Genomic DNA, 144,179 nt, shown 5'->3' with positions numbered 1-144,179 from the left:
TTAGTAGGAATAGTCAAAAATATGTTAATGTAGATCAGACCGCATCGTGCTTTCGTGCTGTGCGGTTCTTTCTCTCTTTGCGGAAGGAAGTTTTTAATACTACCCGAAGCTATTTTAATTTCAACGGTGCTTCTTAGCGCTATTTGTACCCACTGATCCCGTTACGATCTTTGCAAGGACCCGTGCCTTCGTTTTACGTTGGACCCGTTTGCGGAAGTAAAATTTCGACAAGCGGTGGTAATCCTGCAGGGACACCGTTCTGGGAAAAAATCTCTTAGAAGGTCACGTCTCCACGCTCAGCCATGAGCATTAATAAAAACAAGAGGAAGGGTGAGTCTCTGAATTCTCCACTTCCTTCAAAGAAACAAGGTTTCAAGACCGTCCTGCCTAAGCGCGGAAAAAATAGAAGGAAGCTGGTGAATTCAGATATTCCTTCTAACTCTAATATCGGAAATAATTCTTCTCCAATCGAACTGAGCAATCAGTTCGATTTGATTAATGATGAAATTGAGCAAATCGAATATACCTCTAGCCCAGGTGATTCGATTCATGCGAAAAAGCAAAGGATTCCGCCAATTGTGGTATCTGTTGCCGAGTTTTCTGGCTTCCGGAATGAGATTTTGAGTAACCTTCAGGGAATCAAGGTTTCATTTCAGATTGCTAGGAAGGGTGACTGCCGCGTTTTGCCGGGATCCTTTGACGATCGCAAAGAAGACCTTCAGTATTTAACTGAGAAGCGCCATAAATTCTTCACATACGACGACAACACTGAGCGATTGTTCAAAGTCGTCTTGAAAGGTCTCCCCAGTGATGATAAATCACTGGATGAGATTAAAATTGAAATTTCTCAATTACTTTGATTTTCACCAGTCCAAGTAATTAAGATAAAAAAGAAATCCCACTCTGGTACTTCCCAGATGGGCATTTCTCAAGAGTTTTATTTAGTTCATTTTAACAAAAGTGAACTAAATAATATGAAAAGTTTGGAAAAGGCCTGTATTATGTCCCATGTCCGTGTTACATGGGAACATTTCCTGAGGCCTGGGGAAATTCAAAACTCCACTCAGTGCCGTAAGTGCCAAAAGTGGGGTCATGGAACCAAACATTATCACATGGATGCTAAATGCATGATTTGTGGTGGAACCTCTCACGCCAAGGACGCGTGTCCTGTGAGAGAAGATTCCAATAAATTTAAATGTGCAAATTGTGGGGTCAATCATAAATCCAATTTCTGGGAATGCCCTTCACGCAAAAAATGTTTTGAATTCCCGTGCAAAATTGATGACGGGAAATTCCAATCGGATCCCAGATTCGACGGGTAGAAATTTTTCAAACGCTCAAATTTCGAAACCGGTTACCGGTCGAGCAATTCATACCCACCACAATTCACAAACAAATTTTGCCGCTCGTCAACGGGTAGCAAGCACTTCAGTAAATTCCAATTTTTCCAATGTACCCACGTATGCAAACATCGCTGCTGGTAGACAAAATTTCTCTTCTCAAAATGAGGTTTATATCCATGTCCCAACGGTCAATAATGGTCATGTTGCCGATTCAGGTAGCATGACTGCTTCCGATTTTGATGTTTTAACTGAACAATTGCATCACATGATTGATGCAATGTTCAAAGCAAATACCATACCAGAAGCTGTTCAGTTTGGTATAAAGTACACACAAAAAATTGTTATCGGACTCCGTTTTAATGGATCTAAATAATTGTGTGAAAGTTCTAAATTGGAATGCCCGCTCTCTAAAGGGTAAGGAAGATGAATTATTCAACTTCCTAACAGTTCATTCCTAACATGTTCTCCATGTCAGGATCGGCTCACAACAGCGTCTGTTCTCCATGTTAGGGGCGGCTGATCATCGTCCGAGTGCCAGCGAGGGACTCTAAGTGAAACTGTGCACCATGGTCCACCGGAAATAAGGAGGAATGGTCCTCCGAAAATTTAGGGGGTTTGGTGTCAGGCCCTGCAAGCCAGCCTTTAAAAATCATAAGCAACGAACAATCAACAAGAGAGTACGGACCGGAACCATCGGCGAAGACCACTGCGACGAAAAGGGACTAGCGATTGGAAACTCGGTTCGTGGAACTGCAAATCTCTCAACTTCATCAGGGAGCACACGCATACTCGCCGATGTGCTCAAGGACCGTGGATTCGGCATCGTAGCGCTGCAGGAGGTTTGTTGGAAGGGATCAATGGTGCGAACGTTTAGAGGTAATCATACCATCTACCAGAGCTGCGGCAACACACACGAGCTGGGACAGCTTTCATAGTGATGGGCGATATGCAAAGGCGCGTGATCGGGTGGTGGCCGATCAATGAAAGAATGTGCAGGTTGAGGATCAAAGGCCGGTTCTTCAACTTCAGCATAATCAACGTCCATAGCTCACACTCCGGAAGCACTGATGATGATAAGGACGCATGCTACGCGCAGCTGGAACGTGAGTACGACAGCTGCCCAAGCCACGACGTCAAAATCATCATAGGAGATTTGAACGCTCAGGTTGGCCAAGAGGAGGAGTTTAGACCGACTATTGGAAAGTTCAGCGCTCACCGGCTGACGAACGAAAACGGCCTACGACTAATTGATTTCGCCGCCTCCAAGAATATGGCCATTCGCAGCACCTACTTCCAACACAGCCTCCCGTATCGGTACACCTGGAGATCGCCACTGCAGACAGAATCACAAATCGACCACGTTCTGATTGATGGACGGCACTTCTCCGACATTATCGATGTCAGGACATATCGTGGCGCTAACATCGACTCTGACCACTATCTGGTGATGGTTAAACTGCGCCCAAAACTATCCGTCATCAACAATGTTCGGTACCGACGACCGCCGCGGTACGACCTAGAGCGACTGAAGCAACCTGATGTCGCCACTGCATACGCGCAGCATCTCGAGGCAGCGTTGCCGGAAGAGGGTGAGCTCGATGGGGCCCCTCTTGAGGACTGCTGGAATACAGTCAAAGCAGCCATTAACGACGCAGCGGAGAACAACGTCGGGTATATGGGTCGAAGTCGACGGAACGATTGGTTCGACGAAGAGTGCAGACAGATTCTGGAGGAGAAGGACGCAGCGCGGGCGGTCGCGCTGCAGCAAGGTACTCGGCAGAACGTGGAACGTTATAGACGGAAGCGGATACAGCAGACCCGCCTTTTTCAGGAGAAACGACCCCTGGAAGAAGCGGAGTGCGAGGAGATGGAACAGTTGTGCCGTTCTCAAGATACACGCAAGTTCTATCAGAAGCTCAACGCATCCCGCAAAGACTTCGTGCCGCGGGCCGAAATGTGCCGGGATAAGGATGGGAGCATCTTAACGGACGAACGTGTGGTGATCGAAAGGTGGAAGCAGCACTACGAGGAACATCTAAATGGCGCTGAGAGTACAGGCAATGAAAGTCAAGGCAGCGGAGGAGATGACTACGTCAGTTCAGCGGACGATGGAAGCCAACCAGCCCCCACCTTGAGGGAAGTTAAGGATGCCATTCAACAGCTAAAGACCAATAAAGCAGCTGGTAAGGATGGTATCGTAGCTGAGCTCATCAAGATGGGCCCGGAAAAGCTGGCCACTTGCCTGCACAAACTGATAGCCAGAATCTGGGAAAACGAACAGCTACCGGAGGAGTGGAAGAAAGGGGTTATATGCCCCATCTACAAGAAAGGCGACAAACTGGAGTGTGAGAACTTTCGAGCGATCACCATCCTTAATGCCGCCTACAAAGTGATATCCCAGATCATCTTCCGTCGTCTGTCACCATTAGTGAGCGAGTTCGTGGGAAGTTATCAAGCCGGCTTCGTTGACGGCCGCTCGACAACGGACCAGATCTTTACTGTACGGCAAATCCTTCAAAAATGCCGTGAATACCAGATCCCAACGCACCATCTGTTCGTTGATTTCAAGGCGGCATACGACAGTATAGACCGCGTAGAGCTATGGAAAATTATGGACGAGAACAGCTTCCCTGGAAAGCTTACCAGACTGATCAAAGCAACGGTGGATGGTGTGCAAAACTGTGTGAAGATCTCGGGCGAACACTCCAGTTCGTTCGAATCGCGCCGGGGACTAAAGACAAGGTGATGGACTTTCGTGCCTGTTGTTCAACATTGCGCTAGAAGGTGTCATGCGGAGAGCCGGGTGTAACAGCCGGGGTACGATTTTCAACAGATCCAGTCAATTTATTTGCTTCGCGGATGACATGGACATTGTCGGCCGAACATTTGCAAAGGTGGCAGAACTGTACACCCGCCCGAAACGTGAAGCAACAAAAGTTGGACTGGTGGTGAATGCGTCAAAGACAAAGTACATGCTTATGGGTGGAACCGAGCGTGACAGGGTCCGCCTGGGAAGCAGTGTTACGATAGACGGGGATACCTTCGAGGTGGTCGAGGAATTCGTCTACCTCGGATCCTTGCTAACGGCTGACAACAACGTTAGTCGTGAAATACGAATGCGCATCATCTGTGGAAGTCGGGCCTACTACGGGCTCCAGAAGAAACTGCGGTCAAAAAAGATTCGCCACCGCACCAAATGTGTCATGTACAAGACGTTAATAAGACCGGTAGTCCTCTACGGACACGAAACATGGACAATGCTCGAGGAGGACTTGCAAGCACTCGGAGTATTCGAGAGACGGGTGCTTAGGACCATCTTTGGCGGTGTACAAGAAGACGGTGTGTGGCGGCGAAGAATGAACCATGAGCTCGCCCAGCTCTACGGCGAACCCAGTATCCAGAAGGTAGCTAAAGCCGGAAGGGTACGATGGGCAGGGCATGTTGCAAGAATGCCGGACAACAACCCTGCAAAGATGGTGTTCGCTTCCGATCCGGCAGGTACGAGACGACGTGGAGCGCAGCGAGCGAGATGGGCAGACCAGATGCAAAACGACTTGGCGAGCGTGGGGCGTATTCGAGGATGGAGAGATGCGGCCTCGAACCGTGTATTGTGGCGTCAAATTGTTGATTCAGTGTTATCTGTATAGATGTAGACTAAATAAATGAAAAAATGAAAACAGTTCATAATGTGCATATTGCCATTATAACAGAAACTTATTTAAAGCCCGGACTCTCCATTAAAAGAGATCCAAATTATTTTATCTACAGAAATGATCGTCTTGACAGCGCCTGTGGTGGGGTCGCCATTGTCATTAATAGACGTATCAAACATAAATTATTTTCTTCGCTTGAAACCAAAGTTTTTGAAACCTTGGGAGTTTCTGTTGAAACAAATTTTGGTCAATTTTCCTTCATTGCAGCCTATTTGCCTTTTCAATGCAATGAGCTGCAAAAGAATTTGTTGAAAGCTGATCTTCAAATTCTGACTCGCAACAAATCAAAATTCTTCGTAATTGGTGACTTCAATGCCAAACACCGTTCATGGAATAATGCTCAAAGCAATTCCAATGGCAAAATTTTATTTGAAGATTGTTCTGCGGGATATTATACTATTCAATATCCCAATGGCCCAACTTGTTTTTCTTCCAGTCGAAATCCTTCTACAATTGATTTAGTTTTAACGGATTCAAGTCAGCTGTGTGGCCAATTGGTAACTCATGCTGACTTTGACTCTGATCACCTTCCTGTGACATTTGAAATCTCACAAGAAGCCATTTATAATCCAATCAGCTCTACTTTTAATTATCATAGAGCTGATTGGGATATCGATAGGAATTTTGATGTTGATATTCCTCTCGATACCAAAAGTGATATTGACAATGCGCTCGTATCTTTGACAAATTTAATTATCGAAGCCAGAGGCATTGCAATTCCGAAATGTGAAGTTAAACTCAACTCCATTATTATTGACGACGATCTTCAGCTACTGATCCGTCTTAAAAATGTGAGAAGAAGGCAATACCAAAGAACTCGAGATCCCGCATTGAAAGTTATTTGGCGAGATTTGCAAAATGAAATTAAAAAACGTTTCGCTATTCTGAGAAATACCAACTTTGAGAATAATGTCCCGAAGTTGGATCCCAGTTCGAAACCCTTTTGGAAATTAACAAAAATTCTTAAAAAACCTCAAAAGCCAATTCCAGCGCTTAAAGAAGGAAATAAAATTTCATTAACAAATGGCGAAAAGGCTCAAAAACTTGCTCAGCAGTTCGAGAGTGCCCATAATTTTAGTCTAGGTCTCACTAGTCCAATTGAGGATCAGGTTACACGGAGCTCCGAAGACATTCTCAATCAAGAGAATGTTTTTGACCCTTCGTTGGGAACTAATTTGGATGAAGTGAGATCTATTACTAGAAAATTTAAAAATATGAAAGCCCCGGGCGATGATGGTATTTTCTACAGTGTTGAGAAACTCACTCATATGAGTAAAAATTCCTCACTCATTGCTCATTTTTTCCGTGAGTACTCACGCGTGAGTTACTCACGACCTGTGAGTACTCACAAGTGAGCAAACGTGGTTTTGCTCACTCACGAGTGAGGAATTTTTGCTCATATGAGTAATCCAATAAGATTAGTTTTTGTTTCTTCCACAATGTTGATGTCAAGTTTTGGCCAATTCTGGTAGTTGTCAAGCAGTACGTAAAAATTTGTGGCATGAATTTATGAAAAAAGCTAAAGAATTTGTCAAATTATACGAATAAGAAATTGCTAATATATTGCGAATTACTATCAACGTGTTAATTAATAGCATAATAATAAATTTCGAAATGTAGTGCAGGATTGTTACGACTGCGCGGCTTTAGCTTCGGGTGAAAATTAAATAAATAAAATTATGGATCTAAAATAATTGAGAATAAATGTGTTGAAGTTAATGTTGAGATATAATTTACGTATGAAATCAATGTTTATATATGTTTGCCTTTTTCGTACAGCGATATATTCACTTCAAAGACGATTTTCAATAGAAGGCCGCGAGACTCATTGTGGTTAATACCAATTGACGAATATAGATGATGGTTGTGTGCGCGTGTTTTTGTGCATATGCGTGTGCTTGTTTGTGCGTGTGTACGTAGGCTTGAGTTTGCGTGTGTTTGTGTGTGAGTGTGTTTGAGTGTGCGCGCGTGTGTGTTTGTGTGTGCGCGTGTGTGTTTATGTGTGCGCGTGTTTAGGTATGTTTGTGTGTGCGTGCATGTGTGTTTGTGTTTGCGCACGTGTGTATTTGTGTGTTTGTTTGTGCGCGTATGTGTTTATGCACGTGCGCTTGAATGTTTATTATATTGCTTAAACTCTATGCAAGTTTGTCTTTCAATTCATAATCTAGACAAATTACATTATTTATTGTTGTAGGGGAAAAGATGGCTTAGGCATCAAATTTTAACTAAAAAATTAATAACAATAATATAAAGAACATGCAAAACAGTCACCATATCTTCAAAGCGAAGGGTTGTCATACTAATGGCGATTTGTTCAGATTCATTCCACTTCATTTTGGTACAAGTGTGCATAGAGCGGCAAATTAGAATGGTATCAAGAATACTAAATTACCAATATAGTCCATTATGGCGCTATGGTGTCACAAAAGGTAAGCAAAGTAGTAAAGAGACATTCCGAGAGGTGTCTCAACGTATGATGTAATATGCAACAGACCATGTCGAAATAAGGTAGTTGTAGGTAGGTAGGTAGATAGGTAGGCTCTTATATCAATAACATTTGCAAATTGAACAATTTTGGGTTAATATGTGTCGTTTTAAGCACTGCTGAAAAAATCTCAAAAATTCTTTGTTACTAATTTGGGTGCAAGGAACGAATTCGAGGAGTGGTAATCCTAATATGCTAGAAATCGTGTTTTGATTTCTGAGTTTGGAAATAAAGTTTTGAAAAATGTAATTCAAATAGTTGACAACTGTTAAATTTGTGTAATTTTTCGATTAAGGGCTCCCCCAAATACACGCGATGCGACAGTCGCGACGCGATTCTACCGCTTGGCGACAGCGATTCTGTCGCCGTTGGTATGGAAGCGAAAATAGAACATTGCCTGCAGCGACCAAACGATAGAATCGTGGCGACTAGTTGTCGCCGTTGCGGCGATGAAATCGCTTAGGTCTGGGGGAGCCTTAATGCACCCCTTGACTTTCGCTTTTGGGCCTTTTGAGACGCAAGATGCTGTCCGTTGCGTAATGTGGAAAGATTCACGAAGTGAACTATATTGTTAATCTACTATACATATCTGATGGTATTAAAAATCGTTTTTTATATAAAGCACTTCAAGTGAAAATAGTCACAATTCTAGTGATAAAAAATGACATCTCACGTGTATTTGACACTAATTCAGTTCTAGGTCGTGCGGATTTAAGTTCATGCTGCGTAAATGACGCGGATCTGGTTTTGGCCGGCGTGGAAAATATTTCAAGATCCCCGTAATACTTGATAATAAAATAATAATAAAATACTTGATATAAAACATTTTAGAGTAAAAACAATTGGCTATACAATCACATTTTAAAACTCGGCGTCTGAAAAAATGAGTAAAACTTGAACCACAGACAAAAAAACATAATACATTGAACATTCATTCATCAAATCCATCGTTGTTCAAACACTAACGACAACTGTTGACTTCAGCTAGCTGGGCTAATCACGAACTAGGTAGCGGTAGTGAGCAAACGTCAAAATAGAGTAAATTCGATGCACACGCCACTAGTGATCGATTGGCCAACTAATGATTATTTGAATTGACCAGTAAATCAGTGAACGATGGAAATTTGTCGAGTGTTATGTCTGTTTGTCTGTGCTTGAACTAAATGATCGAACCACGTCTGGTGGAACAGAAATTAATTGGAAAATTTAAATAATATTGAAGGCTTTGACTATAACGCATGTCCCTTCTAGCTATTTTTATGTTCGTAGTCTACGCACCCCAAAACACAAACACACACCAAAATACAAACACGCGCCTAAATACAAACAAGCAACTAAACACAAACACGCACCTAAAACATAAACACACAACTCAACACAAACACACAGCCAAAACATAAACACAAACACGCACCAAAATACAAACACGCAACTAAACACAAACGCGCACCCAAAACATAAACACGCAACTAAACACAAGCACGCACCTAAACACAAACACGCACCCAAAACTCAAACACGCACCCAAAACATAAACACACAACTAAACACAAACACGCAACTAAAGACAAGCACGCACCTAAATACAAACACGCACCAAAATACAAACACGCACCTAAACACAAACACGCACCTAAGCACAAACACGCACCCAAAACATAAACACACAACTTAACACAAACACACAGCTAAACACAAACACGCACCTAAATACAAACACGCAACTAAACACAAACACGCACCTAAATACAAACCCGCATCTAAACACAAGCACGCACCCAAAACATGAACACGCATATAGGGTAAGACGGTATAATATGCCCCCCCCTAAGGCAACTCCTTGATAACTTTTTACTTTTCAACGCAATTTATGCAAACTTTGTTTTATTTGGTAGTCCAGGAAGTCGCAAATGCATTGCCCGTGAGTAGTCATATAAAAATATTACAGATAACACGTAATAAAGCTTTTTTGAAAAGTCGCGAAAAAATGGATTTCAACAAGTGCCTGGGCAATACGCCCCACCTTAGCCAAAGGCGTTTCATAGCCCTTCATTAGTATTTTATCAATCCCATAATAAAAAGTTTACAAATCCTTATGCGCTTGACATTAAAAAACCAACATAGGTCCATTTTAGCAGGTGTGAATTGCATTTCAATATTTTCCATACAATTTGGAAGCAACTGCTGCAGGCTCGCTGCGCTTGTGTTTAGTTGGTAAGGGCATATCGTCCTGCCTACACTGGGGCGTTTTGGCCAGTGAAACATGTTTTCGAAAATCGTTACATTTTTGAAGATGGAAGCAATTTTATATCATATTAACCACTGAGAAAAGTTATTTTGTTGCCCAACTGAGTGTTCCAGTGCAAATTTTGTGGACAGTATGCCAGAGTCGCTCCAGAATGTTGAGCTAACAAACATTAAAAGTTACATCAAAACTGTAACTTTTTGTATTTTGCTATTATTTCCATTGTGTAATACAAAAATACTTCCACATTCACATAGTATGATGGGTTTACAAATACTTATAGGTACCAACTGATTTTGACCTTTAATTAGTTATAGTTTTCTAGAAATCAAAGGGGGGCGTTTTGGCCAGGTGGGGCGCATTATACCGTCTTACCCTAAACACAAACACGCATCTAAATACAAACACGCGCCTAAATAGAAACACGCACCCAAAACACAAACACGCACCAAAATACAAACACGCAACTAAACACAAACACGCACCCAAAACATAAACACGCAACTAAACTCAAGCACACACCTAAACACAAACCTGTACACGTATATTTCATGATCTTCAATTGACTTAGGAAATTCGCATTTTCAATTATTGCTAACCTTACAGTATATTTTTTAATACACCTATTTCCTCACTTACTCACCAAAAAAATCGAATGAGTAGTTTTACTCACTCAGGCGTGAGTTTACTCACGCGTGAGTGCTCACCATACCTGTGAGTACTCACGCGTGAGTAGAACTGGTTCAACTCATATGAGTGAGTGAGTGAGGATGGAACGAACCATGCTCACTCATTTCCCAACACTGTTTCTACATACTTATCAAAAAACTTCCTGAGAGCTCTTTATCCTTTTTGGTTCATTTATTTAACAAATGTTTTCAATTGGCATACTTCCCAGATAAATGGAAAAACGCCAAAGTTGTTCCAATTTTAAAGCCGGACAAAAATCCAGCTGAGGCTTCTAGTTATCGCCCAATCAGTTTGCTTTCTTCAATAAGCAAACTGTTTGAAAAGATTATTTTAAATAGAATGATGGCTCATATTAATGACAATTCTATTTTTGCTGATGAGCAATTTGGTTTTCGCCATGGGCATTCAACCACCCATCAGTTAATAAGAGTACTTAACGAATTTAATTCGGCTCAACAAATCTGAAGGATATTCGATTGGAGTTGCTCTTCTTGATATAGAGAAAGCATTTGACAGTGTTTGTCATGAAGGTTTGATTGTAAAATTGATGAGTTTTAATTTTCCTCTGTACATCATTAAACTGATTCAAAATTATTTATCAGATCGCTCACTTCAGGTAAACTATCAGAATTCCAAATCTGATAGATTACCTGTAAGGCTGGTGTCCCCCAAGGCAGCATACTGGGGCCCATATTGTATAACATTTTTACTTCTGACTTACCTGATTTACCACCAGGGTGTCTAAAATCTTTGTTTGCAGATGACACGGGCCTCTCAGCCAAAGGGCGAAGCCTTCGTGTCATTTGTAGTAGATTGCAAAAAAGTTTGGATATTTTCTCCACTTACTTGCAAAAATGGAAAATTTCCCCGAATGCTTCCAAAACTCAGCTTATAATTTTCCCACATAAACCTTCTAGCAGACATATTGTCACTATGAATGGGGTTCCAATTAATTGGTCTAGCGTAGCCAAATATTTAGGACTTCTGCTGGACCAAAAATTAACTTTTAAAAATCACATTGAAGGCCTTCAAGCCAAATGTAACAAATATATTAAGTGTCTATATCCACTTGTAAACAGAAAATCAAAACTTTGTCTTAAGAACAAACTTTTGATTTACAAACAAATTTTCAGACCAGCCATGTTGTATGCTGTGCCAATATGGACTAGTTGCTGCAATACCAGAAAGAAGGCACTTCAGAGGATTCAAAATAAAATTTTGAAAATGATTCTGAAGTTGCCTCCGTGGTATAGTACCAATGAACTTCATAGAATTTCTAATATTGAGACATTGCAACCAATGTCAAACAAAATAATTTCCAATTTTAGACAAAAAATCGTTGCAATCTTCTATTGCAACGATTAGCTCCTTGTACCCTTAGTATAAATTAGGTTAGGTTTAGTTTAAGTTAAAAACATTGTAATTCCTACCTGGTTCAATTAAACAAGAGTAAAAATCCTAACTGTCAGAGGCAATTGAAATGTATTAATAATAACTAAAAAGTAACATAGCAAATAAGGATGATAGTGTTAAGAAAACACGGAACACCTAGTCTAAGAAATGAAATTAGTTAAAAAAAAAATAAAAGAGTAAACCGGATGAAATGCCAAGTCTTTATTAAAATCGATATTTTTTTAAAGCAATCCGTTAAATTAAAACTACAATTTTTGTTTTTAATAGTTTAGGGATCCAACTACATAGTCAGTAGTCATTTTCAAAACAAAAAAAATCGGACTGTACTATTTACGTTACGAAAAAGTCAAATCCGGGTGAGATGCCACACCTCTGGGGGAGATGCCACACGTGGGGAATGTTGGAGTGATGGGATTATTTTTTTTTTTGGCGATGAACGATATTTTTCAGAAAAGCATAATCATTTATATTTGTAACAAATTCATAGCGTGATCAATTTCTTATTTCTACTATGTAAAAATACGCAGTCGAGGATATTAGTCATTAATGGGCTTCTATTTTATTGATTTTTGACATATTGCATATATTTTTCTATATCCACGACGTTTTATCAACTTGTCTAACATTCTAAGATGGCCTTATATTCTTTGAAGTAATGTTCTTCCATGCCTGGTTTTCTTTCGTAGTATCTCTTCTACCACCTTCTGTGTAGCTCCGATACGATTTGGGCGATAGCCGATAAAACAGCGTTCCAGCCAACTTCATCTTTACACATCCTCCGAACTAGGTTGTCCGGGGTAGTGTCCAGACCACATGTGGCAAGCATGTGGTCACGCATTGCGCGAAAACGTGGGCACACGAACAACACGTGTTTCGCCGTTTTCTCTAAACCTGCGCACACCAAACACTCGGGCGAAGCCGAGCAAGCCAGCTGCGTTACCTGCACTGTGATTTTGCAGCACGCTTAAACGCCGGGCACTTCGAACCCCCCATGGGGTGCTTGCTGTTCACAGCTTTGCTGGAACAAATCAAACAATTGGGAGGGTTCGTGCAGCATTGTGCCTTATGTCCCTCCAATCCGCAGCGTCGGCAGAGATTGCTTCTGTCAGGGCCTTTGCAGTCCCATTGCTTGTGCCCCGGTTCCAGGCACTTGAAGCAAACTTTGGGTTGCTCGTATATGCCCACAGGGCACACCGACCATCCCACCTTGACGCTCCCTAACTTGACTACCTTGGAGGCGTCCGCTGCAGATAGCCGAACCAATGCTACCTGCGTCCCTGCCGGACCTTTCCGTAGCCGAACGGCTGCGGTGGGCGTCTCCACTTCACACTGTTGCCGCAGTGCCGTGACGAGCTCTTCGACTTCGGTGATCTCGTCCAGGTCTTTAACCCTTAGATTCACCTCCGTCGTGAGTGCCCTCACCTTGACCGTCTCGCCTAGGACTTCCTCCGCCAACTTCTTGTAGGCGGCGCCCTTTTGCGAGACGCCCCGCTTCAGCTCGAGGATCATCTCGCCCATCCGGGTACGTCTTATTCGACGTACGTCGGTGCCGAGTTCATCGAGCTTGACGTCACTCCTCATCGCCTTCAAGACGTCCGAGTACTTAGCCTCATCCGTTTTGATGACTAGGGCATCGCCCTTGGAGCGATTGGCGCCTACCCTAGACTTCTTGCTACCCTCATTCGCATGAGCCTTTTTTTCGGCCCTTGACGTCTTCGGTTTCCTCTTGTTCTTGACCAGGGTCCAGGAGGTGTCATCCCCCTCTATTTCCCTGGTCTGGTGCGGCTGAGAGCTCTCAGCCTGCCGTAACCCCTTGCCACCGTCTTTCCTGGATGGACGCACCTTTTCAGGTCCTTCCTCCCCCGGTTTTGGAGGTACCTGGCTGAGGTTCAGCTTACCAGCCCCACTACCCTTGTTCGGGGTAGTAACCCTCCGCGTTTTGGACCGGCCCCCAGTGAGCTCATTCCCTGGAGACTGTCTCCCACGTTTTTGTGTCTGTTCCGTTGGAGCAGTCACCCCCGTCGTGCCCGCGAATACTTGAGCCTCAGTCTGGGTAGACTTTGGCACCACCGTCTTCGCTGGCACGCCCTCGGTCGATTCGACCTTGCCCGAGTCCGCGAATTCTTGGGCCTTAGTCTGGGTAGACCTCGACTCCACGGATTTCACGGGTTTACACTTGGCCGTCCCGACCGCCCTCTCCAGCTTGGCGTCCAACATCGACTTTCGAAGTTTCAGCAAGCTCCTCTTGAGGTCCTTACTGATATTATGCTTCGATGACGCAAAGTCGATGATGGCGTCCAGGTGTTCCGTCGCCACCTCGAAGGCCGAAAGCCCATCGCGTTTGCGGTTCATCGCCCCCACAACCTCGACCGGCGTAGCCGAGGAGAAGGTTAAGTGACCCACGCATGCGCTGCGCACCGAGCTGCCGACTATTGCCTCTGGCCTCCTAGGCGGAGATCTGAACAACCCACCTCTTGCGAAGGGGTTGTCGCCTACACTACTACCACTAATTGAAGAATTGACTTGGTTTTCCATTTTGGTCCCACGAGTTGCGCGGGAAAAGAGGTCCACCACGCCAGAGCCCAGCATGACGCGGTAAGGGACAACTACTGTGGAGGGTGCCCAGGTACCCCACAGGCTCCGTTAAAGGCCTAGCTCATTATTTCACCCCCCTGGCCATGCATCCCCTCGGAACGGGTCGCTTAACGCCTTGGGATTAGGGGTTAGGGACGATGGTCCCCTTGGTCGCACCCACTCACTCTAGCTGATGTCAGAAGGACAGTGCCCAGGCTGCACTACCAGCTAAGTACAAAACCCTTAGCTGGCGGTCGATTATCATCGGAAGACCCGTGGAAGCGTGAGGTTGGAACTTGCGAGGACCAGAGCTGTGTGGGTCGCTCCTTCCCAGACATCAACTCACCATTTCGCAGCCCATGTCCGTGTGTGTGTCTTTGCGTATGTATGTGTGTGCGCAAAAAGTCTCGCCAACTTTTTAGGGACTTATCCTTTTCTCGCAACAGGTTGCATTCGACGCAGAATCCTGTCCCATTGTTTCCCAATAAAAATTGGACAGATCTCACAATAGCCTTGAAAGTTATGGCCAAAATAGTGGGCAAAACCGTTAAAAAGTCGCCAACTTCTTAGGCACTAATCCTCAACCTATTTGCTCGCAACAAGTTACATTCGACGGGGAATCCTATATCATTGTTTCCTATTGAAAATTGGCCAGATCGGATTATGGGATTAGGAGTTACCGGTAAAATATATGTTATTTTTTTCAAAATGCACGAGAAAGGCACCATCAACGCTAGGTGGATTAATTAGGGTAATTTTTCATAACATTTGTTTAAACTACAGCGGCCAATAGGACAATCTTTTCATAGAGATGTTACAGGGGCCGTTCTTCTTCTTCTTCTTATTGGCATTAAATCCCCACACTGGGACAGAGCCGCCTCGCAGCGTAGTGTTTATTAAGTACTTTCACAGTTATTAACTGTGAGGTTTCTAAACCAAGTTACCATTTTTGCATTCGTATATCATGAGGCTAAAACGATTATACTTTTATGCCCAGGGAAGTCGAGACAATTTCCAATCCGAAAATTGTCTAGACCGGCACCGGGAATCGAACCCGGCCACCCTCAGCATAGTCTATTGTTTATTGTTTTTCTATTGTCTATTGTCTATTGTTTTTCAGATCTTTCAACTCATAAAAAGCCTACAATTCATAAAAAAATTGTTCCAATATTTTTCTACTTTTCCGGATTATTTTACCTTTTTCTAGAGGATTGCTCCGTTTTCCATCTCACTGAACATATATTCTCATCGCGAAGCAAAGACATTTCGTCGCTTCATTTTGCTAATATGCGTGTTCACTGCTGAAAAAAAAAATCACAAAAATAAGAAAAAAAAACCTTTTCATTGTTTTGTTTTCCGTGGGATGAATATCAGAGTTATGAGATGAAGTCCATACCTATACTGCCTTGAATCGCATATCTATCCCATCTTTGCTGGATTTCCTATTCATATGGGACCAGGGGGGGAGTAAGCCTGTCATCCACGAACAAATCTCGCTTAACTTTTCAAAAGGACCTAAGTAACATTTTTTTCATGAATTAATTTGAGTACCTCAATCGAAAGCTTACATGTTTTTCTGTTGATTGCGCTATTCAAATTAATTCATGAAAAAAATGTTACTTAGGTCCTTTTGAAAAGTTAAGCGAGAAATCAAGCCTACCTAAGATTAGAAATACTAGAATAAGAGATCGGCGAAGACGCCATCTTGTTTCCAATCGAACCGTCAAAAGCGGTTCCATTTCGACTTGTTTACTTTTTGCATCCATAAGAAGCAAGCAAAAAGTTCAAGTGCTGCCAGTGTTATTTTAACGATTTTATGTATTTTCATACGTTGCCATTTCGACAGTTTTTCACTCCGCCGGTCTCTGGTTATAGGGTTGCTACCTAAGATGTATTATCCGGGCCTCGCCGCTTGGGAAAGGCGGGCCACCATGGGCCACCCCGCTTGGCAAGTGTTACATTTTTCGAACTGGAATCTTGTAGGATATTGGTTAACCTACACTCAACTAAACTATCTTAGGAACATTATAAACCTCATCTTATGAAGCATGGAAAAAGAATCGAATTTCATTTTCATCGTACCTCTTTATGACAATTATTTGGTCTGTTATGAAATTCATTCTTGTGTCTTATGAAGTTCAAGTAAGTTTTCTATAGAAAAATAAACATTAGAGTTGTCTTATGATTTTCATCACAACTCTTGATGTGAAAAACTCATAAGAGAAATCTTATGAAATGAGAAGTCAACATGGCAGAATATGCAGAAGATGATCGTTCAAATTGGTTTTCCTCGCAAATTTGTTTTAAATGATTTACCAGCGGAGTGCAGCAGACTTATACTGATCATCAACCGGGAAAATATTGTCTCCAGATAGATCAGTTACAGGAAGCGATTTTCAATTGGATGGCCATCAATGTGAGTAAATGTTCTCTTTTGAAAAAAAATTCTTCCCTATGTTTTACTTCTAATTCATATTTACAGAATCTTAACGATAATATTATTCACCAGCAGAGGAAACCACCGATTATGAGACGACTCTAAAGTCTCCCTTATCGATAATATTATTCAACATTTCCCGCACTATCAGCAGAGGAAACCACTGACGAGTCTCCCAACTGGTAGGATGCAAGATGCAACCATCTCGACGTAATATCTATCGGATGAAATCCGTAATGTATTGGTTACGGCAGCATTGGATAACATTTTTTGTGACGTGAAGAGCAATTATATATTTTGAGAATAATAAAATATTATGTTGTGTTTAATTGTGTATATTGTATTTTCTACGTTTTTTTGTTCTTTAATTATTTATGTGATCTCACAGAGAGCACATATAGTAAAATCGTGTTGAAAATATTATGACCCTCATATGCAAGGCTGATTGATGTTCATAAGATTTTCTAACGATTTCTTTATGGGTTCTGGATAAACTTATTTTTTTCATAAGACAAGCTGATGAAAATCATTCTCGGTCAAACAACACACAGTTCATAAGAAAATCGTAAAAAGTTTGTAAGTAATTCTTATAGCAAAAAAACATAAGATATTCGTATGATTATCGCTAGTTTTCTTGGTTGAGTGTACACTACTGCTGACTAACGAAAAAATTGTGGGATTGTTTATTTACATTTGCTTCATACTACATACAGAGGAGGCGCGATGCACTGCATATTACCCCCCTGTATGGGACATTATATGCGATTCACGGCAGTATATACGGAGTCAAAGACGAATTGAATATTGGAGTAATCTTGGAATCGGTCAATCAGTTCGCGAGTTGAATCGTGACAAAGAGAATCTTAATTGATATAGATTATTATTCTTTCTAAAATTTGGGACATTCGGATGCGATAATAAATGTTTTTTCATAGGGATATATGTTCTTTAATTCCCTTTTTTATCTGCATTGTTTGAGAAGTTTACCACTGAAATGGCTTAATCTTTGGCCTAACCCATATACATTCATTCAGAAACGTGCAATTTTCTATTATTGCTCGTTACACATGATTTCTCATTAAAATGTCGATGAAATCTGCGGCATACGACGGAAAGGTACAATTATTTGTTGACGACATTGTTCCACCCATTCAAACCGAACATTGGCAAGCAGCTGCTATGGTGACGGTTCTGAAACGCCATATGTCTCGCAGCGGTTCCGGGAGCAGCGTTGAGTGGTGATCCTGTTCAATAGTTTCGCCTTCCGCACGTTTTGTGAGAACGCGCACTTTGTAGGGAATCTCTTTGCAGCGGGATCCGCGCCAACATTTGCGACTGTTGACGTTACGGTTCTGACAAATAGCGTTAACGATGTACCGAGGAAAATGTGCATATCCTAAATCTAGCAATTCGTACTGGAAGCAAAATGAAACATAAATATTTGATGAACTATGTTTTCAACTGGATGAATTCAAAAATATTAAATTAAGAGGTTATAATGCTGCAGCTGAAGAATATATGTATAGTCAGTGAAGTGAATAGTAATGTAATGTGGTTATTTAGGGCCTTCAACCTTGATAGCGTCGAACCGGCTAAATAGCAAAGCCAAGTAGCTGAATGGACTTTGGAGTGAAAATCATGCCACTCGTGTCATTCTCTGCCCTGCGCATTGACACCCCCCGCTCCATACGATGTTAAATAGCAGACACGAAAGACCATCACCTTGTCATAATCCTTTAACCGTTTTAAAGATTTTCGAGAACTCCCTTGATACTTGAACTACGTGCATCACCCGACCCATCTTCGCCTTGACTAACCATGTCCGTTTATCCGGAAATCCGTATTCGTGTATAAATTGCCAAAGCTAGTCTCAATACGGATTTGAAGTTGATGAATAGAATATGCGTGGGCACGTTGTATTCACGGCATTTCTCAATTTATTTGTTTCGCGGATGATATGAACATTATCGGTCAAACGTTTAAAATGGGCAGATCTGTACACTTCTGAAACATGAGGAAACAAAAGTTGGACTGATGGTAGGGGATGTGGGGGCAAAACGGACAGGGGTCTCATTTGAGCTAAATCGTTACAAACTTGGCACTCTATCAAGTGGGCCTTATCGCTTGTTTCAAATTATGAGTACGACATGTTTTACTACATTCAAATAATGAAAACTATTCTGTTTATTAATGATTAAATATAAACTATGGCTAAAATGCCATGGTGATGTAATTTTTGTTGTGCAGTATTTACGCTTTTAAAACAGAAATCGGCAAAACTAATACACATTGTCCTCGGGGATCTCAATTTTAGTCTATTCAAAGATTGTGTATGAATTATCTCAAAATTTGATTTTTAAGGATTTTTTAAGAAATTGGATCTTAGTGGGGTGAAACGGAAACGTTCTGGTGTGGGTAATATGGACCATATGTAGTACATACATTTTTTCTTCGAAATTTGATTTTGAAAAGTTTGTATTCTTTACCTCCAAAAAAAGCATTCATAAGAAAACTCCAATTTCCGAGTTAATACAAAAATATGCAAAATAATAGAAAAAATGTGATCTGCTCCCCTAAAGTTCTTTTTTGACCTTTCTTACGTGATTTTTTAAAATACATTTTACGATGCACGAGAAAGGCATCATCACCGCTAGGTGGATGATTCTGGGTTTTTAAAAGTCACATCACATGTCGCTGGGAACTGTTAGTCATTAATCACAAAATATTTGACGTAATTTGCCGCAAGTTGTAATTTTGACTTCTAAGGCCATTCTCTTCATCTTTGTTTGACTCTTTAGGTGTTCTAGTTTACGACGCGGAAAGTGACACACTGGTAAATCTTTAAATAATTCTTACAAACACGTCCTTAGAAATCACTTCACAAACCTTGGTCTGGCAAGCACACGATGTTGGGTACTGCGAGAGTAAATCCGACGATAGCTCTACAGGCTTTTCACTTCGTTTTTTCAATTGATTGTCATCGGTTACTTCAGCATCCGGATCATTTTCGTCGTTTGTTCCTTCATTGGTCTTCTCCAGCTCATCTAGGATATGATTCTGGTTGAATCCACCAGCCCACTCATATCTGTGGTGACGGTCTGCCGGCGGGAAGCAATTGATCGACTCCGGTTCTGTCAATCCTGCCAAATTTTTCTGATCAAAATCTGACGACAGGAAAATATTCTCGAACAGAGGTGATGAACCATACTTCATGCTTCCTTGTACGTGGTTCGTCACCACGATAGTGGCACATATCAGTATGAACTGTAAAACGCGAATATTTATGATTCGTAACTGATGATTTTGAAAGACGTCTTACCGTTAGCTTCATTAGAGATGAACTAAGAAAATTGATAGGAGCTGGAGGGATTATATACCGGATTCATTCTCGTGGTTGAATGGTATCCATTGGTTACTAATGGAGTCGTGTGTGGATGTCAGCTGTCCAGATAACTAACGTGTCCATTCTTTCTGTTGCTTTTAACGGTGATTGTTCCTAACATGTAACCTAATTTCTTGCGTATTGAGGGAAATGTTTTCCCAAAAAATCTTTTTTCTTAATTAGAATCTATCAATGTCACTGCAGCTCATTCACACGACGAAAAAAAAAATTTAATTTTACCCATTAGTAATTTTTCTTCAATGCAATGCTTTGCCCGTTAGTTGAGGAATTATCAGTTACCTATATGATCAAAATTAGTGTTGTTTGCTGGTACTTTAAATAAATTTTGCTCGATGCTTTATTCAGAAATCTTGATCATCCATCTGTGGAAGCCTTCGGAACTTCATAAATCTAGAATTTCTTATCTTACGCAAAACAAAGTCATTATTGATAGCAGATCTATTTCAAAAACAATTGGATTAATATCCTGCAACAAATAAACTATAGGAAAAAGGCATGCAGTCCCGAGCACCAGAAAAACCTGATGGTGTATGAAAACTGCACAAAACAATTTACTAAATAAATGCTCTTAGTTTGCTTCATACGTGATTAGAAAAACGAAACAAGCAAAGTTATTATGCTGTTCTTCGCATACTTACATCCAAAAGGCCAAGCTCTTCAAGAAGGCAAATTTTGAAATTGAAAAGAATCATGAGTCTATCCGCTTTCAAACGATCAATGTGAAATTTTGAGGCAAGGTCCAGTTTTTATTCTAGTCTCGATTCCACTTCGAGTGGTGTCCAAATTCCGTATGATGCTGGAATTATTCCAGATTTCGTTGGTATTTCTACGATATGGTGATTCAAATATGACGTCCATTACTTTTTGAGATTTCTAGACGCCCCCCTCTCCTATGTAGGGTGACCACATGGTATCCTAAAGGAGGACATGCCCTCCTTTTTTCGATAAAAATCGAATGTCCTCCTTTTGCACTATAATGTCCTCCTTTTTATATATATTCAAGAAACAATTCGGGACCGATTTGCGATTTGGGCGTAACTTTTTTTTCCAATTTCGTTTATTTGGTAGGCTCATGCGTGTATAACACTTTACGGAGCCATGGGTCTTTGTGTTATGTACAATCAATATCATTTTATTATGAAGTTAGTAACAGAGAAGTAGAAGCCAACGTACTCGTTTTGGGAGTAACTTATTTTGTAAACTAATATAGGATTTCGGAAGGAAATTCCTGTTGAAGAAAACATTGTTGAAATACCAATCGATTCACTCAAGTAGAAGAACACTTCATAAACAATAACAACTATCGCGTCAACTGTGGTAGGATGTGTTCACATGACATTTGTAGAGCTTCAATTTCAAATTATCCAAATGGCTGCACGGGCAGTGCAGCCAGTTTATCTGAAAAACAACTTGTTTAATAAATAATATTTTATGTTTCACAACCATAACATGTAAGATATTAGTCAGTACGGACAATGAAATTCAATATAGTTCTCAAAACCTATTCCGTGTGTTTAAATCACAACGAAGGGAAACTTCAACAATTGAGACCGCTTGAAGAGTCCTTCGTCGGCGAATACCAAGCAGGTTTTCGTGAGGGGAAATCAACGACGGATCAAATGTTTACCCTGAGACAAATCCTTGATAAATTCCGGGAGTAACGGCGAAACTGATACGGCTGATTCGTATAACGTTGGACGGATCGAAATCAAGTGTAAGGGTTGCGGATGAAATATCGACGTCATTTGTTACCTTTAATGCAGCGGTTCTCAACCTTTTTCTTGAGAGGTACCCCTTCAAACTCATGCTTCCATCAAGGTACCCCCCTATTTTATTTTCGCTGTAAATGAAAATGAGCGTATGTCATAAGATATATTAAAAACAAACCACAAAACTAACAGGGTATATGACTCTCTAAAAAGTTGTCTGAAATTTTCGTTATTCCGTGAAACTTTCTGATTCAATTTGATTTTATGATTTGATCAAGCTTCCAATACTTTTGGAGGCTTTCGAGCCTCTTGGAAGGAAGCTTTCAAGCATCCTGAAACTAGGATTACGACTTACGGGCCTCTTGACAGGGAGTTTCCGAGTCTCCGATAGCCCTTTGAGGCTTCCGAGCATTTTGGAAGGAGGCTTTCGAGCCCCTTGAACGGAGGCTTCCGAGCTTCTTGAACGGGACTTCCGAGCCTCTTGAAAGGAGGCTTCCGAGCCTCTTGAAAGGAGGCATCCGAGCCTCTTAAAAGGAAGCATCCGATCATCCTAAGAGGAGGCTTCTAAGCACCTTGAGGGGACGCTTCTTGAAAGGAAGCTTTCGACCCTCTTAAAAGAAGGCTTCGGAACCTCATGAAGAGAGGCTACAGAGCGTCTTGAAAAAAGGCTTCTAAGTCTCTTAAAAAAAGGATTTCAAGCCCCTTGAAAGATGTATTCTGAAAAATTCTTAAAAGGAGGTATCCGAGAAGTTTGAAAGGAGGCTCGAAAGTTTATTTTTTAGATTTAGATACAATATTTTATTTAAAATAACTTACATGTTATACATGTTGGGATCTCCAGTAACCTTGCAAGCAATCCGGAGATGGCGAGTTCGATTCTCGGCCCGGTCTAGGATATATTTGGGTTGAAAACTTTCTCGACACCCTGGGCATAGTGTATCCGTTGTTCTTGCCACACAAGATACATACTCATGCAAAAGCGGGCAAAGAAAAGCTTTCAATTATTAACTGAAGAAATGTTGATAGTTCAAAAGCCAGCCAAGTTCCAGTTGGAATGTAGAGCCATTGAAGAAGAAGAAGACATGTTTTACAAAAAGTCTTCTCTCATCACTTCTCTGCTTCTGTTTTGTTCATCAGTCGTTTTCTATGGTGTGTGCTATGGTCGTTTATTTTTTTATTTTTTTATTTTTCAATTACACCGTTCGTTATATGCCGATCTGAAACTGCTGGAATCTCTCTGTAGTTTCACTGTGTTTCTTTCTCCTCTAATTTTAATATAAAAAGTTTCTGCTGTGACTCTAGTGTACCTATGTGCTAGGTACTAGGTACCTCGTCTAGATTTTGAGTTTGTCAAATCTAAAGCAGTGTCCTTCGTAAATAGTTTGAGCAGGAATAGATTTTTCAGCATGCAGTCTTTGAAAGTAAGCTGAATGATTTCTATTTAATCATCGCCGACGTTTTGGTGTTGGATTAACACCTTCTTCAACGCTTGATTACAAAATTCGTTATCGCTTGATTTGTTGTAAAAACAATCATATGGTTCTACTGAAAGAATTTCCGAAGGATTTCATGGAGGAAGTTTCTAAGATATTTCAGAAGAAATTTTCAAAGGAATTTTTAACAGAATTTCCGAGAATTTTGATAGGAGGCTTTCGAGCTTCTTGAAACGAGACTTCCGAGCTGGAGGTTTTCGAGCTTATTGGCAGGAGCCTTCTGAGCTTCTTGAAAGGCGGTTGTTGCTTCGGAAGGAGTCTTTTGAAAGGAGGCTTCCAAGCTTCTTGCAATGAAGCTACTGAGATTTTCGGAAAAAAATGTTTTCATGTCTCTCAACTGGAGGCTTACGAACCTTTAAATTCTTGATTTTAGTTCAGTAGCATATTATTCAATATTTTGTCTCGATCAGGTAGATTACATTAAAGATTTTTCAAATTTATACATTCGACGTTTTGTTCTTATGATCTTTTGTCCCACAGCCCTTCATACAACCCTAAATTCCCATCCTTTCCTACTGTATTATTGTATTCCCTAACCTCGACCAAACCGCGAGTCTTTCGGTTTCCGAAAACTAACATTATTGTATAAAAATCATGAAAAATTGTATTAAAACATTATTTCGTCTCCGTAACGCTTCACTGCAAACGACTCTTCCAAATAAACGATAGTTAAAAAAAGCCCTTCATACACCGCTCTGCTTGAGGTTCACATGATTCAAAAGTCTTTGATCATCGGATCGCCATGAATATTATGTACACTACAAAGTTTTGGAATGAGAAATTAAAAAAAAATCGATAAGTTTTTATTGGAATTGTAATACATCCGCCATTACGCATTTTCGTTCAAGGTACCCCCTGGGGCCAGCGAAGGTACCCCCAGGGGTACATGTACCCCAGGTTGAGAACCGCCGCTTTAATGGATTAAAGATGCACTCTCGAATCTACTGTTCAATATAGCTCTCAAGGGAGCGATTAGGAGAGCTGGTGTGCACATAAGCGGTACCATTATCACAAAATCGCATATGACCCTGGTATTTGCGGACGATATCGATATTATCGGGATTGATCGCCGTGCCGTGGAAGAGGCTTTTAAGAGGGAGACAACGAGGATTGGCCTCACGATCAATAACAGCAAAACGAAGTACATGGTCGCTGGTAATCAACGTAGATTCATTAGTGGTGGTGATAGCGAAATTGTGTTGGATGGTTAAAAATTTGAAGTGATGATGTTACTCGCGAGGTGAAAAGGCGTATTGCAGCTGAAAATAGGGCTTATTACGGACTTCGTCCCGTAGTCTACAAACGAAGACAAAAATCACGCTGTATACTACTCTGATTCCTCTGGTAGCTTTCGGAGTGTTTGAGCGTAAGGTGCTGCGGACAATACTCGGTGGTAAACAGAAGAACGGTATCTGGCGGCGTCGAATAAATCGACACGGTTGTTTCATAAGGGCCAATGTCGCAAACCTAAACAATGCCTTTACCTGCAAATTCCTCAACAACTAGGACCGTTCCCAGCTAACAACCACTTGGAACTGATGGCGCTCCACGCCTTTTATCAAACGGAAGTGGAAAATACTGCCAGAAGTCTCTAATCTTCCTGAAATCAGCAGAAGAAGTCAATGTTTACGTTTGCGACTTTCGCCCTTTTGAAACAACAATGTCGAAATCACGAGTTGTACCAGGTGTATAAAGGGTTAGATATTGTTAAGCTTATACAACACGGCAGAATACGGTGGGCTGGACACGTTGTTCGTATGTCGAAAGAACGTCAAGCGAAGATAATATTTAGTAGAGAACCCGGAAGAGACCGCAGGCTACGTGGAAGGCCGCGTACGCGATGGTTTTTTGCCGTTGAAGAGGACCTGAGGGCGCTCAATTTCAGGGCGACTGGAGCGATTGGCCCAAGATCGAGTCCAGTGGAGAAGGATACTCCATTCGGCGTAGGTTCATCGAAGAGCTGTAGCCCATCAAGTATTAAGTATTTTACTTGCTAGAAAGAAGTTAAGAAAGTTAAGAAAGATTCTGGATCATTGTATTTGAGAGACGCGGGACGCAAACTCTGGCAGAATCAAAGTTGAATAAAATTCATAACCAGTATCAGAGATAAAACATCGAAATTGCTATAAGTGCCTATACACTTGCACCGCCAAATGATTGAATTTCAGACTACACTTACTTTCATTATAATGGTTCTTACAATCCGAACAACTTTGTAGAAGGCAGTAACTTTCTAATTCCACATATTGCAGTGTTATGAAAATTTGAAATTTCGATCTGGATTTTTAAGTCAGTCGTGGTGGCATTCGGCTAAAAACTAAAATGTCCCCTCTTACGGCTTATCTGGGAGCATTCGGAGACATCCAAGAGACGCTCATTTTATTTATTTATCATTAGACTAAGGCCGGAGTGGCCTGTGCTGCACATAAAAGACTTCTCCATTCAGCTCGGTTCATGGCTGCACTTCGCCAACCACGCAGTCTGCGGAGGGTCCGCAAGTCGTCCTCCACCTGATCGATCCACCTTGCCCGCTGTGCACCTAGCCTTCTTGTTCCCGTCGGATCGTTGTCGAGAACCATTTTCACAGGATTACTGTCCGACATTCTGGCTACGTGCCCGGCCCACCGCAGTCTTCCGATTTTCGCGGTGTGAACGATGGATGGTTCTCCCAACAGCTGATGCAACTCGTGGTTCATTCGCCTCCTCCACGTACCGTCCGCCATCTGCAACCCACCATAGATGGTACGCAACACTTTCCTTTCGAAAACTCCCAGTGCGCGTTGGTCCTCCACGAGCATCGTCCAGGTCTCGTGTCCGTAGAGAACTACCGGTCTTATAAGCGTTTTGTAGATAGTCAGTTTGGTACGGCGGCGAACTCTATTCGATCGAAGCGTCTTGCGGAGTCCAAAGTACGTACGATTTCCAGCCACTATGCGTCTCCGAATTTCTCTGCTGGTATCGTTATCGGCGGTCACCAGTGAGCCCAAGTACACGAATTCTTAAACCACCTCGATTTCGTCACCACCGATAGAAACTCGTGGTGGGTGGCTCACATTGACCTCTCTTGAGCCTCTTCCTATCATGTACTTCGTCTTCGACGTGTTGATGACTAGTCCAATCCGTTTAGCTTCGCTTTTCAGTCTGATGTAGGTTTCCTCCATCCTCTCAAAGTTACGTGCCATGATATCAATGTCGTCGGCAAAACCAAATAACTGGACGGACTTCGTGAAAATCGTACCACTCGTGTCAATCCATGCCCATCGTATTACTCCCTCCAAAGCGATGTTGAATAGCAGACACGAAAGACCATCACCTTGCCATAACCCTCTACGGGTTTCGAAGGGACTCGAGAATGCCCCTGAAACTCGAGCTACGCACATCACCCGATCCATCGTCGCCTTGATCAACCGTATCAGTTTATCCGGAAATCCGTTTTCGTGCATTAGCTGCCATAGCTGGTCCCGATCGATTGTATCATATACGGCTTTGAAGTCGATAAATAGATGATGTGTGGGCACGTTGTATTCGCGGCATTTCTGCAATACCTGACGTATGGCGAACACCTGGTCTGTGGTAGAGCGTTCACCCATAAATCCCGCCTGGTACTGCCCCACGAACTCTCTTGCAATTGGTGTTAGTCGACGGCATAAAATTTGGGAGAGTACCTTGTAGGCGGCGTTCAGCAATGTGATTGCGCGGTAGTTGCTACAATCCAGCTTATCGCCCTTTTTGTAGATGGGACACACGACACCTTCCATCCACTCCTGCGGCAGAACCTCATCCTCCCAAACCTTGGTAATCACCCAATGCAGCGCTCTAGCCAGTGCTTCACCACCGTGTTTAAACAGCTCTCCTGGTCAACTCCAGGGGCTTTGTTGTTTTTCAGCCGGCCGATCTCCTCCTGGATTTCCTGGAGATTCGGAGCCGGAAGTCGCATGTCCTGCGCGCGTGCTCCTAGGTTCATTACCATACCGCCACCGTTGTCTGCCATATCGCCATTCAGGTGCTCTTCGTAGTGCTGCCGCCACCTTTGGATCACCTCACGCTCGTTCGTAAGAAGGTTCCCGTTTATGTCCTTACACATATCGGGCTGTGGCACGAGGCCCTTACGTGAACGGTTCAACTTCTCATAGAACTTTCGTGTGTTATTAGCGCGGTACAGTTCCTCCGTCACTTCACGGTCCCGATCTTCCTGCTGGCGCTTTTGCTCCGGAAAATCGAGTTTTGTATGTTCCGCGCCCGTTTGTATCGTGCCTCGTTCGCCCTCGTGCGGTGTTGCAGCAATCCCTCCCATGCTGCATTCTTCTCCTCAACTAACTACTCACATTCGCCGTCATACTAGTCGTTTCTCTGATCCGGAGCCATCGTGCCGCGGTTGCGGTGCTTCCAATGGCGGATCGAATATCTCTCTAGCCATCTTCAAGAGATGCTGCGCCTAGCTGCTCTTCCGTTGGGAGTGCCACTTCCAACTGCTGCGCGTAGTCTTGGGCTAGTCTACCGTCTTGTAGCCGCCCAATGTTAAGCCGCGGCGGACGACTCCGACGCGTGTTGATCACCGTCTAGAGTTTTGAGCGCAGACATACTGCGACGAGGTAGTGGTCGGATTTAATATTCGCACTGCGGTAAGTGCGTACGTTCGTAATGTCGGAGAAGAATTTACCGTCGATTAGAACGTGATCGATTTGGTTTTCCGTTACTTGATTAGGTGATTTCCATGTGGCCTTGTGGATATTCTTACGGGGGAAGAAAGTGCTTCGGACTACCATTCCGCGGGAGGCTGGTATCGTTCGATACGGTATGCAGACTATCCGGTCCGATGACCGGTCTATACATTTCCTCCCTTCCTACCTGAGCGTTCATGTCACCGATGACGATTTTGACGTCCCGCAGTGGGCATCCATCGTATGTCTGCTCCAGCTGCGCATAGAACGCTTCTTTCTCGTCGTCGGATCTCCCTTCGTGTGGGCAGTGCACGTTGATGATGCTATAGTTGAAGTAACGGCCTTTTATCCTCAGCTTACACATCCTTGCGTTGATTGGCTGCCACCCAATCACGCGTTGGCGCATCTTTCCCAGCACTATGAAGCCGGTTCCCAGCTCGTTGGTGGTGCCACAGCTTTGGTAGAAGGTAGCCGCTCGATGCCCGCTTTTCCACACTTTCTGTCTCGTCCAGCAAATTTCCTGCAGCGCTACGACATCGAAGTTGCGGGGATGTAATTCATCGTAGATTATCCTATCGCAACCTGCGAAGCCTAGCGACTTCCATGTTCTAAGCTTCCAATCGTGATCCTTTATTCGTCGCCTAGGTCGTTGCCGATTGTATCGAGTCGTATTATCTTCTATGTCGTTCGTAATTGTTGGTTTTAAAGGCGGCTTATTGGGCCTGCGCAAACCTCCTGTCTCGTCGGAGGGCCGTCGTGTCAGGGCTGTTTAGCGTCCCACCTAACACCAGGACTTGGGCTTGTGCGCTTTGAGCGGCACACGGTCGCTTTGGCGGAGCCTACTTGCGGATACATGCAGCTTTTTATAGAGGTTTAACAGGGCCCACTGTCAAACCCCACCACATCCTAGGCAGGCGCCACAACTCGCAGATGACCTGGGGAGGGATCGTCAAGCCCTTGGACATAGTCCCTGCTGCCCCCAAGAGACGCTCATAAGCACTTCAAAAAATCACTAGAACCATATTTAGTACACTTTTTTTCTAGGAAACGTTTAAGAAGAGTGCCTATCTTAGGTACCCCAACGGAATCTTGAATAATCCCTGAACCATACGGAATCTGGACACCACTGGAATCGAGACTAGAATAAAAACTGGACCTTGTCTCAAAATTTCACATTGATCGGTTGAAAGCGAACAGACTTATGATTTTTTTTCAATTTCAAAATTTGTCTTCTTGAAGAGAATTGGCCTTTTGGGTGTTCAAAAACACGGATGAGCAGTTGAAATACCCTAAACCCAAATCCCATCCCCGTCTATCCTGAATTTTCGCAATCTAATCTTGATTCGCCATGAGTATCTTAGTCTATGTCCCTTTTCCCTTACTAACTGTTGATAAGATTGATAGGTTGAATGTAAATATCATAAATAGTCTCGGCTCTTTTAAGTATTATGCACGCAATAGATAAAAAAAATGTCAACGGCGCTGATTGGGATCAAACTACAAATAATGCCTAAAAATTTGAGGAATTTCTAGTATAAAAAATAATAATAAAATATATTAAATTAATGATTTCGTGTGTGTTACTTCTACGTGAAGTTAAACGATTTACAATCCCGTACGGGAGCTTGGCAGAAGGAAGGTCGTGTGATATGTGCCATCACAAATATTGCCCTCCGCTCGCTTTCAAATCGACTTCTATAAAAACATTCTTCATGCCTGCCGTATCCTAACGGAACTATCAATTCTATACTTTCGCCTCTAATGCTATCATGAACATGTACGTCCAAGTTTGGAAGATGATATTAGCATTTCCATATCATAATAAAGTATATGTTATTTCAATTATTTCAAGCGATTTTGTATATACGTAAACATATTACGTGAGGTTCTCGTTTACAATTTTATTATGTTTTGTTAAATATCTTGGCTGCCCATATACACAGCACATGTCACATGAAAAAGAATCCAATCTATTTAGAGAGTAGGAAGTTTAGGGTTCGAGTCCCTCCAAAACACGTGGATTCTTTATCGCAAAACTCATATCAATTTATCCATTTCGAAACATGGCAGAGATAGATATTTAATATATATGCTCCAAAATTTAAAAAAAATTCTCTTGCGGCCGAGTTGCCGAATAATCTGCAATTAATAATTATATTTATGTCAAACCAAGGGTCAAGAGGGTCTCCAGGAGCCTTTCGAGCGAAAGGGTAGGATTACCAATCCGGGGATGGCAAGTTCGATTCTCGGTCCGGTCTAGGATGTTTTCGGGTGGGAAACTTTCTCGACACCCTGAGCAAAGCGTATCCATTGTGTTCGCCACACAAAATGCATAGAAAAGCTTTCAATTAATAACTAAGGAAATACTAATAGAATACTAAGCTGAAAAGCAGGCCTAGTTCCAGTTGGAATGTAGAACCATTGAATAAGAAGAAGAAGAAGAAGATGCCAAGCTTAATACAGATTTCGTGAAGTTTACATACTGAGTTTAACGGAAATATATCGCTGGAGGTGCTAAAGTGAAATAAAGTAAAATGTATTTATATTCGTATTCGCCATTCCTTCTACGATAGGCTTATTTTACGTGGTTGCGATCCTTGTACGGTTTATCGCCTACTAACATTTTACATATAACAGCTGGTTACAATCAAAGTTCAAATAATATAATGATAAAAGCGAAACGTGAAAAGCCTACCAATATTGAAACGGCATGGCGACTGGACTTGGCTAGTATTAGCACCATCCGTTGATACATGAAATACCGTGTGGCGATGAATCCTTAGAAGTATCGTATCACCTATGTGCCTGCGTTCTTTGCTGTATCACGTTTTCTGTATTCCATTCCCGCTCGCGTTATGGTCAGTCACTCCCGAACCATCGTGTTAGTTCATAGCATGAAACGGAAACAGCGCAGATACAGGTTGATCCACTTGAATACGGTTTATTGCATAACTTGGATGAGTGATTTTGTTATCTATTTCCAAACAGAACTACGTTCAACTCGCTTCAGCTGCAGGAACTGGAACGAGCTTTCCAGAGGACACATTATCCAGATGTATTCTTTCGGGAAGAGCTAGCCGTTAGAATCGATTTAACCGAAGCACGAGTTCAAGTGTGGTTTCAAAATCGTCGCGCAAAATGGAGGAAAAACGAAAAAGGGGTTGCAGAAGGCGAAGGTGAACAAATGGTAAGCGAGGAGAACAATGGAAGTACTCCAGGAATATCAACACGATCAACATCGGAGGAGTCTTCAACTGCACTCAGTTATGATAATCCCTCACACAACATTAACCTCGCTGCAATGGGATTGAATCTCCAAGATAATAACTCGCAAGTCCACGGCTTCGATAACGACGGAAAGCTTCCCTTGGGTCAACTGTCGCCTGGTAGAATATCACCGAACCTTTTCCTGAACCTTAATTTCGATCAGATTAATCCAGTCGATGGACGAGGTGGAAATTTGACCTTCGAATGGAACTGCTTTCCCACCACCAGCACACAAAGTAGACAAAACTCCGCCTTTTCTTGTAACATCACAGACATGAATGGCTCTATCTGCAACCAATCACATGGATCTACAATTTCTCCCTCCGGTAGTGGTCTTCCATCATCTTCAATAAATACCGGTCTTCAGTACATGAATATTAGCAGCTTAGCGAACTCTTCGCCACCTTCGTCGAGCTCCGTTTACGACGATGAAATGAAGTTCCTAAACGTTGATCACTTCAATATGGATAGTTTTAAAAACGAGTCTCTCTTCAGCATTGACCACTCTTTGCTGGCAACCAGCGATCATCATCAATCCCATAATCATAGTCAGCCGTCCCAAACAGACCACACTCTGGGCATAAACTGCCAACAAGAGGGGAAGAATCATCTTGGCTTAGAACTTCACAATTTCAACTTGAACGATCCCACTGCTCACGATGCGGACAATGTGGACAAGTCACCTACCGAACTGCTGGACTTGGAGAAGCGCATCAATATTAATATCAACGTGGAAAGTTTAGACCAATTGGACGATGATAAGTTTTGATGTCATGAGTGTTAATGTTTAATTTGATTTCTAGTTGTTTTAATTTAGTTGAACCATTTCGATTAGGAAGCTGTGATTTGGCAATACTTCTAATTGGTCGATTGAAGAGTGCCTTCAAAAACTAGTTCTTCGAAGCACGTGAAACCTAGTCATTGTAGTGAGAAAATAGTTACCAACGTGCAAACCTTAGTGCCAGAATCCGTTGAAAATTGTTTACCAAAGAAAACCGAAAAATCAATAGTTTTTCCCGTTAACCAGTGTTCAATCTAGCATGAGTGGACGACATCGTCATAGCAAGTAGAAGTTAATGTTTTGCTTTTGCTGAGAATAAAGTTCGAGGAAATGCAGAACAATAAGCCGCTTTCGGGGTTTTACTTTTTCGCCCGTGGGTGTTATTGCCGTGGTGTCAGTTATGGTATTGGAACGTATTGGTCATCGTGGGGTGTCAATTTCAGTCTGAAAATGTCCAGTCAACGGACGTAGGTACTTACATACGTGTTGATTACAACATTTCACAAATAGATAAGAATTAAGTTTGTTTGAGATAAACCAGTAATGCTCAGCATTTTGGGGTGTGTTTTCTTTAATTTGCTCCTCACTCAATAAAATGGGCTTTTATCATACAAGTTAGCACTTGGACGAAAGCTTATAAATATATCTATCAGCTGATAGTATTAAAACAGATATTAGTGTTAAGAGCACTCCGTACGAATTGATCAAAGAAACGGAACTTTTTAGTTGGAAACCATCACATATTCTCTGCGTCCTCTATTAAATAAGATTCCTAGATTTTTTTACGTAAACTTCGTCTAAGGACTCGGATACAGAGTGTAAAATGAAAATTCGAGACCGTCACGAAATTAGGCGAGATTTCAAACGGTAATAGCTCCTTTATCTTTCGATGGATTTTCGAGTTTTTATTATCAATCGAATCGGAGTCTCTCCAGCAATTTTTCAAGCACATTGTAACTACTGATTATTAACACTTATTAACGTAAAACATTGAAAACTCCAATTCTTTACCAACCCAGTAAGGCTTCAGAGTCTCGAATGAATTTTTTTCGCGTCCGTTTTCAACCGCAACCTATTTCGTTCCTCCTTGCTAAAAATTCGTTAAAGGCTACACTGATGAACAAAACTGCCGTGAATCGCTGATTTCATTTCATTTATTTAGTTAACATCTAAACAGATAACATTGAATCAACAATTTGACGCCACAATGCACGGTTCGAGGCCGCATCTCTCCATCCTCGGATACGCCCCACGCTCGCCAAGTCGTTTTGCACCTGGTCTGCCCATCTCGCTCGCTGCGCTCCACGCCGTCTCGTACCTGCCGGATCGGAAGCGAACACCATCTTTGCAGGGTTGCTGTCCGGCATTCTTGCAACATGTCCTGCCCATCGTACCCTTCCGGCTTTAGCTACCTTCTGGATACTGAGTTCGCCGTAGAGTTGGGCGAGCTCTAAACACCTTAATAAAGACTAAAAAAAAAAATTGAGCGAGCTCATGGTTCATTCTTCGCCGCCACACACCGTCTTCTTGCACACCGCCAAAGATGGTCCTAAGCACCCGTCTCTCGAAAACTCCGAGTGCTTGCAAGTCCTCCTCGAGCATTGTCCATGTTTCATGTCCGTAGAGGACAACCGGTCTTATCCAGCTTTCCACGCTCGGAAATGGCGGCTTGACGGTGTGAAAAAATCAATCGGTCACTGTACCTTTTGACACTAGCTGGAGGAAAACTCACTGGCGAAAAGGCCTTTTTCCCTTCCCCTCACCAAGGAACGACAATGAGCTTTCCTCCAGCTAGTGTCAAAAAGTACAGTGAACGATTGATTTTTACACACCGACAAGCCGCCATTACCGAGCGTGGAAAGCTGGATAAGCGTCTTGTACATGACACATTTGGTGCGGTGGTGAATCTTTTTCGACCGCAGTTTCTTCTGGAGCCCGTAGTAGGCCCGACTTCCACAGATGATGCGCCTTCGTATTTCATGACTAACGTTGTTGTCAGCCGTTAGCAAGGATCCGAGGTAGACGAATTCCTCGACCACCTCGAAGGTATCCCCGTCTATCGTAACACTGCTTCCCAGGCGGGCCCTGTCGCGCTCGGTTCCGCCCACAAGCATGTACTTTGTCTTTGACGCATTCACCACCAGTCCAACTTTTGTTGCTTCACGTTTCAGGCGGGTGTACAGTTCTGCCACCTTTGCAAATGTTCGGCCGACAATGTCCATGTCATCCGCGAAGCATTGACTGGATCTGTTGAAAATCGTACCCCGGCTGTTACACCCGGCTCTCCGCATGACACCTTCTAGCACAATGTTGAACAACAGGCACGAAAGTCCATCACCTTGTCTTAGTCCCCGGCGCGATTCGAACGAACTGGAGTGTTCGCCCGAAATCTTTACACAGTTTTGCACACCATCCACCGTTGCTTTATCCAGTCTGGTAAGCTTCCCAGGGAAGCTGTTCTCGTCCATAATTTTCCATAGCTCTACGCGGTCTATACTGTCGTATGCCGCCTTGAAATCAACGAACAGATGGTGCGTTGGGATCTGGTATTCACGGCATTTTTGAAGGATTTGCCGTACAGTAAAGATCTGGTCCGTTGTCGAGCGGCCGTCAACGAAGCCGGCTTGATAACTTCCCACGAACTCGTTCACTAATGGTGACAGACGACGGAAGATGATCTGGGATATCACTTTGTAGGCGACATTAAGGATGGTGATCGCTCGAAAGTTCTCACACTCCAGTTTGTCGCCTATCTTGTAGATGGGGCAAATAACCCCTTCCTTCCACTCCTCCGGTAACTGTTCGGTTTCCCAGATTCTGACTATCAGTTTGTGCAGGCAAGTGACCAGCTTTTCCGGGCCCATCTTGATGAGCTCAGCTCCGATACCGTCCTTACCAGCTGCTTTATTGGTCTTTAGCTGTTGAATGGCATCCTTAACTTCCCTCAAGGTGTGGGCTGGTTGGCTTCCATCGTCCGCTAAACTGACGTAGTCATCTCCTCCGCTGCCTTGACTTTCACTGCCTGTACTATCCGGGCCATTAAGATGTTCCTCGTAGTGCTGCTTCCACCTTTCGATCACCACACGTTCGTCCGTCAAGATGCTCCCATCCTTATCCCGGCACATTTCGGCTCGTGGCACGAAGCCTTTGCGGGATGCGTTGAGCTTCTGATAGAACTTGCGTGTATCTTGGGAACGGCACAGCTGTTCCATCTCCTCGCACTCCGCTTCTTCCAGGCGGCATTTCTTCTCCTGAAAAAGGCTGGTCTGCTGTCTCCGCTTCCGTCTATAACGTTCCACGTTCTGCCGGGTACCTTGCTGCAGCGCGACCGCCCGCGCTGCGTCCTTCTCCTCCAGAATCTGTCTGCACTCTTCGTCGAACCAATCGTTTCGTCGACTTCGACCCATATACCCGACGTTGTTCTCCGCTGCGTCGTTAATGGCTGCTTTGACTGTATTCCAGCAGTCCTCAAGAGGGGCCCCATCGAGCTCACCCTCTTCCGGCAACGCTGCCTCGAGATGCTGCGCGTATGCAGTGGCGACATCAGGTTGCTTCAGTCGCTCTAGGTCGTACCGCGGCGGTCGTCGGTACCGAACATTGTTGATGACGGATAGTTTTGGGCGCAGTTTAACCATCACCAGATAGTGGTCATAGTCGATGTTAGCGCCACGATATGTCCTGACGTCGATAATGTCGGAGAAGTGCCGTCCATCAATCAGAACGTGGTCGATTTGTGATTCTGTCTGCAGTGGTGATCTCCAGGTGTACCGATACGGGAGGCTGTGTTGGAAGTAGGTGCTGCGAATGACCATATTCTTGGAGGCGGCGAAATCAATTAGTCGTAGGCGTTTTAGTTCGTCAGCCGGTGAGCGCTGAACTTTCCAATAGTCGGTCTAAACTCCTCCTCTTGGCCAACCTGAGCGTTCAAATCTCCTATGATGATTTTGACGTCGTGGCTTGGGCAGCTGCCGTACTCACGTTCCAGCTGCGCGTAGAATGCGTCCTTATCATCATCAGTGCTTCCGGAGTGTGGGCTACGGACGTTGATTATGCTGAAGTTGAAGAACCGGCCTTTGATCCTCAACCTGCACATTCTTTCATTGATCGGCCACCACCCGATCACGCGCCTTTGCATATCGTGTGTGTTGCCGCAGCTCTGGTAGATGGTATGATTACCTCTAAACGTTCGCACCATTGGTCCCTTCCAACAAACCTCCTGCAGCGCTACGATGCCGAATCCACGGTCCTTGAGCACATCGGCGAGTATGCGTGTGCTCCCGATGAAGTTGAGAGATTTGCAGTTCCACGAACCGAGTTTCCAATCGCTAGTCCCTTTTCGTCGCGGTGGTCTTCGCCGATGGTTCCGGTCCGTACTCTCTTGTTAATTGTTCGTTGGGTATGTTTTTAAAGGCTGGTTTGCAGGGCCTGACACCAAACCCCCTAAATTTCCGGAGGACCATTCCTCCTTATTCCCGGTGGACCATGGTGCACAGTTTCACTTAGAGTCTCTCGCTGGCACTAAGACGTTGGGCAGCCGCCCCTAATATAGAGAACAGACGCTGTTGTGAGCCGATCCTGACATGGAGAACAGACGCTCAGTAAGACCATAGTTCCCACCGGGGTTGGTTTCCCGATCTTCCCTAAGGTTGCTCGTATCCCGGCCAGCACCACGGGGAGGTAGGGATAGGAGTTGCTGGGTAAGAGGCGAGATGGGGTCTATTTTATTCCTTCAGGTACGCGAAGTACCAATGGTACGCTTTACCCAGCATTTGCCGTGCCCGCTGATTTGTCCCATATGAATAGGAAACCCAGCAAAGATGGGACAGATACGCGATTCACGGCAGAAAACTATTCGTAAAATTTATGTTTTAAAGAATTTTTAAGATTTATATTGCCTGTTTTATTAAAATTGATTCTAAACTGTAAACAAGGTTATCTTACTATTTGGGCAGCATCTCTTAAAATAACCCTTCAGAGCATTTAATTAGCATTAGCATTGAGCAATTCGCACAAATTCGTAGGTGGTACAAGCCAAGACTATTGTATGAGAGTAGCAACACTTTCATCCGTTACCACAGATATTGATTTGGGACTAATCACTATCTCTTAGATGGAAGCAATGAATTCGCCAATAGTCCAGATCGGTCCTGGCCACGTCCTTGCGAATGCTGAGGAAGGGGAAGGATGGTTAGTTGGACACCTACTTAACCTTCCTACAGTGCTAAAAAACCTCACACTTACGGTGTTCGGGTCATATTGACCCGGATTTGACTTAGCAATATCATTTCATTTAGGCATTGCTCAACCAAATTCACACGTTTATATACCAAAATAATCATCAGCTCATAATTTTTCCGAAACTGACCTCAGAATGTTGATCGGCCACGCCTACATCCTGTATTCGTCGAAGGAAGGATCGTCAGTTGGCCATGGACGAAAATTGCACACGAATATCGCGAATGAACGATTTTATTGCTTGTTTTTCTCAGATATGTACCCAATACTATCTCGTTGATAACAAATCATGAAAACAGACAATATTTCTACAGATGTACTAGGTTCTCCAAACCATTCTGGATTTTAGAGCCATGGTCTACCAGGTCAATTACGCTGGGTACGAAACCAATAGCATGCCCATACAGGCCCTTGAAGACCATGCGCATAATTTATGATTGGGATATGACCCACCCAGATGTTCTAAGATCTCCAAATCATTCTGGAGTTCAGACGAATTGATCTATCAAGATTACCGGGCTCGATATCAAGCTAATAATAACCCAGATAGGCCCTAAGAGGCCATACGCATGATTTAAGATCAAGATATGTTCAAACGGTATGTTCTTAGTTCTTCAAATCGTTATGGAGTCCAGACGAATTGGTCTACCGAGACAACAGGACTCGATACAAAGTCAATAGCAACCCATGATGCCTATACATGCCTTTAGAGCCCATGTGCATGATTTACTATCTAGATGTATCCAACCCGGATGTTCTACAAATCATTCTGAAGTTCAGACCAATTGGTTCTCCAAGTCAACTGGGCTCAATACAAAGCCAATAGCATCCCATGGTCTCCATACAGGCCCTCAGAGGTCATGCTGTAACGCTGTTACAAAATTAAACAAGGTTGCAATTGAATTCTGATTTTGATTCTATAAACTATCTTTTCGTCTATAAAGATTGATTAAATCGAAAGCCAGAATGCAGCCATAATTGGCATTTTTATTAATTGTCGCGCCTCCTAGTTGTCGATAGTTCAACCACACTATTTCCTTATCCCGAGACAATTGTATGACCACTTACGGGCTTAATTTGCTTGTTTGTCTGATGAGTTCGTTTCTTTTAACGGCAATTGTTTGTACATCTTTTATATTAAATGTAACAAAGAAATAAGAAAATCCAATCAACGGTCTTTCCAAGTCGGACAGTGATTAGAAGCGGACGTGGTCCCAGAACATTGTGGAATCTTTATAAAAGTGACTGTTAGCTGTTCGAAGAAGTAAAGTGAGTCAGATTTTGTTAGAATAATCCAACATTATATTATTGTAATGTAATCTCATTATTGTTCTAGTATTTGGAAAGTACATAAAAGTATAGTGGAAATTAGGCAGGCCCAAGTGAGAGGAAACGCAGATTTCCTATGTGAGTCCTTAGAACCGCCATAATGGTGCGAAAGATTTTAATGTGTAGTACGTGTCATTTTTTTGTAGATCTTTTAAAGATATTAGCTGCCATCAAACCAGCTAAACTTTGAATCTGCTGCTCGAGGCTCAGGTAAATGCGTTTTGTTATGTGTTTTAATTGGAATGAGGGTGTGCCGTCTAAATGATTACCGGGTGCTAATCGACATGTGTGTGCTTTCTTTTCTCCGTGAAGGAACCTAAATCGTTCACGCGAAGCTGTTTCTGCCGGGTTCTAGACCCGGAAGTAGGTTGTAGGGGGATTCGACCGCTTCGAGTCCTCTAGGTGGATCCGGAAGCTTGGCGGTTTATAGGCTATAAGCCTCATCGTCCGGCCAGTGAGAAACCATCGCACCAACGGGCCTGGGAGAATCCACGTCTCCCGAGAATCACCCTCCGATCGCCAATTGTCGGAAGATTTCTCCATCTCGTTGGCCTCGAGACAGCTGGCAGTTCGACGCAAACCGATCTGCACGAGATAGTGTCGGCGCACACTACGAGCGGACGTTTACCACCCACCGCATCGCCGGGTGAAGATCAGCACTGACTGGTTTTTTCAAATTATTTTAGGGGATTATTTTTGGAACCTTCGAAGTATTTGCTTGCCGTTGGGTTAACTTTGTGGTCGGATAAGGACGGTTTCGATTTTTGTCATTCCGCGGGTATTTGATGGACTCGCCCTGAGTCTCGCTGGGCAAACAATTCTTGCTGCTTCACATGCAGACGATCTAATCGTCTACTTGGCGCAAAAGTGAAGTTGGTTGAAGGAAAACCAGAATCGATTCCAACCAAATTCTGAACCGTTTCAATGCGCATGATTTAAGGTCTGGATATGTCCAAATCGGGTGTTCTAAGTTCTCCAAATCATTCTGGAGCTCAGACCCATTGATCTACCAAGTAAACGGGGCTCAATTTAAAGATATTAGCAGCCCATGGTGTCCATACAGACCCTTAAAGGCCATGTGCATTATTTACGATCTAGATATGTTCAAACCATATGTTCTATGTTTTTTAAATCATTCTAGAGTTTGAACCAGTTCACTGGGCTCAATACAAAGTCAATAGCAACCCATGGGGTCCATACATCCCATGTGCATTATTCACGATTTAGATATGTCCAAACCGGATGTTCTAAAATCGCAAACCATGGGTTGCTATTTATTTTGTAGCGCGCCCAGTTGACTTGGTAGATCAATTGAATTCCTGTCTGAATTCCACAGTGATTTGGAGAACTTAGATCATCCGGCTGGGACATATTGAAATCGTAAATCTTGACCTGATTTTGTACCGATCTCAGATGACTTGGTAGATCAATTTGTATGAACTTCAGAATGATTTGAGGAACCTAAGATGTCCTGTTTGGACATATCTAAATCGTTAGTCATGCGCATGACCTCCAAGGCACTGTATCGATACCATGATTTGCTATTGGCTTTATATCGTGCCCAGTTGTCTTGGTAGACCAATTTGCCTGCAACCCAGAATGACTTGGAATATTCGGTTTTGTTATTACTTTGTTATATGTTTTGTTATACTTAAGTTATCCGGCCTCTACTAGTTTGTATGGACACCGTGGGTTGCTATTGATTTTGTATCGAGGACAAGTGTCCTTGGTAGACTAATTTGTCTGAACTCCAGAATGATTTGGAGAACTTAGAACTTCTGGTTTCGACAATATCTAGATCGTACATCATTCAAAAGGTCTCTAAGGGCATGTATGAACCCTATGGGTTACTATCGGTTTTGTATCGAGCTCAGTTGTCTTGGAGGACCAATTCGTCTGAACTCCAGAATGATTTGGAGAACTTAGAATATCCGATTTGGACATGTTAAGATCGTGATACATGCGCATGGCCTCTAAGGGCCTGTATGGGTTGTTATTAGCTTGATATCAAGAATGATTTGAAGAACTTAGAACATCCGGTTTCGACATATCTAAATCATAAATCATGCAAAAGGTCTCTAAGGGCATGTATGAACCCCATGGTTTACTATTGGCTTTGTATTGAGCCTAGTTGTCTTGGTGGACCAATTCGTCTGAACTCCAGAATGATTTGGAGAACTTAGAATATGCGGTTCGAATATGTCTAGACCGTAAATCATGCGCATAACCCTAAGGGCTTGTATGGGCACCATGGGTTGCTGGCTTTGTATCGAGAACAAGTGTCCTTGGTAGACCAATTTGTTTGAACTCCTGAATGATTTGGAGAATTAAGAATATCCGGTTTGAACATATCTAGATCGTAAATCATGGTAAAGGTCTCTAAGGGAATGTATGAACCCCATGGGTTACTATTGGCTTTGTATGGAGCCCAGTTGTCTTGGTGGACCAGTTCATCTGAGCTCCAGAATGATTTGGAGAACTCAGGACATCCGGTTTGGACATAGTTAGATCGTGATACTTGCGCATGGCCTCTAAGGGCCTGTATGGGTTGTTATTAGCTTCCCTAGCAGCACACAAATTTCACAGACTCACACACAGACAAACTCATATGTAACCGGATTCAGTCACAATCAAGTTTGCTGCAACCATTTTTGTCTGAATTGTGCTGCTCGGGTTCATATCGAGCCCAGTAAGCTTAATAGATCAATTCGTATGAACTCCAGAATGTTTTGGAGAACTTAAAACATCCGGTTTGGACATATGTAGATCGTGAATCATGCGCATGGCATCTAAGGACCTGTATGGGCTGTTATGAGCTTGATATCGAGCTCTGTAATCTTGATAGATCAATTCGTCTGAACTTCAGGATGATTTGTAGATCTTAGAACATCTGGGTGAGACATATCTCGTTCATAAATTATGCGCATGGCCTTCAAGGGCCTGTATGGGCATGCTATTGTTTGCTATTGGTTTCGTACCAAGCGTAATTGACCTAGTAGACCATGGCTCTAAAATCCAGAATGGTTTGGAGAACCTAGAACGTCTGTTGAAATATTGTCTGTTTTCATGATTTGTTATCACCGAAATAGTATTGGGTACATATCTGAGAAAAAACAGCAATAAAATCGTTCATTCGCGATATTCGTGTGCAATTTTCGTCCATGTAAAAGTGGCCAACTGACGATCCTTCCTCCGACGAATACAGGATGTAGGTGTGGCCGATCAACATTCTGAGATCAGTTTCGGAAAAATTATGAGCTGATGATTATTTTGGTATATAAACGTGTGAATTTGGTTGAGAAATGCCTGAGATATTGCTAAGTCAAATCCGGGTCAATATGACCCGAACACCGTAAGTGTGAGTTTTTTTAGCCCTTCAGGAACGTCGTACAAAGTAGGTCAACGTTCCGAAACATAGTTTTCCACGAAATAGGAAAAGTCAAGAAGTTTCAGACCTTCACATTGTTGCGTTAAAAGTTATAACAATTTGAAAGTGCGATTCGGGTCATATTGACCCGAACACGTTAGGAAGGTTAATAAAGATGCAGAGAACTCTACGACCTCTCATAGGTGCCACGGAAGGTTTTGGAATTGGTAGTGTGGAAGGTTATAACAGTAGGTATTGTTTTGATAGAACGTGAAACACATAAAGAACTAGGATAGAAATACAAACTAGGAAAGGAACGAGCATGGAATTGAACCCACGACCTCCTGCTTATAAGGCAGAAGCGGTAGCCACTAGACCACCGAGCTCGTCTTTAACCCTTCAGAGCATTTAATCGCCATTCAATAGGCAATTAACTTTGTTATGCATTAACCGCTCTGAGTCGAACAACAGCCGGAGAAAGCCATCTTCACCACTGGGGAATAAATTTATTAATAATTTTAAATTATCGTATCCAATCATTTTCATATTTTGAGTTACTCCAATTTTGTTCGAAACCACTGACACAGGTAACAAAAGAATTGGTGCGTAATAAAAGTATAAATGAAATAATTGGTTGGATCGGACATGATTTGGATGTGCAGAACAGTCTCAAGACTTGCGTTATTTTGTTCTGCTGTGTGCGGTCGAAAAGTTGAGTAATTGGTGCCGGATCGAACATTATTCCCATTTAATTCCACCACTTGGTAACTTTAACAGATAAGTATTTCGTTCTCGACTGTAAGGTCGTCTTCAGTGTCTCATACATATTAGTACTTAAATAGTACGAACTCATATTATGACAAGTGAAGCCAATCCACTAAAAGCTCGAAACAATGGATGTGCTTGGGTCACCAGTTTTTACACATTGGGGATGATATTAGTCCCAAATATCATTGGTTCTCTTTGTAATGGCTCCCCTATGCTTAAACGATGGTATAAGTTGTTTTAATAATCCTCTCTATTTTTTAGCTTATTTGGTTATGGTTATAATTTGACTGCGAGGGGGGCGGGGCGAAAAAGTCAAAATTTGAATCACTTTAAGCTCATGCTCATAAAATGAATTATCCTATAATCTGTTTTACGTAGTTTACGTCGGGCGCTCGTATCTTGTACATAACCCTACTGTTTTTTTTTTCTTTCAATCATCATATACAAATTAAGGGGGAATCGATTATTACCATGTTATAGTCTAAATAACTTGTTTATTGGCTTATTGATGTGGCTATTTCAAACAGCAGCTTAGTTTTTACCACATTTTTATAACAAATATTAACACGCCAGTTCATTGCCAATTCAAAATTTAGATAACTTTTCATTTTATAGTCGCATTATTGCTATTGACAAGCCCGAGGTCAAGCCAAATGCCACTAACAGAAAACGCGAACACAAAATCTGGACGATCAGAACCAAGGCCAGTTTTCACAAAACTGAAGTTTTTCTAAAAGTTTCGCGCTACAAGGATGAGTTTTTTGAAAACAAAATTGTCCCACAGTTCAGAATAGCTAACCAGTAAACGAAAATCATACTCCAAATGCATTTTCTTTTCTCTATATCAACCTCTCGGTGGTAAGATGCGCGGCTACAAAGCAAGACCATGCTGAGGGTGGCTGGGTTCGATTCCCGGTGCCGGTCTAGACAATTTTCGGATTGGAAATTGCCTCGACTTCCCTGGGCATAAAAGTATCATCGTGTTAGCCTCATGATATACAAATGCAAAAATGGTACCTTGGCTTAGAAACCTCGCAGTTAATAACTGTGGAAGTGCTTAATGATGAACACTAAGCTGCGGGGCGGCAATGTCCCAGTACTGGGATGTTATGCCAATGAAGAAGAAGAAGATATCAACCTCTCGGGTTGAGATGTAGCTACCAACTATATGCCGACGGTCTGCAGATCTACATATATGGTGCCTGGCCTTCCGCTGCGCTTGCGTATAAAGGCGGGAGAGAATTGTCCTGTGGATACACTCGCGCATTTGAGGAGCCAATCACATTATCCAGAAAATATGGGAAAATGAAGAAGTGCCTGGCCGGCTGGTTGGATGGCCTTATATGCCATATCTATAAAAGTCGACACAGACTAGAGTGTTTTTTTTTCTTAAGCAAGGGTAAACGGAAATCTGCATCCAGACACCTGAGGCGGTTAACTCAGGTAGTGTGGGGATGGGTATGTCATGTAACTCTTACCCGACCCACTACAACCAAAACCCTTTCGCCAGTCCGTACCCCGGCCCGTAATTAAGCAATACATCAGGGGGGGACTATTGAGAAAGCTCACGCCTATGCTAACGCACTTGACGTTAATACACACAACATCGACTTCGAGGGTGGTAACCTCACCACCCGTCGATCGCAAGCTATGATAATAACATAGCTGTCCGTATAATCTCACGTTGGAGACGAGCACCCCGACAACAACCACCGCGTATGAACCGCAATGACCTCTATATCTACATACTGAGGTCCCTGCAGCCCACCCGCGACATGTTGGTTGTCGGGGTGAGCAAAATGTTCACTGCATCACAGATGCCCTTACTGCATTCGTTGGTTTTGTTCAAGACGCCACCACCGCTGCAGTTTCGACATAATCTGTTGCGATGCTATGTTCACCGCATTCCATATAACTTCCTCCTGGCACATCCTCTCGACGAGCAGCATGGCAATGCGTTCTACCTCGAATCGCGGGCATGCGAACATCACATGTTCTGCAGACTCAACCTCACCTACACATTCTGGACACTCCGCAGAATCTGCGAAACCAAACCTGTGTAGGATTTTTTTTAAAGCAACCATGTTCAGACAACATCTGTGTCAGGTGGAAGTTGACCTGACCATGTTTTCTATCGACCCAGTTGGACACATCTGGAACCAGTCTGTGGGTCCAACGACCTTTGACTGCGGTGTCCCATGTAGAGATGGGCAAAACAGCTCATTGCAGTGAGCGGATCTGATCCATTCAGCTCTCGCTTCCATGTCACAGCAATTTCGAGCTGGACATGAGCGGAACTGAGAGTTGTCCGGATCTTCGGATCTTTTGCTTGGTACGGTTCGTTCGCTACCGCACTACTAGGTATCTTTTGTGTGTCTGTTCGTAGCGCCGAGTATGTGGGTATGGGTTTAGAAATAGACGGCAAGCTAGATTATTTTTGCTTGTGTGTTTCTTATTCCTCTCTGCAGCAGAAATGATTTCTGTCGCTTGGCTTGATAGGTGCTTGAGGTGCAAATAATAAACGATCAGCACGTGCGCGGTCGGCGGTACTGGACTGGTATTTTCGTTTGTGTTGTACAAAATACAACAGCGCGCGTACTCGAGTACGTACGCTCAAGGGAGTTTCTCTAGGCGCGTGTTTGACAATGATTTCATCAATTTGAAGTGAGCTGCTGAGCTGGGGTTCTTTAAAAAAGATCCATGGGTCATCAGTTCAATGTAAGGAAGCGAATCTTTCGAACAGCTCCTGAGCGGAGCGCCCATCTCTAGTCCCATGCTCTTTGCCATTTGAGCAGCGAGGCTGCTCTCTTGACACGTCGCACTTGCACCGAGTCCCTTTCGCTGTAGCACTCCACATCTTCCTCTAGGAGTATGTCTATCGGCATCATCCCAGCTATAACGCACACCGCCTCATATGATATGGTGCGACATGCGCTCGCGACATGTAGGCACATCAGCCGGTGTACTCTGATCAGTTTCTTTACATTGTACTCGGCCTTTATGCTACGGCTCATGCCGGTACGCCATAGCGGATGATAGACGATGCTAGTCCCGCTATCAACCTACGCACTTGACTATGCGCCGCCGATCTGTTGGACATCATTCGTGATAAAGATTTTATCGCCAATGAAGCCCGCTGACATGCATAATCGACGTGGCTCGTAAAATTGAGCTCATCCCCGATCATCACGCCCAGATGCTTAAGAGACCTCACGGAGTTAACTGTGCAGGTCCCTACTCGAGGATAAGCTTGCTGCAACCCATCGCGGTTATGCACCACCACGACTCCCGTCTTGTGATGTGCAAGGGACAACCGCCTCGAGTTGAGCCATACCTCCACTCTGCCAATCGCGTATGAAGCCTTCAGTCTGACTTTGTCGAGACTGTCTCCTGTTACCACCAGCATTACGTCATCCGCGAAGCCTTCAATCTTCATACCGGCCGGGAGACTTAAGCGTAATACTCCGTTGTACATAATATTCCACAGAACCGGTCCGAGGATCGATCCCTGTGGAACACCCGCAGACACTACGATCGACTTTTGACCAGCATCCGTGTCGTATATCAGCACCCTATTCTGAAAATAACTTTTCAGTATCCTGCACAGCTGATTCGGAACTCTCAATCGGTGCAGGGAGTCAGCAATAGGTGCCCAGCTAGCAATGTTAAACGCATTTTTTACATCAAGTGTAAAACCTCGCCTGTTCAAACCTCTCGCTATCTTGGCCGTATCCGTTACCGATCGAATTGCTTCGACGGTGGGACGACCTTCACGGAAGCCATATTGGTTGTTTGATAGTCCACCAGTACGCTCGGTATAGGTCGACAATCTGTTCAGAATAACCCTCTCAAGCAGCTTACAAGCTCCATCGAGGAGGCAAATCGGTCTGTATGCCGAAGGGTCCCCCGGCTGTTTGCCGGGCTTCGGTAATAGCACCAAATTCTGCCTTTTCCATCGATCTGGGAAGTTTCCTTCGCCCATGCATCTCTGGAGGCAGCTCCTGAACATATCTGAATCAGCAAGAATGGCGTGTTTAAGGGTCAGGTTTGGAATCCCATCTGGGCATGGCGCTTTATTGAGTTTAAGTTTTCTTGCGGCTACGATAAGTTCCTCGTTAGTCAGTAGCGGTACCACGTCAACTGACTCGTACGGTGTAGCGGGCCAATCCGATGGTTCATGTTTCGGAAACAATCTATTCCGGCTAACATCTCTGGGGATCTCTAAGGATGTGTGCTGTTGGTCCTAGCCATCACTATCCTGTACGCATCTCCCCATGGGGTGTCATTCGCCATCCTGCACAGCTGTTCAAAGCAGGCTCTCTTGCTACATTTTACTATATTCATTAATCATTAAGACCACTAAATGTCAGATGAATCTATACAATAAACATAAACATAAACATGTAATCTCGTAGTTCAGAGCTCTTCTCGCTGTCTGGAATACCCATCGTCTATCGACTCGTTCAGCGTCTGTTCTAGCACGTCGCAACCTTCTTTTAGCTCTAAGACAGATTCTACGAAGATCTTCGATCGAGTTCGACCACCAGTACACTGGTTGTCGATTGCCTAGGGATTAGGTCCTCCTTGGCATCGCTATATCGCAGGCACGTGTTAGTACCTCTGTCAATTCGTTACCACTCAATCCTGTAGTCCGACTTTCCCAACGCAGCGCTTCCTCCAACAGTTCCTAGTTGAACTGTGAGGTGCGCCATCCGGGATCAGTTGCGGTGTGCCAATTACAGAGGGATCACCCTCTATCATCGCATGGTTGCATATGCTCCTGGGCTTCGCGAACGACATCGAGTTCGAGATCGGAATCGATCGCTGAGCAGTAGTGGAGACTTTTGTCTCAATAACTCTACCAAGACAAAGTACATTTTGGCAGGTAGAGGAAGACCTAGTGGTGTTGGTGTAGAGGTAGTGCTTGATGGGGATGCGTTTGAAGTTGTTGAAAAATTAGTTTATCTTCAATAGGGCTTTTGATCCTAACCCATTCATTTTTCATTCATTATCATTAAATCTTTCTTATGCTCTGCATATTTACATATCAAGTTTTTCATCATAGTAACGAAATTCAGGTTTAATTGTGGCAACCCTGTAATGTAAGGATTATTTGTCTTACTTTTTAATCGCAATGTGGCTTTTCTTAAAAAATAATGTATACACATATCGATTTTATTTCTATTGAAAATATCTTCATTTATTCAAACTATGCAATGAATGAACCCCTAAATCTAGATTTACAAACTTACATTTTGAACCCATGATACTAAAGGCGTCATTAGTTCATAACTTTTTGGTATAGAAAATCGTTCAATCTGGGAAAGTTGTATAAAAATCACAAATCAGTGATGATAAGTTTTGTTTTCTCTTCCACTGAGAAGTTACGGAACAGAGAAGAACACCTCTACGATTGTTCCTAATCGTTACGTTTCGGCTTCTCTGGCGTCAGAGGTAAGCTCGGCGTCGGAGTGGTTTGCAACTTCCTGAAGGAGACCGGAATTTCCAGATCATCGGAGTCCATTTCGTTCTCCGATAGCGATAACGATCCAGCCGCTCGCATGATCCTGAGCGAAGCACTCTTCTTCATCATTGGCATGGTGGACGGTTCCGAGGCATACCCGTCATAGTAGTCATCCTCGCTGGAGGAATAGCCCCGCTCGGGGTAGGTTTCCGGCACTTTGCAGACTATTTGAGCTAAATCGATGAATGTATATCTAGAAGAAAAAAATTAATTGGAGGAAAGACGTGCAACAATAATTATTAAATCTATTTACTCATTGAGTGAATGTGTAACTTTCTGAGGAACGTCTCGGACGCTCCATTGATTGAACCGTGACAGTCGTCCGCATTTGGCCATGTTTTCAAAGAATGACTTCCCGTGTTCGAGCCCAACAGTTTTGATCTCATCGAAGCTTCCAAAAGCCAATGTTTTGTATTGATCGATCGGTGGTCGAATGTACTCACAGTAATCACTTTTCTTCACCTCCTGTAAGCAAACATGAGATTTGTTAAGCTGAGAATATTTAAGTTGTCGCATCGCAGTTCACCTCCAGTTGTCGTACGCATGAGACATAAGCCAATCGCGACTGTATATCGGGCAGATTCGGAACTTTAACAGGGGAAGTAAAAGGGTTCCACCGTTTGTACAGAAGCCACCATCCGGAAAGATCATCTCCATAGTCGGTCAAATCGGTATCGTCCTGGGATCCGACGTCGATGGCGATTATATGGGCAGCACCTTGAGCTCGCATTACGTCCGCTTGTGTAATATAAGACAAAGTTTAGGGCAACATGGCTCACAGAACAGTTTTGGACTCAATTTTAAGATTTAAATTTATATGTGGGTTCGATTGATTGTTTTGCATACACCATTGAGAATTTTTTAAACATAATTTTCACTTTACTGAACTTTTGATAGAAGGCTCTGAGACCCATAGTGTTATATATTTTTTTATTCAACTAGACGAATCAAGGTGATGTTTTAATGTCTGTGTGTATGTGCTCAAAAATGTTGGACACTTTTCAATACTCTCTTCTTTGATGGTATAAGACGCAATAAGCACTATTTCTATCTAAAATAAAAATAAATATTGAAATGAATAACACAGTTTAGATATGCAACATAGGATCGAATCGATAAGGCAACCTGAAGCCAATCGATAGAGTATGTTACGACGATACGAGCTGTGGACGGTTAGTATACACACATGGCATATCGACGAGACAGTTCAAATTTCGGAAATCGAGGTAGAAGCTTGGTAAAGAACTGAAAATTGGTGAAGGGAAATATTCACAAAAAATAAAAAATAAATGTTGAATCATGGCAGGATAAAGGATGGTAAATAAAGTGTTGCCTTTGAACATTGTTTCAGATTAAAATAAGAAATCGCCAGATGATCATTAGACCGGATCAAAGAACGAATAAAAAATGTTTGTTGCAGAAAACAATCAATCTTACCCTTTTGATGAAATTGGAAATAATGTCGTTAGGAAATATTCATATTAATTTTAAACATCAACGTATTAGATATAGGGATGTAATATTAGTCGAATGATTATAAATAATACAACATAAAGTTAACAAAATAAGCACTAGATTTACCTGGAACGTTATTAGTGTAACAACCATCTAACAGTAGATGACCATCTCTTAAATCACAGATAGGAGGGAATATTCCTGCTACGGACATACTAGCACGTACATAACGCCACAGTGTTCCTATTTGATGTCGAGCCAAATAACACAATAATTGAGCTAAAACGTTATTTCAACGAACTACAAACGCGTGAAAAGTAAAATGTTAAACTAACAGATAGAAATTAAACAAACAAAATTACTGCCAGCTCACGATTGGATCCTTAAAGCGAACGAAATTTTGAATAGGACCAATCTCTCAACGGCAGTTTACTTGAAGGGAGTTGCTTGAGAGCCAATAGTTACCGTATTGACATTTTTGACAACTGAAAGGAAAATCATAAGTATTAAAAATCCAAATCCTCGAAAAATAGTTCTGAGCATGTTAATCGTTCCGAATGGCCGTCGTCTTCGACAAAAGCACTCTCTCTTTTTCTTTCTTCAGTTCATAGAATGTGCTGTTTCGAAGAAATAAAAAGGGGAAACACTCGAAAACCAAAATAATTTATGAAGAACAGCTACTGCAGGTTGATTGTCTATGAATGCAAAAGTGTAGGTGTGTTTTTTTGTTCTCTAAAATTTGTTGTGTCACTAAGAGAAAAATAATTTGTAAAAAAAGCTAGACAGCAACAGAACAAGCATGGGCTCGAATACATAGGGATACAAACGTATGACTAAAGTTCTGTAAGCTAATGATGCGAAATTATAAGTGTTTTATTTGTGTAGTAACCGATGTTACATATTGCACATTCATCCCGTTATTTTCTATAGTTACTACTAAGTATGGAATCAGAATAGCTATCGCTATTCACATAACAGTCTCGTGAACATGTGACAACCAGGATAATCGATAATTTAACAGTTTGTTGCTACTATTTCGTTCAACAACAAGACCTTATTAATTACCCGTATCCTCGTTTACGACGAATGAAAAACCTCGAACGGCTCCAATACGTTCAAAGTTAATGACTTACCTTACATAAACTGTTGTGGCAACCATCTTTTGTATCCTTCTATCAACTTTTTCCTTAAGGTCGTAGTATACTCTTTGTTAAATCGTCAAATATTTTTCATGTGTAATACACCCAACGTGCGATTATCAATTCTGTATCAGAACTTGGCAAAATCTGTATGACATTTTGGCACACAAATTTGGAAGATTTTAATACAATCATTGTATTAAAGTCTGACATTTCTTTATAAGGTTAACATAGTATCTGTATGTGAGCTCACATTTTTTGTATTAGAACAATGTATAATCTGTACATGCTGAGGTTTTGTACAGAATTTTGAGATTTGTTTTTTGATGGTACAATTTTTTTTATTACAGGCTAAGGTCAAAGCGGCCGAAAAATATGTAAAATTCATGTCCATTCCCTTCAGTCCATAGCCGCAGTGAGGTCGATCACTACGTAGTCTACGGAGCGGAGGTGTGCAAATAAAGCCTAGATCATTTAGAAATGGGGCACTTCATAATTAGTAAACCATTCTTTTCGGTCTCACAGTTTGAAACTAACGTGGTTTCAATATATTCACCATGCAGGAAGAGAAACGAGAAATAATTTTGCACAGTCCTGCAAAATCCATATGCGTCAAAAGCCGAATTTTACCCTTCATTCAGTCCCATGATGACCCATTTACGTTTGGATTGATTTAGCCAGCTGCCATTGTAGCAAGGAAGTGCTACAATGGTACTACAATAGTGGAGTCCAGTTTACCCAAAAAATCTGAGTCCGTCAAATTGTCCTCAGATTCATACAATACAGGGGTTAGACAAAAAGGTTGAGATAGGTAAAAATAAGTCGAAATTCAAATCAGCATAACTTTGCGTATAATAATCCGATTTTGATAAAACCAGGACCATCAGAAGCGGACACTCTTCTAGTATACTGTCCCTCTGCAAAACCTGAGATTGGTCCTTGGCCACCGGAAATGTTCCGGGTTTTCCGAGGGTATGTTCAAGATGCATTTTTTCCACTGCTTGTCATTTTATGTGACGTTAACTTTCATCATGTTTTATGCTTTCACCGAAAACTAGAACTAATATGCCGGCCAATGCACATTGGGCCACGTCGTAAAATTAGGAGGAAAAAATTATTTTCAGCATAATGATAATATTTTAGGATCAAAGTGTCTTCAGCAAAGTCAAAGCTTATTATTTAAGCTTTATTTTGAAGTTTGTTGCAATAGGGTGGCTCCACTACATTTTGAGATAAAATTTTTAAGTTCTATATTTCTAATTTAAGCATTGTACGATGTTCTAGAAAGTTGTTCCTTATTTAATTTTGAGGCACTTTGCTGAAGAAACCATTGTTGTACGTCGTTTGTATCATTTGTTATGATAATTTTAAATAATTATGTTAGTTTGACCTAAAAAATCAATATTTGATTGTAACTTTTAGTTTTAATTTTCATCGAAGTGACGTCTTCTACAAAGTTTTAGAGCATAAAAAAATGCATGTTTGGTTACATAACCAAGTAAATTCATTGGTGGATTGCAGAATATAACTGTTTTTCTTGAAAAATCCTTTGTTTTCAAATGCCTGTATTTTTGAATGGGGAAAAAGGATCCATTTTCCCTGGGTTAGACAGAGGAAGGCTAAGTTACTCTGCATATTTTTGTATTAGAATTTGAGAATTTGAGGTTTCCATCATTTAAAAATGGCTTTTTGTACGAGAAATCAAAATCATCAGTTCTAGAAGTGTTATAAAACCGAAATTCCGCAATTCGTCAAAACAAAATGTTATAGTAATCATAACTTCCTTATATATTTCTAGCGCATCTTCACTCAATATACCGATTGGTTGAATAACATGTTTAATAATATCAACGCTTATCAACGTGACAACTTTACTGAACAGACCGTAATCGTGAGTTGTTTACATCACTCGTTCAATCGATTTTACTTTAAAATCGTTAGGGTGGTAGGTTTTTCGAACGTAATTTATTTTTTTAACTTTTATCTAGATATATATTAGGGTGGTTCAAAAATTCGATTTTTCTCCACACCGATCACTCTATTCTGTAACATGTTCTGAGTGTCCTCCGCGTGCTGAGCGAAATTGGATAACAACTGATTTAGCACGAGCCGTTTCAAGTTTGCATGGGAATAAGTATGGGGAAGTGGATTTTTCATCCTACTGATTATGGCGCTTCCATACAGCGCTGGCGAAAAAAGAACCCAATGGCCGTTCCAATAATTAGTAATCGGTTTTAATCCAGCTTGCAAATCTTTTGTTATGATTATTGAACTTCTCGAAGCGCATCATTGATACGTGCAGTGCAACATAGAATCCTGATTTTGTCAATGTTGTTTGGCGGTAAGCTCCAAAGAACTAACAGATAAAATAAAATCGATTACTGAATATTCGAACAATTATCCAAGTGATAATTCTTTAGGATTCCTTTTGGCTATGTGGGTTCTGTTTTCGCCAGCGCTTAATTGAGAAGCGCCATAATCAATGCCCATACTAATTTCCATGCAAATTTGAAACGGCTCGTGCTAAATCAATTTGCGGAGGACACTCAGAACATGGGACAGAATTGAGTGATCGGTGTGGAGAAAAATAGAATTTTTGAACCACCCTAATATATATCTAGATAAAAATTAAATAAAAAAATACGCTCGAAAAACCTAATTTTCGTACCACCCTAGCGATTTAAAAGTAAAATCGATTGAACGAGTGATGTAAACAACCTACGATTACGGTCTGTTCAGTGAAGTTGTCACGTTGATAAGCGTTGATATTATTGAACATGTTATCCTACCAATCGGTATATTGAGTGAAGATGCGCTGGAAATATATAAGGAAGTTACGATTACTACTTACTAACATTTTGTTTTTGACGAATTGGGCGGAATTTTCGGTTTTATAACACTTCTAGAACTTCTAGAATTTTGATTTCCTTGTACATAAAGTCATTTTTTTTAAATGATGAAAAAACCTCAAATTCCCTCAAATTCCCCAATACCAAAATATGCAGAGCAATCCTTAGCCCTTCTTCTGTCTAACCTAGGAAAATGGATCCCCTTTTCCTCATTCAAAAATACAGTCATTTGAAAACAACGGATTTTTCAAGAAAACAGTGATATCTCTGCAATCCACCAATGAATTTACTTGGTTATGTAACCAAAACATGCATTTTTTTATGCTCTAAAACTTTGTAGAAGACGTCACTTCGATGAAAATTAAAACTAAAAAGTTACAATCAAAATATTGATTTTTTAGGGTCACCCTAACATAATTATTTAAAATTATCATAACAAATGATACAAACGACGTACAACAATGGTTTCTTCAGCAAAGTGCCTCAAAATTAAATAAGGAACAACTTTCTAGAACATCGTACAATGCTAAAATTAGAAATATAGAACTTAAAATTTTTATCTCAAAATGTAGTGGGGCCACCCTATTACAACAAACTTCAAAATAAAGCTCAAATAATAAGCTTTGACTTAGCTGAAGACACTTTGATCCTAAAAAATTATCATTATGGTGAAAATAATTTTTTCCTCCTAATTTCACGACGTGGCCCACTGTGCAATGGTGGCTGTAGATCGAGAATCCATCTAAACTACACAGAGATACGGCCATTTCCGTAAAAACGGTACCGGGAACATGATGAAATGATAACAGATCGGAAAAATGCAAATATGAGTATCTGACTTCATGGATTTGCGAGACGATGAATACAGAAACATTTCCAAAATGATAGTGTCCACTACCACCCTTATAGCAGGTTCCATGGGCCTTCCAAGAGGGGCCGGTTTTGGCACCACCTGGAACCATGTATGTATGGGTGTCAAAATTCATGTTTTCTCAAGACGATGAATATAGGATCTTTATTAGAGATAAATTTTGAGGACTGTGACCCTCTTTGGCCAATTTGTAACAGGTTCCGGAATTTCTACGAAAGTGGCATTTGTTCAGGGTGTATGGCCAATCCCGTACCGTTTTCACGAAAATGGCCATATCTCTGCGTATACCTATCGGATTTTCGATCTGCAGCCAGCATTGGTCAGCATATTAGTTCTAATTTCTGGGGAAAACATAAAACATGATGGCAGTAAACGTCATATAATATGACAAACAGCAGAAAAAATGCATTTTTAACATACCCGCAAAAAACCGGAACACCACCGGTGGCCTAGGGCCAATCAGAGGGCCAGTATACTAGAAGAGTTTCCGCGTCCGATGGTCCCAGTTTGATCAAAATCGGATCATTCTACGCAAAGTTAAGCTGATTTGAACTTCGACAATTTTTTGCCTATCTCAACATTTTTGTCTAACCCCTGTAGAGTCATTTTGGGTGATTATTAACCAGAAACTGAAGATGAAGAGCGCAGACACCACTGACATTGGCCGTATGGCGAGTTGGTGGAATTAGCTAGCCAAAATCATGACTGAAGGAGTTGTGCGCCGACTGACAAGCAGCATCAACAGAAAACTGCGAGAATTTCTTCAAAATAACGATTCATGATTCGTTTCTGTCATTCATATGAAATAAAATAATATAAGTTTTTTTTTCCATTATTAGAAAGTTTTTCGATGAAATTAAAAATTAAAAAAATACACGCATTTGAAAGTGCCGTATTTCTAAATGATCTGGTCTTCACTACATGCTCAACAAATGGTTTTCCCAACAAATGCTGCAGTGCATGTTTCGTTCGACCTCAATGTACCGTATTTTCATTCAAAAATACACTAAGTGCGTGTGGTGGACGGATTTCGAGTCAGGAGTAGTTGATTTTATTCATTATTTTATCATGTTTTTCGTAGTTTTTAATGAGTAAATGTTAAACACTTCAAAAGTAGAAACCTTCATGCTTCTGTGTCAATGACAAACTTTTTATTTACATTTGATTCCTATTTTCTAATGACGTTTTCATATACTAAAGAGCTAAGCAGAATGGATACGTTTGCGTGCGTTTTGACAGTTTTGCCATGGAAAAACTGTCAAAACGCACGCAAACGTATCCATTCTGCTCCGCTCTTAAGGTGCTTAAGTGTACGGATTTCGATGCCCCACGGTAATCAAAAAGCGCTCTGAAAATATATCATCATTTGAGCAGTTCGGTTTTTCTTAACGTCACGAAGGGTTGCTACAACAGAATACAGTCGCCTCTCCACATCGCGATATCGAAAGGACCATCGAGATAGGGCTCGAGGAATAGAAGGAAAATTGAAATGGGCACTAGATCCAGAAAAGCTCGTAGCTATGACAAACGACAACAAAACGAATGTCGTTTCTTGTTGTTGATGTGTTTGTTATTGTCCAAAGGTGGTCTAGTAGCTGAACAAAATATGATCAGAACACATCGAGATAGGGAGGTTATCGAGATGTAGAATGCCCGAATGTATATAGATTGAAGGGACCGAGAAAACCATCGACATAGGGAGAAATATCGAGATATAGAACATGGAGATGTAGAGAGTCGACTGTATTTCTTTATGGCACATATTCTTTATGGGGGCAGCAGGGCCTATGTCCAAGGGCTTGACGATCCCTCCCCAGGCCATCTGCGAGTTGTGGCGCCTGCCTAGGATGTGGTGGGGTTTGACAGTGGGCCCTGTTAAACCTCTATAAAAAGCTGCATGAATCCGCAAGTAGGCTCCGCCAAAGCGACCGTATGCCGCTCAAAGCGCACAAATCCAAGTCCTAGTGTTAGGTGGGACGCTAAACAGCCCTGACACGACGGCCCTCCGACGAGACAGGAGGTTTGCGCAGGCCCACAAAGCCGCCTTTAAAAACAACTATTACGAACGACATAGAAGATAATACTACTCGATACAATCGGCAACGACCTAGGCGACGAATAAAGGATCACGATTGGAAGCTTGGAACATGGAACTGCAAGTCGCTAGGCTTTGCAGGTTGCGATAGGATAATCTACGATGAATTACATCCCCGCAACTTCGATGTCGTAGCGCTGCAGGAAATCTGCTGGACAGGACAGAAAGTGTGGAAAAGCGGGCATCGAGCGGCTACCTTCTACCAAAGCTGTGGCACCACCAACGAGCTGGGAATTGGCTTCATAGTGCTGGGAAAGATGCGCCAACGCGTGATTGGGTGGCAGCCAATCAACGCAAGGATGGGCAAGCTGAGGATAAAAGGCCGTTTCTTCAACTATAGCATCATCAACATGCACTGCCCACACGAAGGGAGATCCGACGACGAGAAAGAAGCGTTCTATGCGCAGCTGGAGCAGACATACGATGGATGCCCACTGCGGGACGTCAAAATCGTCATCGGTGACATGAACGCTCGGGTAGGAAGAGAGGAAATGTATAGACCGGTCATCGGACCATACAGACTGCATACCGTATCGAACGACAACGGCCAACGATGCATAAACTTTGCAGCCTCCCGCGGAATGGTAGACCGAAGCACTTTCTTCCCCCGCAAGAATATCCACAAGGCCACATGGAAATCACCTAATCAAGTAACGGAAAACCAAATCGACCACGTTCTAATCGACGGTAAATTCTTCTCCGACATCACGAACGTACGCACTTACCGCAGTGCGAATATTGAATCCGACCACTACCTCGTTGCAGTATGTCTGCGCTCAAAACTCTCGACGGTGATCAACACGCGTCGGAGTCGTCCGCCGCGGCTAAACATTGGGCGGCTACAAGACGGTAGACTAGCCCAAGACTACGCGCAGCAGCTGGAAGTGGCACTCTCAACGGAAGAGCAGCTAGGCGCAGCATCTCTTGAAGATGGTTGGAGAGATATTCGATCCGCGTTTGGAAGCACCGCAACCGCTGCACTAGGCACGGTGGCTCCGGATCAGAGGATCGACTGGTATGACGGCGAATGTGAGCAGTTAGTTGAGGAGAAGAATGCAGCATGGGCGAGATTGCTGCAACACCGCACGAGGGCGAACGAGGCACGATACAAACGGGCGCGGAACAGACAAAACTCGATTTTCCGGAGGAAAAAGCGCCAGCAGGAAGATCGAGACCGTGAAGAGACGGAGGAACTGTACCGCGCTAATAACGCACGAAAGTTCTATGAGAAGTTGAACCGTTCACGTAAGGGCCACGTGCCACAGCACGATATGTGTAAGGACATAAACGGGAACCTTCTTACAAACGAGCGTAAGGTGATCCAAAGGTGTCGGCAGCACTACGAAGAGCACCTGAATGGCGATACGGCAGACAGCGGTGGCGGTATGGTAATGAACCTAGGAGCACGCGCGCAGGACATACGACTTCCGGCTCCGAATCTCCAGGAAATCCAGGAGGAGATCGGCCGACTGAAAAACAACAAAGCCCCTGGAGTCAACCAACTACCAGGAGAGCTGTTTAAACACGGTGGTGAGGCACTGGCTAGAGCACTGCACTGGGTGATTACCAAGGTTTGGGAGGATGAGGTTCTGCCGCAGGAGTGGATGGAAGGTGTCGTGTGTCCCATCTACAAAAAGGGCGATAAGCTGGATTATAGCAACTGCCGCGCAATCACATTGCTGAACGCCGCCTACAAGGTACTCTCCCAAATTTTATGCCGCCGACTAACACCAATTGCAAGAGAGTTCGTGGGGCAGTACCAGGCAGGATTTATGGGTGAACGCTCTACCATTTCCGGATAAACTGATACGGTTGATCAAGGCGATGGATCGGGTGATGTGCGTAGTTCGAGTTTCAGGGGCATTCTCGAGTCCCTTCGAAATGCGTGAAGGGTTACGGCAAGGTGATGGTCTTTCGTGTCTGCTATTCAACATAGCTTTGGAGGGAGTAATATGAAGGGCAGGGATTGACACGAGTGGTACGATTTTCACGAAGTCCGTCCAGCTATTTGGTTTCGCCGACGACATTGATATCATGGCACGTAACTTTGAGATGATGGAGGAAGCCTACATCAGACTGAAAAGCGAAGCTAGACGGATTGGTCATCAACACGTCGAAGACGAAGTACATGATAGGAAGAGACTCAAGAGAGGTCAATGTAAGCCACCCACCACGAGTTTCTATCGGTGGTGACGAAATCGAGGTGGTTGAAGAATTCGTGTACTTGGGCTTACTGGTGACCGCCGATAACGATACCAGCAGAGAAATTCGGAGGCGCATAGTGGCTAGAAATCGTAAGTACTTTGTACTCCGTAAGACGCTCCGATCGAATAGAGTTCGCCTCCGTACCAAACTGACTATCTATAAAACGCTTATAAGACCGGTAGTTCTCTACGGACACGAGACCTGGACGATACTCGTGGAGGACTGTTGGGAGCTGTTGGGAGAACCATCTATCGTTCACACCGCGAAAATCGGAAGACTGCGGTGGGCCGGGCACGTAGCCAGAATGTCGGACAGTAATCCGGTGAAAATGGTTCTCGACAACGATCCGACGGGAACAAGAAGGCGAGGTGCACAGCGGGCAAGGTGGATGACGATTTGCGGACCCTCCGCAGACTGCGTGGTTGACGAAGTGCAGCCATGGACCGAGCTGAATGGAGAAGACTTTTATGTGCAGCACAGGCCACTCCGGCCTTAGTCTGATAATAAATAAATAAACATATTCCACTTTGTTTACTGAGCGGATAGATAGCTGAGATTAATATACCTTAATTTCATCAGTATCTTTGCTCAGAAGATCAAATGATGGGATGGATTGCAAAACTTCAATTGGAAGAAGTCCAAGGTAAGAGATGCATTTACGAATATCTCTGTATGTTGGTATTTGGTGGAATCATAAAGAATTATAATAACCTGCTGAGCATAGGCCCATAGCTAACAACTATATTATTGATTGCTTGAACTTGGATGCAAGGTATCTTAGTGAAGGTGCCCAAAAAGGGTTACCTGACTGTATGCGATAACTGGCGAGGCATTATATTGCTGTGTACCGTTCTTAAAGTTCTATGCAAAATTATCCTAGCCCGGATTCAGGAGAAGATCGATGCGACTCTCCGGCGGCAGCAGGCCGGATTCCGTGCCGGAAGCTCCTGTGTGGACCATATTGTCACGCTCCGCATCATTCTGGAGCAGGTCAACGAATTCCAAGAGTCCCTTTACTTGGTATTCATTGACTACGAAAAAGCTTTCGACCGTCTCAATCACGAGAATATGTGGGGCGCCCTGAGACGCAAGGAAGTTTCTGAGAAAATCTTCGGCCTCATCGAGACACAGTACGAGGCCTTCTAGTGTAGAGTGCTGCACAATGGGGTCTTGTCCGACCCTATCCGGGTCGTAGCTGGAAAGGAAAGGATGTATTCTATCACCGTTACTGTTCATTATCGTAATCGACGAGATTCTGATAGGTGCGATTGACCGTGAACCGAACCGCAGGCTGTTATGGCAGCCTATAACCATGGAGCACCTAAACGACTTCGAATTAGCTGATGACGTTGTACTCCTCGTTCAACGGCGCTGTGATATGCAGAGTAAGCTCAACGGCCTTACCGAGCGCTCCTCTTCGGCAGGCTTAGTCATCAACGTCAACAAAACCAAATCGTTGGCTGCCTTTGCGAGTTTAAGATATATCTGGAAAAAACATTCAGATAAGGGAATACACCAACATACGAATTTTCAACTCTAAGGGCGAAGCCAGAGTAAACGCGACGTGCGATGCGACGCGACGCGACAGTGCAATTTGACAGCCTGTTGATAATGATTGTTATTCTTTTACGTGAGTCGCGTCGCGTCGCATCGCACGTCGCGTCGCATCGCACGTCGCGTCTACTCTGGCGGGCACCTAACGTGAAATCTGTGCTTTTGCTTGAGGAACAGTTTGGTTTCCGACGCGGTCGATCAACCATACACCAACCTTTTTCGGTTTTTGCTTTCGATTTTTAAAATAGTCAAAGGCTTAAAAAAATATGGGTTGCCATATGAACTGGGCTGAAAATATGTATGTCAAGAGATAAATAACACTGAACACGTGACGAAAGAAAATTTTCGACGGCGGCGCACGTGTCTAATCGATGCGATGCTGATAAAGACGGAACATTCGGACGCAGAAATCCTTATAGTCCTAATAACGGGGACCACTAAATAGGGGGAATGGAAAGAATGGTTCGGGAAGAAAACTACAAAGAAGTACAGTTCAATCTGATATATGTTATATAAAGAGTTGACCTTAGTCTTCAAACTTAGATTATTGAATAATAGTTGTCCGCCATGCGGCTCAGGTTAGTCTTGTAGGTATCACATGAGCGCTGGACGGCTGCCATTTCCGAATGCTGCTTCTGATCCTATTGACGAGTTACTTAGTGTCTTTGGTCTTCCAATCACCTTCGTATACAATGAAATGAGGCTCAGTAAACCAAAAATCCTTTATCACTTTTCGAAACATTTTCGCGCTTATAATTGTCCAGTCCACCGTATACTTTCCCAAGATCTTTGTTCGCTAAAAAGAATTGTACAATGCGCGCCGCAGATCTCCCTATTTCGAAGGCATGTTATAAACAAATTAACATGATTTAGTAAAAGTGTGTGAGCGACAATTTTCTGAATATTCTAAGGATTCATTCACATAAGCTAATAATTTTCTTAAAGTATTAACAACCCTCGTGGCTATGCGAGAGGACGATTACAGAAACGCTTAATCGAGTACTTTTGAGTTGTAGTTTGAAGCAAACTGCATCAGGTCCTTATCTTTATGAACGAAGGCAGAAGAATCAATTGCATATCTCCTTGTTCAGGTAGACGATATGCTGCCGGTGACAAAGGGGGACCAAGTTTACCGTGATGTCATTCGGAAATTAATAGCAGTGGTTCATCTGACAGAACTTGGAGATGCGAAGCACTTCTTGGGTACTTAAATAATGCAGACTGGATACTGTTTGTACAAAACAAACTCCGGATATACCTATATGTAGCCTTTTTAAAAATCCTGGGTGTGGTCTGAAATTTGTGATCTTTTTTCCAGGGCCAGCCTAATATGCAGCAATCTCGTTTACTTGATAAATAATGAAGCCTACCAAGCAGGGCTGACAATCGTCATCGTCATAGCACGAAATGCCACAGTTGCGACGAGTTGCATTGTCTTCATTGCTACTCTACACATCGTCAATGACGCGCACGACGTTAGCTTTCGTCGTGTAACCAAATCGTCATGACGACATCGAAGAACGAAGACTTCATACCGTTATTCTTCAAGTGGCAGCTGCCATGCGAAGATTTTTATTAATTCTTTGTAATAATGAATTTGAAGCAACGTATGAAAGCGTTATTAATGTTATCGATATATTTATGTTACCAAATTTCCTACTATTTGTTTATTTGAGACGCTATTATGTTTTTAACCAGTCCGTCTATAATGACGTGCAATCAATTGTGTGAAGAAGTGACGACGAAAATCGTCATAACTTTTGGCTGCGCGACTATCGTCGTGGTACGCATGCGGCACGAAGAAAACGAATAGGTGTTGCGTCGTACAATGTTATGACGAAGACTAATTTTTTTCGCTTTCTTCATACGACGAGAATGACTATTGTCAGCCCTACCAAGTCTTCACAGTGTTGAAAACGAAAGAAGGTTGTTGAATGTTCCAATTTTGAATCTAGCAAATTAAAGAAAAACACGATAGTATTTTTTTTTTTAATTTCTTGAGTTACAAATTTTAGCCGGACGTATTTATGGATGTTTCCGGATATAAAATAAAAGCACATTTACAAATAAAATTCTGTTGGTAAATATGTATATGTGAGTTAGTGTATGTGCTATTTCAATGTCATCCTTTTGATTCTGTGAAATATAATTGTATATGATTTGGATCATTAATTGCATCTGTTCCAAATGGTGGTAATTCAACGGTAATAATTGAGGGGGTCAAACGCAAAGGGGTGTAAGTGAAGAAAACTTAGTTTTGAGAAAAAATGGGTGCAAAGTTTTTCTTTATTTTTTCGTTTCATACAAATTGTATGAAAGTTCAAAAATTACTAATTTAATTTTCACATTTATTGTTAAGTATATTGCCGCAAAGCTCTAGAACCAATTTTTTTTCACTGTTGTTAACTCAATGTTGACCAAAATGTTACTTACACCCCTTTGCTTCTATCAACCTCAATTGGGATAATTTTCATTAAAGCGGTGTATTTACGATGTTTGCAACGCCAGCTTCATAATTATTAACTAGATGTAAAATTTTGAAAATTTTGTTATAACACTATAATTTTCTGTGTTACTCAACTTACAAATAGTATTGCTATATTTTAACATACGTAACTGTTTTTAAACAGGCAGTGCTACTCCATATCACAGCATATTCCTTGGTTAGCTATGGTTTTCATTGAGATGGTTATATACTGTTAGAAGGTGCTTATTTTCACACAACTACAAAATAAATTAAATAAAAAACGTTACAAAAAGACGATATATCGAAAATGTTAGTGTACTCTCATTAGGTGTTGTTACAAGGAAATAGCAAATGATAACACACGAGAAAAATATGGAAATGTATGGATTGGATAGTGTGTCAAACTTTAATACCAAAAAGTATGAAACGAAAACAGAAATGGGCTGCCAATGTCTATGAAGCAAGAGTTCATAATTACCTGGAAGGTTATTGACATAACCGCCATCCAAGAGTAGATGTCCGTCTTTCGGGTCACACAAAGGTGGCATGTATCCGCTCAGTGACATAGACGATCGAACATAGCGCCAAAGGGAACCTGCATTTCGTCGTTCGTCCGGGGCAGAGGAATTTCACGCATCGGTTTCAAATTTTGTTGTGTTTCAGTAGAGTGTGGTATGAAAGTAATTATAGTTCATAGTAGGAAAATATCAACCAGAAAACAATTCGTAACTAAGCAAAATGCCAAACAGTACTACCATTCTGCCAATAATCAAACATTACAGCGAAATATCCTAATTTTGCGTAAAACCAAACCAAACAGATTTTTGCTTTGATTGAAGGCAGACATCAACTGGAAGTCGAACGAAACAAAGAGATAAAAGAGAGCAAATTTGAGAAAACTCTCAGCGAGACAACAGCAGCCGTTGTTGCCGCGGAAATATTAAATCCTCAGAACGTATTTTTTTGGGATATGGCGTTAAATAACTTCGCAAAATGGCTTAAAAGGGCGGTTAGCGCTAATCAGACATAGGAAACATTACCATGGGTGTGGGTGCGTGCACAGCTGGCCGAGATGTCGGTGGTAAGGGTGAAGTACGGTATCCAGAGGTCCTCGATGCACACATCGCCGAACGTTCCCCGAATGGTTTGGTTGAAATCTCGTCCGGAGAACATGGATGTTATTGGATAGGTCAAGTCCATTAGCTGACGGCCCCATTGGGTCATTTTCTATTGGAAAAATAAATAAGTACCGAACAATAATAATTAGTGTTAATATTGTGAAAAATACTAAATTAGCATAAGAATTGTTTGCGGCAATAAGGTAGCAGCCTACAAGTCATTTTGGGTCAGACAACGCGTTAGGGCGAATTTTATTAACGTGCAATCTCTCACTGTATTTTTTTGTATTGTAATACAGTGTTCAGTTTTTACATAATGCATAATTAGGTAAAGCTCAAGCCAGATGATCCTGATGGTCTCTAGTGATGCGCGTTAATGATGTTAATGTTACCCGCAAAGTGAAAAGGCGTATTGCAGCTGCGAATAAGACTTATTACGGACTTCGTAACCAGCTTAACTGACTTTATACACCCATGAATGCATCTAATAGCGTCGGACAAAAGTTTAATATTCAAATTAGTAACCTGAGCATCGCACATTGAATTACTCCCCGTGATATTGAACATATCTCTTCAGAAGTCCTACGTACTTCGGCTCGCATTATTGCAAAAATCAGCAGTTTCGTGTCATTTTAATAGCCCTTCGCGATATGATGGGTACATAGCTACATTTCACTTCTTCTCAAAGGGAATTGAAAAAAAAAAGAAATTTTCAAACACTTATCCGCACAGGAGTAGCCAAAAGTGTAGATCGGATCCTGACTATTGAAAACTGATCGTGGAGCGAATGTAAACACCGGCACCGGTAGCAGCAAACTAGTAATAAGGGTGGTTCAAAAAATTGATTTGATCCGCCACGCTCAGTTGATCATGTTTCATGTTTTGGGTGTCCGATGGTTTGGGCTAGTTTGAATATTGCTTATCGTGCACAGGTCATCTGAGGTTTGTATGAGAATTAGTAGGGGAAAACGGTTCAAAATGAACCCCTTAAGCTTTTTCGATGTTTTCGCCCATATAAACAAAAATACCCAACCATTTCAATGTACAGGTGCAAAATTTACAAACCCAGCCACATTTCACAATGATCTCCTATTCAAAACAATAAGATTTTCATGACTTTCTAATGCATTTAAAAAATGTTTTAAAAATAGGCTTGGGGCAAAACGCCCGAATGGTGGTCCAAAATGACTCAATTGCATGTAAAATGATGGTGAACGCATGGTTGTTTGTTTTTTCTTAATGGATTGAACTACAATCTTACGGATGTGGTGGAAAAATAGCAAATCGTTAAATTTGAGTGAATATGAAGGGATTTTACCAATTTTTTCCAATGGAGCTCAATGATGGATAACTAATTATGAATTGTAATAGTAATATTCGTTCATAAATGTACTACAACAGATTATATGAGTGATTTTATGAGTGAGGCCATTTTGCCCCAGGGATGCGTTTTGGACCGTTCTCCCCTATGGAGAAACTGATTTTTACATTATACTGATTGGTGCGCTTCGCCTTCGGAGCTGGCAAGGGGAGAGACCATATGACTGGATGAAACATACAAGAACTTTCACTCAACAGACAATGTATATTGAATGGTCGTTCCAAAGGTTGGTAGTCGATTTTGTTCGAAGTCTTTAGTCATGATAATTAAACTTCTCAGAAAACATCGGTGAAACGGCTTGTGCTAGCCAATTTGAAGGCTCAGGATTTTGGAGGACAGTATTCAAAACTTCCTTCAACAGAGAGAAAATTGAACCGCACAGCGCGAGAGTACAATGCGGTATGAAAGCTGCATCATTAATTTATCTATCTATCTATGATGTTAAGCAAAACCAAATGTAATGTTTTGTTCCAGGTCGTTCGTTCTTGTGCCTCAAGTTGTCAGCCTCACTGCACGCCGCCCGGCCGCACGCGCATCTTCCTCGATTGCACATAGCTATCGAGTGCGGGGTCTACTCCGGAGCCAACGTCATCTTCCAGTTTCTCTGCTAAACATCATTTTTGCTGGTCTATCTTCCAGCATTCACACAACATATCCAGCCAATTGTAACCTGCCGTATTTTATCAGCCTGCCGATGTCTGCATTTTTGTACACTTGTACAACTCGCGATTCATGCGTCTGTACCATTCATCATTTTTCACTACGCTGCCAGTATTGATTATTGAACGTAATTATTTTCGCTCAAACACTCCGAGAATTCGATCGTCTGCATCATTTAACGTCCAACGTGTCTCATCTATTTCTATTGCTGAATCAACATTTGGACTGTCCCGTTCTCTGCCAACCATCAGGTACCTATTTTTAACTGAGTTTCTGATCTGTCATATTCTCTCAGTCTCCCGTTTAAGATTTATTTATTTATTTAAGGTATACATGAACAGACTACTTATGTCCTAATGATGGTAATAAAAAAATATGCGCGAAAGCCTGTTTCACTGCTATGCGATTTACATCAATGATGTCGATATCATACGCAAAACCAAGGAACAAGCAGGACTTATTGATGATGGTTCCGTTTCTTTGGACACCAGATCTTCGTAAATATTACATCTTCCAGAGCTATGTTGAATAGCAGATTAGAGAGCGCATTGTCTTGCTTTAAACCATCTAACATCACGAACGCTCGATTTGGATCGATCTAGCGTCGCACGAATTCGCCTAATAAGCTCTGTAAACAAAACTACTTTTTCGTACCTCCGTTTCTTACGCCGGATGAGTTTTTTCTTAGTTGTACTAAGTTCTTTATATCGTTCTCTGGTTTGATGTGTAGCCGCTACGAGCATGCGGCTCCTGGCTTGGCTTTTCTCATATGTCGCTCTTCGGCACTCTACATCGAACTAGCCTTTTGGTTTCCTTGTGTGGTACCAAGTACTTTTGTGGCTGTTGTATTGACCGCCTCGTGGACTTGCGTTCATTTTTTTTCCAGTTGGGTGCAAGATGAATACAGTACTAGGTGCTCTAATCTGTTGCTGCGCCCTCACCAGACAATCGCTGTATGTTCAACCGCATGCTTCTCTTACGCAACCACCACTTTCACCTCTGCAGCTCTCGTGCAAGGAGGGCAACTCGTGCAGGTTCCAACAAGGTTCTAACCAAGATGAATACACTACTAGGCGTTCCAATCTGCCAAACTCACGATTCAGCCATCTTGGATTTTAGTATGGGAGAGCCAGCCGGTTTGTTTATGTTTTACACCGAAAATGAATTTTTCACCCCCGCCTTCTTCTCGTCCATAAACTTGGTAGATTGAAACACCTAGCTGTGTATTCATCTTGGTTCTAATGTTCCAAGTTTCAACCCGATAGTTCAATCTTGTTTTCTTCGATTAAATTTTTCGGGGTTGATTATTAGTTTTTCGATATGCCGCCTTACCAGGGCTGCGATATCTAGCCATGTGGTGGAGCTGCCATCTTAGTAGTAGCTGACGTGACAATGCATTTCTTTTTAAGTCGTTCTTTACGGATTAGACGCTGTTTTGAGCCGTATCTAACATGTGAAACAGGCGTTCATGCAGGTTTGTTTGAGGCCCCCACTCTAGGACTAGGCTAGTGCACTTTGGTAGACCGCTCTGTATAAAACCCTAATTTTTTGGTGATCATTCATGGACAAGGGACATGAGGCGTGAACGTTAAAATAGGTAGAACGAAAAGCTTTTGAGATTTGAAGGTGATTATACAATCAAGCCATGTGGTGAATTTCAAATTCACCACACGGTTTTCTACTCCTATTATCAAAAGTTCAAATCTAGCGTAATTATTTTCGTACAATGCTGAAATTAAAGTCGATTGCTTAGCATAAGTAAGCAAACGATCTACGGATGTTTCATCTCCATGGACGTTAAGGTTCTCTCAATTCGTGCTCTTGAAAAATTACTAGTTTTTTACTTAATTTACTGGTTTCCAAGATGGCCGATTTGTGGCTTTGTTGTATAAGCACCTTAAAGCGATTTATTCTGTGGCATAATGACGCAGATGTTGTTTGTAATCATGAGCGGTATCAAGCGTATACAGAAAATATAATTAATTGTTTAAAATAGAACAGATTTTATAGGCTGGTCGCTTAGTGCGAATGTTGAATGGAATAATTGCGAGAAAAGTATTAAGGTGGTTATACAACAAAGCCACAAATCGGCCATCTTGGAAACCACGTGCTTTTTCTAGTGATTTTTCAAGAGCACGAATTGAGAGAACCACAACGTCCATGAGGATGAAACATCCGTAGATCGTTTTCTTACTTATGCTAAGCAATCGACTTTAATTTCAGCTTTGTACGAAAACTATTACGCTAGATTTGAACTTTTAATAATAGGAAGAGGAAACCGTGTGGTGAATTTGAAATTCACCACATGGCTTGATTGTATAATCACCTTAAGGTGATTATAGAATTAAGCCCGTGGTGAATTTCAAATTCACCACACGTTTATCTACATACATTTCCAGAAGCCCAAATCTGGCGTAATAGTTTTCGTACAGTGCCGAAACTCAAATTATGATTATTCAGCATAACTAAGCAAACGATCTACCATTATTTCAGCCCCATACGCGTTATGGTTCTTTCATCTCGTGCTCTTGAAAAAAATATTGGAAAAGCACTTGGTTTACAAAATGGCCGATTTCTGGCTTCATTCTATAATCACCTTAAACAGAGAATCGGATAGAACCTGGCGACACCGTGAAAGGTCACTAACACGCTGACTGCACAGTGTACGCAGTTTAAACGGATCAGAGATACTTAAACATCCGGAAAACTGGAGGAACATCGCCACACGAATTGAGATTGAAAATATTATCAGGGACATTGATAAAATTTTAAATACCAGGTCGGGATTCGAACTCATAGTAACATTCAAATGGTCCTTTTTTCTGTGATGTGCGGTAGATCTCACTAGTGTTCAATCGCTATGGGGATGTTCGGGAAGTGTTCGATCGCTCGTACATTAATAACGCAAGGAATTTGTGTTGGGTTTTCCACCTCATCGTGAATTTTGTTTACTTCAATTTTGTTTTTTGTTTTTCTACAGTAGTTAACATATTAAGTGGTTGTCCTTTAGGCCCTTCAAATTTGATTTTCTTCCTAACTTTACTATTTTATAATGATTTTACAGATTGTATTTTAAATTGAAGCTATCATTTTTGGTTCATTTTCAAATGAGTGCCCTAGTAGCACCCTGATCCGAATGCAAGCAACGGACCCTAAAATTTTCCTGACACTCACTAAAGCGCTCGTGTAGTGTTTTAATACCGACCAAACGGTGGGTCTCAGAAGTTCTTGTCCTGAGCGGAGTGTTGAGGATTGAGATTGAGTTTTTATGTCGGGCAGCCTGCGTTGGCGGCGCTGAGGTGCGATTTAAATCTTTACACACGTTTTTACCGAAATTTTGTTCGAGGATCCATGTCTGTTCTCTGTGAGCAAATGTAGAGCATTTATCAATTTCTTATTGATGATAGTATTTAAAGTTTAAAAATTCTATTAATAAAATTTTGAAACTTGGGCAAAATGTGCTATTTTAGGTGAACTGTCCCGTTTTCCAAACAAAAAAAACAGCACCAATTTCGTTGCTTCTTTTTGCTAACATGCGTGCTTACTGCTGAAAAAATCACAACAATAAGAAACAAGTCAAGGAGCAGTAACCCTACTAGTAGTACTAGTAGTCGTTTAGTACCAATCACAACTTAACATATGGTCAGTCATATGCCAAGACTCGTACTCATCCCGGTGTCAAATTGATTACGAAACCAATCACTTTCCGTGGATGAGCAATCCAAATCTCTCTGGGCTAATTTTATTCTTCTTCATCTACCACCGTTGCCATCGCTGCCTCAGCCATCATCGGCCTCTAGCCGTGAACTCCGAGCGATGCGATGGGCGATCCCATCGATCCCAACCGATACCACTGCATCCGACCATCATCAAGCACAGAATGACAACAAAATTGCGCCCTCTTCTTTCATGCATATTTGCAGACCCACCAGCAGCTCTCCCGCTGGCGACTGCATGCTGTGTAGGTATACACAGCGAACGAACGAACGAAACGAAAAATGCGCGAGCAAAAAGCACATCAGTACGCGCTGCTGTTACAAATTGTAATGACCCGTACACGGCAGACACTGCTTCTTTTATACACAAAGAAAATCTTGCGGTGGACCCGAAGTCCCGTGACTCACAGAATTGTGATGTCCGTGTTAGGAATGCACGGGATTAATTACATATGTAATTTTTGATGGCTTCGAAAAGAATTAAAATTCTTAATAACTTATCGTTAATAATCTTAAGTTTCAATGAAATTGGCAAATTGCTGGAGAGTATCCGAGTCGATTGATATACAAATCCTTAAAATCCATCGAAAGATAAAAGCGCTAGTAACATTCGAAATCTTCCCTTTCAGCGTAACGCTCTCGATTTCCAAAAATCTAAATGACACCCAGTATAGTAAAGAAAGACGTAAGTCCTACGTCAAAAGCGCAGGTGGACGTTATATATACGGATTTCAAAGCGGCTTTTGATAAAATTGGCCACAAGAGGCACAAGATACTCCTTCGGAAATTGTCGCGATTGGGCGTTTCGGATAGACTCGTTGCATGGTTTTCATCATACCTGTCTAGCGGAATATTGCGAGGTAAGTACGGAGCTGGTATTTCCTCACCGTTCACCTGTTCTTCAAGTGTCTCACAAGGAAGCCGGGGGGGACCGTTACTGTCTGTCATATTTTTCAATGACGTAGCAACTTCTCTTGGATTTAAATGCAAGTTGATTTATGCCGATGATCTGAAAATGTATATGGTAGTTCGCTGTATTGCTCTCATCTACAAACGCTGATTAATATGTTTGCTCTCTGGTGTGCTGTGATGACTTTCCATCACTCTAAGGATCCGATAATATTTGATTACTACATCGATAACTGCTGCCTCAAGAGGGTGGACCACATAACAGATCTTGGCGTTGTATTGGATTCAAAGCTCAGTTTTCACTCCCATTATGCGTCGATCATTTCCAAAGCTAATCGTCAACTTGGCTTTGTGACTAAAATTACAAAGGAATTTGCTGATCCACATTGTCTAAAGGCACTGTATTGCTCCCTTGTAAGGCCAATTCTCGAAAACTCATCCATTGTATGGGCGCCAAACGACGTAACATGGAATCTGAGAATCACTGTTCTTCTCCGGCAGGATTCTGGTGGAAGCTTTTTCCCGGATTTAAAAAACTCCGTCTGATTTGGGAGCCCCTTGACGGTGGCTCGATATTTGTCGCTGCATCTGGCGCACTTGGGATCAGCCACCTTCATCTTCTCGCATTGATCCGTAGGGTTTGGATCGCCACAATCGTTGCAGCCAGCGCGGCTCCATGTGATAGTTCCGAGGTTCCCACTCAACGACAGTGTAATTTATAACGATAGAACAGGTAAAACTGGACGCGAAATTTCATCTCCTAGTCGTAACGATCAATTTTGTGCATGGTCATTGGACTCAGGCCGCTACTTTCTAGTTTTGCTTGGAGCTTCTTGTCCATGTCGAGGAGTTCTAGTAGCAGAGCCTTGAGCGGCTTCGTGCCTGAGCTTATGATGGTGTTTGTTCACTGGCATCACTGCCCGGGCAAAGTGCCCCGTACGCTTCTCTTCTTCATTGGCATTACATCCCCTACTGGGACATTGCCGCCTCGAAGCTTAGTGTTCATTACGCACTTTCACAGTTATTAACTGCGAGGTTACCATTTCTGCATTCGTATATCATGAGGCTAACACGATGATACTTTTATGTCCAGGGTTGTCGAGGCTATTTCCAATCCAAAAATTGTCTAGACTGGCATCGGGAATCAAACCCAGCCACACTCAGCATGGTCTTGCGTTGCAGCCGTGCATCTTACCGCACGGATAAAGAGAATACCCCGTACGCGCTCATGTCACCCCGTCATGTAAGATTTTTTTCAAGACATTTTTTAATCTATATTGAACGTAAGCAAATGGCAGACCCTCTTTCCCATAAGTCTATACTAGAAATACTAGAATAAGAGATCGGCGAAGACGCCATCTTGTTTCCAATCGAACTGTCAAAAGCGGTTCCAATTCGACTTGTTTACTTTTTGCATCCATACACGGACAGATAAATCAACCCAAACTTTGAGTTCAATATACGCACTAATGAGAATATCACAGAAAAATTTTACCCAAATTTGGGTAGTTTTCCTTTTCTTTCCCATGATTGCTATCAAAACTAGAGCAAGATGCAAACACCTCACCGAGGTTGCTCAGCCCAATAACCCAAATTTGAGTAAATTCAATATTCTCTATTTTGGGTTGATTAAGGTCCGCTTTGGATAAATTAAACTCAGCTTTGGGTAAATTGTTTACACGGGATTAAAGGCAAACTACCTAGTGCCAGAAAAGTCATTTTACTCAAATTTGGGTTATTGGCCCAAACCACGGTTTTGAGTGCAAACAACCCACTTTTGGGTAGTTTTGGTTTTCAGTGTAAGAAGCAAGCAAAAAGTTCAAGTGCTGCCAGTATTATTTTCGCGATTTCATGCATTTTCATACGTTGCCAATTCGACAGTTTTTCACTCCGACGGTCTCTGGTTATAGTGTTGCTAGTCTATACGTAATTAGTGTAAGACTCCTGTATCAAATGTCTATATACCAGAAGCACATGATTGTGATTCAAACGCAAACGACTGTTGTTCAATTCTGATACACATAGTTCGGTAGAGAGAACGGGTGTGAAATGTTGCCAAAGCAGATTCGATGCATACGGGGAATTGACTGATATCCCATCGTTATTAGCTGGTTATGGTACAACTTCTCGCAACAACTCGTCCCACCGGCAACCGAATCTTTTTTCGCATACACCCTTAAATTTCATAAAAACACCTTAAAATGGCAAACTTAACTATGTGTCCAAAATAAAAATCTTAAAAAAAAATATGCTAGTTTATGCTGAATGATTCAAACACAAAAATAATAAACTGGGGCCGCTTTTTACTCGGTTTGGTTTGCTTGTTTTTGGACTATGGGTTCGATTAAATATTGAGTTAATCAAAAAATCGAATAAAGTTCTGTTGGTATTTGAAAAATTGTAAAAATTAAGTAGAACCGGAAAATTGATAAAATCCTTCCGCATTAAAAGTTACCCTAGTGTATGTACAAAACTTACCTTACACCACTCGCGAGCCTTCTGCGTTACCGTCGTCACATTCTTCTCGCAGCACCACAGGGCTCCCATGAATGCACCGATGCTCACACCGCCAACCATATCGATCGGAATACCAGCTTCCTGAATGGCTTTGAACATACCGACGTGAGCAGCGCCACGTGCCCCACCCCCACCCAACACCAAACCCACTGAATTGCCCGTAAGCCATCGGGCCACTCGTGAAAAATCCGAATGAATATTAGGCTCAGACATTAGCACCTTGCTGTACAGATCATTCTGAAAATTGAGAGAAGGTATTGAAGCTATGAAATAAACCATTATAAGTATAATACTTACAATTCGATATTGACTTCGCCTGGTGAACATTCTCTTGGGGCACTGTATGTGATGATGTCGAGACACCCAAGCCCGCATATTCAACCAACTGGTTGTGTTTGTTGGTCGTGCTGCTCCTTCATGGTGAAGCAGAACCAACTCCTTCGCGGTACGTATCGCAAGTCTATCGATCTCTTTTTCGAGCTTCCCAATGGTGGGTGGCCTATCACCCAATCCTACAATCAGAATTACGTCAGCCTGCCGCAAGCATCGTTGAGTCCAGGGGCCAAACGTCAAATCGCACTGATACAGTGCAATGTTGTGTCGATCCTCCTGTTGGCCGAGCCAACTGGTCAGACGATATTCGTTGGACTGGTCCATAATCTGAGGACCAAGTGATTTCCTCACAACATCGGAGGTTAGTCGCAGAGTTGAACCAATGGCACATAGCGAGTGGTACAACTCATAGGTGAAGGCAGTCAACGGAACATCCTCACTGATGGGGACAATGGCGACGGTTGAGTACCGATGTTGAATTTGTTGATTCGTATCAAATGGGACCGCCGTCAGGGAGCTTCCCGTAATTGGACGGGATTGCATCGACCCCAGTATTCTATGGCTCAATAAACTGATCAGCTGCGTAACCACAATCGGGTACTTAAACTTAATTGCATTGAAAAGCCCTTCTGGCAGTTTGGCGAGTTCGGAGTCACGGACCGCCATAACAGTGGTAGTGCGGGGTGTTTCCGTAATCATCTCAACGATGCCGATTAAGTCTCCTTTGCCGTACTCGCCTACAATCTCCTTCTTACCATTCGAGTGAGTTATGACCGAACGAAGTCGGCCGTTTAATACGATATAAGTGCAGTCGCTGTTTTCGTCCTGCCGATACACGGCACGGCCAGATTCGAGAAAATTCCAGTCCAAAGCGAAGTCACACTGGCGCACTAGAGGAGAAAGGCGTTTCACAACGCAATCTGCAATGTCCAACACTACGGCCGGACGTTCACGCATTATACTGAAAAAGAACAAGAAAATACAAATTGTGCGAAACTACTATTCTGCCGTCATACGCATATTTGTCCCATGTTTGCTGGGATTCCCTATGTACATGGGACAATTATGCGTAGAACGGCAGTATTGGCTTTTGATGAAAGTTGTTCCACTTTTCGAAGAATGTAGTTTTCCGAAAAAAAAACCTGATCGGTGCTTTTCTCATGCATTACCGGTAAGTGTCTCAAGGGTTTCTTTTCAGCATGCCACACATTTATGCAATGCACTCAAAAATAACCTGTAGAAATGCTAATTAAAAGCTTTTGGCTTTTAAGTAGAATTTCTTGGATCAGCAGAGCATTTGCAAAAATGACATTCAGGCAACAGTGGCAATACACGAAACAATATACTTACTTATAAATGATTTCCTTACTAAGTAATCCTACACGAGAATAGTGTTTCGCCTTGATGGTATACAAACTGCTTTCTCCGGTAAGCACTGCCAGACCACCTACAACATCTCCGGGATGAATCGTAACGGTGTGGTTTTCCGATTTGTCCAGTTTTTTGTTGCATCCGATGTTAATCTGCGGATACTGAGCTATTGTCAGCCCGCCACTGATTACAAAAATCAACAGAACGTCCTGAGAATAATTAGCAGTTGCATTTAAACATAAAAATAAGCGAAACTAGAAAGTACTGACATCACTCCTTCCTTGATGCGTCAGCGTGGTACCAGGAGCAATTTCCTTTATCACAATATTGTCCTCCACAGACGGTCGATCTTCTTCCTTCAAACCAAGTTCCTTGAGAAATCCTTCGATTGCAATCGATTTCATCACAGTATCTTCCATGGGTTCACTTGGTAGTGCTGATGCTCGCCGGCTGCCCACGTGATCGGACAGATCAGCCAACATATCCGGACGGGCTTCGTTTGTAACAGCGTGGCCCACCAACGAATGAGATGGAGCTTGCACGTCGGATGGAACTCGCCGATGACCGGGACTATTTTTAATTGGAACGGCAACCTTCTTTCGCTGTGAACACTTGAATTGAAAGAATAGAAATTAAAATTAATGTTTTCTTTAATGGAAGCATTTTCAACGCATTCTTACTTGAATGTATTCAGTGCTCAAGCCAAGATAGTTATGTAAAGCCGTGATAGTTACTCGCTGCAACCGAATCATTATAACTTGTATTACTCGGACCAGCAGATCGGGACTTTCATCGAAAACTTCCTTGAATGCAAACATTGGCAAGCGTATAACTTGTGAATTTTCCATAGCTCTAGCTGTAACTGTTTTGTACTGGCTGGTGTTACCCTGAAATAATACATAAATGAAAAAGACACTAATATTTTGACAAACTATATTTATGAAGGAATTTAATTTAATTTGACAACTTTGTCTATACTTTGATAAACACATCACATACTTACCACTAATACGTCGATGAAACTCAACAACGACGTAACGGATTCCCCCTTTCGGACCACCTTCAAAGCTATCGAGCTGCCATCGGGATTGTTGAGAAATACGTTGACCTGTCCAGATTGTACAATGAATACGCTATCATCGGGATCGCCCACCTTTATCAATGATTCGCCGGCTATCAAATTGATAATTTCGGTATGTCTGCATATCTTCAGAAATACGGGCTTCTCAAAGTGACCGAAGATTCGAATGCTTTGGAGCATGTACAGCGCATCCGGCGGAACCTTATCGTTACCTTCGGCTGCCTCCTCAAGATACTCAGCCGGTGGTTCAACTACCTGCAGTTGGATCGGATCGTTCTCGCGGCGCATGTGAAGCAATCTTTTAGCAAAGCGCATGACAGCCTTCCGTTTCCGCCCTTGGCCGCTATAAGCCTGTCCCGAGATGGATTTCATCTTTCGAAGCATTCGCCGCCCGTAGAATAGCATCTTGTCCCGCTTGCGAAAGCGTAACTGCGACGGATCATAACTCTGGAACAGCAACTGAGCGGCTTTATCACGAAGTTCTGTATTAATTAAAAAGAAAATAAACGATGAAAAAAGTCAAGCAACAAAACGCATCTTTCTTTACTTACTTTTCAAATAGATTCTTCTCCAGCAATAAAGTCCTACTATAGTGGCTATCAGAAGTAATAACAAACTCAACGTCCAAGCAAACTGAAACGAGCGTGAGTCACAATGTAAATCAATCGATACATGTCGGGAGACAAAAGTTCATTCGGTCATTCAATTCAATTGGCTTGGCTGTTTATTCGCTGAGCAGCGGAGCAGCAAATCAAAACAGGCATGACTTATAATATGGACTAGTGTTTTAAATTATCATTTCCACAACCAAATAATAAATGTATACAGATATTATCAATGTAACTTTTCAATAGAAAGTAAATTTAAAAAAAAAAAATACAATAACAGAAAATTTATCAGAGATCACTTTATCACACATGAAACCGTCGAAATACAGGAGGTACCATACAACACCTATTTATTTATTCAATCATGTAATTATTTTGTACTCATGAAGAATTCACAAGCAGCTGCTTGTTCCACACATTGTTGTATTCGATATGAGAACCTTTCCACAAGATACACTACACTAGAATTTATTCAAAAATACTTGCATTATTTCTCAGCTCTTCTGCAATGATGGTATACCAGGAATCCTTCAGTATAGTTCCATAATCCGAGTAGGATCGCTTAACAAGTCCAACAATATCCATTGTGCAACCACCAGTTTTTCCTCACCAAAACTAATGACCAACAAAAACAAAAGCCCAGCTGAAGAACAATGTAGGAAACACCTTCGCGACTTCCTTCGACTGATTGATACATTAGACGAACAACTATTCCATGATTTTCACCTAAATAAACGCTTTTCCCACAAAACTTTTTATAACCATAGAATCAGACACGATTTAAGAGATTGATTTTTAACAGAATAAGCACCGAGCAAATCTTTTGATTCACTTAAAATTGATTTTTATGAACAGAGTTCACCACTTCGCACGATTTCCTTCAAACGCAAAAGATTTTTCATGAAAGGCGAAACAAGCAAAAGGAAACTGACGATGACAGCACTTTCAAAAAAAAAATATAAAGACACCCAGAGTAACAATCTGTGAGGCGTTAGCCTCTGGTTAGGGTCTGTTAGTTATGCTTCCCTTCAGAACCCGGATAAAAATGTACCATAGGCTCAACAGTGTAAACAATTGAATAACCATACGCTCTACGGTATACAATAGGATATATAATTTCTTGATGGTTGTCCATATTGTATCAACACCGTGGATATAATACGTCAACATAGTTCTCTAATGTAACAATACTTCCAATTGTTTTTAAAACAATTAGTGCATAAATTTTAATCATTGATAACTTCTGAAAATTTTGTTCAAATTGCATATATGCTTTACATATAATAATATTTATCCAATTGTCGCATTATTGCATTATTTTATGCATTATTTTTCTTAAAATTTCATTGTTGAACGGTAAAATCGTCATAATTAAGAAATCCAATGTCGTATTGTTTTACTATAAAAATACAATTCAATCTAATGTAATTTGAACGGTTTTCTTCGGATATTTCAACAATATATTTACGATACACTCTATTGTTTGACAAAAGAAAGTGTATGAAAAAATCTCAGATTTTGTATAGTTACGATACTTAACAACCCGTACGTTCTAATGCGAAAACTTCATTTACAATTTAATGAATGGTTCAAAACAATACATTCTAATGTATTTCTATTATTTCATCTACAATAAAATCTATTGTAAATTTATTGTGTTTTATGGTGATGTTACAATAAATTGTATTGTTTTTCTATAATATTTTTTATTCGGGAAAGCATAGAACATTGACTCGTTTGTTATGCTCTTTTTCTTTTTTTTTGCGCCTTGTATTATGACAGCTGAAAACAGGAACAGCATTCTTTTTATGCTGTCTTCTCGGTGCTCCTTGAGTGCTCTCGGTGAGAAAATAAACGTGGGCAAAAGCGACGATGTTGGTTTACTTTTTTCAAGTAAGTACTAGCGATTTTGTTTTAATTAAGTTAGATTTTAACGATTTACTTGATTTCCAGAAACGGTGGTCGTGACTACAAAGGTGTGTCGTAGAAAAATCCTCATCGAACGGGAGAAAAAACGCATGGAAAAAAGATGCGTTAAAAAAAGATGGAGATTGAACGTTTGCTGTCCGACACCGCCTCGGTTGTGTCCTCCGATGTCCTACGATCGAAGTATACTGCTCGAGGTAAGTCATTTTTTAAATTGTTTCAAGTCGTGTTTTTAAATACTGTTTGATAATCTTTTTTTCATCCTTTTAGTGTTGCAAGGGAAAAAGTCCTGTTTGCCGATGGTGTAGGGTTTGAGGACGAATCCTCGTCATCTGGTGCTGAAACAATAAAATCACCTGCCAACATTTCCGCTTCCAAGAAACTGCGTCGGAAACGTACCTTAAAAGCAATTGCTAGGAAGCGGTTAATAGATCGTTTATAGCAGTGGTCCCCAGGATGCTTACTATGAAGGGCCGCACAGACGTTTTGAGCTGTTGAAGCGGGCCGCAGTAAATTTGCAAGATTTGTAGCGGACTTGACATAAGAAAATGTTTTTTCGCCATATATAGCATCTTGTCGGCTCATTTGGCAGAAAATATTCTATGCTTTTTCCCAAATAATCAAGTGACAACTAATTCTGTAATTTTGATCTCATGTTTTTCATACTTGTTGTTCGTAGCAAATAACAAAGGGATTCTTAAAAACTCTCTAAGCAGCATCCGCTCGATATTCAAAGCAAAATTCGTTTAAGTTCAACCGTCTAAGACGAATTAAGTACTCTCCATTTAATTCCACCAATTAATTTTCGATATCTTTGCAGATACGTATTTCGACCACAACTGTGTCGAAGTCAAGTACGAGACACTGAAGACGACCACACAGTTGTGGTCGAAATACGTATCTGCAAAGATATCGAAACTTAATTGGTGGAATTATATGGAGAGTACTTAATTCGTCTTAGACGGTTGAATACATTCCACTAAAAGAGCTTTATATATTTTTCGTTTGAGTTTCTAAACAGAATCCGTCTGGAATTCTGAACAGAATCCGTTTGGGATTCTAAACGGAATCCGTTTGAGATTCTAAAAAAATCGTTAGGGAATATGAACCGAATTCGATCAGAATGTTAAACAGAATCATTTTGGAATTCTAATGAGTATTCATTCGCGATTCTGAACAGAATTCCGGTCGAGATTCGGGGCAGCATCTTTCTCGCAATTTGTATGAGATTTTGAATAGAGCCCGCTAAGAATTCTGTTTGAGATTCTGAAAAAAAAATCCGATTGAAAGTTCTGAACAGAATCTGTTTGCGATTCTTAAAAGAATTCAAATCGTATTCTGAACAGAATCCATTTCTGATAGTCAGCGTAGTTTCTGGAGGTAATAATCCACTAAATTTCAGTTCAATTTCTCCAAAACCTAACTTATTTTTAGAAATTAAAACATTCTTATTACGGGGCAGTGTATTACAACATTTTTTTACATGTAGTTCAATCTTCAGTTCCTTTTAATTTGAGATGAAATACAAATTTGCTATTATCATAACCCGGGGCAATAACATCGAAGTATATTTGCTGTCGGCCTGCATATCATCCATGTATGAAATTATGAATTTTATGAACCGTAATGATAAAACTATTCTAAATTTAAAAATCTTGCTTCAACGTCATAGTGATGTGAACTTGACAGGTTCCCGAATACACCGAGATATTAGGAATGATAGAAAGCTTTTCCTATCATATATTGCTTATCAATTGGCCACACGTAGTGTATTCTAAAAAAAAACCTTCGCGGGCCGCAGGAAAAGGCTTAGAGGGCCACATGCGGCCCGCGGGCCGCACTTTGGTGATCACTGGTTTATAGTTACCGGTGAGCGTGGCGTTTGTTTTGTAAAATAAGTGCTGTCCAATGAGCAGCTCGAAGTACGTTGAAGTTATTTCCATCCCTCTCATGTCCATTTGTTGATGAAAAAGAACGAGCAGGACGGGAACAACTTCGAGGTACTTCGAACTGCTTATTGGAACAGCACTATAAGTTCACAGTATTAATGTAGCACTCGTGTAAGATTTTTTTTTTTTTGGCGAAAGCAATTTTTAAAAAATTGTAATCATCATCTCCTATGTACTTTATTGCGAGCTTAATTGTTCAAAATGTTTTTTTGTATCATTACAGGAACTTAACCCTGAAAAACAATAACAAGTATATCCGGAAGTTCGCCTGGTTCGCCGACACCTGATCTATTTCAACCACGTTGCATTAATCCGCTCAAGTGCAAATAGTAGATGCTCAAGTGCAAATGAGCGATGCTCTTCAAATGATGTCCTTTCGTGGCAGCTCTACACCTTCGGGCATGTCTTCTTCTGATAGCTCTAGCATCAAACATCAAACGGTTGCAGAAATTCGGCTAATAATCCGAATCACAATATGATGGTACAGAGGCACACCACCACCCTCCTCGGCTGATGTTAGTCCCAGCATGTAAATGCCCGTTCCAAATACTTTGAATGTACATACGATCGCATCAATCATCACCACAGTTATCATTTTCGTTCACACCATTTGTCATCACTGCCACCGCATCTGCATCTTCCGCCACCACCGTCATCCGGCATATCTCCAGGTGGTTTAATAAAAATATTCCGCAGGGAAGTTTAGTGTAGTACGCCTCATCCACGCCCATCAATGGGTCAAATGCCTCAGCAGATTGACACAATTCGAACGTCTGGACCTCCTTCACGGCACTCAATATATGAGCCATCGCATTGAGATTATCAAGAGGGTGGATCTGTTGGAACCTACTTTTGAGCAAGAATAGAGCAGCTTTATTTTGAGCTTTCAAAGTTGGACAGCTAGTAAGTATAATATTTAACTTTTAAAAAATGGTTTGTGATTAGCAATAGAAAACCTCTACTTATTTTTTCAGCTATTAGTTATATTTGCTTGTCCACTCGCTTCTGTCCCAGTTGAAGGTTGGTGTTTTGAAACAGCTGATAAAGAATGCGAAGGTGTGCTACAATGATGCCCTGAAGAGCAGTAGAGCACCTTTACTTTAATTCCTTTGGAGAATCCTCCAGTATGTAGTTTCTTTTCCTACAGGAATACTTTCAGAGATGCATTCAGGAACTACTTTGGTGATTCCTCCAGGCATTCCTACCACAGAGAACAGACATGGATGCTCGAACAAATTTTCGGTAAAAACGTGTGTAAAGATTTAAATCGCACCTCAGCGCCGCCAACGCAGGCTGCCCGACATAAAAACTCAATCTCACTAAGTGATGGCGTTGGCATACACTACATAAACAATGTAGTGCTGCCACCTAGGAGCAATTCGGAATGAACACTAGCGCTAAAAAGTAAAACACGGCAAATTTTAACCATATTTATCAGCACACTAGCACCGCGCAACGGGGGCATAACGACATACTTCAAAATGACCAGTAAAAACTTTACACAAGTACGCGAATGAAGATGAACGTCTGTTCTCTGTGTTCCTACTGAGATTCTTCCAGGGTGGAAATCTCGCTTAACTTTTCAAAAGGACCTAAGTAACATTTTTTTCGTGAATTAATTTGAGTACTGCAATCAAAAGCTTTCATGTTGTTCTGTTGATTGCGCTATTCAAATTAATTCATGAAAAATGTTATTAAATCCTTTTGAGTTAAGCGAGAAACTGAAACCCGTGGAAACATTTGAGACTTCAACGGAAATACGTCCGAGATTTCGATAGGAATCCTTCTAGGATTCCAAATCTTTTTAGGGTCTCCATAGGAATTCATTTGAGATTCCGAAGGCCGAAGGGAAACTTTTGGAGAATTTCTACGGACTTATGAGATTTCAAAAAGAAGCTTTCTGAGACTTCTGCAGGAGCTCTTCCGAAAATTTCTTTTGAAGATTTCTGCAGGAATTTCTTCGGTTAATTATCCAGGAATCCCCACAGAGATTCCTTCAGGAGTTCCTGCAGGAGATATTTTAGATTTTTTGGAAATTCCTACAGAAGTTCCTTGGGAGATTCTTTCAAAAAATCCTTAGCAGATTCCTCCAGTAGTTCCTTCAAAGATACCTTCAGGATTTTCTCCGGAGATTCCTACAGAAATTCTTTCAGAGATGCATCTAGGAGTTAATTCGGAGATTACTCCAGGAATTCCTACTGAGATTTCTCTGATACATAGTTCCTTCGAAGATTCCTCCAGGAGTTCATTCGGAGATTTCTCCAAGAGTTCTTTCGGCGATGCCTCCAGCAGTTCCTTTGAAGATTCCTCCAGAAGCTCCTTCAGAGGTTCCTCCAGCAGTTCTTTCGAAGATTCCTCCAGGAGTTGCTTCGGAGATTTCTCCTAGAGCTCCTTCGTAGATTCTTCCAGCAGTTCCTTCAAAACTTTCTCCAAGAGTTACTTCGTAGATTTTCCAGAAATTCTGTCGGAAATTCCTCCAGGAGTTCCTCCAGGTGTAATTGAGGAAATTTTCTAGAAGTTCTTTCGGAGATTCCTCCAGAAGTTCCTTGAGAGCTTCCACCAAAAATTCCTTAGGAGATTTCTCCAGTAGTCTCGAAGATTCCCCCAGGATTTTCTCTGGAGATTCCTACAGGAATTCTTTCAGAGATGCATCTAGGAGTTACTTCGGAGATTCCTCAAGGAATTCCTACTGAGATTTCTCTAATAGTTGCTTCGAATATTCATCCAAAAGTTCCTTTGAAGATTCCTTCAGCAGTTCCTTCGGAGACTCCTCCAGGAGTTGCTTTGAAGAATTCTCCTAGAGTTACCTTCGGAGATTCCTTCAGGAGTTTGTTCGGTGATTCCTCCTGGAGTTTCTTCGAAGATTTCTCCGAGAGTTCCTTTCGGAGATTCCTACGAAGATTCCTGCTCGAGTTTCTTTAGAGATTCCTTCAGGAGTTACTTAGGAGATTTTCGAGCAGTTCATTGGGAGATTCCTCCAAAAGTGCCTTAGGTTATTCCTCTAAGAATTCGTTAGGAGTTCTCTTCGGAACTGAGATTTCTCCTATAACTTTTTTGAAGATTCTTCCCGGAGTTCCTTCGGTGATTTCTCCAAAATTTACTTCGGAGATTCCTCCAGCAGTTGCTTCGGAGATTCCTCCAGGAGTTACTTTGTAGATTTTCCATAAACTGTTTCAGAGATATCCCCGGGGAGTTCCTTCGGCGATTGCTCCAGAAGTTCTTTCGAAGATCCCTGCTGGAGTTCTTTTGAAGATTCTTCTAGAATTCATTCTAGATTCTTCTAAAAAACATTTGAGACTTCAACGGATATACTTCCGAGATTTCGATAGGAATCCTTCTGGGGTTCGTAATCCTTTTTGGGTCTCGTTTGAGATTTACATTTGAGATTTCGAAGGAAGTTCTTCCGAAGATTCCTCCATCAGTTTCTTCGGAGATTCCTCCAGCAGTTCCTTCGGAGGTTCGTCCAGGAGTTCCTTTGGAGGTTCCGAGGTCCTTCGGAGGTTCGTCCAGGAGTTCCTTTGGAGGTTCCGCCAGGAGTTCTTTCGGAGATTCATGCAGGAGTTCCTTCGGAGATTTCTCCAAAAATTCTTTAGGAGGTTCCTCCAGTAATTTATTCGAAGATTCCTTCAGGATTTCCTTCGGAGATTTCCGCAGGAATTCTTTCAGAGACTCATCTAGGAGTTACTTAGGAGATTCCTCTAGGAATTCCTACTGAGATTTCTCCAATATGTTCTTCCTCCAGGAATTCTTTTGGAGATTCCTCCAGCAGTTCCTTCTAATATTCATCCAGGACATTCTTCGGAGATTTCTTCAAGAGTGTTTTTTTCTGTCCAGGAGTCACTTCGTAGATTTTCTAGAAGTTCTTTCGGAGATTCCTCTAGGAGTTACTTCGGCGATTCCTTAATGAGTGCCTTCGAAGCAGTTCCTTTGGAGGTCCCTGCAGGAGTTCCTTCGAAGATTCCTGCAGGAGTTTCTTTGAGAAACCACTCGGTGAAAATCCTTTTAGGATCCCGTGGAAACATTTGATACTTCAACGGATATACTTCCGAGATTTCGATAGGAATCCCTCTGGGATTCGAAATCCTTTTGAGGTCTCGATGGGAATCCATTTGAGATTTATAAGAGAAACTTTTTAAGATATTTCTACGGGAATACTTCGGAGATCTCAATAAGAAACCTTCAGTGATTCCTGCAGGAATTCTTCCGAAGATTCCTGCAACAGTTCCTTCGGAGATTCCTCCAGCTGTTCCCACGACGATATCACCAGGATTTTTTTCGGAGATTCCTGCAAGAGTTTCTTTGGAGATTACTGTAGGAGTTTCTTCGGAGATTCCTCTAAAAATTCTCTAGGAGGTTCCTACAATAGTTTCTTCGAAGATTCCTCTAGGATTTCCCTCGGAGATTCCCACAGGAATTCTTTTAGAGATCCATCTAGGTGTTACTTCGGAAATTTCTCCAGCAGTTCCTTCGAAGATTCTTCTTTGGGGAATCCTACAGGAGTTCTATCGGAGATTCTTCTAGGAGTTTATTCGCAGATTGCTCCTGGAGTTTCTTCGATGATTCCTCCAGGATTTTCATCGTAGATTCCTACAGAAATTCTTTCAGAGATGCATCTAGAAGTTACTACGAAGACTTCCAGGCATTCCTTCTGATATTTCTCCAATAGTTTCTTCGTAGATTCCTCCAGTAGTTTCTTCATAGATTTCTCCAATAGTCCCTTTCGGAGATTCCTTCAGGAGTTCCTTCGAAGATTTCTGCAAGAGTTCCTTTAGAGATTCCTGCAGGAGTTTCTTTGGAGATTTAACTGGTATTCATTCGGAGATTCCCCTACGAGTTCCTGCGAAGATTCTTGCACGAGTTTCTTCGGAGATTCCTCCAGGCATTCCTATAGATTTACATACTCCAGGAGTTACTTAGTAGATTTTCTAGAAGTTTTCCTGATATTCCTCCAGAAATTTTCTTGGGTGATTCCTCCAAAAGTTCCGTAGGAGATTCCTCCAGAAGTTCCTTAGGAGATTCCTAGAAATATCCAAAATAACTTCTGGTGGGATCTCCGAATGAGCTCCTGCAGGAATTTTCGAAGGAACTTCAGGAGGAATCTCCGGAAAAACTTCTGGATTAATCTTCGAAGGAACTCCTGTAGGAATCCCTGAAGTAATAACTGGTGCCAACTTGGAAAACCTACGCCTTGCGTGCAAAAGCGTTGGATTTTCTAATCCGGAGATGGCGAGTTCGATTCTTGATCCTGTCTAGTATGTTTCCGGTTGGGAAACATTCTCGACTTCCACATAAGATACATACTCATGCAATGGTGGGCAATGAAAGCTTTCAATTAATAACTGAGGAAATAATAAAATGATAATAATTTGAAAAGCAGACTAAGTTCCAGTTGGAATGTAGAGCCATAGAAGTAGAAGAACTTGTGCAACTCCAAAAGTAACACCTGGAGGGACTTTCGAAGGAACTCTCGAAGAAATCTCCGAAGAAACTCCTGCTGAATCTCCGAAAGAACTCCTGCAGGAATCTTCCAAAGTAACTCCTGGAGGAACCTCCGAAGAAAGTTATGAAGGAATCTCCCAAGGAACTCCTGGATGCATCTACGAAAGAATTATCGGAGAAATCTCCAAAGGAACTCCTGAAGGATTTGCTGGAGAGCTCTCAGAAGGGTTCCCTCGAGGTATCTCAGAAGAATTTCCTGGGAAAATCTTCCAGGAATTCCTGGAGGAATCACCGAAGGAACTCCTAGAGAAATATACCAAGGAACTCTTTAAGAAATCTCAGTAGGGATTTCTGTGGGAATCTTCGAAGGAATTCCTTGATGCAGGCTCAGAAAGAATCCTTGAAGGAATCTGAGAAGGAACTCCTGAAGGATTTTTTTCTCAGAAGGATTTCCTGGAATTCATGGAGAAATCTTCGAAGAAACTCCTGCAGGAATCTCCGAGGGAACTCGTAGAGGGATCTATCTTGGACGAATCTTCGATGGAATTTCTAAAAGATTTTCTTCCTCAGAAGGAATCTCCCAATATTGCCAGGATGCAGCTCCGAAAAAAAATTTTGGAGGAATCGCCGAAAAGACTCCTGAAGGATTTTCTTCCTCAGAAGAAAATCTCAGCAGTCTCAGAAGTATTTCCTAGAAAAATCTTCCAGGAATTCCTGGAGAAATCTCCGAAGTAAGTCCTGTAGCAATCTCCGAAGGAACTCTTACAGGAATCTCGGAAGGAAATCGTGTTAGAATCTCCGAAGGAACTCCTGATGAAATCTCCAATGAAACTTCTGGAGGAATCTCCGGAAGAACTCCTGGAGAAATCTCCGAAGAAACTCCCGCAGGAACTTATGGAGGAATCTCCGAAGGAACTCCAGTAGGCATCTCCGAAAGAACTCATCGAGGAATCTTCGAAGGAACTCCTGAATGAATCTCCGAACAAACTCCTGGAAAAATCACTGAACGAATTCTTGTAGGGATCTCCGAAAGTACTTCCGGAGAAATCTTTGAAGCAACTCTTGGAATCACAGAAAAATTAAGAATTCCTGGAGAAATCTCCTAAGGTACTTCTGCAGGAATCTCCCATGGAACTTCTGAAGAAATCTCAGTAGGGATTTGCGTGGGAATCTCGGAAGGCATTTCTGGATGCAGCTCCGAAAGAATCCTTGAGGGAATTAGCGAAGGAACTCCTGAAGGATTTCTTCCTTAGAAAGGTTTCCTGGAGGAATCTCAGAAGGATTTCCTGGAGGAATCTCAGAAGGATTTCCTGAAAATCTCCGAAGGAACTCCTGCAGGAATCTCAGAATGAACTCCTAGAGGATTCTCTCAAGGAATTCAAATTCTTGGAGGAATCTGCGAGGGAATTTCTTAAGGTTTTTGTTCCTCATTTCCTAGAAAAATCTTCCAGAAATTCTTGGAGGAATCTACGAAGGAACTCTTTCAGGAATCTGCAAAAGAACTCCTGGAATCTCCGAAAGAACTCATGTAAGCATCTCCGAAGGAACTTCTGCATGAATATTTCAAAGCACTGTAAGCATCTGCGAAAGGAACTCCTGAATGAATCTCCGAACGAACTCCTGTGTGCTCCGAACGAACTCCTGGAACAATCTCTGAACGAATTATTGTAGGTGTATAGGGATTGAGATGGGCCCTCCAAAGGAATTTCTGAAAAATCCCCGATACTCTTGGAGGCATCTCTGAAAGAACTGTTCCAGGAATCTCCGAAACTATTTCTGGAGAAATCTTTGAAAAGAATTCCAGGAGCAATCTCAAAAAAAAAAATCCAAAAGAAATCTCCGAAGGAATTCCTCGAAGAATCTCCGCAGGAAGTCCTGTAGTAATCTCCGAGAGAACTCTTAGAGGATTCTCCGAATAACTCCTGCACTGCCGTGAATCTGTCCCATCTTTGCTGGGTTTCCTATTCATATCGGACAAATATGCGATTCACGGCAGTGCAGGAATCTCCCAATGAACTCCTGAAGGATGTTCTTCCTCCTTCCTTCTATTCGACCAGGGCCACCGCAAATGTACCGTAGTCTCACTCCCGTATTAAACTGGGCATCAATAATTACAGTCCCCAGAGCAAACAGCTGGATCTATATTGCGGTCCCCAGCTGTGCCAGTCAGTGGAAACACTCAGCTGGAGCCATAAACCTCCACCACCACCGTAAGTCATCACCGAACAACCGAAGAGAGCGCAGGGCATCCAATCTTCGCACTCGTACTATCAGAAAGCTGGCACGCTAGAAAGTCTTGCCGAAAAGGTGCGTTCTACCCAAGCGCCAACCGACGCATGTCAGCCGGAACCGGTGTCACCATGTCGCAATCCTATCAAAGGTTTCCACGAAGCGGTTTCGATCAACACCTGTTTCTACTCGGATACGCAGACTTCCAATCACTCGGAAGACACGCCTAACATCCGACCTTATGCAAGCAGGTCCAATCGCCGGCGATACACTTGACCGTTGCGGACATTAGGAACCTCCACCGCCATCATGCAGTCCGAAGTACGGTTCATCGCCACTGGATCCTTTCAAAACCCTCCCGTCCGGTGTTAGATTATTTCAGACTGCAGTACGAAAACGACGGAAATCTTTTCAGCTCTCAAGTAAGGATCCTCGGGATTTTCGCCATCGTTAAATCGGCAGTGCATTAATCTTTGCCTCGGATGAATACCGAGCTTGGTTGCGACGAGCACCCGGCATTTCTGCTACGAACAAATCTTGGCATCCCAAATCAGCAGCGGACCATTGGTTCTCTTGTTCGGCCGAAAACATCTACAGCAGCCGGTTGCTCACTGGACCAGATTATGCCGATGCCGCATGTCTTCACTGCCGGCACGGTCTATGTCCTCGCTACATTTCGTCGTCAATTCGTTAATCAAGTGTCCAGCGTATGCGACAGCTGTTGGAACTGACTCAAGCTGGTCGGATGGTGTACCAGGATCAGCAATGGCAGCCCTCATCGGCCATCAGAGCCCGGCACCTAAACCGAGCACAGCACTGCCCCACAACCATCGTCAGATCGACATTAACCCGGCCGAGTATACAAAGCACAGGTGGGACGGAACTTGCTAACAAATTAGAAACTGTGGAATAATAATTTGTTGTTGGCGCATTCGGAATGTCCAGAATGTTGTGGATCCATCTGCTTGCCGGTCGTGGATTACGGGGCATGTCTGAAATGTCCCAAGCGCAGCAACCGATGATCCGAGATGTACTGCTCACTACTTCCCAGCTGCTTCCCAGCGGCAATCCGTGGAGAGCCTGCTTACTGCCCGCCACGCTGCCCGCAAGCTGCACCCGGAACGGATCTTGGCTTCGGCACGGCTGTTCTGGCGAAAATTCCGAAAGATGCAGGCGTTCCGTATTACTTATTTGGTACATACAATAAATAATTTCCCACGATCTATATTTATTAATAAAGTATTTACATCTAACTGTCATTTGAGGCAGTTATGTAATTATACACTTTCTCTAGTAAATATGTATATACTTTACATAATTCTGCCTTGAATGACAGCTGGATGTAAATAAACCAGCATGAAAATCCCTTTTGGAACGAACCTAACCGCTACCTAACCGCCCAAAGCGAAACATATCTAACGTTTCCCTAACGTGAGAATAACAGGTTAGATGAAATTATGCACCAAACATGAACATACCTAACAAAAGTGTGTCAATCTAGCGTAACTTTAGCCTCACTTTACCCTAACTGTTAGTGAGAATGTTAGTGTAACTATCTCACAGGTTAGATGCACATTATGCTCAAGTTAGAGTAACCTTCCTTGCTGGGAATAAATCGTTTCGCCTTTTGTACACTCAGCCAAGAAAACTAGTGATAATCATACGAATGTCTTATGTTTTTTTGCTATAAGAGTTACGTATAAATTTTGTACGATTTTCTTATGAACTGTGTGTTATTTGACCGAGAATGATTTTTATAAGTTTGTCTTATGAAAATATAAAGATTTGTCGATGCCCTTGATGGAATTCATAAGAGAATTTTATAAACATCAATCATTCTTGCATATGAGGGTCATAATGTTTTCTACACGATTTTTGTATATGCTGTGCATTCTTATAAAGCATTATAGAGTAGACAAATGCAAAAAAAATCCACAACTCATTTTACAACATGGTATTTTATTTTTCTCTAAATAATAATCACATTCTACCGTCTAAGACGAATTAAATGGAGTTACTTAATTCGTCTTAGACGGTTGAATACATTCCACTAAAAAGAGCTTAAAATATTTTTTTCTGAATCACATTCTCTTAATGCACTCGATTTATGTTTCGTCGAGATGCATCGCACCAAGTAGGAGACTCGAGAATAGTCTCATTGTCGGTATTCCACTCATTCGCTTCTTGCGTCAACAAAGTTCTGAAAAATATGAAATATTATTTTAAAAGTGAATAAAAACGCCTATCATTTACTTACATTTCTGATCCTAACAACCAACTGCTATCGAACGCGATATTAAAATAAATCCCAGTTGATGAACGATAAAACGCAGCTTACAAGCGCGAATGTCGATAAATATGTCGAGAATATATCTGCGATGAGAATTAGTTCGTCCACAACATACTCTGCCATGTTAACTTCTTATTTCATAAGATTTGTCTTATGAGTTTTTCACATCAGAAGTAGTGATAAAAATCATAAGACAACTCTTATGTCCCATGAACTTTATAAGATACAAGAATGAGTTTCATGACGAGTAAGTCATTATCATAAGAAGCTCTATGAAAATGAAATTCGCTTATTTTTCCACGCTTCATAAGATTAGGCTTATGATGTTCAAGAGATAGTTTAGTTGAGTGTATATTATTGTCGGCGTAGCACCAAGTTAGAATTCGGAAGTCGGGACTTCCGAACCGAACTTTCTTCCGAAGTTTTATTTGTCAAACTAATTGATGCGTTGTTTAGCGCATCTTTAGGCGAATCCAGCGCACTACTTCCGAAGTTGGGAAAGTTGCCTGTATCTGGAGAAAAATCCAACTTCGGTATAAAAAGCGGTATAAATTTATTCCGGATACACAATATAAAGCATTAAAATTGTATATGGATCATCAGGATCATCGCGCACCTCGAAACCCCTTTCCTGTGACGTATTCTGTGGACGACTCAGACACAAAAGAATAAAAATAAAACAGGGGATTCCCCGGATAAAAATGTAGCATAGGCTCAACAGTGTAAACAATTGAATAACCATACGCTCTACGGTATACAATAGGATATATAATTTCTTGATGGTTGTCCATATTGTATCAACACCGTGGATATAATACGTCAACATAGTTCTCTAATGTAACAATACTTCCAATTGTTTTTAAAACAATTAGTGCATAAATTTTAATCATTGATAACTTCTGAAAATTTTGTTCAAATTGCATATAAGCCATATAATAATATTTATCCAATTGTCGCATTATTGCATTATTTTATGCATTATTTTTCTTAAAATTTCATTGTTGAACGGTAAAATCGTCATAATTAAGAAATCCAATGTCGTATTGTTTTACTATAAAAATACAATTCAATCTAATGTAATTTGAACGGTTTTCTTCGGATATTTCAACAATATATTTACGATACACTCTATTGTTTGACAAAAGAAAGTGTATGAAAAAATCTCAGATTTTGTATAGTTACGATACTTAACAACCCGTACGTTCTAATGCGAAAACTTCATTTACAATTTAATGAATGGTTCAAAACAATACATTCTAATGTATTTCTATTATTTCATCTACAATAAAATCTATTGTAAATTTATTGTGTTTTATGGTGATGTTACAATAAATTGTATTGTTTTTCTATAATATTTTTTATTCGGGTCGTCACCTGTGTTTTCGGTGTTTTCATGCAGCCCTGCACGGTAAATTGGCGTTACACATGTTTAAATAATACTATAAGGTATTGCCGATTTCACCAATTATTTGAAGAGTTATGTGTAGATTGTGATTTGCCCGCTTCTTTTCCTCACACCCACTCTCATTTCGGGTTGATCGATTTTTGTTACTGAAATTTACCCAATTATAACCCATTACTCGTTAGTCATATGTAAGCGTGTACACTAAATCGATTCCCGCCATGATTTGACGTCTATTTGTTTTCAGATTGAGTATAGATAGTGGAATATATTGGCTGTCAAGCGACAAACTCAACTTGACTATCGCGCCTCTACATTCGAACACTGGAAATATTCGAAAGATGACGAAAACTTGTTTGAACATTGTGTGATGTATGTTGAAATTCTCATTTAGCTTATTTTGTCCAAGTGAAACAAATAATTAGTAGGGTATCCAATCATGGTTTGAACCAAATGGCGGGTTATAGATGAGCCGTCAAAACAAAGTTGATTTATTTCATTAAAAGGACGTGTTAGAACTGCGATTTCTAGTTATATGAAAGCTTAGTTCATTATCTTTCCAAAAACATCCTGGGTGCACATATTTATGCATAGTTTTATTGAAAAAACTTAATAATTACATAACTTTGATTCGTACCATGGTTTGAACTACACTGTTCATGGTTTGAACTAAATTCGTACTATGGTTTGAACTACTGCAGCAGCCAGCAGCTCCTAAATATAATACTAATCACATGCATGAAACGCTGAGGAAATCTATAAAAAAGCAAATTTGTATTACTATTCATCTTCTCGCATTCGATTAGTAACTTGAAACGTGTGAAAATCGTCTAAATTATCGATATGAAAATTGCGATTTTTTCATATTGGAAATGTAAACAAAATGCTCCAGCTAGGCGCATGCAGCGCTCCTAGCGGACAGCAGCAGAACATGACTGCATTTACAAGTTCAAACCATGGTACGAATTTAGTTCAAACCATGATCAGTTTTACCTCGTATAAATGTTACTATTTCAACAATTTAAAACTGTTTCTCAATTGTATGATGATGTCAATCGATTACAGATAAAAATAGCATTCTTATATATCAATTGATCTCACTCCTGTGTCATAAAATGCGTCCTCTACAAGCTTTTTGAAATTATGCCACTGGTGGGGGGAATTTAGCGCAAATTCAGGACGTTTTTAAATCGCTTTATTTTATTATTCAAACAATATGTACGAATGTTTAAATAAACTTTATCACTTCCTGTATACCTAAATATGCCATCCATACTGTTTTAGGTTCATTTCCTGCCAATGAGATGATAATTTCTACTGATTTCAAAATGGTTCAAACCATGATACGATTTTCACTAGTTCAAACCATGATTGGATACCCTACACTTCTGTATTTTGGAGGTAAGATTAAATAAATACTTTTGCGTCGTACCGAAAAAATGGTTCTTTTTCAAAGTTATGTTGGAAAAAACTGTGATCCGGAAAACAAATCGTGAATTGAGGTTATGATTTTTTCAGGTATGGAGAATGAACATCCGGATATTGAAATTCAACTGAATATTGTTGATATCCTCGATTATGTTGGAGAATCGGTTAGGCCAATAAAAGAAGGGTATGCTGTTTATGCTGCCAATCATATTGTGTGCATAGGCTATCGCGATACCCAACGGAATGATATGCTTACGGAAGTGGTCGGTTACGTAACTCAAACCTCCCATCCAGGGTGTTCTCCCCACAAAGTTGTATTACTAGTTGGATCGGATATTTCACGATGGGTACTAAAATGTTCCTGTAAAGCTGGTACAGCCAAGTGCAAGCACATCATTGCTTGCCTTTTGTTCATTGAGAAGTAAGTATAAATATGCAGTAACATAAAGATATTTTTTAAATAGCAATCATGTAATTAATTTTTGATCACAATATTTTATAGGAATCGTTTACTGGAATACATGTCGTGCACAGATGTGACTCAAGCATGGGGCATTTCCAAAGCTGGGAAAAAAGCAACATGGGGTGCAAAACGAGTCACAGATCTATGTTGTGTCAATAAGCCAAAATTACTTGAAGCGACGGAGAGCAATGCCGAGTTGGAGTTATTAACGACAAGTTTCGATAGGATACTGAATGTAGACTTATTTCATAGTACTTTTCATTTTATTTTAGTGTCCAAAAACTCCTCTATATTCAAACATATTCAAGGGAGACATTTGAATGTACTCAAAACATTTCCGAATCGGGCGATACAAAGTTCTCGTGGAATTAACAATACTTGTGTTCCGACACCCTACATCGATGCTAATGAGCTCTTAGCGTGCCTGAGGAGAACTACTTCAATAAATATTCTAACTAGGTCTATTGAAGTCCAGGAGGAACGTGAATATTTCGAGAATGTCATCAAAGTTGATATCGAGAAGTGCATTGAAATCGCTATTGAGTCGCAGGAGCAGAACACAAATAGCTGGCGCATCTATCCCTCTAAGCGTATAACGGCAAGTTCCGCCTACAAACTGTTCACTTGTTTGAGTAACAAACCCCCCGACTGGGATAAAAAGATATCCCAATATTGGGATGGAAGAACGTTAAAAATAGCAGCTACAAAATATGGAAAGGAAGCAGAACCATTTGCTTTCGATTGCTATAGAAAGCATAATTCAAATATCAAAAAATGTGGATTAGTGATACACCCGACGGAATGTTGGTTGGCGGGGTCACCAGATGGAATTGATCCGACATCCAATATTGTTTTGGAAATTAAATGTCCAATGAACCAAGACGCATCACTAACAGACATTATGAACTCTAACGCCTTTAAAGTTTATATAAAAAAATGTCCAAACACAGAGAATTTATCACTAAATAATCACCATGCATATTATTGTCAAATCCAAATTAATATGTTTATATTGAATTGTAAACGCGGTGATTTTGTAGTATACTCAAAGAAGGATGATAAGTTTATGCTCATAGAAGTTTTGTTTGACGAGGAGTTTGTAACAAGGGTGGTCAACGGGCTAAAAAACCTATATTTCGATAGAATGCTTAAAAAAATTTCAACTTGATGATTTAGTCCTATCAAATGTCGATACGATACGTAGGATGCCAGAATAAACATAAAATAAAAAAGGTATATAGTTCTTATATAATTAAAAAAAAACTAGTCAACTCATTCATATCCAATTACGCTCAATAGCAAGGTAGTTCTGTATGTGACATACGTTGTTTCAATAAAATGAAATTCAATAAAATTTGCATTCCAACCTGAGAACATTACTTACAAACACATTTTATATTCAATTGATTCAACCTGGGTGGTGCGAATAGAATCGATTTGGTTGTCAAACTGAAGCCAAACTTTTCTATTGTGCCGGAGCCAAACATTGAAGATTGTGGTTATGTTCGTTGCAGATCCTATATTGAGAAGTATTGTTATTATTTGGGAAAAAAATAAAAATAAACTTAGATTGAGTTTTTTATTCTTTGTAACAAATGTTTTCACCTTATATTTTGAGTGGAAAATTAGTAGGAATGCAATTAAAAAGCACTCGTCAGGGAATCAATTTTTTTGGAATGCGCCTGCGAAACAAGCGACAAAAGAGAACCAACGACAAAGCTTTGTTTTTGTCGGAGATAATAATGACAAAGATCCGAAAATTTTTGTCAGCAACAAAAAAGAAGACAATCTTGTTGCTAACTTTTCATACCGTTATTTTGCATTATTTCTAGTGAAAATTTCGGTTTTATGCTATCACAGCTTCTGCTTTTATGGAAATATTCGAGAATCGAACAATGATTACCAATTTAGCAGCGTATTTTCGGAAATATCAGAGCATGCAAGGCAAATGATTCTTGTCATATTGTGTTCGGGTTCTGATAAAGGTTTGTCGCTAGGTGCGTTTGTCAGTAACAAACTCTGTTGATGACAAAGAGTATATTATTAGGCGTTGCTCGAATATTGATTCCCTGGCACTCGTTACTAATTTTCACGAGATACAACAGCTGATTGGAGCAGGAATGTATGTAAACCATCGTAAAGTCATGTAGAGTCTCGCGCATTTGTGCGCCCTCATGCAGCGTGGAAAGAGAAATTCGAAGAGCGGGAAATTTTTGACAGCCAAGCAACTGCAAAATAATTTTGCTTATGGAATTGATTTCAAAACATCCCTCTACTCGCTTGAGAGCAAAAAAGCGGCTCTATCCGCAGTACCCAGGATTCAACTAACTCGTTCTCACCTTAATAACATTTTTAAAAATTTGAACATTTCAACTAAAAGTTGTAAAAAAGTAAAAAAAATTCTTTGGCAACCCTTGATCTTAGTCGCATGCAGTTTCTTACGTCAGCGCCGTCAACACAGTCGTACGGAAGTTTAAAGTAAAACGGTGAATTTTAGGCACCAGAGAGAAAACCACAGTGAGCATCCGACGAATTCAAATCCACTTATATCTGCTCTGATATGTAAGGTATGTATTAACTTATATTAATGTTTTATTATTTCGTCTCACTATTTCTTTTTGTTTACAGTTGGACCAAACCGTGGCCAAACAGATCGTCACTGCAAAACCAAAACGCTCCCAACAATCGATTGCCAAAACCAAGGACGGAAATCTTCGTTTTACTGTCAGTTGCATCGATGCTCAGTAGGCAGCTTCGTCATTGATTCGTGTTTGTTTTGATCAGACGCTCGGCGATGCAGGCACGAACATTTCGCAGCATGCTGTCAAACTTCCATACCAAATTTACCGCCCGATCTTCAATAGCCGATTGATAATCGAGCGTAAAAAATGAATATCTGCAGGGGCAGAAATGAATATTTTGAATTGCGGTTAATTTGCACCGATAAATGATGATTATTTTACTTTATATACTAAACAGATGCATATATTTTAGGAATCTGACTTCAAAATGTTGAATCCATGCACCGCAGTATGAAATGATATTCATATTTTGAGATTTCAAATTGAATATCTATGTGCCAAGATGAAGATTCATTTTGACACCGCACAAAACAACGCTGACACCGAGAGTCGACGCTTGCTGCTGTTCGTGCACATGCCGTCCAATTAATTCGCACATTCAAATTCGGGAAGGACTAGCAACTTGATTGTGTGTTGAATGTCAGCTGTTTGAGTGTGGTTGAAATGACTTTTTCTGTCCCTGGCCAAAACCTTCTTGCTTATCCGTTAGAACCAGAACAAATTCTTGAGTGCTATTAAAATCCTGTGAAGTGGCAACCAACTCAGTGGCGGAAAAAACCCTGTTGCTGAACCAGAAGCTTGAGTTTAGTAGGATGGCCAACAGAAGCAGGCACAGTCATGACACTCTCGTGGAGCAGCAAAAACGGGTGGCCGGAAAGCTGAGAGGTAGGATTTGGGCGCTTAACTCGCTAACGATTGACATCGGGTACGAGGAATTGTATCGGGACAAGCTGCTGCGATCCCTTGACGATGATATGGACCATGCCAGATGTCACATTTCGTGGTAACCAAGACAGTGAAACCAAATGTTCGAATTTAAATAAATCATGTGTGAGATATTAAAGTTTATATAGTTTATAAAGCAAGAAAATGAGACATTATGAAAGGCTGAAGCTATTGTCAGATGGCTTTTTTAAACCATTGCAACCATTTCAATACATCATTCTACTATTTTATTTTAAGAGTTTAAACTTTTTATCCTGCCACTAGCAGTTCTCGTGTTCAAATAGATTATATGAAATATACTGCCGTGAATCGCATATTTGTCCCATATGAATAGGAAACCCAGCTAAGATGGGACAGATATGCGATTCACGGCAGTATAGTTCGTGGTACTAAAGTAGTATACAGTTTTCGTCACCGTTATGTTTTATTGCGATGAGCGCTGAGGTGAACGTTTCAACATTGTAAAACTTTTTAAGGGGCAGAAGAGTAGTAGTGCAAGAAAAATACGAAATATTACATCAATGCATTTGTTTATTTATTAATGAAGCGGTTACAAATCTTTCAACGGCGTGGGTAAAGCATATTCAAAATTTGTCATCATTCAATACTGGCGGAGTTAAGTTGACTATTCCGCATACTACGGACATTATGTCATCTATATGACCAAGCATAGCAGTGTTAATAGTGGTGGTTAAAACACCAAAGATTTTTACTCTCTGAATAACACGTTTAACGTGTACCCTAGCACGAGCTATAGCCTCATTTCTGCTAGCTTCATTTGGCGTAAGTTTATCTCCTTTCATAAATGGAGGCATATGTAATCTGACACACTTAGTGGAACATTCATTCTCAATAGATACTCCTTTATCTACCATCACTTCATCGATATGGGATTCTTATGATTCATCAAAAAAAACTTATGAAACATCAAACACATCCTTCTCAACAGTGGCTTGAATATTGGTATCTCACACAGCAACTGCAACACAGTAGGCCATCTTTACAAAAACGCGAAGGATCCGGTATCAGAGCTCAACAAAAGCAACGTCATCTACAGGATTGACTGTACGAATTGCCCTAGTAAATATATCGGTATGACGACCAATAAGCTCAGAACCCGAATGTACGGTCACCAATCCAACATCAACAAATTAGACAAACAGCTGTTGGAAGGGTACCAATACACAGACCCAGAAGTACTACAACTCCAAGAGAAATCAGCCCTGATTAACCACTGCATCACCCATCAACACCGCTTCAACATCCAAAATCCCACAATCGTCGATAAATCCTACAAGAAGCAAGCTCTGCAAGTGTTAGAGATGTGTCATATTGCCACTACCTCTAACACGGTCAACCATCGGACGGACACCGACAACCTAAGCTGTGCGTACACAAATCTTCTCTTCACGATCAAAACACAGAGAGAAGAGAGAAATGCGTCGTCAATAAACCAAGATTATCGAAACGACCCACATGACTTAACAACAACACAACCCACACAAACATACTTGACTACCCCATAGTTCAGCAACTGGCAACTGGTCATGGTAGAAGTGTATCGTAGTGACTTACTGTGTAGTGCCCATCCTGTTCTTCACCACCCACTCATCTTGTTTATGGTGCTGGGACAAATGAACCTAGTGCAGTTTACCCCAACCCACCTGACAGTCCATCGTGTGACCCACACTTCAATAGACAGGTTGATTAATCTCGAGCCCTGATGAAGATCCAAACCCCCAGATCGAAACGTTGGCAATGATTTGAAATTATCAACATTTTCATGTGACCAAATGCCGAAAATCCTGAAAATTAGCAACCAATCACAAGTTAGTACTGCTTGTCGATTGCTGCTCGGCGCGCCAGATTCTCTGCAAGCTGCAGGCAATCTGAATGGTTGCAGTCGAGACTGCGTTCCACTTCTCCATTGTCCTTACCCCTTTTAAGAAAAACTGTTTCCCACTAGTTCCCTTTATCTTCATCTCAATCTCTAGACTTTGATTTTCATCCTGGGTACTACCGTTTGTCCAGGATATGGAAAGTGGTTTAATCTGCCCTTTAACATTGAGCTGTTTGATCAGCTTCTCTAATTTTAACCTGGTGAAACATCTCCTTAATATCACCCACTACCGCGACACCGTGTTCTCTAAATCTAATGAGAACACCAAACAATGATGCTGTAGCATCGGGCCCAGTTAGGAGTTTTGAATTCAATGACTCTCCATGAATTTCTGCCTTGGCATCAAAAACCAATCTTGGCATTTTATGCTGATTAATTACTAAAAAGTATGGTAAATAATAAGTCTTTTTATCAGCATATTTAATGTCATTCGGATCGAGCTTGCGAGCATAACCCTTATCTACATATTCCTCAATTTAATTTGTATACCAGGTTTTAATGTCTGCTAAACCTCCAGTTGATGTCTGCTAAACCTCCTAGGATGGATAATCCCAAAACTATGATTGATTTCATTTCCGCTTTAGAAAACATGGTAACAAACATGAAACTTCTAAAGCAGGAAGATTACCTTAACGATCAGAGATTGTTAAAAGATTTAAGTGGTAGGCTGCCATCCAGTTTGTACCAGAGTTGGTTGAAACATGTTACAGAACTCCAGGCAGCGGCAAACGCTCATAATCAGGTAGCAGCTAATGCAAAACCAAATTCAGTTAAGGGCTCCGACATTAGAAGTATTCTACAATTGGCTAAAACCGCAAGGGATTTAGCGGTTATCATGTTGTCGGAGCAACCCAAACGGTTGAATAAGCCTGTGAATGTACATTCAATTAATAATGATCGAAAGCAGGTTACTGCTAAACCAGGTATTACTTGTTTTGTCTGCAAATTACGCCATAAAACAACAGAATGTGGAGAATTTAAACAAATGGATTTACAAGATAGGATGAAATTAGTTCAACAAAACAGATTATGTTTTACATGTTGCAATTCGTCGAGTCATAATGCTTACAATTGCAGATGGGGAAAAATATGTAATGTCGATGGATGTAAGTCAAAAACCCATCACTACCTTTTGCACAGAAGTCAAAAGGTGAATTTAGAGGAAAAGAACGTAAACCTACATTTGAATAAGGGCAGCACATTGTGTCAGATAATGCCTGCAATAATTGAAAATGGTTCGGTCAGGATCGAAACATACGCTCTTTACGATCCCGGTTCATCTTCAACTTTGATATCAGAGAAGATAAGCAAACAGCTCAATGTTAAAGGGCAGATTAAACCACTTTCCATATCCTGGACAAACGGTAGTACCCAGGATGAAAATCAAAGTCTAGAGATTGAGATGAAGATAAAGGGAACTAGTGGGAAACAGTTTTTCTTAAAAGGGGTAAGGACAGTTAACCAATTGTCATTACCGAAACAAACTGTGAACTTTGGTAAATTGAAACAAAAGTACCCATATTTGCGAGATGCAGAAGTTTCGAGCTATAGAAATGCAGTTCCTACAATTTTGTTAGGTTTACCACATGCATACTTGATGAATGGTCTAGAATCTTGCAGTGGAAGATTTAATGAGCCCATTGCTATGCGAACAAGATTAGGTTGGGTAGTATATGGTTGCGAAAGCTCAAAATCTCATTCCAACAACACAACATTTGTTTTAGCCATTGAAACAAAATCTGAAGAAAAATCGCTTAATGAAATTGTCAAAGGTTATTTTTCAACTGAACAATTTGGTGTTATGGCTCCTGAAAAACCTTTGTTATCGAAACATATAGTAAGAGCTAACGATATCATGCATAAAACTTTGAAATACAATAATGGTAGTTATGAAATTGGTTTATTATGGAAGGATGATGAGGTTCAGTTTCCTGATAGTTATCAATCTGCATTAGGAAGATTGAAAATTCAGGAAAAGAAAATGGCAAGTAATCCAGACATTAAAAACCTGGTATACAAATAAAATTGAGGAATATGTAGATAAGGGTTATGCTCGCAAGCTCGATCCGAATGACATTAAATATGCTGATAAAAAGACTTATTATTTACCATACTTTTTAGTAATTAATCAGCATAAAATGCCAAGATTGGTTTTTGATGCCAAGGCAGAAATTCATGGAGAGTCATTGAATTCAAAACTCCTAACTGGGCCCGATGCTACAGCATCATTGTTTGGTGTTCTCATTAGATTTAGAGAACACGGTGTCGCGGTAGTGGGTGATATTAAGGAGATGTTTCACCAGGTTAAAATTAGAGAAGCTGATCAGAAGGCTCAATGTTTTTTATTCCGCGATGACCCGAACAAAAAGCCAGAGGTTTATGTCATGCAAGTTATGACATTTGGAGCTACGTGTTCTCCCGCATGTGCTCAATTTGTAAAAAACACAAATGCCGCAAAGTTTTCAAAGAATTATCCAGATGCAGTTAACATCATTACGGAGAATCATTATGTTGATGATTGTCTTGCAAGTTTCCGAACGCCACAGGAAGCTATTAAGGTAATGAATGAGGTAATCAAAATTCATGATCACGCAAATTTCGAAATTCGAAAGTTTGTATCAAATTCAGATGAGGTTTTGAAAGGTTTACCTATAGATAGAATTGATAGTTCAAAACTTATACCATTGGATATGGACGAACCATCATATCAAAAGGTTTTGGGAATTTTGTGGAATACTGAAAACGATCAATTGGTGTATAAAGTTGATTATCCTTCATCTTCAGATACATTGACGAAACGTAAGCTGTTGTCAATTGTTGCGAGAATGTATGACCCACTTGGTTTAATTTCAAATGTCACCATAGAGAGTAGAATTATATTGCAAGATCTATGGAGAAGTGAAATTAGTTGGGATGATGAAGTACCTGAAAACATTAAGAATCGTTTAGATGCATGGCCTATTAGAGTTAAAGGTTTGGATTCACTTAAGTTTCAAAGGTGTTACTCCAAAGCTTTAGAGGTTACAAAAAGAGAGGTGCACGTCTTTGTAGATGCATCAGATAAGGCATTTGCTGCCGTAGTATATTTGAGAACTTTATCAGGAGATGATATTGATGTAAGCATAGTCGCTGCTAAGGCTAGGGTGGCTCCTATGAGGGTGATGACCATTCCGAAATTAGAACTACAGGCAGCACTATTAGGTACACGTCTGGCTAATACTATCGCAAAAGAAATTAGATTAGAAATACATGAAACCGTGTATTGGTCGGATAATAGTACTGTCTTATCATGGATTAAATCGGATCCACGGAATTATAAACAATTCGTTGCTTTTCGAGTTAGTGAAATTCATGATAGTACTACCTTAAACCAATGGAGGTGGATTGATAGTGAAAGCAATCCAGCAGATGAAGCTACTAAGGTGATTAAAAGGAAATCCATTTGGTTAGATGGACCAAGTTTTCTAAAACAGCCCGAAGAAACTTGGCCCAAAATGAATGGTTCATTGAGAACAAATGAAGAATTAAGACATGTTAATCTCATAAAGAGTGCAGAAATATTTGATTTTGAAGGCATTCAAATTAATTGGTGTTCAAACTGGTTACGTTTAAAAGGTCAGTTTGTATGGCCAAGAAATTCATCGATAGGTTACGCACAATAAGGCGTAAATTACCCTTTGATTTATATTTATCTAAAGGTGATTTTGACTGGGCAGAAACAATTCTTATCAAAAAGGCTCAAAGTGAAGTGTTCTCAGACGAAATTTCATGCTTAACGCTTTCTGGGAAAATTGATGAGCATAGTCATATCAGGAATTTAAACCCAGATCTAGATGACGAAGGTATATTGCGATCAAATGGAAGACTAACAAACGTTAAGTGCTTGTCTGCCCTAGCAAAAAGACATATTATATTGCCTCAAAAGCATCATGTGACGAAGCTAATTCTACAACACTATCATGAACGTTTTCATCATCAGAAATTCGAAGCGGTAATTGCAGCTACTCGCCAAAAATTCTGGGTTGTAAATATCAGAGTTGCCTTAAAGAAAGTGAAAATCAATGTCAGGTTTGCAAAATGCAAGAGCCAGACCAATCCCTCCATTGATGGCTCCTCTTCCTGAGTTCAGAACAACACCGAATATGAAAGTATTTACGTTCACTGGCGTTGATTACTTTGGTCCTATAACAATTTCAATAGGAAGAAGGACGGAGAAACGATGGGGAGCGCTTTTTACGTGTTTGGTAACGCAGAGCTATCCATTTAGAAGTAGCCTTCGACGCAAGTACTGATTCTTTCTTTCTTTGTCTAATGAATTTACAACACTTACGCGGAAGAGTTGCTGAATTATATAGTGACAACGGTACAAATTTTATTGGTGCTAATAACGAGTTTAAGAAAATAAAACAAAGGTTGGCGACTAAAGGAATCGATTGGCATTTTAATCCTCCTTTGTCACCACATTTTGGCGGAGCTTGGAAAGTAATGGTTAGAGAAACGAAAAGTTTGATGAAATTCGTTCAGGGTACATATCGTGAACATACGCTTAGAGCCACGTTCAATGAGATTGCATTTATCATTAACTGCAGACCATTAACACACATTGCTTTAGATTCTGAGGAGGAAGATCCATTAACTCCGAATCATTTTATTTTAGGATGTTCAGGTGAGGCCGAATTATCTTTGAACGATGTTAGTCAAGCTGAAGCTTTGAAGCAACAGTGGAAAAGGGCGCAAATCTTGACATCTCACTTTTGGCAACGTTGGATTAAGGAATATTTACCAACCCAAGTTAAAAGAACAAAGTGGCAAGAACTTCAGAAACCCATTGAAGTCGGTGACGTTGTAGTAATGGCGGATGAAAATCGAAAAGGTTTCCATGAAAAGGGGATTATAACTGAGGTGAGACCGGGAAAAGATGGTCAAGTAAGATCAGCAGTTGTGAAAACTAATAAAGGGCATTTTATTAGACCTACTGTTAATATGGCGATTTTAGATGTTAAAAAGAGCACCAGCGAAATTCAAGAGGAGCGCAAGAATATTGCGACCAATAATTTAAGTAAAAAGAATGATAAGAAGGTTTCACGGCTTGGCACGTTTATGTCCGTATTATTGATTATGTTACACGTTAATACGGTGAATGGACTACAAATTAATCCTATTGACGAGGATGGAATAATATTTGATCATATCGGAAGTTGCTTGATAAAACGAGGCATTTGGAGAACACAGATTACCAGTAATGTTGTTCCATCAGATGATATTCTTCAAATAAATCATATGCATAGAAATTTAAATGAAGCCTTGAAGTTTATTGGTAACAAAACAAATGATAAATCAATGGAAAGCCTAATTTTATCAATTGAGCAGCAATGCGATAATGTTCTTCAAGGGGTTAAGATCTCGCACAGGAAAGGAGAAGTGGTGGAATTCTTGGTTTCTTGAAAGATTTATTATTTGGTGGTAATGACATGGAAGAGGAGTTACAAAGTGTCCGAGTACATGAAGAACAAAAGCTTCATGAATTATCTGAAATTACTAAAGCGATTGATGTCAAAGCAGAAAAGATGGGTAACGAATTCAACAATCGGATTTATAACATAAAGAAGGGTATGGTCGAACTACAACAACAAAATACTCCGCAACGTGTTGAAATGTTCAAGACCAAGGTACTTGAAACAGCTATGTTAGCAACACAAGTTCTACAAGCTATCTCTAATAAGTACAAAAATTTAAGATCACATCCATTGACCGGAGAAGAACTCAATAAGACTTTGAAGGAATACAAGAGAAGATGCCAAATGGTTATTCTGTCTTATCTGATCCACAAGCTATTAAATTCGAAACAAAAATGGAGAATGGAACGATGATTATTTTCATGGACTCAATTATCGTGAATAGAGACAATTTTGAGCTTTTAATGTGATTCCGGTACCCAATATAGATAATGGAACCATGATTGAGATAAAAGAATCAGTAATTGCTATCAATCATTTGGAAGAATTCTTTTATCCTAAGGAGAATATGAAGAGCTTTAATAAATCTCATTTTATGATTGACCAACCAGTAATAATGAGAAAGGCTGATTGTGTAGCTGCTGCAATCCTTCATAAGAAACTTAAAATTAAATGCCCATCAAAACGATTTGATAAATTGGATACACGGTTGTTTTCTTTGAATGAGCAGAATGTTATTTTGTATTATACTAGCAATGCGAAAGATATAATTATTCATTGTGATAATGTTATCATCTCCCCTCCATATAAGATTGCGAAAGTAACTTTGAAACCGGATTGCTTCATTAGAACAAAACAGTTAGTTTATTATGCAAGAATGATTGGCGAGACAAAAGGAGCACATACATTTTTTAAACCAACGATTCAATTACCTTATGAAATAGATTATTCATTTGATAACACAACAAACGGAACAATGCTAGTAGAGAAGCTTAAAATCCGTATGAAAATGAAGTTATGGTTTTTACGTTTATTGCAATTAAAACAGAAACAGCTCATATTGCCATGATAGGATCAGGATCAATAGTAATAATTATTATTACTGTCGGAATTATACTTTGGTATATGTATAAAAATAAAAGACGAAATGAAAATCAAGTTGAATCAGGAATAGAGGTTCCAACCATCGCAAACACTCCGAGACGTAGACATCCGAGAGTTTTAGACCAAGGAGTTTGATTTGGTAATCCAACGCGGTTGAATTACGGAAGGCGGCATGTTGATGTCTGAGCAATAAAGTTTAGCATAAAGATAAGAAAATGTACGTTTATGATAGGGTCGGAATGCGAATATGGTTTGGTGCGTCACCGAAAGACAATAAATAAACAAAGCCAAGAGACGACGAAAGAAATGATAAACTACCCGTGATGACGGCGTGGCGGGAAGATCGGCGTCAGGTCAGGTAAAGACGTTAGGATCAGGTAAAACTTAGACATAAGAAAATCCATAATTGTAAGTAGAAATAGGAAATAAAATTATTACCATCTCAGCATCGTTAGAGTAGAGTTCATTCTTCATTTGTCAGAAAAGAAAGACCGTCTCTCATTGATTTTTGCGAAATCGGTGTTATCGTGAGAAGAGTAGGTTTCTTGGTTAAAGAAACATCCATCGCTTAACACATCCTCTGGATAAGATTATCCGGAGTTGTGTCCCGGCCGCAAACATCTAGCATTGCTCTTCTTTCGACGTCGAAACGAGGACATACGAACAGTATATGCAGTTTCGTCAACACCTGGGCAATCAGGGCAGACGGGGACCTCCGCGTGCCCAAACCTGTGGTGGTACTGTCGGAAACAGCCATGGCCTGACAGGAATTGTGTCAGACGGAAGTGAACCTACCCATGGGGTCTCCCCACCCAGCTTGATATGTTAGGAATCAGCCGGTGGGTCCACCTACCTTTCGAGAGTTATCCTCAAAACACTCCTCGTCTTCCCGGATGACCAGCCCGACTGGCATCATACTCGCTATCACACAGGATGCGTCGTGCAATACCGTGTGGTAGGCCGATATCACCATGAGACACATCAAGCGGTAGGTGCTCTCCAGTTTCTCCAGGTAACTGGTTACCCCTAGTGCTTTTGCCCAGGACGGGCCACCGTACCTAAGAATAGATGCGGCAACGCCTGCCAGTAGCCTACGTCTACACTCCAAATAATCTAAACGTTGTTTCCACCTGAATTTTCAGGTACATTTTACGTGCACACGTAGCTGCAAATGCTTCAGAAAATTCAGGTGAAGCTTACGTGTCCGGTGAATTCTATCCAAAACTCAGGTAAAACTTACCTGATTTTCACGTAGAATGAGATTTCTATCAAAAAATCAGGTAAAAGTTACGTGAATTTCAGGTGGAAAAAATCTACGTACTTTTTCAGGTGGAAACAACGTGCAGATTTTTTTGGGTGTACTGGCGCACACCTTGGAGCTGTTGGACATCATCCTCGATAATGCCGCCACAGCAGTCGAAGCCTTCTTGCACGCATATTCGACATGGCTACCAAAGGTAAGCTTGTCGTCTATGATGACCCCAAGAATCTTCAGACTCCGCTTTGAAGTGATCGCGACGTCTCCCACGTGAACACTTGCATGTTGTGCCGACTTACGGTTGCTGACGATAACCACCTCCGTCTTATGTTGAGCGAGCTCAAGGCCTCTCGCACTCATCCAGTCCGCCACAGTGCTGATCGCGTGTTCTGCGGTTAGTTCTACTTCAGGGATTGACTCCCCGTAGACTTCTTGGGTTACATCGTCAGCAAAGCCGACGATCTTCACACCAGGAGGGAACTTTAGCTTCAGAACCCCGTCATACATCAGGTTCCATAGTACCGGGCCAAGGATTGACCCTTGCGGGACTCCTGCGGTAATGGGAACACTTTTCTGACCGGCATCGGTCTCGTATAGCAGCACACGGTTCTGGAAGTAGCTTTCCAAGATCCGGTACAGTCCCACCGGCAGGCTAAGCCGGTGTAACGAGAGCGCGATGGCATCCCAGCTTGCGCTGTTGAATGCGTTCTTCACGTCCAGTGTCACCAACGCACAGTGTCGAATTCCTCGCCTTTTCCGTTGGATCGCTACCTCTGCAGTCTTGAGCACTGAGTTGATAGCGTCCACCGTGGACTTACCCTTCCGAAAACCAAACTGATTACTCGACAGGCCATCCGTACCCTCTGCGTACGGGGTGAGCCTGTTGAGGATGATCCTCTTGAGCAGTTTACCCGTCGTCTCGATCAGGCAAATTGGTCTGTACGCCGATGGGTCGCCCGGAGGCTTCCCGGCCTTCGGCAGCAGTACCAACTTCTGCCTTTTCCATCTCTCAGGGAAACGACACTCATCCAGGCATCTCTGCATAGCTAGCCTGAACATGTTCGGGCTCGCTCGCTATGATCGCTGCCTTGAGTGCACTGTTTGGAACTCCATCGGAGCCTGGAGCTTTGTTCATCGCAAGGGTGTTAGCCACTGCGAGTAACTCTTCGTTCATTACCGGAGCCACCATTTCGGCCACACTCCCAGCGCCTTGCAGCGCAGGAGGAGGCCAGGGACTTAATGGCTCAGGACAGGAAGAGTACTTCGATAATCCTCGCCAACTGGTCCGGTGACCGTTCGGGGGTGAAGAGCCCCCTTTGGTCTTGGCCATCACGATCCCTATAGGCGTCACCCCACGGATTCGCATTGGTACCCTCGCACAGGTTGTCGAAGCACGCTCTCTTGCTGCTCTTAATGGCCTTGTTAAGGGCCAATCTCGCAGCTCGAAACACTTCCCGGCGGACCGCTCTTCCCAAGTAACAATCCTGTGACCGTTGGGTTTTATATGAATTTTAATAAGGTTTTATTGTGGGAATAATTAAAGCCCATTGTTTTATGGTGGTCATAAACAATGCTATCGAACAAAGGTTTTATATCACTCTTGAGATATCCATAAAACTCTTATAAACCATGTTTTAAAACTGAACTTTTTGTTAGCTTTGAAGATTTAAAAATAGTTTTATTATTGCTTTCAAATGCGTCATAAAACCAGTTTGGGTCACTGCTTTAAAACTACTCAATGTGACTGGATCTATTCGCCATGTTGAATTTTGAAATCAGTGTTGCTGTATAACTTATACGTGAATCATGCAATAAGACGCATAATGAGGTTAGCATATTCATATCGACATAATGTGAGTCCCATGTGTTTCTGATAAATTTAAGATGCTTCTCATTTCCAAAATTTTAAAACATAGCTTAAAAGGGACAGGTAAAAAATCCCTTGGTCATAAGAATCTCTGGTGTTATCCAATAACACCAATAAAAGTTTGTCAACAACAATTCGATTTCTGTCAATAGTAATTATGTTCTATGAGAAGGGTTATTTGAAAATTATTGGACTGTAACTCTTATGTTAGTTTTGATTTTGGTGTGGGAAATGAGACACATAAATATGAAATATATGCACTTTATTGGATTGCGATGAAGAATCATTTTATTTCACAATGATTTCGAGTTTCCAGTTTCTAAAAAAGTGAAGGAGGAAATAATGTTTACATTTTTTCTCATGCACATGTACTCCTGGTTAAAGAATTTGGCCCTTTATACACATATTTGATTCCTACGAATTACACCAAAAATACGAATAAGTAATATTCCATATATTCGTAGTTTCACTAATTTCAGGAAATTACTAACATTCGTAGCTTTCTCATACGCATCCGCAAATCGAGAGCTTTAATTTCCACAGATTTGGCATCTTTGCCCGTAGGATGAAAAAGTGCTTCCCGCCTCTGCCACTAGGCTGCATGTTATCGATCCGAAGGCCATCTGTTGTAGGGAAGTGTAATCATGACGAAGTTTTATAACAAGTTTAAAACGGTCATGAAATAACCAAGGAGAATTATTAAGGTTATCACAAAAGCCATTGACTTATTTATCGTCAGATTTTTTGTTTTCATAAAAAGGAATGTCGCCATGTTGAAACGTCATAGCCGTGATTCAAAAAAATACATCAATTACGATCAAATAGACTATTCATTAGAGGAATAGAATTATTTCTGAGTTTTTTGATAGAACCACGGTTACTTTATTACAAACTATTTGAAATTGAAATATTTTAAGAAGTTTGGAAAAATATTTAATTTCCTATTTTCATGTGATTATTTGATAATTTCGAGGCGCGTTGATTTTAAGCTTCTACAAACTCAATATTCACGATAAATTTGGTTGCGCATGTCATTCTGTTGTATGAACTACTTAAATAATGCTTCATTTTCAACATCAATCATAAGTATAATCAAAAGCATTATTTTTCGCACATCAGCTTTACATAGGGGACATTGTTATCTAGAGAAAATGAAAACAAAGGCAATGGAATGACAATACATATAATCCAGATTATGAAATTTAAACAGTTTTATTGTTACTCTTATGATGGTCATGACAACCACTTATAGAGTACCAACAAATTCAATACAATGTTTTATTGTTGTTTTATTACTACTCTTAATACGGTTTTTAAAACTTCTTCTAGATTGGTCCATTAGGCCGGAAGGCTATCTTAATGATGTTATGAAGAGGTTTTGGTGGAGTTATTAGTTTTATTAGCAACTGGTCATGAAAACCTCTTATAGAGCATGATAAATCTTAAAATGTTACTTGGGATTTCCTCCTTGGTGCGGGCTCGTTGCGTCCTACGTCTAGCCTTGAGGCAGGCTGATCGTAGGGCTGCAATTTCGGCACTCCACCAGTATGCCGGGCGTCTGCCATTTCTTGGCAGGGCTTTCCTCGGCATAGTACCATCGAAAGCGCGTGATAGGACAGCTACCAGCGCATCCCCGCTTAAACTGTCGGTGTTGGCCTCCAGTCCCTGGGCCGCGGTGAAAACTTCGCTGTCGAAGTGATTAGACTTCCACCCACGGACCTGACAGGGATCACCCGCCCTCGGGCGCTGCACACCATAGTTGATCTTGATGCGAATTGCTAGGTGATCCCTATGGGTGTAGCCCTCGTCTACCCTCCAGTCCAGGTCCGAGACCAGACTGGGGCTGACAAACGTTACATCTATCCATGACTCGGCCCCATTCCTACGGAATGTGCTACTGGCTCCGTCATTGACAAGCACTGCGTCGAGTTTTGCAAGTGCCTCGAGTAACGCTTGTCTCCTCTGATTGGTGCAGCGGCTGCCCCATTCCACTGCCCAAGCATTAAAGTCTCCCGCTATAACGAACGGGCTCCGACCTACTAGGTCGGACGATAGCTCGATCATCTGGTTGAACTGTTCCATTGGCCACCTTGGTGGGGCGTAGCAGCTACAATAGAACACCCCATTGATCTTGGCTATCGCGACACCCTCCGCGGAAGAGTGTACAACTTCTTGAACGGGGTACCTTCCCGTTGTGCAGATTGCCGCTGACCTAGACCCGTCCGCCACCCAGTTGCCATTGTCGGCAGGGACGTTGTACAGGTCGGACAGGAGGGCGACATCGGTCCTCGACTCCGAGACCGCCTACCACATCAGTTGCTGGGCAGGTGCACAGTGATTCAGATTCAGCTGTGTTACTTGCACGGCCTTTTCCGATTGGCTTCTCCGAAGGGACACGCAGGCCCGCCCATAGCATGGTTCCGGGCTTGCTTCTTGCTGGCGCAGATAAGGCACCTGGGTGCCTTGTCGCATTCCTGCGCCTTGTGTCCCTCCTCGCCGCAGCGACGGGGGCATACTGACCAGCCGATCTTCAGCTTCCCTTTCTCAGTGACCTTTTTGGCGTCAGCCACCGGTAGTCTGAGATAGGCTACCTGCGTACCAAAGAATCCCCCTCTTAGACGTACAGAGGACCTGCTCTTTGACGGCAGAGACGACGTCTTCCGCGGTCGTGACCTCGTCCAGTTGCTTACACTGGAGGGTCACTTCCGCACCCAACGACCTGACCTGAGCGCCGTCACCCAAGACCTACTGGGCAAGCTTTTTGTAAGCCACCCCGCTGGATTGCGACCCACGCTTCAGTACCAAGATCATTTCACCGTTATTGGTACGTCTGACGCTGCGCACATCCTGGCCCAGGGTCGATAGGCTATCGGCCGCTCGCAGCGATTTCAGGACATCGGCGTATTTGTCCTTGTCGGTTTTCACCAACAAGGCCTCGCCTCTGTCTCTTACCTTCTTCGTTGGTCGAGGGGTGTTTGACTTCCGCACCCTACTGACCAGCTGCCAAGGATTTGCGTCCCCTTCGTCGGATACCGATGGCTGGCTGGGGCCAGCTTGTGGCTGAGCAACTTGTGCCTGTCTAGTGCTTTTCGCCTACTTGGGCACACGCCCTTCAGGCTCCGGTGCACCATCCAGGCGACGCTTCGCCTTAATGGTAGCGCGTTTGGGTCGCTTCGAACTTGGCGTTTTCTTACCCTCACTGGCCGTAAGGGCAGTCGCCTCTTTCGCCGCAGCAACACCGCTAGGGGAGGAGAGGGCCTTGGTCTGCGTATCTTTGGTTACCTTCTCTGCTGCCGCTACACGCCTGATATAAGCGTCCTGTTCTTGTCTTGCGACACCAACAGACACCAACAGGCTCTGCTTAAGCTCCTTGTTGGTGTCCTGCCTGCCGCTTATGAACTCGATGATTTCATCGAGTTGCTCGGCCACCACCCGTATCCCTGGTAGTGGCTCGTCAGGCGTGCAGGCAGGGCTACTCCCCACCACCACTGGAGACTCTTCGGTACTGCCCATAGCAGCAACCGTCACTCCACTCGACCCTCTTTAATAGGGGACCTCGCTAGACCCCTTTTGGCAAAGGGGTCCATCACCTGTACGGGTCCCCCTTGCGGCTGCCGCCGAATCCTACTGGAGTAGTCGCCTTTAGTGATCCCATGGTTATCTATGCCTGCCTTTTGGCAAGCAGGGAGGCCATGCGAGGGTTGACACTTGCGTGTTCAGAGCCAGATCAGCGCAAGTCAGGAAAGGGCATCTGAGCCTACTCCCACCCAGTAGGCAAAACTGGATGGCAGGATTGGGCAGCGTGCTACAAGGCCCACCACGGTTTTATGGGACGGAAGACAGCCTAGCCATTAGCCCACTCGCCGTTTCGAGTCGGTGTCACCCGGCCCTACTAAGAGAGTAGAATATCAGACTGCCAGCCCTCGCTTCACAATAACACAATATACCGTACACATAGCCATGACGTGCCTGCCAGAAACATATTTGAGACCTTACTGGCGTCAGCCTCAATGCGCTACCGCGCTCCCTCGTTTGTAGTTCATTTAGCCGCCTAGCCCTTCAACTTCCGTTGATACGCTATCGTTTCCAGCGAGCACCGCACGGAGGCGAACTACGCTACTCGATGCCGGTCTAGGTCATCTGATCTAGAGACTATCAAGATATTTAAATCTCATGGGCGTAGCCAGGATTTAGAGAAGGGGGGCCAACTTTGTTGGTCTTCTGAATAGTAGTTTTATAGTAGTTTTATAAAAACACATGAATATTAACACATGAAACCAAATCCAAACCAAATCGAAACAATAATCATTAAAACAATAATGGATTTAAAAATGCGTGATTTATTGCTCATCAGATATTTTTATTATTATTGGAATTAATGCAGAAATTCACAGATGAAATCCTGAAAGTATTCGCAGATGAATTGCTGAAGAAAATCCCTGCGGATTGTTCCGAAGAAATTTCTGGAAGAACTCTTTACAGATATCCGAGTAAATTCCGAGTGAATTCCGGAAGGAATTATAGTACACTTCCGCGGAAAATCTCCCGGAGAAATTCCTGAAGGAATTCCTGGATATATACCTGTAAGAATTTCTGAGGAAATACTTGGACGAATTCCAGGAGAAATTCATGAAGATATTTCTAGAGGATTTCTTGAAGGATATTCTGAAGTAATTGCGAAAAGAATTCCAGATTGGAATACTAGATGATTTCGCTATTGAATGTTTGGAGGTGGTCCCGGAAAATTTCCTGGAAGTAATCCCGAAGGAATTAAAGGAAGAGTTTCGAGAGGAATGCCCGGAGAAGTTCCTAGAAGAATTTCCGAAGGATTTTTTTATAGACTTACAAGTGAAATTATGGAGCTAAATCGGAGGATTTCCGTCATAAATTTTTGAAGAAACTTCTGGTAGAATTTTGGGAAGAAATTCCGTATGTATTCTTGAAGGAACTCTCGAATGAATGCCTGAAGGAAATGCCGGATTCTTCCTGAAGAGAGAATAGCCGAAAAAAATCTAGAAGCAAATCTTGGAGAGAAGAAAAGAAATCTTCAAGGAATTTCCTCGTGAATTTCCTAAAAAAAATAGAGGGGGGGGTTCTAGATAAGGAGGAATTACAATTACATGAAAAGGATTTTCGAACGATTTTCAGAGGAATTTGTGGATAACTTTCCGGAGGAATTCAGAAGCTCCCAGTGGAGCTTCTAGAAGGATTTCAAGGAGAATTCTTGAGCCCGAAATGTTTCGAGTTGCCCCCCTCTGGCAACGCCCTTGTAAATCCTCCAATCGTCAGTCTACTGCAAAACTTAGGGAGCTGTTCTCGTTTACACTCAACCACCTGATCCTGCTGACGTTGATGGTGAGACCCGCCGCAAAGAAGCATACGGTCAGTTCGTTAACCTTCCTAACGCATTAGAAAAAAGTTACACATATTATGTGCATTGGGGTAAAAGATATTTTAGTTACAAGATAAACATTGTCGCTGTCGTCGCTGTCCGGAACATCTTTTGCTGGCGAGGATAGGGGATCTAAATGTCAATGAAGGAAAAATGCATACGATTTGACAGTTAGGTACCACACATGTTTCGGACAGCTCCGCCAAATCGACCGTGTGCCGTTCAAATCTCACTAGCCCAAGTCCTGATGGACAGGACAGAAAGTGTGGAAAAGCGGGCATCAAGCGGCTACCTTCTACCAAAGCAGTGGCACCACCAACGAGCTGGGAACCAACTTCAAAGGTTTAGGCAAGATCAGCAAATGCGTGATTGGGTGGCAGCCAATCAACGCAAGGACGTGAGTGACTTACGACTGATCGCACCAATCTACATCAACGTACATTTCCAGGTCGGAATCAGATTTCCCCAAAACAATTTCATGGTCCATGGTATGCTTGACGTAGCGGAGAATTATTTTGGCTTCGGTCAAGTCTGCCTGTGTGACTCATCAACCTGCCCAGAATGGAGACACTTATCGTAAAATCTGGACGAGTATTCACAGCTACGTACAGTAGAGCTCTCGGAGTGTTTGAGCTTAAGGTGCTGCGGACAATACTCCGCGGTAAACAGGAGAACGGTATCTGGCGGCGTCGCATGAATCACGAATTGTACCAGGTGTATAAAGGGCTGGATATTATTAAGCTTATACAACATGGCAGACTACGGTGGGCTGGTCACGTTGTTCGTATGCCGGAAGAACGTCAAGCGAAGATAATATTTAGTAGAGAACCCGGAAGAGGCCGCAGGCTTCGTGGAAGGCCGCGTACACGATGGCTTTTTGCAGTTGAAGAGGACCTGAGGGCGCTCAATGTTCAGGGCGACTGGAAGCGATTGGCCCAGGATCGAGTCCAGTGGAGAAGGATACTCCATTCGGCGTAGGTTCATCGAAGAGCTGTAGCCCATCAAGTATCAAGTAAGTCCATCAAGTAGATGACCAAAAAAGTCAGTGAAAATGCTCCCTGAGCCGACGTTCTGATACCTGTATCAGTTATGGACGGAAAAGGACCTTTCGGAAATTGAACCGATTAATTTGAGAATACACACGGTTTGATATTAGCCGATTGAGATCTTCAGCATCAATAAAAAAATGAGTTAACCCCAACAAAATACTCACAAGAAATTGAAGGAAATTCAAGTGATATCCAACCGCGTAAAAAAAAACTTGTTGGGATTTTTCGTCATTTCCCGTAGTGCAATACTGGATTTCGGCGCCCCCTAAGGTCTGGTGCCCTTGACGGGGGGCAACCTGATCAACCACGCGCTACGGCGCTGCATATATGTAGAGTTTTGTTGAACGACGAAAACATATCACTTGGACTTATAAGGACATTCTGCTAAAAAAAAATAAGAATTCGATCAACTGTTTTGTTGCATACTTAAATAATATCCTACAATTGATTCTAATATCTGTTTTGGAAAGGTTTGAAAAGAAATATCGTTTGAACTTCCATTGATTGAATTAAGGAGCATGCAGTCATGGGGGGCAAGAACAGCATGCAGTCATGGGGGCAGCAGGGACTATGTCCAAGGGCTTGACGATCCCTCCCCAGGCCATCTGCGAGTTGTGGCGCCTGCCTAGGATGTGGTGGGGTTTGACAGTGGGCCCTGTTAAACCTCTATAAAAAGCTGCATGTATCCGCAAGTAGGCTCCGCCAAAGCGACCGTGTGCCGCTCAAAGCGCACAAGCCCAAGTCCTGGTGTTAGGTGGGACGCTAAACAGCCCTGACACGACGGCCCTCCGACGAGACAGGAGGTTTGCGCAGGCCCAATAAGCCGCCTTAAAAAAACAACCATTACGAACGACATAGAAGATAATACAACTCGATATAATCTGCAACGACCTAGGCGACGATTAAAGGATCACGATTGGAATCTTGGAACATGGAACTGCAAGTCGCTAGGCTTTGTAGGTTGCGAAAAAATAATCTACGATGAATTACATCCCAGCAACTTTGACGTCGTGGCGCTGCAGGAGATTTGCTGGACAGGACAGAAAGTGTGGAAAAGCGGGCATCGAGCGGCTACCTTCTACCAAAGCTGTGGCACCACCAACGAGCTGGGAACCGGCTTCATAGTGCTGGGAAAGATGCGCCAACGCGTGATTGGGTGGCAGCCAATCAACGCAAGGATGTGCAAGCTGAGGATAAAAGGCCGATTCTTCAACTATAGCATCATCAACGTGCACTGCCCACACGAAGGGAGACCCGACGACGAGAAAGAAGCGTTCTATGCACAGCTGGAGCAGACATACGATGGATGCCCACTGCGGGACGTCAAAATCGTCAGGAAATTAATGTATTGATCGGTCATCGGACCGGATAGTCTGTATACCGTATCGAACGACAACGGCCAACGATGCATAAACTTTGCAGCCTCCCGCGGAATGGTAGTCCGAAGCACTTTCTTCCCCGTAAGAATATCCACAAGGCCACATGAAATCACCTAATCAAGTAACGGAAAACCAAATCGACCACGTTCTAATCGACGGCAAATTCTTCTCCGACATCACGAACGTACGCACTTACCGCAGTGCGAATATTGAATCCGACCACTACCTCGTCGCAGTATGTCTGCGCTCAAAACTCTCGACGATGATCAACACGCGTCGGAGTCGTCCGCCGCAACTAAACATTGGGCGGCTACAAGACGGTAGACTAGCCCAAGACTACGCGCAGCAGCTGGAAGTGGAACTCAGCAGCTAGGCGCAGCATCTCTTGAAGATGGCTGGAGAGATATTCGATCCGCCATTGGAAGCACCGCAACCGCTGCACTGGGCACGGTGGCTCCGGATCAGAGAAACGACTGGTATGACGGCGAATGTGAGCAGTTAGTTGAGGAGAAGAATGCAGCATGGGCGAGATTGCTGCAACACCGCACGAGGGCGAACGAGGCACGATACAAACGGGCGCGGAACAGACAAAACTCGATTTTCCGGAGGAAAAAGCGCCAGCAGGAAGATCGAGACCGTGAAGAGACGGAGGAACTGTACCGCGCTAATAACGCACGAAAGTACTATGAGAAATTGAACCGTTCACGTAAGGGTCACGTGCCACAGCCCGATATGTGTAAGGACATAAACGGGAACCTTCTTACGAACGAGCATGAGGTGATCCAAAGGTGGCGGCAGCACTACGAAGAGCACCTGAATGGCGATATGGCAGACAACGGTGGCGGTATGGTAATGAACCTAGGAGCACGCGCGCAGGACATGCGACTTCCGGCTCCGAATCTCCAGGAAATCCAGGAGGAGATCGGTCGGCTGAAAAACAACAAAGCCCCTGGAGTTGACCAACTACCAGGAGAGCTGTTTAAACACGGTGGTGAAGCACTGGCTAGAGCGCTGCACTGGGTGATTACCAAGGTTTGGGAGGATGAGGTTCTGCCACAGGAGTGGATGGAAGGTGTCGTGTGTCCCATCTACAAAGGGCGATAAGCTGGATTGTAGCAACTACCGCGCAATCACATTGCTGAACGCCGCCTACAAGGTACTCTTCCAAATTTTATGCCGTCGACTAACACCAATTGCAAGAGAGTTCGTGGGGGCAGTACCAGGCGGGATTTATGGGTGAACGCTCTACCACAGACCAGGTGTTCGCCATACGTCAGGTATTGCAGAAATGCCGCGAATACAACGTGCCCACACATCATCTATTTATCGACTTCAAAGCCGCATATGATACAATCGATCGGGACCAGCTATGGCAGCTAATGCACGAAAACGGATTTCCGGATAAACTGATACGGTTGATCAAGGCGACGATGGATCGGGTGATGTGCGTAGTTCGAGTTTCAGGGGCATTCTCGAGTCCCTTCGAAACCCGTAGAGGGTTACGGCAAGGTGATGGTCTTTCGTGTCTGCTATTCAACATCGCTTTGGAGGAGTAATACGAAGGGCAGGGATTGACACGAGTGGTACGATTTTCACGAAGTCCGTCCAGTTATTTGGTTTCGCCGACGACATTGATATCATGGCACGTAACTTTGAGAGGATGGAGGAAGCCTACATCAGACTGAAAAGCGAAGCTAAACGGATTGGACTAGTCATCAACACGTCGAAGACGAAGTACATGATAGGAAGAGGCTCAAGAGAGGTCAATGTGAGCCACCCACCACGAGTTTGTATCGGTGGTGACGAAATCGAGGTGGTTGAAGAATTCGTGTACTTGGGCTCACTGGTGACCGCCGATAACGATACCAGCAGAGAAATTCGGAGACGCATAGTGGCTGGAAATCGTACGTACTTTGGACTCCGCAAGACGCTCCGATCGAATAGAGTTCGCCGCCGTACCAAACTGACTATCTACAAAACGCTTATAAGACCGGTAGTTCTCTACGGACACGAGACCTGGACGATGCTCGTGGAGAACCAACGCGCACTGGGAGTTTTCGAAAGGAAAGTGTTGCGTACCATCTGTAATTGGGTTGCAGATGGCGGACGGTACGTGGAGGAGGCGAATGAACCGCGAGTTGCATCAGCTGTTGGGAGAACCATCAATCGTTCACACCGCGAAAATCGGAAGACTGCGGTGGGCCGGGCACGTAGCCAGAATGTCGGACAGTAATCCGGTGAAAATGGTTCTCGACAACGATCCGACGGGAACAAGAAGGCGAGGTGCACAGCGGGCAAGGTGGATCGATCAGGTGGAGGACGACTTGCGGACCCTCCGCAGACTGCGTGGTTGGCGAAGTGCAGCCATGAACCGAACTGAATGGAGAAATCTTTTATGTGCAGCACAGGCCACTCCGGCCTTAGTCTGATGATAAATAAACAATTGATTCTAATATCTGTTTTGGAAAGATTTGAAAAGAAATATCGTTTGAACTTCCATTGATTGAATTAAGGAGCATGCAGTCATGGGGGGCAAGAACATATGTAGATAGTCACGATTATTGTTTAAAGTTCTGGTCATAGAATAAACATGTTCCAACTTTGTTTAAATATAATCGTAGTTGGAAGTCAGAACAGGAATGTTCAAACAATCTGGGTTTTGAGCTTGGTACAATTAATAAACCAGAATGTTATCACGCTTTGCTAACATTCAATGACAATGAAAGTGATTGACATTGAAAATCTGAAAAATCTGTATGACTTGCACTAGACATTTTGCAACGACAAGTTCGATACTTCGACAAAAAATTGATCATAACATACAATGAAATGAGGAAATGAGGAAATATTTTTGTGATACATGAAAATTAAAATTCACTTTTCAAATTTTCTGATGGCGCACAAATGGGTCTGGGGAGGGGGGGTCGCCCACCCTTGGTTACTCCAATGCTTATCTTATATCCTATTGTTAGCTATACCGACGGATTTTTTTTGTAAAAAAAATCAAATACACAAATATCATTCAGATTTGTGCTGTATAACTAATTCTGTCGATCCACCGTAGCCATTCACAGCGAATGGAAAAACGACGACATTCCTCAGGTGATGTACAAGGATAATATTAAAAGTAAGAGCTGGGCCCATTTGTCACGGTGCCAGGTACCTCTTGGGTAAGGAAATTTCTCTTAGCACACGGAACTTCCCCTGTTTGATGAGATGAAAGTAAAATAAAGCACTTTGCACCAGCTCTTGAGCAACCATGGCCACGTGAAGTGGATGCACTGGCTGCGGTTTTATTTTTTTCGGGTTACACATTTTTTGTTATTTACCCACCACCTCACCTGAAGGTATATGACGATTAATGCAGAAATCAAGATGATTAGAGCGGAACAACCTGCCTGCAGTTGGCCGTGCTATCGTGTTTTATTAAAGCTTTTCTCTATTTATTTACTGTTCCAGCAGTGCTTTACTGTTCGTGGTGGGTTAGACGGTATATCTAAATATTTATAAAGCGTTTTATTGGAGATGGAGAAAAGCGGAAGAGCTGACCGACCACCACCAGCCGTCCGACGGGGACGTCGACGACGGCGCGGGCCGCTTGGAAACCCAATTGGATCCAATTGTGAAGCAGCGATGCGCAAGTGGGCAACACACTCGCTCGCCACATTTGCTGCGTCCCAGGGCCGCCGATTCAACTTCAGTCTGCACTGCAGCTGTTGAGATCTAGCCGTCTTCAGGCGTTATGTGCTATACATTGCTAACCATCACTGCTATCGCCCATGTTCAGTTGACTAGCTGCAGGGGCTCCCAATTGGACTGCAGTTGGGTGCAAATTAGAGTATCATTACAGATATAAATCAAATAAATAAGAACCTTTTAATGAAACTATTTTATTAGAAATAATATGTTTATTTTATATGTAAAGCTCATAAAATGTCAGCTCCCACGTACCAAACCGATTTTTAAAAAAGCATTATAAAATTTATTTCATATATGTTCCGTATAAAAATCCGTCATAATTACTCATACACTGTTTTATTTTTTTCAGATGTCGTATTGGAGCTTTGACTTCCCGTAATTTTCCTAGTCCGTAATTTGCTCATACTAATCAACAGATAGTTTTAGTGTGTGTGATAATGACCCACATAACGTATAAATAAAATTGAATGAAACTTTCGCAAAACATCGAGTGATCAATATGTTATATTATACTCGTTATAAGTTTTGACATATTATTTTCAACATATCTCTACACTGTTGGAAGGCTGCAATTTGGATACCCCTGAATCGACTGATGTACAGAGAACTTAGATCTCGTGTAAAGGCCTATGCCTATCGTCACGTATTTCGGCGGCACCGGTGGCAGTCTATGTCTCGCGCGTGCCCGGACAGCTCAATTAATTAGTCAAAAAATGGAGGTGTTTTGCCAGTACGGTACTTATATCCATCTGATGTATCAATTCAATGTGTTCCAATCAGTCAGTGCTTCCGAAGCGCAACCGAGGATTATTATTTCAACTAGGTGAAATGTAAACACCGCACCTGCAATATTATTTCATGCTAGGGCTGTTTTGGCGTGGAGCTTTTAGTTGCATGCAAAGTCTAATTTCGAATGGCCAAGATGAAATACCGTATATCAAGTTGAAGCCATTGTAGTAAGCAGGTAATAAACAATCGATATGGATCTTCCATTACCAAGTCGTTTTACAGAATGAGCGATACTAAAACTAACGATTAAAACACTATTGTTGGGATTAAAATAACCAAGACGACGTACTCAATTTGAGAAAGCTAAATGAGTCATAACAATACATACCAAAAAATATCAACAATATCATTGATTTAATTGGGATGAAGTAATTTGTACATAGATTTGATTTTGTTATTCCAGGTTTGCTTGCATGTTTGACTATTCTGCTGCCGTTCAATGTGAAAACGTAGACATACTCTATCCGACCTTGGAATAATTTAGACTGCAATTTCACGCGCACTCAAATCTGCAAATTGGCATTCAAGAATCCGCATACATTTTGATTGCATTCTACAGACCAATAGAACAAGATAAATAGATAGACAGGTGTGGAAATTACAGAATGGCGAGATTAAAACTCGACCTTATACTACTTTCGTACAGTTTCACACAGCAAACTGAATAACATGTAACTATGTAGTTTCAATTACCGACAAAAACAAATTATCAACAAAGCATCAAAATAGCTGGAGAGCACGTTACAAGCCCGTAGTGCGAACATAGTATTAGGGGAACAAATTGTGCCACCGCCCAAAACAAATAATCTGCTTACAGAAGGAAAGTTCATTATTGAGTCAATTTTGGTTGTAAGACTACAAAAACTTCTTCTGTTCGCAAATACCTGTGAAAGAATTTTTTTTCCTTTATTAATATGTCGGCCTTCGCAACTTAGCGGCTGCTGAATAAGCCCGAGATTCTCAAATTGGACGCATAGTCGAATCACTCAAAATCCATTTGTCAAGCCAACCCTTCCACTTGTGTATAGTACACGTTCACATTAGAGAAGCGTGAGTATTGAGAATGTCTGGCGGCTACACACATTCTTCATCAGCAATTGTACTGATCAAGTGAGGTTGTGTGTGCTATTTGCCAGTCGTCAAGTCGAGTCAAGTACGAGACACTGAAGACGACCTTTACTGTTGAGGTCGAAATACGTATCGCGTAGTGTTCACCGTTCTCGGTTACGACATAAGGTACAATAAAGTAGGGGAATAAAATGAAATTGTACAAACTCGTCTTATGACAAATAAAATACTAATTATTACACATTGATCCCGTGAGTATCATGCTCAGGTGGCTGTGTTCGAATTTCGGTCTAGTTTAGGTTTTTTGGGTAGACCCTTTTTCATTTCCGATGTATCACAGCCAAAAATAAATAAATTTACTCGGTTTTCGCACAGAATGTCTGAGAAACATATAATTTAGTTTTACTGATGTGCGACAGACAGGGTTTCGACTTTTCGTTACAATGAGATCAAAGCAATCATTTTTAGTTGTTTGTGTTGAGCATCATCTTTCACCCATCCATCTTTTCTTTAGAACTAGCCTTGAAAGATAAACGAAAATCTTGCCTATTAAATGAAAATCCTTTTTCGCTTCATCACTTTTACCTTTCACTCACTTTTCGCGAGAATTATGGCATAACAAATACAAAATTGTATGTCCGCGCAAGGATTCGAACACAGAATAGTAACAATAATAGCCGTAGGGAAGCGTTTACTCAAGCCACACCACCATGCTATCTGTATGAAAGCATTAAGTTGTTTGTTCCGCATAAGCTACTAGCATTTGCGTTAATGATGCCACGAAAGAACTCGAATATGGAAGAAAAAGGGCAAACCAACGTTTGGCGGCAATCGAAGTGAGCGAAAAATGGTTATCACTCTCCAGAACACATTTATATTTGCCCGAATGCCGAACAGTTCTATTTTGTTTCCTTATTCAGTGAAGTGAGAAGTGAGATGTTCGAAGTGAATGGTGAACAGCGAACACTGAGAAATGAGAAATGAGATTTTCGAAAATAGTACAGAGCAGTGAGAAGTGAGTACTGAGAAACGAAAGTAGTAAGATGTGAGCAGTAACATGTGAGTATTGGAAACTGAGAAATGAGAAGTGAGAAGAAAGTAGTGAGAAGTTAGATGTGATAGTTGTAAAAAGAGAAGAAGAATGTAAGTAGTGAGAAAAATAGAAGCAAGGAATGAGAGAGAGAGATGATAATTATAAGGTGAGAAGCGAGCTGTTGAGTATTGAGAAGTGAGTGGAGATATATAAAACAGAAAAAAGAATACAGGAAGACGAAAAAAGAAAAAAGAAAAAAGGAAAATAAAAGAATCTTGTTTCATACTTCTCACTACTAACTTCCTACTTCTCTCTTCGCAAATTTTGCTTCTCATTTCCCTTTTCCCACTACTCACTTCTCACTTTGCATTTCTCACTTTGAACTATTAACTTTTCACCTCTCACTTCACACATATCATTTCTCACTTATCACTTATCACTTTTCACTTCTCACTTAAAACTTCTTATATCTCACTTCTGACTTCTCATTTTTCACTCATCACTTTTTACTTCTAGCTTTTCACTTCTCACTTTTTCCTTCTTACTTTGTTCTTCTCGCTATTCGCTTCAAGCTTCTAACTTCTCGCTTCTCACCTCTCATTTCTCACTTCCCACTACTCGTCTCTCACTTCTTATTTCGCACTTTTCACTTCTCATTTCTCACTTTCTACTTCACACTTCGAATTTCTTACTTCTCATATTTAACTTTTCATTTCTCACTATGGGAAGATCCATAAAGTACGTCACGCAAAAATCGGCGATTTTCGAACCCCCCCCCCACTCCCCACCTCGTCACACTTTTTGTATTAAACCTCTAAAATTTTGGTATGAGTCGTCACGCTGCTCAGAACCCCCCCTCCCCTCCCCCCTAGGAGCGTGATGTACTTTGTGGATGAACCCTATTTATTAAGGTGGCTCAAAAAACACTTTTTCTTATTCGGTTCTATTTTAGAAGAAGATGACCTGATTGTACAAGACTAAACAATTTTTCGATCAAACTAAATCGCTTCACGGTAATATATCGAATGATAAACAACTTAGCAAAATTTGAGCATGATACGATGATGTTCCAATTTATTAGATTTTTTTAAGTTTCATATGGAAGATGCGATTTGGAACTTCAATGGCTTCAATGGCATATCAGTCCCATACCGTTTTTTCGCATACTGAGATAATACTATGCGAAAAAACGGTATGGGACTAATATGCGAGTGGGGGCAGTGAATGAGTATCATAGTTCTTTATCGTAAATTGTGTCGTCTAACTAAATGTGACCAGACGATGCATTTTTCAACTTCGTTTTACAAATTTATTACAATTCAAACAGCTTTACAAATATTTTTCCAAATGGGCCAAAATCTATGCGAAATGCACTTTTGGAGGATCCCATTTCAAGCTAGTGACGCAATCCAGATAGGCGTCCCGCGTTTCACAGGACGCTAGCTGGTCACATTAAGTCTAATTGCAAATCACTGTTTTTGCATTTTTCTGCATACATTTTTGCATATAAACTTCTAACGAGTATAGCACCGCCTAAACGTTGACCGATTTGGCTGAAATTTTATCCAGAGCTTCAGGACATCAAATAGGGCGAATAAGAGGGCGGCTCATAAAAAAATTGAAAAAAAGTTTTTTTTCCATACTAATTTGAGCTACCCTACTATTAATTTTTCACTTCTCACTTCGCACATCTCACTTCTCACTTCTCCCTTCATAGTTTTCACTACTCATTACTCTCTTCGCACTTTCTTACTTCTCACTTCGTTTTCTCACATCCCACAACTTATTTCCCACTTCTTACTTCGCACCTCGCACATTTCACTTCTCATTTAGAATTTTCACTTTTCTCCTTCTTACTTTTCACTTTTCGCTATTCGCTTCAAACTTCTAATTCTAACTTTTCACTTACCACCTCTCATTTATCACTTCCCACTACTCACCTCTCACTTCTTATTTCGCACTTCTCACTTCTTATTTCTCACTTTCCACTTCTCACTTTGAGTTTCTTACTTCTCACATTTAACTTTTCATTTTTCACTTCTCACTTCTCATTTTTTACTTTTCACTTCTAACTTCTCACTTATAACTTCTTATATCTTCCTTCCTTTTATATCTTGGCACGGCAAATGCTGGGTAAAGCGTACCATTGGTACTTCACGTACCTGAAGGAATGAAATAGACCCCATCTCGCGGTCCTTAGCCTCTTACCCAGCAACTCCTATCCCTACTGACATACGAGCAACCTTAGGGAAGGTCGGGTAACCAACCCCGGTGGGAAGTATGGTCGTATGCTGACAGGGAAGGGGGGGTTTGCTCCTCTCCGGAGGTGTAAATTTTATTGAGCGTCTGTACTCCATGTCAGGATCGGCTCACAACAGCGTCTGTTCTCCATGTTAGGGGCGGCTGATCATCGCCTGAGTGCCAGCGAGGGACTCTAAGTGAAACTGTGCACTATGGTCCACCGGAAATAAGGAGGAATGGTCCTCCGGAAATTTAGGGGCTTTGGTGTCAGGTCTTGCAAGCCAGCAAAAAAAGCTCACGCAACGAACAATCAACAAGAGAGTACGGACCGGAACCATCGGCGAAGACCACTGCGACGAAAAGGGACTAGCGATTGGAAACTCGGTTCGTGGAACTGCAAATCTCTCAACTTCATCGGGAGCACACGCGTACTCGCCGATGTGCTCAAGGACCGTGGATTCGGCATCGTAGCGCTGCAGGAGGTTTGTTGGAAGGGATCAATGGTGCGAACGTTTAGAGGTAATCATACCATCTACCAGAGCTGCGGCAACACACACGAGCTGGGAACAGCTTTCATAGTGATGGGCGACATGCAAAGACGCGTGATTGGGTGGTGGCCGATCAACGAGAGAATGTGCAGGTTGAGGATCAAAGGCCGGTTCTTCAACTTCAGCATAATCAACGTCCATAGCCCACACTCCGGAAGCACTGATGATGATAAGGACGCATTCTATGCGCAGCTGGAACGTGAGTACGATAGCTGCCCAAGCCACGACGTCAAAATCATCATAGGAGATTTGAACGCTCAGGTTGGCCAAGAGGAGGAGTTTAGACCGACTATTGGGAAGTTCAGCGCACACCGGCTGACGAACGAAAACAGCCTACGACTAATTGATTTCGCTGCCTCCAAGAATATGGCCATTCGCAGTACCTACTTCCAACATAGCCTTCCGTATCGGTACACCTGGAGATCACCACTGCAGACAGAATCACAAATCGACCACGTCCTGATTGATGGACGGCACTTCTCCGATATTATCGACGTCAGGACATATCGTGGCGCTAACATCGACTCTGACCACTATCTGGTGATGGTAAAACTGCGCCCAAACATATCCGTCATCAACAATGTTCGGTACCGACGACCGCCGCGGTACGACCTAGAGCGACTAAAGCAACCTGATGTCGCCACTGCATACGCGCAGCATCTCGAGGCAGCGTTGCCGGAAGAGGGTGAGCTCGATGGGGCCCCTCTTGAGGACTGCTGGAATACAGTTAAAGCAGCCATTAACGACGCAGCGGAGAACAACGTCAGGTATATGGGACGAAGTCGACGGAACGATTGGTTCGACGAAGAGTGCAGACAGATTCTGGAGGAGAAGGACGCAGCGCGGGCGCTGCAGCAAGGTACCCGGAAGAACGTGGAACGTTATAGACGGAAGCGGAGATAGCAGACCCGCCTTTTCCAGGAGAAGAAACGCCGCCTGGAAGAAGCGGAGTGCGAGGAGATGGAACAGCTGTGCCGTTCTCAAGAAACACGCAAGTTCTACCAGAAGCTCAACGCATCCCGCAAAGGCTTCGTGTCGCGAGCCGAAATGTGCCGGGATAAGGATGGGAGCATTTTGACGGACGAACGTGCGGTGATCGAAAGGTGGAAGCAGCACTACGAGGAACATTTGAATGGCGCTGAGAGTACAGGCAGTGAAAGTCAAGGCAGCGGAGGAGATGACTACGTCAGTTCAGCGGACGATGGAAGCCAACTAGCACCCACCTTGAGGGAAGTTAAGGATGCCATCCAACAGCTAAAGACCAATAAAGCAGCTGGTAAGGATGGTATCGGAGCTGAGCTCATCAAGATGGGCCCGGAAAAGCTAGCCTGCACAAATTGATAGTCAGAATCTGGGAAACTGAACAGCTACCGGAGGAGTGGAAGGAAGGGGTTATATGCCCCATCTACAAGAAAGGCGACAAGCTGGAGTGTGAGAACTTTTGAGCGATCACCATCCTTAATGCCGCCTACAAAGTGATATCCCAGATCATCTTCCGTCGTCTGTCACCATTAGTGAATGAGTTCGTGGGAAGTTATCAAGCCGGCTTCGTTGACGGCCGCTCAACAACGGACCAGATCTTTACTGTACGGCAAATCCTTCAAAAATGCCGTGAATACCAGGTCCCAACGCATCATCTGTTCGTTTCAAGGCGGCATACGACAGTATAGACCGCGTAGAGCTATGGAAAATTATGGGCGAGAACAACTGGGAAGCTTACCAGACTGATCAAAGCAACGGTGGATGGTGTGCAAAACTGTGTGAAGATTTCGGGCGAACAGAGCTTCGTGGGCATGGGCTTCGTGGCCGTGCGGTTAGCGACGCCAATCGTCTAGACGCATGTGCTATAGAGCGTGGGTTCGATTTCCGCCTCGGTAAGGAGGAAACTTTTCGTGATTGAAAAATTCTCCACCGGTTCACTGGGTGTTATGTGTCCTGTCCGTTGTCTAGGTGTTAAGTGTTCAGTCTGTACGACCTCTGGTCGAAGATGGTGTTCCTGTCTTTTTTTTTAACACTCCAGTTCGTTCGAATCACGCCGGGGACTAAGACAAGGTGATGGACTTTCGTGCCTGTTGTTCAACATTGCGCTAGAAGGTGTCATACGGAGAGCCGGGTGTAACAGCCGGGGTACGATTTTCAACAGATCCAGTCAATTTATTTGTTTCGCGGATGACATGGACATTGTTGGCCGAACATTTGCAAAGGTGGCAGAACTGTACACCCGCCTGAAACGTGAAGCATCAAAAGTTGGACTGGTGGTGAATGCCTCAAAGACAAAGTACATGCTTGTGGGCGGAACAGAGCGCGACAGGGCCCGCCTAGGAAGCAGTGTTACGATAGACGGGGATCCTTCGAGGTGGTCGAGGAATTCGTCTACCTCGGATCCTTGCTAACGGCTGATAACAATGTCAGTCGTGAAATACGAAGGCGCATCATCTGTGGAAGTCGGGCCTACTACGGGCTCCAGAAGAAACTGCAGTCAAAAAAGATTCGCCACCGCACCAAATGTGTCATGTACAAGACGCTAATAAGACCGGTTGTCCTCTACGGACATAAAACATGGACAATGCTCGAGGAGGACTTGCAAGCACTCGGAGTATTCGAGAGACGGGTGCTTAGGACCATCTTTGGCGGTGTGCAAGAAGACGGTGTGTGGCGGCGAAGAATGAACCATGAGCTCGCCCAGCTCTACGGCGAACCCAGTATCCAGAAGGTAGCTAAAGCCGGAAGAGTAAGATGGGCAGGGCGTGTTGCAAGAAAGCCGGACAGCAACCCTGCAAAGACGGTGTTCGCTTCCGATCCGGCAGGTACGAGACGACGTGGAGCGCAGCGAGCGAGATGGGCAGACCAGGTGCAGAACGACTTGGCGAGCGTGGGGCGTATTCGAGGATGGAGAGATGCAGCTTCGTACCGTGTATTGTGGCGTCAAATTGTTGATTCAGTGTTATCTGTTTAGATGTAGACTAAATAAATGAATGAAATTACTGTTGAGGAAACCGCTGTACATGAATTTCTTAGCACCGTGGCCGCAGCGACCTACGATTTTCTCTAACTGGACAAAACAAACGTCACATTCGTTTCAGGAAATAATACAATGTAAGATTATGCCTTTGCAGCTTTGAATTCTATATGTTGAACAGTCCAATCTTGTCATCAAGCTCTACAACCGAAAAATTATACAAAATCAACGTCAAAAAACTGTTCGTACAGTACCCAAAACATGGTTTAAAGTGTCCAAATCTTTATATTATACATTCGTATTCCCATTTTTCTCTACAATTACGGTCTAGAGTTGCCTTTCCATTGATATTGCCAGTTTTTGCGTTGTTTCCGGAGAGATATTCTGTTATTTTTCCACGAGAACCTTCTTCAATTGGTTTAAGTTCTGTGTCGTGTGATCTCGAACATTCTTTACGAGAACCCCACAAATTTTCAGTGGGGTTGGAGTCTTGAGATTGGGGAGGATGCAGGAGCGTTAATTCGGTATTGTACAGCAGCCACTCTTTGACGAGATGGGAAGCATGTTTTGGATCATTGTTTTGGATATAGTAAAAATTTGAACCAATTTAATGGCGCTTACTCTCAAGTTATCTTCCAAAATGTCCAAATAAATCAAACGATCCATAGCACTATTGATAAACCTTAGGTTTTGGACCACCACTTTGCTTCGCGGTCGGTGGCAAATTTGTTGGATTCAATCCTGTAGCTGGTTTGCGCCATTCCCTAACCAGTCCGTCGGTTTGAAATAGTTAAATTTTCTTTCGTTCATGAATACGACATTCTGCTTGAACTTTTGCAGCTCAGCCCACGTTTTAAGCATTCTCCAGTCGCTCATTCATATTCTTGATAAATATTGATGATATTCTTCCGCGAATTGCGATCACGGTATTCTTCAACTACTATGGCATCCGAAATCTTTCCGGCTGGTTCCGGACTGACCTTGGTGTTCGCATACTTCAGGGGTACTATCCTATTTCGTGGTTTCGTGGAGAAGAATGCGACTGTAATGGTCAGTATCGAAAGCATCATCTTCTTTTTGGCATTATGATTTGGTAATAGGAAGAAAAAGCGTTGGAAGTAACGGTAATTTTGAAACGATTCTTAGTCGCTGGCGAGTTTTTATTACCGTCATCGGGGGTGACGATGGGTCTGGGGAGGTGAGAATGGGTCATCGCTCTCACCGGGTGTCTGGAGGTCGTAGAGCAAAATCGTTCGAAAAGGTCTCTTATATTTTGGTCTTCTTGCCCTCAGATGCATTCAATCTATTCTACAAGCATTCTAAGCAGTTGAAACAGTGACCCATTCTCACCCTTATTTGACCCATTGTCACCACCGACGACGGTAATTGATGATTGAAAAGCGAGATCATGCGTGAGTGTTGTTAAACCTTGATTGAAATTTAAAAAAAATGTCTCATTTCTATGGAGTTCTTCCGTAGCTCCAAATAGTCCACGTTGAATTCTAGGTTTTGGATAAGAGTGTTCTTGGCTTAAAAACTTCGCAGTAGAAGCGTTTGACTGTTGGATCCTAGCTGTGTGATTCTTCATCTCATTTAAATCCAATTCAAATTTTATTCGAGTCCCAAGTTCAATTCAATCTAATTTCAATCAAATCCAAAATCAAATTATAATTGAATTTCAGTCACAATTAAATTCCAACAGTTACAATTGATCCAATTGTAACAACAATTTCATTATAATAAAAAAAATCAATCCACTATGGCACTAAACTTTTCAGAAATGGAATTAAAAACCAAATAAGATACCAATTCCAAATTACTTTTCAATTGCTGTTCAATTTGAAAATTAGTATTCTTGAACAAATTTAAATACAGTTCGATTACTCGCTGCACCAATGATGTTTTAATGATGCGTTTGCATTTCAGTGGTAATGGAGTGAAACTTCTGTAAATCGTGCCGAGGTCGTTGCACAGATAAAATATTGATTGCTGTTGCAGTCTGCGAGTACCATCTTTAATCTTCGAGCGTGCAAAGAACTTTCCTATTGACTAGCCTCGAATTCACTCGTGTGCTGATAATTGTATTCATTTTATTATTGTTCACTAGCACCCTCAATCCATTTATCAGCTGCTTGAATGCATCACAGACTGTATGCCACGCATTTCAAGACTCGAAAGCTGTAGGTATCGCTATATGATAGATGGCGGGCGGTAACGAAAATGAAAATAAGTTTAATAAATTCGTTCCAAATGAACAAATTTGCTCATAGCTGCGCTATTTATGAGCTATTCATTGGTTAACGCTATATCTTCAAATGAAATGACTTACAATATCCTATGCCTGTAGTCAGTCCGAGGAAAGCCTTTCCGTCCAGTACAGTGGGCAGAGGAAAGCAGGTTACTTTTTGCTGCTAAATAACGGCATCAACTATCGGCGGTTAATTAACGCTTCGGCTAACTTACTGGGACGGCAATTAAACTTTTGTAATTGATTTTAATTTCGATATTGTGGACTCAACTTTAGTTGAGTGCTGTGTTTGTCCAAATTTAAAGCATCTCTCGGACCTCTCTACCTTTCAAGATAAATACATATGGACCAACAGACCAACAGTATAGATTCCATTCCCTAACTGATGTAACCGATTAAATATTGCGCAAAAAAGCTGCTGGCACAGTTCCCATCCATTATCGATAACCCATAAAAACGCGAAGATGATGTTGTAATTACTACGCTCTCTTCTTCATCTTGCACTCGGGATGGTAGTCTGCTAACTTCATTCCACTCTGCACAAAAATTAAACTGCTGCTAACCGAAGATGTGTGCATTTTCACCTTACCTGGAAATCTAGTTTCGTAAACATCTGGCCGTATCAGCATCATCAACTAACGTGTGCTTTACTCGAGTGCTAACAAAACAGATCTATAAAGGGATTAAATACGGGGCAAAGTATACAATTCTGTACCGTTGGCGGAGCACATTAAGCATTAGTCCCATAGAAATAAACAACAATATTGAAGATCGAAACAATGGTGGAATCTTTGACATTCATGCAATGACCAATGCTTTGGCCTAGTTGTAGAAAATGTTCGAACCATGTAAAATAGGTAATTTGGCATGAAAATCAGAAATCAAATTAGAGATAGACTGGTTTTGAAAAGGCATTTCATTCCTGCCTATGTGGGTCAGAAATCGAAGTCTGAAAAAATAAAGCCTCTGGATTCCTGGACTACGAAATGGCATCTGAAGTGGAACGTTCAGCGTTGCTCAGCTCCTCATGAGTTCCATCACACCAAAATCTGAATTACAGTTACAGCAAAATGAATTGCTGTAGTATATTCAGTAATCTAATAATGTACTGTAATTCCGGTATCAACCATAAGGTAACTGACTGTTTATCATTGTCTTAGCTTAGCGTAGCTTCTACTGATTACGCAAATCTATGGTTGCTACTCCGTGATTGACCAGAATCAGTAAAATTACAAACTGAATTAACTGACTGGCTGACTGACGCGTCATGACGGCTGACTGGAATTGGTCAAACATTCTCAATGTGCAAGTTCTAGTTCTCAAACGTTCAAATGGTCAATAACGGTGCCAGCCATGTCCTTGCAGTAAGTTATGGAGGTGGAAGGAATATTTGTAGTAAAAGGTGGGATATGAGAAGTGAGAAATCAGTTTTACCTTTTCCCTTCTTTCCTCGTCCTTTATATTTCCTCTTTGTTACTTCTTTATCTTTCTTCATTCCTTCTTCTAAATTATATTTTTCTTTCAACTTTCTCCTACCTTCTTCTTACGAACGTCTTTGGGGAAAATGAACACGGTTTTTAAAAAAATGTCTTCCTTTTACTTCCACTAATTCGTTTTTTCGTATCTACACAAATACGTCTTTCATCCACTACTTGTGGACATCTTCAGTGTGTTATTTATCGACTGAAGATGTCCACAAGTAGCAGATGAAATACGTATTTGTGTAGATACGAAAAAACGAATTAGTGGAAGTAAAAGGAAGACATTTTTTTTTTAAATAAATAACAAATCAAATACCTTTTCATTACTTTGTTTTTGATGGGATGAAAATGGGAGCTATGAGATGAAGTGCCGAACCATTCCCCTAATTTTTATTTTCTTTGTCATGCTTCTTCCTCACTCTCTCTCAATTCTTTCTTTTTTCACTTCCCTTTCATTATCCTTCTGCCTTTATTTTTTATTCTTCAACTTCCGTCTTTATTCTTTCTTCCTTATTCTTCCAACTTCTTTTCCCTTTCACTTTATTCTTGTTTATTTATCCTTTTTCGTTCTTGATTCATCCTTCTTATTTGACTCTTATTTTTTCTATCTCCTTTCTTCTTATTTCATCCTTATTTTTCTTTTCCTTTCCCTATTTCCTTCTCCCTTCTTCTTTCTTCCTTCCTTATTTCACTTTTCATACTTTATCCTTTTGCCTTCTTTTTTCGTTTTTCAACTTCCTCCCTTTTTCTTTTTTGATTCTTGCTCTTTCCATCTTTTTCTTTATTCTTACTTCTTCCTTATTTTTCTTCCTCCTTTTTCCTTCCTTCCATTCTTGTACCTTCCTCCTATTTTTCGTGTTATATACCAATCGACTTAGCTCGACGAATTGAGGTGATGTCTGCGTGTGTGTGTTTTTTTCTTCCTAAGCAATGGAGGGGGAATCTGCTCAACAGACATTCTGGGTTGTCCTGGATCGGAACCCGCTCGGTTGACCGACGCCGCGAAAGCCACGATACCATGTTGTTCAACACCACGTGTTCCGCCGGGCGAGGCCGAGTGCCCGCCTTTTTACCCACGTACCTATCTCCGGTATCAACCTATGTGTCCATCTACCCTTAGTGGAACTGTGCCACGCACGCTGCCATTTGACCATTGAGGCCAACCTGACAGTCCTATAGACACCTCTCGTGCCGCGCATTTCGAAGCACTCTATGTCTTCACCGATAACGATGTCAATAGACATAATACCGGTGATAACACAAAGTGCATCGTGCGACACGGTACGGTACGCGCTCGCAACTCTTAGGCACATGAGCCTATACTTACTTTCTAACTTCGTTCTGTAGCAGTTAATACGCAGGGCCGTGCCCCAATCTGGCCCCCCATACCTCAGTATGGACAGAGCTACACTAGCCAGAAGCTGTTGCTTGCTGGCATAAACCGCAAAGCTATTGGACATCATCCGGGACAATGCCACTATTGCTGTGGAGGCACGCTTGCAGGCGTAATTGACGTGGCTACCATAAGTGAGCTCAAGCTATCCTCAAGAGTTTGATGGAGCGTTCAGAGGTGACAGCGCAGTTGCCTACCCTTATCACCGCTTGTGCTCCGACTTTCGGTTGTAAACAACAACCACCTCAGTCTTTTTTACTAGACTAGACTAGACTAGACTAAACAACAACCACCTCATTCTTGTGGTGAGCCAGTACAAACTTCCTGGAACTCATCCACTCCCCCACAATTGCGATCGAGTGGACTGCAGTCAACTCCACCTCTTCGATCGATTCGCCGTAGACCTCCAGCGTAATATCGTCAGCGAAGCCGACGATTACTACGCCCACCGGGAACTTCAACCTCAAGACACCGTCGTATATGACGTTCCATAACACCGGACCCAGTATGGAACCTTGCGGAACACCTGAGGTTATGTCAATGCACTTCCGACCCGCCTCCGTGTCGTATACCAGTATTCGATTCTGGAAGTAGTTTCCGAGAAACTTGTACAGGTATTCGGGAATTCCAAGACGCAGGAGCGCATCTAAAATAGCTGCCCAACTGGCACTATTGAATGCATTCATCACGTCGAGAGTCACTTCTGCACAATAGCGAGCTCCCCTCCTCTTACCCTGGATAGCTATCTCCGAGGATTTGGTAACCGACAAGATAGCGTCTACGGTCGTCTTACCCTTTCGGAAGCCAAACTGCTTACTCGATAGACCGTCCGCACTTTCCGTGCGTATCAACAACCTGTTGAGGATGATCTTCTCGAGTACCTTCCCCGCCGTATCAAGCAGGCATATTGGTCTATATGCCGACGGATCCCCCGGTGGTTTTCCCGTCTTTGGCAAAAGGACCAAGCTCTGCTTTTTCCATGCTTCAGGGAAGACTCCCGCGTCCAGGCATCTCTGCATGACAAATCTGAACATCTAGGGAGCCTCAGCAATGGCCGTTTTGATGGCCAGGTTCGGAATGCCATCCGGTCCTAGGCCTCGCCCCTTCTTCCGTCCGCTGAATGCTGGTCGTATATTCGATACTGTAGTGAACCGCCAGGTGGTCGCTGTGAGTGTAGCCATCATCTTGTAACCGTTCGGTTTCATGTGATTGACTTGCGGCTCCACCGCAAGATTTCCTTTCTTGCCCCACCCTATCCATCCAAACCGACAGCATTCAATGAGAGTGCAATCGCTCACTTGTTTTGACAAGTAGATAATTCATCCACCATTTCCATCCGTTCCACATCAATGCACGTTCATGCAAACGGTGACACAAATAGCGAAACAAATGAAAATGTCCAAAAAGATTTGACAAACAGAGGTCACCACTAGTTTTGATGTGAACATACATGCAAAGTCCGGAGAAATATGAAATGTCAAACTTCGTATCTTGGACGATGTTTGCGCTCCATCTTAACACCAAAGTTTAAGATAAATACCTCAGCCCAATAAAATGAAAACTCTCTTTTATGTTGTAACCTTCGAGGAAGTCGTAGTGCGCGTCGTGTAATTAATTGTTTAAGTTATCCCAAAATGAGGTGGTTTTTAAAGCTTTGTACCTTATTCTAAGTGGATGATGTGTCCTTAATACTAGTAGTGCGGTGAAAAATAGTACGGCAGAAACTACAAAACTATATAGTACGGTTAGAGAAGTGAAATGTAAAAATAAAATAACCTAACCTAAATTGTAAATGTAATGTTTCTTATAGCCTATTACGAATCAATGCCGTCTATAAACTAAGAAAACACTACTGTGAAAGTTATGTGCAAGAAAAAGGTAATTAAACTTAGTCTAGCCAGAAAGCGGTAGCAAAATCCGACCGTCACACGATAGGTGTAATAATGTCACTTGGCAGGTCCACGAGTGGGCCTTTTTTCGTTTACTTTCAAGCTACACTCACGACAGGCTCTTGGGGACAACTCGAGAAGCCCCACCAACACGCGCGCAGAGCTGATGAGGTATACGATCAATGCTGATCTAGCTCGAGGACCCCATTCCGAGCATTACGGCCATGCGGAACCTCCAACAGCCACCGACCGAGGCACAGCAACAGAAAACCCATTGTCTGAAGACGTCTATTGTCCAGACCCCTGCCAAAGCAATACTCGCCATCTTGAATCGGCCATTCCGCCGAGGCATCAAGCGCTCCAACATGGCAACAGCCCCGTCACCGACCGTTCCCCACCATCAAGCGCTCCAACATGCAAACGCGGTCCGTCGTCAACAGAGTCCCAGCTTCAAGCAGTGGCCACTTGCTGTTCAACGGAATCATCGAGGATCCGGATCCCGAGCATCACGATGCTCGCCCCCCCCCCCCCCACGCAAGTACCCTATCAAGTGTGACAATGCAGTGTTAGCTAGCTAGATTTGAAGAAGATGATTAAAGGTAGAATTAAGTTAAATTGAAAACAGTAATCCTCTATTTGTGACAATCATTCCCTGAACAATAAGGTCTCAAGTTTGTTGTTTGTGTTATCGCTTTTCCGGGCTTACAAAGAAGCCATCAAGCCTCGTCCTTAGTGTGTTGAATTAAAGTTAATTTTCCTTCAGGCTTTTGAGAAGTTTCTGAGTGTTAAACTTTAAATTTATGTTCATTCAAGATAACGTCACCTCGCTGGGCAGACATTTCGTTTTCCACTGTTCCCGGCATGAATGAACGTTTCATTGAGAGAGAGAATGGACGTGAAAGGAGTGTGCCAATTCATCCGACCCTGAATAATCCACCTTGCAGTGAGAGCGAGTCAGTTTCAATCTACCCTGCAGTTCGAAGTACTCTTTTGGCCTGGGCTCCAGAACGCAACGTCGATAATCGACTCGGCCCCGTTCCAGCTGTAGGTACTTTTGGTACCCACATTGGCAAAGTCCACATCCAACATGGCCAGTGATGGGCTTAAAAGTTATGGCCAAATTAATATTTGTATAACACTCGAGAAAGGCTCCATCACCGTGAGGTGGATTAATCTGGGTATTCCTTCTTCTTTCTTTCTTTCTTTCTTCTTCCTTCTACATTCTTCCTTCTTCCGTCAATATCCTTCTTTTTAACTTCTATCTTCCTCCTTCTTTCAACTGCCTTCTTCCGTCGTCCTTCTTTTTCCTTCCTTGTTTCTTCTTTCTACTTTTTGATTCCTTCTTCCTTCTTCCTGTTCTCTTCTTGTTTCACTCATCTTTCTTCTCACTTTTCTCTTCTTACTTCTCATTTCTCAATTTTCTCTTTTCATATATCACTTCTAACTTCTTGTTTCTTACTTCACACTTCTCACTACTTACTTCTCATTTATCAGTTGACTTGACTTGACTCATTTCACACTAATTTCTAACTTACTTCACCACTGACTTCTCACACCTCACTTCTCTGTGTCTGCGGCTTCGATCAACTCAATTTCGTTACTGTTTTTCACAAAAGCTGAACATCGCAATGAAATAACGAACATCACAGATTTTATGCAGTCCGCTGGAAATCATTATTATTTATTTAGTTTACATCTAAACAGATAACAGTGAATCAACAAGTTGACGCCGCAATACACGGTTCGAGGCCGCATCTCTCCATCCTCAAATGCGCCCCACGAACGTCAAGTTTTTTTGCACCTGGTATTGCACAGAGTGCTCCTCGAGCATTGTCCGTAGAGGACTACCGGTCTTATCAGCGTTTTGTACATGACCAGGGAATCAATTTTTCTTGGATGCGCATGCAAAACATTAGCATTAAGCAATTCGTTTAAATTCGTAGGTGGTACAAGCCAAGACTATTGTATGAGAGTATTAGCATCATTTTCATCCGTTACCACAGATATTGATTTGGGACTCATCACCATCTCTTAGATGGGCGCAATGGACTGTCCTGGCCACGTCCTTGCGAATGCTGAGGAAAGGAAGGATAGTTAGTTGGACACCTACATAAGAAAGATGCAGAGATCTCTACGACCTTTAGTAAGCGACCTACGATAAATGCCTCCGGAGGTTTTGGGATTGTGTGGAAGGTGTCGTTGTGGTAGAATTGTGTCGTTGTGGTAGAACGTTAAACACAGAAAGATAGAAATACAAAGTAGCAAAGGGATGAGTCTTGAACCCACGACCTCCTGCTTATACGGCAGAAGCGGTAGCCACTACTTGGATGCGCACGCAAAACAAGCGACAATTTTTCTTTGGATTTTTGAAAGTTATCATCTGTCTATGGATGGATATTTATTGAAACTTTGTACGTAGTAGTTCCACCTTCATTTCATCAGGGGCGGTTTCTTCATCAGTGCTGCCACCTGGTAAAGTATCGAAAAATAGAATCATGGAAAAAATAGAAAATGACGATTAAAATGCCTCAAGAACGTTATAAAAATTTAGTCAAACAATTTTTAGTTTCTGGGGTTAGAAATTCAACAATCTCAAGCATTAACTGCTCATACGAAAAAAAAAATAACCTCCTAAACCAAGATTTTTTTTTGAAAACATCTTTAATTTTTGTTTTATAACAAAATATACTTCTTTTCCTATACCACACCGTGTGAAATTTCAATGATTCTACTTTTTCTTTCGATGACAGCTGGCGGTCTTCTCCTACCCTATTAGCAAATTCCAAATTTTCTATGGAAAATTAAAATATCTTACATTTTGAGACGAGTCAGGTAGAATAGGTATAATACATATGGAATCAAATCTAATAATAAATTTCCATGTCATTTGAATGGTAATTGAATAAAGTGTTGAACATGAATTAAGCGCAGACATTCGAATACTATATTGTAGCATATTAAAATTCATAATTTTTAACTGATCGATCCAATCCAACATCGTTAATTGTCGGTTTGGATGGCTTTTACTTTAGACTTCGTGCGCTCAACTGTTATCGCCGTTTCGACAAGCAATCAAACTTAGCTTCTTTTGTAACGGGCCGCTTGCCTGCACTAAGATGGGGAAAGTATTGAAAGTATTATTGCAGCACCTTCCAACTGTCTCATTATCAAGCGAAACAGACCTCATCGATTGGTGAACGGAGATTGCAGTAGTAAAACGAAAAAAATTGATGCGATAAAATATATCAAATCAACAGCTTTTGTGCATCTACAATTTGAAAGTTTCACCGAAATTAAGATTGTGCCTTGGTAAGACGCATTTGAACTCTCTCGAGCGGCAATGCCTAGCACCGCATAATCACGGGTTTTAGTGCTTTTAGTAGAATCAAGAAATAAACAGGAAAAAATATTTGACTACCATCTGAACATTGAATAAATAATGTCTTGCACTAACCTATAATATTATTATCCTATGCAGTTGGTTTGCAGTTCGTGAAGTTTTTAGTGTTTTATGAATCATTGAAACAATATATCTATGTCAGCAAGGGTATTTTTTTATTATAATCAGTACAGTTTAGTTTTCATTATACTTTTTTTGTATCCATTATGTTTTTAGGCCTAATTTTACATAGTTAGGCGCAAAGTATTTTCCACTTTTTATATCATATGAGGTGCCTGGACTTTGTTTAAAATTCTGCCCTAAATAGCAGAATGTATGAAGGTTGGGATGTCCTCAGTATTTGTTGATCCGCCTGAATATCTGAATCTGGTACTAGAACTTGCTATTGTTGCTATTGTATGGGCGACTTCAATGCGAAGATCAGATCCTACAATTTAAATGACATTCTCGCGGAAATCAGCGGAAAGGTGAGCATGTCGCAGAATTCTACAATAACAAAGATACAGTGATCGTAAGTAAAATACGTAAAAAGCTGATTATGTATTTGGTTTAAGATAACTTGAGTTTTACATTTTTTTCGGAATATTCAAATTAAAAGTACAACATTACACAGTATTACATTTCAAAAATTTGCCGCAACCAACAGCACTGTTGAAAATGGTGTAAGATTAGCAAATTTTCGATTGTTACGTCTTTCATTGGATAACAATTGCGGTTATCTATCTCCTATGTTATCAATGCCGTTTTACTTTACTGTGGATCCATCAGTCAATGACACGCTAATGAATCAAAAGCATTCATCAGTCCATCTTCATCGCCAGACCCAGGATACCATCGCATCAATCCGGTCGGAAGATACACCAGCGGGTACCGCAAATCACCCGACATCCCATCGCGCACCGACTAACTAACTTTTGGGCCCCCGGCCTGGCTGCCGCGTGATGCGCCTAGGCGCGAGCTTCTTCGGCAGTTTCCCTCATTATCGCCAGCACACATCATTTTCCAAATCAGTAATCACGTGTACTCTCCGACACTCCAGCACATGGCTGAAGAAAACAAAAAAGTGCTGCACACCTTCCAAATGAAACTACAACTTTCACCGTTGCCATGCTATGATGAATTTTATTTCGTCAGCTTACAGCGTTAGTTAACAGATCTACTTGTTTTCAGACGATTAAAATGGACAAATATCGTGCAGTTGGTGCAAGCAGATTAGTGTTGTTAAAAACGGCTATTGTGTTATATAAGAAGTTTCAAAAACCTCCAGGATCCAGATCATGACTGACATTCGTCACTAGAACATGAACAATCGCTTAGTTACCTTGTAAACTTTGTTAACTGCAAAATGTCTTATGCTCATAAGGGCTCTATGTTCGTTACCATTTTATCTTTCGTATCATTTAGCTAGCACAAAATATCGTAATTCCTGTAAAGTTGAAACAATTTCGTACTTAGTTACTTCAAAAACATTGAAAAAGTCTACTAAAGTATCAATCTTAATATCAAGCTGCTTCCCAACTCATTATTTAATAATTACTACCTGGAAGTTACGTACAGTGTAACGACCAGAAACTCGATGCATGTGCTACCATTTTTGCAATTGTGTACCTCAAGTGAAGAACGGAGCGATTCTCCGGTGGCAATAGGCAGGATTCTATGCTGATATATCCTGCGAGGACTATATCGTCATACTACGTAACATTATTAAGCAGATGAATAAATTCAAATATGTACTACGTCATAGCTTTCGACATTCTCAATCACGATAATATGTGGGGCTGGACAAGCAAAATTTTATCAAAATTTAAATGACCTTAACTCTGTGAAATATCAACCGATGCATCGCGATGTCTTTAGTTCTGTCAGGGTTCGAAAGAAAAATTAATCTAGTTTTAGAAAAATGGATCAAACTCATGTTCGGACTGCCGGATACTGGATATATTTCGGCTTATTTGAGACCATATTAAAAAAAAAATTTCACTTGATTTGAAAATCGTCCTTTTTGCCTTTCTCGTATACAAAGTATACGTAAAGGCTATAGGATCACTCCAAAACCGAACTTTTGATAGAAGGCTCGGAGACCCATAGTGTTATATACCAATCAACTCAATTCGTCGAACTGAGGTAATGTCTGTATTTTTTTTTTCTTCCTCCATTGTTTAGGAGGGGGAATCTGCTCAACAGACATCCTGGGTTGACCAGGAAGTGCGGGGTTAGGGATCACCGAGGGAGGCAGGACTACATTCCCGTCACGCTAAACCGTTTCCATTGCCGCCAAGCCCATAGTCCCTTCGGTACAACTAGAGATGTCGCAAATTAATCGATTACTTCGATTAATCGATTATTTGTTGTGATAATCGATTAATTTTGAATCGATTACTTCCCAACGATTAATCGATTCAATAATCGACAAGAATCGAGAGTAATCGGTTAGTTACTAATCGATTAATCGGGATTTTACGACAACTTTTAGATGTCGATTACTTCGATTAATCGATTCATCGTTATGATAATCGATTAATTTTGATTCGATTACTACTCAACGATGAATCGATTCAATAATCGTCAAGAATCGAGAGTAATCGATTAGTTACTAATCGATTAATCGAGATTTTACTACATCTTTAGGTACAACCAGAAAGTAATGCTTCAAAGGGGGGCCAGTGCACAACGCACCCTCGAGGTTAGCTGCGTGTCCTTGCAGCACCGAACATCGCTTTTTTAGAAGAACACCATGGTATCGTGCCAGCGCGTTGCCGGCTTTCCAGGTGGCCTTACCACGCCCTATGTCCTCGGAAGGTGGGAAGGGTCGACTTCGCGCCTGCTTCCCTCTGCACGACTGGTATCAAGAATGATGATGAATTGACCTTTCTGCGATAGGGCCTATTCGCCAGCACACAGAGGGACTTGCCGACGCGAGGCCTACGCCTGCCCCAGCCTTGACGAGGACCCCTTTCCGTCCTCGGGCTCGGAACCCGCCCGGTTGACCGACGCCGCGAAAGCGACGATACCATGTTGTTCTTCGCGCGGCCACTTGTTCGATAAAAGGATCGAGTTCGACCACAGAGCATGACCACCGGTATGACCCATGAAGCCGACTCCGATCCCTTGGACCACCTCTTATTTGCGCCTGAACTAGCCATCCTTGAGTCCACGCGCCACCTTCTGTGTAGCTCCGAGACGATTTGGGCGATAGCCGATAAAACGGCGTTCCAGCCAACTTCATTTTTATACACCCTCGAACTAGGTTGTCCGGGGTAGTGTCCAGACCACATGTGGCAAGCATGTGGTCACGCATTGCGCGAAAACGTGAGCACACGAACAACACGTGTTCCGCCGTTTCCTCTAAACCTGCGCACACCAAACACTCGGGCGAGGCCGAGCAAGCCAGCTGCGTTACCTGCACTGTGAATTGCAGCACGCTTAAACGCCGCGCACATCGAACCCCCCATGGGGTGCTTGCTTTGCTGGAACAAATCAAACAATTGGGAGGGTTCGTGCAGCATTGTGCCTTATGTCCCTCCAATCCGCAGCGTCGGCAGAGATTGCTTCTGTCAGGGCCTTTGCAGTCCCATTGCTTGTGCCCCGGTTCCAGGCACTTGAAGCAAACTTCGGGTTGCTCGTATATGCGCACAGGGCATACCGACCATCCCACCTTGACGCTCCCTAACTTGACTACCTTGGAGGCGTCCGCTGCAGATAGCCGAACCAATGCTACCTGCGTCCCTGCCGGACCTTTCCGTAGCCGAACGGCTGCGGTGGTCGTCTCCACTTCACACTGTCGCCGCAGTGCCGTGACGAGCTCTTCGACTTCAGTGATCTCGTCCAGGTCTTTAACCCTTAGATTCATCTCCGTCGTGAGTGCCCTCACCTGACCGTCTCGCCTAGGACCTCCTCCGCCAACTTCTTGTAGGCGGCGCCCTTTGCGAGACGCCCCGCTTCAGCTCGAGTATCATCTCGCCCATCCGGGTACGTCTTATTCGACGTACGTCGGCGCCGAGTTCACCGAGCTTGACGTCACTCCTCATCGCCTTCAAAACATCCGAGTACTTAGCCTCGTCCGCCGTGATGACTAGGGCATCGCCCCTGGAGCGATTGGCGCCTACCCTAGAACTTCTTGCTACCCTCATTCGCCTGGGCCTTCTTTTCGGCCCTTGACGTCTTCGGTTTCCTCTTGTTCTTGACCAGGGTCCAGGAGGCGTCACCCCCCTCTATTTCCCTGGTCTGGTGCGGCTGAGAACTTTCAGCCTGCCGTAACCCCTTATCACCGTCTTTCCTGAGTGGACGGACCTTTCCAGGTCCTTCCTCCCCCGGTTTTGGAGGTACCTGACCGGGGTTCAGCTTCCCAGCCCCACTACCCTTGTTCGGGGTAGTAACCCTCCGCGTTTTGGAGCGGCCCCCAGGGAGCTCATCCCCTGGAGACTGTCTCCCCCGTTTTTGTGTCTGCTCCGTTGGAGCAGTCACCCCCGACGTACCCGCAAATACTTGAGCCTCAGTCTGGGTAGACTTTGGCACCACCGTCTTCGCTGGCACGCCTTCGGTCGATTCGACCTTGCCCGAGTCCGCGAATCCTTGGGCCTCAGTCTGGGTAGACCTCGACTCCACCG

The 144,179-nt window shown here is 42.0% G+C and overlaps 4 protein-coding genes and 1 long non-coding RNA gene across 7 annotated transcripts; 3 read left to right on the top strand and 2 right to left on the bottom strand.

The window, feature by feature from the left end:
* Positions 1-17,840: 17,840 nt before the first annotated feature.
* On the bottom strand, positions 17,841-20,464 carry LOC134207980 (uncharacterized). The gene is made up of 3 exons (XM_062684087.1): positions 20,220-20,464; positions 19,787-20,164; positions 17,841-18,315 (listed from the first exon to the last, which is right to left on the bottom strand). Exons 1-3 carry the CDS (start codon positions 20,229-20,231, stop codon positions 18,052-18,054), a joined length of 654 nt encoding a protein of 217 aa, XP_062540071.1. The 5' UTR covers positions 20,232-20,464; the 3' UTR covers positions 17,841-18,051.
* Positions 20,465-30,998: 10,534 nt separating this feature from the next.
* On the top strand, positions 30,999-32,544 carry LOC134205435 (homeobox protein orthopedia-like). Its single transcript, XM_062680677.1, has 2 exons — positions 30,999-31,086; positions 31,155-32,544. The coding sequence occupies exons 1-2, from the start codon at positions 31,022-31,024 to the stop codon at positions 32,200-32,202; spliced, it is 1,113 nt and encodes a 370-aa protein (XP_062536661.1). The 5' UTR covers positions 30,999-31,021; the 3' UTR covers positions 32,203-32,544.
* Positions 32,545-48,086: 15,542 nt separating this feature from the next.
* Positions 48,087-77,671, bottom strand: LOC134205431 (neuropathy target esterase sws). Of its 3 annotated transcripts, none has more exons than XM_062680672.1 (13): positions 77,253-77,671; positions 76,710-76,791; positions 76,081-76,640; positions 75,758-75,964; positions 75,347-75,688; positions 75,057-75,286; positions 73,671-74,667; positions 73,335-73,610; positions 64,113-64,299; positions 63,551-63,667; positions 48,964-49,175; positions 48,691-48,902; positions 48,087-48,630 (listed from the first exon to the last, which is right to left on the bottom strand). In XM_062680672.1, exons 1-13 carry the CDS (start codon positions 77,349-77,351, stop codon positions 48,333-48,335), a joined length of 3,819 nt encoding a protein of 1,272 aa, XP_062536656.1. In that variant the 5' UTR covers positions 77,352-77,671; the 3' UTR covers positions 48,087-48,332. The 3 variants fall into 3 exon arrangements, with proteins under 3 accessions (XP_062536656.1, XP_062536657.1, XP_062536658.1); XM_062680673.1 differs by lacking the exon at positions 63,551-63,667 and adding an exon at positions 50,019-50,135; XM_062680674.1 differs by lacking the exons at positions 48,087-48,630; positions 48,691-48,902; positions 48,964-49,175 and adding an exon at positions 63,116-63,329.
* A 906-nt stretch (positions 77,672-78,577) lies between these two features.
* On the top strand, positions 78,578-79,481 carry LOC134205436 (uncharacterized). The gene is made up of 3 exons (XR_009978139.1): positions 78,578-78,659; positions 78,720-78,889; positions 78,963-79,481. It is a non-coding gene; the product is annotated as an uncharacterized LOC134205436 (long non-coding RNA).
* A 9,753-nt stretch (positions 79,482-89,234) lies between these two features.
* LOC134205433 (uncharacterized) lies at positions 89,235-94,632 on the top strand. The gene is given in 5 exon segments (XM_062680676.1): positions 89,235-89,503; positions 93,286-93,402; positions 93,520-93,850; positions 93,932-94,482; positions 94,485-94,632. Coding segments are annotated over 5 exon segments (1,209 nt in total). The 5' UTR covers positions 89,235-89,337; the 3' UTR covers positions 94,529-94,632.
* The last annotated feature ends 49,547 nt before the right edge of the window (positions 94,633-144,179 follow it).

The sequence above is a fragment of the Armigeres subalbatus genome, chromosome 1 (genome assembly GCF_024139115.2).
Source record: "Armigeres subalbatus isolate Guangzhou_Male chromosome 1, GZ_Asu_2, whole genome shotgun sequence".
NCBI classification, from domain to species: domain Eukaryota; kingdom Metazoa; phylum Arthropoda; class Insecta; order Diptera; family Culicidae; genus Armigeres; species Armigeres subalbatus.
Note: the sequence above shows the minus strand (reverse complement) of the source record. Positions and strands in the feature narration are given on the sequence as shown.

Coding starts and splice junctions, on each gene's coding strand:
- LOC134205431 (XM_062680672.1), bottom strand. CDS start 77,351: ATGGATATTGTTGGACTTGTTAAGCGATCCTACTCGGATTATGGAACT. Junction 64,300..73,334: donor AGGCTCGCGAGTGGTGTAAG/GTAAGTTTTGTA, acceptor TTTTTCCAATAG/AAAATGACCCAATGGGGCCG. Junction 48,903..48,963: donor CATGCGTACGACAACTGGAG/GTGAACTGCGAT, acceptor GTTTGCTTACAG/GAGGTGAAGAAAAGTGATTA.
- LOC134207980 (XM_062684087.1), bottom strand. Junction 18,316..19,786: donor CGTGTGCTTGCCAGACCAAG/GTTTGTGAAGTG, acceptor TTTTGCTTCCAG/TACGAATTGCTAGATTTAGG.
- LOC134205435 (XM_062680677.1), top strand. CDS start 31,022: ATGGTCAGTCACTCCCGAACCATCGTGTTAGTTCATAGCATGAAACGG. Junction 31,087..31,154: donor CGGAAACAGCGCAGATACAG/GTTGATCCACTT, acceptor ATTTCCAAACAG/AACTACGTTCAACTCGCTTC.